Source organism: Bos grunniens, chromosome 13, assembly GCF_055505025.1.
Source record: "Bos grunniens cultivar Pamir isolate PY7600 chromosome 13, Bosgru_T2T1.0, whole genome shotgun sequence".
Taxonomy (NCBI): Eukaryota; Metazoa; Chordata; class Mammalia; order Artiodactyla; family Bovidae; genus Bos; species Bos grunniens.
In genome coordinates this window covers 36,626,553-36,770,731 of record NC_141177.1, presented here as the reverse complement: position 1 = coordinate 36,770,731, position 144,179 = coordinate 36,626,553, and the positions used below count along the sequence as shown (strand labels likewise).

The 144,179-nt window shown below is 42.2% G+C and overlaps 2 protein-coding genes and 1 non-coding gene across 56 annotated transcripts in view; 1 reads left to right on the top strand and 2 right to left on the bottom strand.

Moving 5' to 3' along the window:
* The window catches only part of DIP2C (DIP2 acetate--CoA ligase C (putative)), a 292,447-nt gene extending 253,065 nt beyond the window's left edge, over positions 1 to 39,382 (top strand). For 2 of the 5 annotated variants that reach the window (XM_086333509.1, XM_086333507.1), the window contains 9 exons: positions 5,620 to 5,750; positions 13,530 to 13,698; positions 16,959 to 17,129; positions 24,419 to 24,480; positions 27,698 to 27,755; positions 29,142 to 29,216; positions 30,830 to 31,004; positions 32,911 to 33,034; positions 35,711 to 39,382. In XM_086333509.1, the coding sequence (XP_086189635.1) occupies positions 5,620 to 5,750; positions 13,530 to 13,698; positions 16,959 to 17,129; positions 24,419 to 24,480; positions 27,698 to 27,755; positions 29,142 to 29,216; positions 30,830 to 31,004; positions 32,911 to 33,034; positions 35,711 to 35,963 (1,218 nt within the window). In that variant the 3' untranslated portion in view covers positions 35,964 to 39,382. Of the gene's footprint in view, positions 1 to 5,619; positions 5,751 to 13,529; positions 13,699 to 16,958; positions 17,130 to 22,989; positions 23,020 to 24,418; positions 24,481 to 27,697; positions 27,756 to 29,141; positions 29,217 to 30,829; positions 31,005 to 32,831; positions 33,035 to 35,710 lie in introns of those variants that run through there. The other 3 variants (XM_086333511.1, XM_086333508.1, XM_086333510.1) reach the window with 3 other exon arrangements.
* Positions 32,042 to 32,110, bottom strand: LOC147360748 (small nucleolar RNA SNORD31). Its single transcript, XR_015140114.1, has one exon. It is a non-coding gene; the product is annotated as a small nucleolar RNA SNORD31 (small nucleolar RNA).
* A 16,405-nt stretch (positions 39,383 to 55,787) lies between the features above and the next one.
* On the bottom strand, positions 55,788 to 130,530 carry ZMYND11 (zinc finger MYND-type containing 11). 50 transcript variants are annotated; one of them, XM_086333548.1, is made up of 17 exons: positions 130,248 to 130,417; positions 115,221 to 115,355; positions 94,601 to 94,760; positions 87,396 to 87,440; positions 85,206 to 85,301; positions 84,580 to 84,741; positions 68,761 to 68,838; positions 68,219 to 68,311; positions 66,224 to 66,311; positions 65,680 to 65,735; positions 64,475 to 64,552; positions 63,532 to 63,650; positions 60,646 to 60,853; positions 60,203 to 60,271; positions 59,188 to 59,460; positions 58,696 to 58,881; positions 55,788 to 56,981 (listed from the first exon to the last, which is right to left on the bottom strand). In XM_086333548.1, exons 5-17 carry the CDS (start codon positions 85,254 to 85,256, stop codon positions 56,859 to 56,861), a joined length of 1,584 nt encoding a protein of 527 aa, XP_086189674.1. In that variant the 5' UTR covers positions 85,257 to 85,301; positions 87,396 to 87,440; positions 94,601 to 94,760; positions 115,221 to 115,355; positions 130,248 to 130,417; the 3' UTR covers positions 55,788 to 56,858. The 50 variants fall into 50 exon arrangements, with proteins under 50 accessions (XP_086189674.1, XP_086189657.1, XP_086189672.1 ...); XM_086333531.1 differs by lacking the exon at positions 85,206 to 85,301 and adding an exon at positions 109,454 to 109,576 and having other exon boundaries at positions 130,248 to 130,279; XM_086333546.1 differs by lacking the exon at positions 130,248 to 130,417 and adding an exon at positions 130,008 to 130,190.
* Between the last annotated feature and the right edge of the window lie 13,649 nt (positions 130,531 to 144,179).

Below are 144,179 nucleotides of genomic sequence, written 5' to 3'. Positions count from 1 at the left end.
GAGAGAGGTATATGCATACGTGTGTGTTCTGGTCAAGCTATAAAATGCGTGACCATTTCAGTAGTTAGCTAGGCTGACTGATTCTTTCCAAATGTTCAAACAGTGTTTTTGTGTATAACCACAGCTTCACCAGCCCCTGATAAAGAAACTGCCTATGTTTTCCTTTCTTGCTGGTTCTCAGATCCCAGTATTCTATTATAAAACTCTGTGCACAGGAGTTCCTTGCATTTTTAACACAGGTCTCATTGTAACAGGCCAGAACGCTGCTTGTTGCTGTTGCTTTTTCCCATCAAAAAAAGGAACTAGTACGTGTGTCACCTGAGTTAGGACTCTCCTAGGTTAGGCAGGGTCCTCATCAAGATACCGTTGAGTTCTCTAGCCTCAGGAAGCCCTGCACCTATTATTCGTCTGATTGCTGAGCTTGCATAATTTTCAGTTCTCTTGCTTAATTTTTTTTTCCAATTTTGTATTTGTAGTAAAATACATGTAACACACACTTACCACTTAACCAATTCAAGTGTGTGGTTCAGTGGTATTAAATTCATTCACAGTTCTGTGCTGCTCTCAGCAGCACTCACCTTCATAACTCATCTTCTAAACTGAGACTCGCCTCTACCTGCCAGCTTTCTGTCTCTGCAATTTTGACTGTTCTAGGACCTTGTTTGCAGTCCATGGGGTCGCTAAGAGTCGGACACAACTGAGCAACTTCACTTTCACTTTTCACTTTCATGCATTGAAGAAGGAAATGGCAATCCACTCCAGTATTCTTGCCTGGAGGAATCTCAGGGATAGGGGAGCCTGGTGGACTGTTGTCTTTGGGGTCGCACAGAGTCGGACACAACTGAAGCGACTTAGCAGCAGCAGCAGTACCATGTTTACGTAGAATCATACAATATATGTCTTCTTGTGTCTGACTTATTTCACTTAGCATAGTTTCTTCAAGGTTCATCCATGTTGAAGTATATATCAAAATTCCTTTTTAAGGTTGCGTTAAGATTTCACTGTATGTGTTTACCACATTTTGCTTATCCATTCATTTTTCAATGGATACTTGAGTTGCTTTCACATTTTAGCTATTGTGAATCATGCTGCATTGAGCATGGGGTGTATAAATATCTCTCTGAAACATGGCCTTTAACTCTTTAAAATATGTATCCAGGAGTTGAATTGTTGGGTCAAAGGGTAATTTTACTTTTATTTGGGAGGGAATTGCCATACTCTTTTCTGCAGTAACTGTCCCACTTTACCTTCTCACCAGTGATGCACAAAGTTTCCAGTTTCTGTACATTCTTGCCAACACTTGGAATTTATTTTCTGTTGGTTTTTCTCTTTTGAATGTCTTCTTTTTCTGTGGCTGAGCCTCATGGCTTGTAGAATCTTGGTTCCCTGACCAGCGATTGAACCTGGGCCATGGCAGTGAAAGTCTGGAACCCTGATGATTAAATCACAAGGGAACTCCCTGGGCATTTCCTTTTTGTTTGTTTGTTTGTTTGAAGTGGCCTTCCTAATGTATGTGAGGTAGATCACACTGTAATTTTGATTTGCATTTCTCTGAGGATTAATGATACTGAGCACCTTTTGGTGTGTATTCTTTGGAGAAATGTTTATTCAACTCCTTTGCTGACTTTGAATTGATAGTTTTCTTATTGGTGTTGAGTTTTAGAAGTTCTCTGATACCCTTATCAGTTACATGGTCTGCAGATATTCTCTCCCATTCTTTGAGTTGCCTTTTTACTCTATGTAAGTGTTAGTTGCTCAGTCGTGCCCAACTCTTTGCGACCCCATGAACTGCAGCCCACCAGGCTCCTCTGTCCATGGGATTTTCCAGGTAAGGATACTGGAGTGGGTTGCCATTTCCTTTTCCAAGGGATCTTCCCAACCCAGGGACTGAACTCTGGTCTCCTATATTGCAGGCAGATTCTTTACCAACTGAGCTACAAGGGAAGCCTCTTTTACTCTATGGATAGTGCCTTTTGATGCAGAAAATTGTTTAGTTTTCATGAAGTCTAATTTTGTCTGTTTTTTTTTTTAACCAGTGCCTTTGGTGTCCTATCCAAGAAAGCATTTCCAAATCCAGTGTAGTAAACTTTTGTCCCACGTCCCATGTTTTCTTCTACAAGTTGTATTGTTTTAGGTCTTAAATTTAGAACTTTGATCCATTTTCTGTTAATTTTGTTTATGGTATTAGGTTAAGAGTGTAGCTTAATTCTTTTGCATGTGGATATCCAGTTTTCCAAGCACCATTTGTTGAAAGGACTGTCCTTTCATTGGATGGTCTTGGCATTCTTATCAAAAATACATTTGATCACCCCCACTTAGTTAGCATCATGCTCGAGAGTGAGAGGTTGAAAGATTTCCAGAGAAAAGGCAAGATTTCTTCTAAGATCAGGAAGCCACTCTTGTTCAGTATAGTGTTGGAAGTCCTAAGCAGAGAAATTAGGCAAGAAAAAGAAATACAAGGCATCTCAGTTGGGAAAGGAAGAATTAAAATTGTCACTTATTTGCAGATGACATGATGCTTTGTATAGAAAACACTAAAAACTCCACTGAAAACTTACAATAAATAATTCAGTAAAGTACAAGATAACAAAATCAATACAGAGAAATCTGTTGTATTTCTGTACACTAATAATAAAATAGCAGAAAGAGAAATTAAGGAAACAGTTTTATTTACAACTGCATCAAAAAGAATACCTAGGAATAAATTTAACCAAGGAAGTAAAGGATCTATATACTGAAAACTGTAAAATATTGATGGAATAAATTGAAAAGGGCAAATGAAAGATATTCCATACTTTTGGATTGGAATAATTAATATTGTTATAATGTCCATACTACCCAAAGCAATCTACAGGTTCGTTGCAGTCCCTGTCAAAATTCCAATGGCATTTTTCACAGAAATAGAACAAACTATTCTAAAAATTAGTATGAAACCACAAAAGACCCAAATAGCCAAAGCCTTCTTGGAAAAGATCAGAGCTGGAGGCATCATGCTCACTGACATTATAAGGCTACAGTAATGCCAACAGTATGGTACTGGTAAAAACAGACACAAAGACCAGTGACACAGAATAGCCCAGAAATAAACCCACATATAGTGTTAACTCGTTTATGGCAAAGGAGCCAAGAATATGCGATGGGAAAGAGCAGACTTTAAGTAAATGTGCTTGGAGGATTGGACAGCCACATGCTAAAGAATGAAACTGGAACAATTTTCTGCGTCTGTAAAAATGAACTCAAAGTGAATTAAAGACTTGAACATAAGACCTGAAACCATAACTCTTCTAGGAGAAAACATAGGGGTCAGCTCCTAGACATCGGTCTTGGAGATTTTAGTTTGACATCAATAGCAAAGGAAACAAAAGTTAAGCAAGTGGAACTACATCAAACCAAAAGCTTTTGCACAGCAAAGGAAACCAACCAATGAAAAGGCAACCTAGTGAACGGGAGGAAATATTTGCAAACCACATATTGATAATGGGTTAATATCCAAAATATGTAAAGAACCCGTACAACTTAAGAGCAGAAAAACAATTGCTTAAAAATGGGCAGGGGATGTAAATAGACATTTTTCTGAAAAAGATATACAGATGGACAACAGGTACAAGAATATATGCTCAGCATCACTAATCATCAGGGAAATGCAAATGAAAACCACAGTAAGCTATCGCTTCACACTTGTCAGGATGGCCATCATCAAAAATACAAGAGAGAACATGTTGATGAGGGTGTGGAGAAAGAGAAACCCTTGTGCACTGTTGGTGGAAATGTAACCTGGTGTAGCCACTATGAAAAACAATGTAGAGGTTCCTCAAAGAGTTAAAAATAAAACTACCATATTATCCAAAAATTCCGCTTCTGGGTATTGATCTGAAGAAAATAAAAACACTAACTCAGAAAGATGTCTGCACCCCAGTGTTCATAGAGCATTATTTTACAATAGCCAAGATATGGAAACAATATCAGTGTCCGTTGGCAGATGAATGGATAAGAAAAATGAGACATGCCTGCCCACTCACCCACACCATCTATAAGCACACAGTGCAGTATAATTCAGCCACTAGAAAGAAGGAAATTCTGCCATTTGTAACAACATGAGTGAACCTGAAGGACATCATGCTAAGTCAGAAAGACAAATGCTATGTGATCTCACTTATATGTGAAATATTTTTTTTTAAAAACCAAGCTCATAGAGAAAACAGATTGGTGATGGGCAAAAATAGGTGCAGGGAGCCAAAAGGTACAGGCTTCCAGTTATAAATAAGGGCTGTGGATGTATTGTACAGCATGGAAATGGTAGTTAATAGTGTACTGTGTTGCGTACTTGGAAGTTGGTAAGAGAGTAAATCTTAGTAGCGCTCTTCATTAGACTTACTGTGGTGATCATTTTGTAAGACATACACATATATATGTTGTGTACCTGAAACTAGCATAATGATGTAGATCATTTATACCTCAATCAATCAGTCAATTGTATGTGAAGTCTAGGGAAAAATAAATTAATGAAAAAAATTTTTAAAGTCATTTCACCATGTATGTGAGGTTTTATTTCTGGGCTATCTATTCGATTCTGTTTTTCTCTGTGTCTGTCTTTATGCCACTACCACACTGTTTTGATTACAGTAGCTTTCTACTAAGTTTTTAAATCAGAAAGGGTGAGTCCTCTGACTTTGTTGTTCTTTTTCAAGAAGCATCAGTAACATTCAGAGAAATCCAATCAGATGACCAAGAGCTTTTATTAGCCAGCTTGGGAAAAGAGATGAGACACACCAGGAGTGAGGGCCTTCCGTCCTAGCATGTAGGATCCCTGTCAAATTCTGCCCAGATGCTCTGCGCTGGTCCCTTTTACAGTTCAGCTCTGGGTGATGTGCACTCCACACTAACTTGAGAAGTGTCTAAGACCATGAAGTTGGTTAAGTTTTCTGGGCTGCTTTTACTTTCCTGTTCCTCTTAGATTAGTTTGGCTAGAAAGCATCTGTGAAAATTGATGTTATTAGATATAATTTTTCTATATTTTAAAAGAATTCACATTCCATACTGACTGTTGTGGGACTGGCTGCTGCCTTTAAAGAAACTCTTAACTGTAGCTATGCTGAGACTGGACTTGGGTTTCAGTCAAATGACAAGCTTATCTCACTGCACAAATGGGTGTGACCTTCAGCGAATCTTTACCAACAGGAGTTGTGCGTCCAATGTGCTCTGCTGGTCCCTCTGCTGCATGACAGGTGCAGGGCTGGGTCTGGAGGTGAAGCACGAGTCAGGTGTTGTCTCTGCCTGGAGAGGGCACATGATTGGTCACATGTCCCCATGTACTGTACAGGCTGTGGTGGGGTCGCAGTCGAAGCCACCATTCAAATGCAAGACGTCCTGACCTCATGGGCTAGAGTTACTAGACCAGGAAATTTTGCTTGTGGCTTACTCACTGAAAACGGGAAGACTATTGAGAACCCACAGCCTACCCTCTCCTAACGGAACCAGAGCTTGGCTACAATTGTCCTGTCTGAAACCACCCTTAGCATTGGTGTCTGGTCCAGTGCGTTCTGTGCAGCCTGTGGTGGTGCAGGAGTCCTGAGGCTGGGCTGCAGCTCTGGCGCCTGACACAGCCTTGCTGTCTTGCAGATGTCTCATGCAGCCACCAGTGCCTTCTGCCGTTCTATTAAGCTGCAGTGTGAGCTCTACCCCTCGAGAGAAGTGGCCATTTGCTTGGACCCTTACTGTGGACTTGGGTTTGTCCTGTGGTGCCTCTGTAGGTGAGTTTTCTCTGTATCTCTATGATATAAGTAATAATCATGCATGCTTTTTCAGATCACCTGTGAGCTCAGACCTGCTCATGGGAGGGGGCTGCCTGCAGGATGTGGCTCCCTCTCAGCTTGGCTCTGCATGCTGGTAGCCAGGTAGCCACACTGTCCAGCGTCTGGAAAGTTAGTCTCTGTAAAATTTGCTGAAACTAACAGAGACAGCATCTGGGTCCGCTCTGAGAAGCTGTCTGTTGGGAACCTGTTTTCCAAGCAACTCCCAGACCTTGGGCTTGCTTCTTATAGCTCCAAATCTTTGCATATGTCCCAGGCCTAGAACTGTGACCAGGGGCATCCAGGCTCTTTCCTCCTCAGCTTCTCCCTGACTCTAGTTGGGGGATGCTGGGAGCAGGCTCCTCTCCCCTCCTGGCAGGTATCAACAGTATGTATGGAAAGAATGAATGTTTATTGGCATTTTTCTCTAATTGTACATATATGTTCATCGTAGAAACTTTAGAAAACACAAAATAATATTAAGAAGAAAATTAAGCTTTCCATAAGTATACAACCTAGTGAAAGTGAAAAAAAGTGAAAGTCGCTCAGTTGTGCCCAACTCTTTGCAAACCCCATAGACTATACAGTCCATGGAATTCTCCAGGCCAGAATCCTGGAGTGGGTAGCCTTTCCCTTTCCCAACCCAGTTCTCCTGCATTGCAGGCAGATTCTTTACCAGTTGAGCCACAAAGGAAGCCCAAGAATACTGGAGTAGGTGGCCTAACCCTCCTCCAGTGGATCTTCCCAACCCAGGACTCAGACTAGGTTCTCCTGCATTGCAGGCAGATTCTTTACCAACTGAGCTATCAGGGTGATTCCACTAAATACACTATTAGCATTTTGGCATATAGTCTTTCAGATTTTATTTTCTAATATAGTGTACTACTTTTTATTAACATTTTCAAATATATGCAAGTATTTTAAGTGTGTAGAAATGCTATAACAAACACCAGGGCCCAGCAGCCAGCTTCACATGGACTGTGTTTTGCCAGTTTTGTGTCAGGGTGATGGAAGTGTTCTAGACTGCATTGTGGTGAGCATTGTATGACTCTGCAAATTTGTCAAAGTTCTTTTAATTCTGTGCTTCAAATGGTTGGATATATGATATGCAAATTATACCTAAGTAAAACTTGTTTTGTTTTAAAAGAAAACTCCTTTCCTTGAAGTAACTGAGGTATATGGCACAGAACCTTCCCTGCCCATTCAGGAGGCTAGTGTGACACCACAGGGCAACATGTGTTATCCTGAGTTGTACAACTGCCTTGCTCAGGGTGCCCAAATTGTGAGAGTTATCAATTCTTTGTATGTTTTATCAAATTAATAATCTGAAATCATTGAATTATAAATGTATACCTTTATATTAGTTACCAGAATGTATTTTTTCTCTTTTTTCCTGGTCAACCATTTTTTATTTTAATTTTTTTTATTTAGGTTTTCTTTTTCAGAGCACTATTAGCTTCACAGCAAGATTGAAGGGAAAGTGCAGAGATTTTCTGTTCCACCCCACCCCCACATGCACAGCTTCCCCATTATAAGCATCTCCCACCAGAGCATATGTTTTTTACAAACTAGGAACCTACCTTGATGTATTATCATCCCAGAGTCTGTAATTTACATCAGAGCTCACTCTTGGTATTGTAGAGAGCCCAGAAACAGACTCAAGTAAGTACAGTCCTTTGAGCTTTGACAGACGTGCAGAAGCAGTACAGCCATACAATGACCTTTTCAGGAGATGGTGTTGGAACAACTGGACATCCATCCCCGCCCCCTGCAAAAAAATCACTCTACACAGAGGCTTTGTGGCCTTCTCAAAAATAGATCAAAATACATCATATACTTAAATGTGAAACATAAAACTATAAAACTAGATGATAACTTGGAAGAAAATCTAGATAATCTTGGGTTTGGTGATGACTTTTTGACATACCTCCAAAGGCTTGATCATGAAAGAAATAATTGACAGACTGACTTTATTAAGATCAGTTATCTCTGCTCTGCAAAAGGCACTGTCAAGAGAATGGGAACAGGCCAGAGACTGGGAGAAAATGTTCCCAAAGTGTTTTTAAATTGTTCTGTTCTTTTTGAAGTTAAGATCTAAACTGAAATAGTTGAGGTTTGAGAATTTCGCAGGAAATAATTTCTTCCCTGTAAGCAACCTGCTATTATTAAGTTGGAAAGTATAATAGACAGTGCCAAGAATTCAGTATTGGTTAATAAATGAAACAGCAAGCAATCAACTTTTGTTGGATTGAGACCAAAAAAAGGCAAGTAGAAACTTGGTGAATCAGGTTTTCTGTTGTCCTGTATTAGGATTTAATAGCTTTTTTATTAATGTTGACTTCCATTTACAGAAGTGAAGACAGAGGTGAAACTATGCTTAATTTCCACAAATGTGCTTAGTTTCTCCAACCTTGAACTCCACCCCATGGACCCCACCTTTTCATGCCCATAGCAGTCTGATCAAGCGAATCTTTTATCCTGATGTGTATTCTTAAGAAAGCTAGTAATAGGTGATTTGCATTTTGTTTTCTTCATTTTGGGTCTCCTTATGACAGGATTTAAAAGGAAAATGCTGATAACAATATGGAAACGATAGATTGTCATAATTAAGAAGTGTATCGTTATAGGGTGTTTATGTACATTTTGGTTCCCTAACACACAGGACTCCAGTGTTGTTAACTGAGCTTGGTGTGTGCTGGAAAATGGGATTCCATGGTGACAGAGAAGTGTGTAAACTGGAGCTGGAACAGAAGCCAGGCAGGGGTTCTAGTTCAGGTGGTCCAGTTCATCCTGATTCACGAGTGGGTTGAATAACATTCAGCGCTCATGGAAAACTCCCAAGCCGTGTTTCCTGGTGGATAATTATGACTTGTATGGTGCACGATGTGCAGGGTTGTTAGATCTTGGGCTGTTACCTGGCACTGATCCAATTTTGGCCAGGATTGTTCTTTTAACATCCATTCAGCAGAGGTAAATTTTTCATTATTTTTATTTCTTCCTGCTTAATGCTGCCTTGAGGATTCTCATTGAAGTTGGCACCTGAGCTAAAAAGAAAGCTCTAATTCAGGATCATTCCACACATGGTCTGTAGGCTGATTCTGGAGTGCCACATTGCAAAGGGCAGAGGGTCCGTTGGTGCCTATGGCACTAAACACCAAGGAGTCGTTCACCTGGGGGCTGCCGCTCGTGTTGGTGTGCTCAGGGGCAGGGATCTCCCTTAGCTCTCATGGCCCCTGGAAAGAAGACGAGAGCTCCAGGCACAGTCACAGGACCTGTGTGTGTGAGGGGCAGCCCTGGTGTGCTGTAGATCTAGGCTTCTCTTCAGACCCCAAGTGTGTATTCTTGAAAAGCTGATTGGTTAGAATTGAGGGAACAAGTAGGGCATGCCGGTTTCTCAACCAAATGGAAAAACTGGTTTTAAAGCACTGCAGTATTGTATCGGATACAAGAACTTTGGATAAAAGCGTGTTTTCACAACTGCAGGGCTTGGCTCCATTTGTGCAGGAGTGTTGTTGGATCCATCTGACTTGCAGTAAGTAGCTGTTTGACTAGGATGTCAGTATTGTAATACAGATGTATTTGCTGTTGTGCTGTTTGATCTCTTAAATAACCACCATATTATAAAGTGATCCTTAAAGACCTCAATCAGTTTCCGAAGGACAGATCTTAGAGAAAAATTGACAGAATTTTGAGTGTTACAATTATTGGAATGGCCTCTTACTGAGTTTTATAAATGACTATGAAAATAATTTTTATACGTTTCCATAGGGCTCCAGTGGAATGTGCAGTTTTGCATCTTAGGTGAATAACAAAACTTTTACATTAGCAGGATTTCAGAGGAAATATTTGCAAACTTTCAAAGGAAAGTTTGGGGTATTAGAATCCTTTATCCTGAGACCAGGATGTACCGAGACCTGTCAGTATATCCTCAGAAGTCTTGGATTACCTGGTGGCTCAGATGGTAAAGAGTCTGCAGGCAATGTGGGAGACCTGGGTTCAAGCCCTGGGTTGGGAAGATGCCCTGGAGAAGGGAATGGCAACCCAATCCAGTGTTCTTGCCTGGAAAATCTCATGGATGGAGGAGCCTTTTGTTCTTATGGGTGGGGCCATGCTCAGTAAATCTTTAATCCAATTTTCTGTTGATGGGTGGAGCTGTGTTCCCTCCCTGTTACTTACCTGGGGCCAAACTATGGTGGATGTGGATGTGATATTGTGGATGTGACTGGTGATAGAAGCAAGGTCCAATGCTGTAAAGAGCAATATTGCATAGGAACCTGGAATGTCAGGTCCATGAATCAAGGCAAATTGGAAGTGGTCAAACAGGAGATGGCAAGAGTGAACGTTGACATTCTGGGAATCAGTGAACTAAAATGGCCTGGAATGGGTGAATTTAACTCAGATGACCATTATATCTACTACTGAGGGCTGGAATCCCTTAGAAGAAATGGAGTAGCCATCATGGTCAAAAAAAAGAGTCCGAAATGCAGTACTTGCATGCAATCTCAAAAACGACAGAATGATCTCTGTTCGTTTCCAAGGCAAAACATTCAGTATCACAGTAATCCAAGCATATGCCCCGGCCAGTAACACTGAAGAAGCTGAACGATTCTATGAAGACTTACAAGACCTTTTAGAACTAACACCCAAAAAAGATGTCCTTTTCATTATAGGGCACTGGAATGCAAAGGTAGGAAGTCAGGAAACACCTGGAGTAACAGGCAAATTTGGCTTTGGAATACAGAATGAAGCAGGGCAAAGACTAATACAGTTTTGCCAAGAAAATGCACTGGTCATAGCAAACACCCTCTTCCAACAACACAAGAGAAGACTGTACACATGGACATCACCAGATGGTCAACACCAAAATCAGATTGATTATATTCTTTGCAGCCAAAGATGGAGAAGCTCTATACAATCAACAAAAACAAGACCAGGAGCTGACTGTGGCTCAGATCATGAACTCCTTATTGCTAAATTCAGACTTAAATTGAAGAAAGTAGGGAAAACCACTAGACCATTCAGGTATGACCTAAATCAAATCCCTTATGATTATAGACTGGAAGTGAGAAATAGATTTAAGGGCCTAGATCTGATAGAGTGCCTGATGAACTATGGACAGAGGTTCATGACATTGTACAGAAGACAGGGATCAAGACCATCCCCATGAAAAAGAAATGCAAAAAAGCAAAATGGCTGTCTGAGGAGGCCTTACAAATAGCTGTGAAAAGAAGAGAAGCGAAAAGCAAAGGAGAAAAGGAAAGATATAAGCATCTGAATGCAGAGTTCCAAAGAATAGCAAGAAGAGATAAGAAAGCTTTCCTCGGGGATCAATGCAAAGAAATAGAGGAAAACAACAGAATGGGAAAGACTAGTGATCTCTTCCAGAAAATTAGAGATACCAAGGGAACATTTCATGCAAAGATGGGCTCAATAAAGGACAGAAATGGTATGGACCTAACAGAAGCAGAAGATATTAAGAAGAGGTGGCAGGAATACACAGAAGAACTATATAAAAAAGATCTTCACAACCAAGATAATCACGATGGTGTGATCACTGACCTAGAGCCAGACATCCTGGAACGTGAAGTCAAGTGGGCCTTAGAAAGCATCACTATGAACAAAGCTAGTGGAGGTGATGGAATTCCAGTGGAGCTATTTCAAATACTGAAAGATGACGCTGTGAAAGTGCTCAATCAATACGCCAGCAAATTGGGAAAACTCGGCAGTGGCCACAGGACTGGAAAAGGTCAGTTTCATTCCAATCCCAAGGAAAGGCAGTGCCAAAGAATGCTCAAACTACTGCACAATTGCACTCATCTCACACGCTAGTAAATTCAGTTCAGTTCAGTTGCTCAGTCGTGTCCGACTCTTTGCGACCCCATGAATCGCAGCACGCCAGGCCTCCCTGTCCATCACCAACTTCCAGACTTGACTCACACTTATGTCCATCGAGTCAGTGATGCCATCCAGCCATCTCATCCTCTGTCATCCCCTTCTCCTCCTGCCCCCAATCCCTCCCAGCATCAGAGTCTTTTCCAATGAGTCAGCTCTTTGCATGGGGTGGTCAAAGTACTGGAGTTTCAGCTTTAGCATCATTCCTTCCAAAGAAATCCCAGGGCTGATCTCCTTCAGAATGGAGTGGTTGGATCTCCTTGCAGTCCAGGGGACTCTCAAGAGTCTTCTCCAACACCACAGTTCAAAAACATCAATTCTTCAGCTCTCAGTTTTCTTCACAGTCCAACTCTCACATCCATACATGACCACTGGAAAAACCATACCCTTGACTAGACGGACCTTTGTTGGCAAAGTAATGTCTCTGCTTTTCAATACGCTATCTAGGTTGGTCATAACTTTTCTTCTAAGGAGTAAGCGTCTTTTAATTTCATGGCTGTAGTCACCATCTGCAGTGATTTTGGAGCCCAAAAAAATAAAGTCTGACACTGTTGCCACTGTTTCCCCATCTATTTCCCATTACTCAGCTCTAAAAAAAGAATGAAATAATGCCGTTTGCAGCACCATGGATTGATCTACAGATTATCATGCTAAGTGAAATAAGCCAGAGAGAGATAACATATGACATTGCTTATATGTAGAATCCAAAAGAAAAAAGATACAAAGGAGTTTATTTACAAAGCAGAAATAGACCCACTGACATAGAAAACAAACTTATGGTTACCAAAGGGAAAAGTGGTGGGGAGAGGGATAAATTAAGAGTTTGAGATTAACATATACACACTATTATATATAAAATAAAATAGGTAACGGGAACTATACTCAATATTTTGTATTGCCATATGAGGAAAAAGAATCTGAAAAAATACATCTGTGTGTGTGTATAACTGACTCACTGTGCTGTACCCTACGAGCTAACAGCTTTGTCAGTCAGCTACTCCATCCAGGCGTCCCTGGGGCTCAGATGGTGAAGAACCCGCCTACTGTGTGGGAGACCTGGGTTCAACCCCTGGGTTGGGAAGATCCCCTGGAGAAGGGAGAGGCTACCCACTCCAGTATTCTTGCCTGGAGAATTCTATGGACAGAGGAGGCTGGTGGGCTCCAGTCTGTGGGGTCACAGAGCAGGATGTGACTGAGCCTGCACACAAGAGAATGCATGTATTTTCCTTAGTTCTTTTTTGGTATTTATTTAGATTATTTTGAGTGAAATTATAATCCTATTCTAGTTGTCTTAGTTTTATTTACTCCGAATGTCAGTTTTCTGAACTCAAGTTGGGCATGCTTTTCTTCATTTGGCTGTTTAGTACACATGTAGGCTGCATGGCCTCTGTTGCAACCCTCTTCTCTGCCTGTTGATGTGGCCACGGAAGACAGTACTGCAAGGACTGAGGGCCAGGTCCCAGTGAAACTTCGGTTGCTAAACCAGACAGCATCCAGTTCGTTAACTGCTCTTCCGAACTTTCAGACCTTTTAACCAAAATTCAGTCCTATGTTTCCTACTGTGAGATTCAGTTTGTTAGTGTAGTAGCTTTTAGAGAAACCTACCAGCATCGTAGCTTTGAGATACCTCACTTAAGTGCTCAAAATGACAGTAACTGCAGATCATAGTTACATAATTCTTTTGTATTGTTCAGAATGTTTTCATAAACACCTTTTGTTTTTTATTTAAAAACACCGAGAGTAGAGTTGATGTGACTGTACCCTCTTGCAAATGGAAGCAGATGTTTCTCAGAGGCCAGTGGATCCCCCTCCTCCATCCTCGCTGAGCCCTCCCGTGTCTCTCTGCAGCGTGTACTCTGGGCACCAGTCCATCCTCATCCCACCAGCAGAGCTGGAGACCAACCCTGCCTTGTGGCTGCTTGCTGTGAGTCAGTACAAAGTCCGGGATACGTTTTGCTCCTATTCAGTGATGGAACTGTGCACCAAGGGGCTGGGATCACAGACAGAATCCCTCAAGGTAAGCAATGCAAGAGTGCCTGGAGCATTGCCAGCATCCTGGGGAAACACAATATTGGAGGGCATGGAAGAGGTGTGGTGGGGCAGCCACTGTCACCTGAGGATTTACAGAGTTGCTTCTACATGAAAACCTCGTTTTATACCATGAATGTTTTCCCACTGCCAGAGTTAGAGATCAGAACATATGTTATTGATGTCTTTAATTCTGTTCGGGCTGCTCGGAGTGGCCTGAACTGCCTTTTTAATTGTTGGTAGATTCAGTTTTATTCCAGTGATGAGGTTACAGTCATAGGTCTTAATTTAGCCACTCATTTCGTTTTTCTTGAAGACTTTGATTGGTATATCTGGGTCCTAACCAGATTTCATTTGTACAGTTCAGTGAACAGTGGTTTGGTTTTATTTGTTAATATTCAATTACCAGTATGTGATAGCCGAGGACATCTGGGTAGACATACCATAATGTTCAAGTAACTAGGAGAGAATAATTGTAAGACCTATTATTGTTAGTATTCCAATTGTTCACTGTTTCTATGCTCATATGTGAGAGAGAGAGAGAGAGAGTGTGTGTGTATACCCAGGTTATATTTGTGTGTATGTATATATACATACAAATTACCTATATACTTGGCATTAGTAAAGCAATGTATTTCTCTCTCCTGGATTTTGTTTCCCTATTCAGATCCAGTGCATTAAGCTTGAATGAGAAAGCAAAATGCATGGTAACTTTGATATTAAGCTACAGAAATAAATTATTATTTCTTCAGTTCAGTCGCTGAGCCATGTTGGACTTTGCGACCCCATGGACCGCAGTACGCCAGGCCTCCCTGTCCATCACCAACTCCCAGAGTTTATCCAAACTCATGTCCATTGACTCAGTGATGCCATCCCACCATCTCATCCTCTGTCGTCCCCTTCTCCTCCTGCCTTCAATCTTTCCCAGCATCAGGGTCTTTTCAAATGAGTCAGCTCTTCGCATCAGATAGTCAAAGTTTTCAAGTTTCAGCTTCAACATCAGTCCTTCCAGTGAACACTCAGGACTGATGTCCTTTAAGATGGACTGGTTGGATCTCCTTGCAGTCCAAGGGACTCTCAAGAGTCTACTCCAACACCACAGTTCAAAAGCATCAATTCTTTGGTGCTCAGCTTTCTTTATAGTCCAACTCTCACATCCCTACATGACTACTGGAAAAACCATAGCTTTGACTCTGTGGACCTTTGTTGGCAAAGGAATGTCTCTGATTTTTAATATGCTGTCTAGGTTGGTCATAACTTTCCTTCCAAGGAGTAAAGTGTCTTTTGATTTTATGGCTGCAGTCACCATCTGCAGTGATTTTGGAGCCCCCCGAAATTAAGTCAGCCACTGTTTCCACTGTTTCCCCATCTATTTCTCATGAAGTGGTGGGACCAGATGCCATGATCTTAGTTTTCTGAATCTTGTGTTTTTAAGCCAACTTTTCCACTCTTCTCTTTCACTTTCATCAAGAGACTCTTTAGTTCCTCTTCACTTTCTGCCATAAGGGTGGTGTCATCTGCATATCTGAGGTTATTGATATTTTCTCCCAGCAGTCTTGATGCCAGCTTATGCTTCATCCAGCCCAGCATTTTGCATGATGTACTCTGCATAGAAGTTAAATAAGCAGGGTAACAATATACAGCCTTGACGTACTCCTTTTCCTGTTTCAAACCAGTCTGTTGTTCCATGTCCAGTTCTAACTGTTGGTTCTTAATCTGCAGATAGGTTTCTCAAGAGGCAGGTCAGGTGGTCTGGTATTCCCATCTCTTTCAGAATCTTCCACAGTTTATTGTGATCCACACAGTCAAAGGCTTTGGTATAGTCAATAAAGTAGAAATAGATGTTTTTCTGAAACTCCCTTGCTTTTTCTATGATCCAGTGGATGTTGGCAATTTGATCTCTGGTTCCTCTGCCTTTTCTAAAACCAGCTTGAACATCTGGAAGTTCACGGTTCACGTACTGTTGAAGCCTGGCTTGGAGAATTACTTTCCTAGCGTGTGATGTGAGTGCAGTTGTGCTGTAGTTGAGCATTCTTTGGTGTTGCCTTTCCTTGGAATTGGAATGAAAACTGACCTTTTCCAGTCCTGTGGCCACTGTTGAGTTTTCCAAATTTGCTGGCATATTATTTCTTGAAGTTATATTTATATAGCAAAAGAAATTTATAAAACATAATTATTATTCATGTCCACCTATGTATGCTACAAAATGATTATGTTTCATGAACTTTCCCACAGGGTACATATGTAAATGACCAAATGAAATAAATGAAATCTAAGCACTTCACACTTTGATTAGTTTAACGCTTACAGTGGCTGTCTGAACTGGATCCATTATTGTCTCCATTTAAAGATGAGAAGACTTACATTACAGAGAAATCAAGCACCTTTTCCAAGTTCTTATATTTAATAAACTTCAGGGCCAAATTTTGAATCTCTGGCCCCAGGTGCACCGTCCAGAGCACAGGCTGCATTCCCCCAGAACATGTGTGTGTTAGGGGACCTCCTGTTTGGCACACTCATCTTGCCCCATGTAGCAGCATGTCTGGAAGGTCGCCCTCAGCACAGGGACCCTGTCAGCTCGCCCAGCTGCGGCTGGCTCCTGGTGACTTTCCCGTGTGCGCTGGAGACCCCTTCGCTCCCATGCTCCCATGTCAGTGCCATTCCCATCACGGTCTGTGCTCTTCCTGGGCTCTGTCTGGGTGTGTTATGCTCAAGACACTTAATTTCCAGCTCCAGGGTGTTTCCATGTCATTCACTTGATGGAATTTGGGCAGAAATGAGCTGTGCTTCATCGTGACAGTTCAAGCTCAGGACCTGAAAGGAGAACGGTGTTTAAGAAGCTGCCCAGATGTTTTTGTTTTCCATTCCTGTATTAAAAGTAGGTTTCTCATTTCTCTCCAATGTGTGTTCTGTGTATCCAGGCTCACAGGAGTATATACAGGTGCTTCTGTTCCTCCCCGTACCCTGTCCTTTAATTATTTTATCCAGATCTTGTTTTTCTTCAACTTTGCTCCTTATTATGCTGCTTCAGTTACTTAAATGCTTGTAATGGCATCCTTGATAATCGGATATGGGCCGTTTTTTGTTTACACGTATGTTCTATAGCATTTTGATTACTAGTGTGGACTCAGAGCTCTGGGAATGAATATCTTTGTGGAGTTTCTGCGGTTTTTGGGTCTGGGTGAGGAGCCTGCAGGTCACACCTTAACACTGGCAAGTGTGACCTCCTGCCTCTGTCATTATTTGTAGGCACGAGGACTGGACTTGTCCCGCGTGCGGACCTGTGTGGTGGTGGCAGAGGAGCGGCCCCGAATAGCACTCACCCAGTCTTTCTCGAAACTGTTCAAAGACCTGGGCCTCCACCCGCGGGCCGTTAGCACCTCGTTTGGCTGTCGAGTGAACCTGGCAATTTGCTTGCAGGTGAGTTTCCTTGATGCCAATAAGTGCGTGGGTTACAGAGTGACTTTTAAAGACAGGCATACAGCGCCAGACTGCTCACCACAGTTCCCTGCTGATGCTAACCCATATTTAGAAGGAATCTTTCAATCAAATGCATGTGGTTGGTGCACACTTGTTTCCTTTTTCTTTTAGTTAAAGTCTGCATTTGTCAGTAACCATTATTCATAACTAGCATTCACAGGCTTATTCTGTCCTGGGACATTTCAAGTTTTGTAGCAAGAGTTGCTGTTTGTCCAAACCTCTCAAGTCAGGCTCTTTAAAGATGAGATACTAAACAAATGTTTCACTGTGGCAAGAAATCCTGTCCCTTGAAGTAATTAGTCTCTTGTATGCAGACAGTGATTTCTGTAGGGAGAATTCCAGTACGTTATGCAGGTTCACAAATTTGCTCCTGTGGTGACACCATTGAAGTAACACTTCAATGCCGCACTTAATTGCCGCATTTCTAAGGTAGAGCTATAAGTGAGGCTGACCTCGTAAGGTAGCCTGTATCCTATGTGGCCAAAAATATTTGTTTCCTGTCTCTTCATTAGCCCACTTCTGACCATCTTCACTGTTCTCTCCTGCTCTGAACTCTTTACCTGAGATCTAGTTTATGAAGGAGAGGAAAGTCATGTGGGAACCTCCCCCCAGTGCCCTTCAGGCCGCCTCAGCCAAAATGAACTGCTCCCAGGCTCAGCTGCAGGCTCAGTTCCTTTGCGCTTATGAAAAGGACAGGAACTTCGTTTACAGCAGGTGCTGGAGTGGAGGACAGTTGCCTCAAACCAACTCCCCGAGCTCCCCTCCCTGCCACCCATCATGTCCCCCATGTGTAGCCCAAGATGCTGCTTCTAGTTCCCCTTGGGCAACCATGGAAAGCTCCTGGTCTGCTGACTCCTGGGCTAGAGCTCTCAGTATTTAGACTTCAGAGACAAAGGACTGACTGTCCCCACATGATCAGTCTAATAAGATCACTTCAGAAAAATCAGCGACAGGAAGGTTTTCTGATTTTCATTAGATGTTCCTTGCCTCTGTCTCCCTTCTCTTTGAATCAGCTCCATTTTTAAACGTGTGTAACTACCAGAGTCCTCAGGAGTCCACTGAGCCTTGTTCTATGATTGAAGTAATCTGAAGGATTGGATTGATTTGCCCAGCTAGTCCTTTAAATGCTGAGATTTTCTTTTCCTCTTCACCTTTATCTGTTCTGCTTGAGAAGAAATGAGAAATGCACTCATTAGATGAATCCAGCTATAGGATTCTGTAACACTCCCTTCTCCTGCAAGCAGTGAATCACGAGTCCACAGGAATCTGAGAGAGACAGGCTCCTGCCCACAGCAATGTTATTCTTCTCTCTCAGAATGCTGGAAAATGAAGGGAGAAGGACATAGAATAGATCCCATATTAACAAACATTCAGCACTTGTCCACTTCACACAGGCAACAAAGAATTCTACAACACTTTATAATATATAAAATTAAAACTTTGTAGACACTAGAAATAAAGCACTTATGTTATTTACCTCTTTTTTTCATTTATTTCCATCTACTTAATCCAAAATGTTTTAAGAAGTTTTTATAAGGAAGCAGTAAATTAAGTAGGGAAAAGTAAAATACACTAAAAATAATAGAAAGGGTAGAGCTGACAGAAAATAAGGGTAAGAAGCCAGGAATGAAGTTGGCACATAGGTACTTGGCACCTTGTGGCCTGAAATACAAGCACCATCTGTCTGTGTCCTTACCACCTAGCACTGGACCTGGTGGTACTTTGTAAATATTTAATAAATATGTGTTGCAAGAATGTGGAATACTTGAAGTTCTATACTTTTAATAAAGAAAACTAATATATTCTTTTATGGAAAGCAACCCCATCAGCATGATGCGGAGGCAGAGTGGGCATTGCCAGTCCCGGGCCACAGTGCTCGTTTGGGATCTTGGCAGCGTCTCTAAGGGGTTTTGTATGTTTTAAGTTTTTCTGCTTGTGTGCTTTACTCGAATCTAATTTTCAGCCAGTTTTCCTTTTTCTGAATGATCAGTATTAGCAAAGAGCTGACAGTATTAATGAGTCTGGCAGCAGAGATGAATCAGGTGAACTCAAGTGCGTCCCCCTGAGCAGTGCAGGCCTCCCCCTGCTGTGCCTGCAGCCAGGTGTGCCTCAGAGTTGTGGAGTTCTGTGGTTTGGGGGGCTGGACCATGTGTGCTCACAGCAGGCTGTGTGCAGAACCCTGTTACCCCACATGTGGATGTAGGGTCTCTGGCATGTTCCATCCTGGGAGTAGCCTCATGTAAGCCAGAGTCAGATTTTACTTAGATAAACTCAAGACACAGTTCTGGCCCTCAGGGACCCACATGGACAGTAGACTTACAGATGAATTTTTCAGTAAGTGAGTAAAATATTCTTAGGAAAACTGAAGTAAGAGCATAAAAGGGGTACAGAGGAGGCAGTTTTATGGTTAGGTTAGCCAAGAAGGACGTCTCTGAGTTGACAGTTCTGCAAAGCGCCCTGTGACGTGAACATACAAAAATGTGGGCAAAAGCAACAACAAGCGCAAGGCAGGGTTGGTCAGTGGAAATGTTTATTTTCTATTAATTTTTGCATAAATAAAAAAGTATGTGATTGTGATCCCAAATAAGATCTTCATGACCAAGATAACCACAATGGTGTAATCACTCACCTGGAGCCAGACATCCTGGAGTGCGAAGTCAGGCGGGCCTTAGGAAGCATCACTACAAACAAAGCTAGTGGAAGTGATGGAATTCCAGCTGAGCTATTTCAAATCCTAAAAGATTATGCTGTTAAAGTGGAAATTTCTATTCGGAAATTTAAACTCCAAATTTAAATTTAGAAAACTCAGCAGTGGTCACAGGACTGGAAAAGATCGGTTTTCATTCCAATCCCAAAGAAAGGCAACACCAAAGAGTGTTCAGACTATCATACAACTGCACTCACATCACATGCTAGCAAAGTAATGCTCAAAATTCTCCAAGCCAGGCTCCAACAGTATGTGAACTGTGAACTTCCAGATGTTCAAGATGGATTTATAAAGGCCTGAGGAACCAGATTTCAAATTGCCAACATCCGTTGGATCATAGAAAAAGCAAGAGAGTTCCAGAAAAACATCTACTTCTGTTTTATTGACTAAGCCATAGCCTTTCACTGTGTGGATCACAACAAACTGGAAAATTCTTCAAGAGATGGGAATTCCAGACCACCTTACCTGCCTCCTGAGAAATCTGTATGCAGATCAAGAAGCAACACTTAGAACCAGACATTGAACAACAGACTGGTTCCAAAATGGGAAAGGAGTACATCAAGGTTGTATATTGTCACCCAGCTTATTTAACTTATATGCAGAGTACATAATGCAAAATGCTGGGCTGGATGAAGCACAAGCTGGAATCAAGATTGCTGGGAGAAACATCAATAACCTCAAATACACAGATGATGCCACACTTATGGCAGAAAGTAAGGAAGAACTAAAGAGCCTCTTGATAGAAGTGAAAGAGGAGAGTGAAAAAGTTGGCTTAAAATTCAACATTCGAAAAGCTAAGATCATGGCATCTGGTCCCATCACTTCATGGCAAATAGATGGGGAAACAATGGAAACAGTGAGAGACTTTATTTTCTTGGGCTCCAAAATCACTGCAGATGGTGACTGCAGCCATGAAATTAAAAGGCACTTGCTCCTTGGAAGAAAAGCTATGACCAACCTAGACAACATATTAAAAATCAGAGACATTCCTTTGCCAACAAAGGTCCGTCTAGTCAAAGCTATGGTTTTTCTAGTAGTCATGTATGGATGTGAGAGTTGGACCATAAAGAAAGCTGAATGCCACGTAATTGATGCTTTTGAACTGTGGTGTTAGAGAAGACTCTTGAGAGTCCCTTGGACAGCAAGGAAATCAAACCAATCCATCCTAAAGGAAATCATTCCTGAATATTCATTGGAAGGACTGATGCTGATATAACTGCAATACTTTGGTCAACTGATATGAAGAACTGACTCACTGGAAAAGACCCTGATGCTGGGAAAGATTGAAGGCGGGAGGAGAAGGGAACGACAGAGAATGAGATGGTTGGATGGCATCACTGATTCGATGGACATGAGTTTGAGTAAGCTCCAAGAGTTGGTGACGGACAGGGAGGCCTGGCATGCTGCAGTGCATGGGGTTGCTAAGAGTCGGGCATGACTGAGTGACTGAACTGAACTGACCCAAAACAGAGAAGGCATAGCTTGAGGTTGAGGTCTGAGAGCAGAAGCCCCACATTTCTTGTTCCCATTGTATTTCTGCAGGGCCTGACACATGAGAAATATGTAATAAAGATATTAAATATACCAAAACTGAATTTTTAAGAACAATTATACAAATAAGGAAAACAACCTGAAAAGTTATGAATTTTTAGAGACTGAATTTTTTACCAAAGAATATTTATTTTAAGAAGCAAAAAATCGGGAAATACAGACCAGCCAATAAATAATACCCATCTGCCTAGAGAGAATCACCATCAATTCCTTAATGTAAAAACATGAAAAACAGAAATGCTAAGGTATTTCCCAAATTCCAAGCCCTGTCCTAAGTGCTTGAAGGTATTGTGAAGGTCATGCCATTTTTCTTATGGAACCCCAGGGTTACCAGCGTGTGTCAAAACAGTGAGTGTTTTCAGTTGATTGGTTGTTGTTTGAGGGCATGTTTTCTCAGCTGGATGGCCCGCCATGCTTCCTCAGGGCCTCGACTGGGCTGAGTGCTCTGGGAGAGGGCAGGCCTCCATCTCTCAAGGTACGTAGCCAGGGACCTTATCCAGACAAGGAATGGAGCCGCATCTGAGCTGTGCTCTCAGAATCACGTTTCTAGTGTCCGTGGGCCCCCTTCTAGAAGTGTCCCTTGGTCTTGGGGAGGCTGAGTCGTGCAACTAGCAGGTTGTGGTGACTGTAGAAAGAAATGTTGGTGATGCATGAGATTCTGAGGGACCTGAGTGGGGCGGCACGAGGCCGGACCCACACAGGACTGTTCCCATGCAGAAACCTGGGCTTGTTCCAGCTTTCTCAGGATGTTGGGAGGGACAGTCAGCCGGGGAAGACATGCAGCATCCGAGGAGAGCTGCCCCTAGTGGCTTTAGGGTCTTTCGCCTGTGGACTTGGTTGCTTTTGGATGGTGGAGGTGGGCACCGGAACCTGGCAGATGAGAGGGAAGGGGATGCAGCGTCTTGGAGGACAGAGCTGAGGGGGAGGCAGTCTGGGGAGTCCCTCCCGCACTGCTGAGCGAGGAGCCTGAGGTTTGGTCCATGCTTCATGTGTACTCTGAACTCTTTTCTTGTCCTAATCTTGTAGATGAGCAGGGCTAGAAAGCCTGAAGATTCACAGACTTCCAGGGTCACCTTCATTATTGTAGTAAGAAACTTGAAGCTATTTCAGTGAGGAACACTCGACAGATTTGGTCAATTAAATTCATACTCCCCGCTTTCTCAGTAAAGAACAGAAACTAGAGAAAAGTACCATAAAATCAACACCCACTGACCGTATGTATGAAAAGCAGTTCTTCAGGCCCACCTGCCCGTGGCCAGTCATCTGTTACCTCCTCTGTTGCTCTGTGGATATGTGAACATCTTTTTAGATTTTTTTTTAGCCTTTAATGGTACAGTGATTGATTTTAATGATTTCCATATTTGACATTGTTTTTGATCTTCTTTTTACTTTGTTCTCTGCTTTTTGCATTCTCCTCCCCACCCCTCCCTCTTCTTCATCCCACTTGTACTGCTGGGTTGTCTGTTTCTGTGTCTGTGTGTGTCCTCGATGTTCGGTTTCTGTTGGTCTGGTGTCCTCTGCTCCCACCTCCTGCTGCTGTAGCCTCACCGGCTGTGGAAGCTGGCCGAGCAGGTAGGGACTGCCCGCCCGTCCACACCAGTGCCTGTAACCACACAGTCTCATCAGCTCCCAGCAGTGGGCAGACGAGGAGTTGAGTGCGGAGATGGGCTGGGCTTGTGGACCCATGGGCAGGAGGGCCGACAGCCAGCGTGATGTCACGTCTCAGATCTCTTCAGACGTCTTGCATTTGTGACAAACGCTGTGCTTCCATTTACACGATCTGTGGTGTCTTTGCCAGTTTGGGGTCATCTCTGTTTTGCTTCATTTTTTGCTTCTAGTGACCTGTTTTCTGATTTCTTGGTTTTTAATTGGCCTCTTGTGGTTACGTGCTTTGCATTGCTCAGACCACAAACTGTTCCTCCACTCAGCTCTGGTCTGTGACACAGCCCCCGGAGTAGCCGCAGGTCAGCAAGGGTGCTGTGTCCTCACGGCAGGGCAGCTCCTCCTCCAGGCTGATTGCATGTGCTTTCTCAGGGGACGGGGGAGGTTATCGTGTGGTCCGTGTGGTGTAATGAAGGTGTCTTTATTTTTTTCTTTTTCTTATATTGAAGTGTGCCTTTGATATAAGGTTACGATTCTCTCATGAAGAATTTTAGTGTAGTTCTTCAAATAAATCTGAGAGTCTCCTTATTTTTTGACAGATTTTTTTTTTCTTTTAGGTTCTGTCTTTTTCTACCAAAAGTAGTGCATTACTTTCCCAGGAAATGTATGTAGAATTTTTGTTTGTAATGTAGCTTTAATGCCATTGCTTTTATATAAACAGAGATGATTGTTCAGAAATCAACTCGGTATGTATTTTGAAGAGATTTATGATCCCAGGATTTCAGGACCCTGTGTTTAAATAAATAGTTCAGACCACAGGGTGCTGCTGAGATGACCAGTGATAAACATGCTACCTCCCTGACTTACGTCTTGGGCAAAAATGGCCTCCCACCCTGGAGGAAAACCAGGGCACAGTGAACCAGAATGAACAAGATCATTGTCTTTTATCTCTTCTTCCTCAGTCTGTCAGCTCATGTAACATGTTCTGCCTCAGTACCTTGAGCTCTGAAAATACACTTTTGGGGATGCATGTAGTGAAAGCCTCTCAGCAAATGATGCTTCACTTCCTCAACAACCTGCTTTTGCCAAACCTCTGCTACCTCTGTAATTTCAGCCTCTTTTTATTTGGAGAGATGCCCCTTTCCTTTCTAATTTTCATAAATGATTAGCAGTCAAGCTATGTGAAAGTCAGTTATCTTGGTAAGATATTCTTTCAGAGTTAGGTTATCAAGGGAGAGGTGTGGTTTTAGTGCTTTGGGGTTTTGTTCAGTTTCAGACCTTACCAAAGAAACGTTCCCAGCCAGTAGGAAGCACAGATGCAGCTCCTCCCAGGCAAACAGGATTAATCACATTGTGTCCTTGCTTGCAGGGAACATCGGGGCCCGATCCGACCACCGTCTATGTGGACATGAGAGCTCTGAGACATGACAGGTATTGTGAATTTGTCTCCCGGCACCCAGAGTGCAGTGTTCCTCTGAAAGGAGGAGTGCAGTCGTCTGCCCTGAGCACAGGGGCCACAGAGTGAGCTTTCGCAACACTCCACGTACGTCACCTCACGTCCCACCGGGGCAGCAGCTCCTGATTCTGACAATAGCTGTCCCAGAGCCGCTGCAGTCAGAGTGGCCTTTTCTCAAACTCTGTCAGACTTGACATTTTCTTGAACACTAGTCAGCCGCTGTTTTGCACCTCATAAAATATCAACGCTGCTCACATTTCTTTGCATGAGTCAAAAATTTTTGTCAAGGCATTTTCAGGAAAAACTGAACTGTAAGTCAAGTTACCTTTCTATGCAGCTTCCTAATAAGCAACCTTGAGCAAGAACGAAAGGGAATGTGCTGGTGGATGCTTGTGAATCCACCTCACGGGGTGGGACAGAAGGTGGGGAGAAGATCAGAAATCTGTCACAGAATTTCAGCTCCCAAAGGGGTGCCTCCTGATGTGCCTGAGGGGGAGAGAATTCTGTCGTTTTTCTACAGACGTCCCCAGTGATTGGGTTGTTCCTCTGTGTGGTTGTGGAGATTCCCGTGCGTTGCTGTTTCTTTGACGTGATAATAGAGTGACTCTGATACAAAGAGTCCTTTTATAAGTGGCTGGAGGTGCTTGTGGATGTGTTGTGAGGCCAGATACTGTGCTCCGTGTCCGCTTGTTCTCAGTGGTGCCTACCGACATGTGCATTTGCTCACAACATGTGAGAGAGCTGGGGAGAGTTGTGGGTGGGAAACCAAGAGCCACCACTTGGCCTGGCCAAGTGTGTTCCTCTTGCCTGCTGAGTTCCCATGTGAGAGAGTGTCGGGGGCAAGGCTACAGAGGGGCCTGCCATGCCATTCAGGCCAGTCATACCCAGGTGGTATGCCCCACTGCAGATGGGTTGCCGTGGTGCCCTGTCTGATGAGCATGATGTGGGAAGTGGTCCTGGTGGCATGTGGTGGGTGGAGGCCAGTGAGGCAGCTGAACATCTTGCAGTGCCCAGGACAGGCCTCTGCCACACAGCAGATGACCAGAATGGCAGTGGTGCTGAGACTAAGAAGCACTGTGTTCCCCTGAACACTTTGTTCTGCTTCACTCTTGGTGGTGCCTCCTCATCCCCTGGAACCCTTGTTTTAGACCCTGCTGTTCACAGGGACTCCCAAGAGACACCAGCCCCCTGCAGCAGAGGCCTATCCAGACATCTTCAAGATGCAGACCCTTAGCGCTGAAGAGATTAAGGGACCTCTTTGGGGGCATAACATTTCCAAACATAACTAGTAGGCTTTAAAAAGAAATTTGCTTTACTCCCTACAAAAATTATTTGAAGATAATTTTATGTTGGGTTGGCCCAAAACGATCATTGGGGTTTTTCCCTAAGATGCTGTTGTGGGCGCATCAGATACAGAACACCGTCAGTACACTTAAGGCAGGGCCGCCTGGTGGACCACACTAGGCTCCATCGGCTCCTCTTGGTGTGAGTGGCGCTCGTCCTCCAGGTCACCAGTGACCACTGGAGTGGCCATCAAGAGACAGGCGCCCCCATGCCCTCCTGACCAGCGCCAGGACATGCCATACTGGCTGTTTTCCATGGCTCTGAAGTGACCGGCTCCTGACAGCACCCGTGGGGCAGAAGGTGTGGTTTCCTGATTGTGCCATGTCCTGGGAGTGCTGGGTGGCGGTGTGCAGTCAGGAGAGAGCCTCCCTGTCTGTGGTGCACAGGCGGTGGAGAGAGCTGCCCGCCCACTCCAGCCTACGCCCTCTTATCTCCCACAAGTTTCCTGGGTTTCTGTGAGCCTCCATCCCTCTCATATGTGCTGCACGCGTGTGCATGTCTCTCAGCTCTTCCAGGAGACACAGCTCTGCCTTCTTCTAGGGGTGGTTTTTTCTTTGCTCTTGTGGATATTCTCAAGTGGGTGAAAGACCACCCCACCCCACCCCCCGCCATGTGGCATTTGCTGACAAGACAGGACCACCCCTGAGTGGTCCTGGTGCCCCTTCCTGCTTGCCTGAAATCACTGACATAGAGCACTGTTCCATGCTGACCAGAGAAGAAACTCTTTGTCCGGCCGGCATGCTTGCCCAGGTCCCTGCCACCACTCAGCAGGGAGGAGGCCACAGGGAAATTCTTAGCAGTAGAGTTTTCGCATTTCAGATAAGATCCACCTGCCCAGCAGGGACAGGAGACAAGATGAACTCTGAGGGCAGGATGAGGACGAGAGGCCGGCTGCCCTGAAGCAACTAGAGAAACAACATAATCGTATACCTGAAGCAACTAGAGAAAGAAGGACAAACAAAACCCAAAGTTAATACCAGAAAGAAAGCATACAGATCAGAGCAGAAAAAAGTGAAATAGAAGCAAAATAGTAGTAAAGATGAATAAAACTAAAAGGATGGTTCATTGACAAGACAAATAAAATTGATAACTTTTAGCCCAGATGTATCAAGGAAAAAAGAGAAATCAAATTGATAAAATTGGAAATGAGGGGGTTCCCTTTCACTCCATTTTCCTGAAGTAAAAGTTGTCTGTAGATGATTGGTCAGCATCACACTCTGAGAGTAACATGGAGAGAACTGAACCCAGTCATGGGATAAAGTAATACAGCTGAGGAGGGCTCAGTGGGCTGGGTTGTGACTGGCACCAGGGTCCTCCACAGTTCTTGAGTACCTCACCAGCAAATAGTTCTTAGATTGAAAAGCACTTCTTTCCAGAAAGGAGATTTTGCTGTCTGAACTGACCAGTCCTCTCCAGTGTCCCTGGCTGAGGCGGTGGATGCTGTGCTATGGGGTCTGTGGCCCCTGTGTTGCAGGGTACAGGCCCAAGAGGTCTGCTGTCACAGGAGTGGCAGCTCTTTGAGGAATGCAGCTTAATGCTCACTCTCCCTTTTCTGCACACGCTGTATTGACCCCATTACATCAATGCACAGACGTTCCTGACGTCTGTGGGTTGATAGGTGGGGCTGCGTCTCCATGCTCTTGTGGCCTGTGTGGTGGCCCCCACTGTCTCCTCTCTGCAGTTGTCTGCTTTTTCTTTGACTCCTCGACTCCCTTTGCATTGGGTAATGCTTGTCAACAGAGCTAATGTGCCCATCAAACTGCTGGGCGTTGACCCAAGTGCTAGATGTGGAGGAGGGAGCCAGGGTCCAGAGCACACAGTAGTAACACCTTCTGTTTTTCTTTGTAGAGTACGCTTAGTGGAAAGAGGCTCTCCTCATAGTTTGCCCCTGATGGAGTCAGGAAAAGTAAGTACGGAAGAAAGGTACATGCATATACATTTGAACACAAGTCTCAGTTTGGGGGCTTTGAAAAGTTAAGAAGTACATGGAAGACTGTTTTCCCAAAAAGTTTTCTTGAAAAGTAATAAATCAAATCCAAAGAGTTGGACACGACTGAGCAACTGAACTGAATATATCAACTGGTTTTGACTATGAGCACAGAACGTCAAAGGAAGCCCCAGGGCCATGGCACCTTCTCTCTTGTTCTGTTCTGTTCTGCGTGGCCTCCACTCCCACGGGTGTCTCCGGGTCTACAGCAGCTTTTCCAACTCCAGCCCTTCCTTGCATTCCACCCAGAGGAGGAGCAGCAGGAAAAGGAGGAGGCCATAGGGACAGCTCCTCAGCCTCTTCACTCACACTTAGCACCTCTGGGCATGGTTACCCCAACTGAGAAAGGCAGGCTGGCAATGTCGTCGGTACATTGGGTCCAAATGTCCATGGGCCTTGGCCGGCAGGCAGAGCTTGTTTACTGTGGAACTAGACAAAGACTGGTTACCATGACAGCTAGTCGCCTGCCGTGTCATTTATAGAACTAAAGTGCAAGGAATGTGTTTAAACCCGAATGAAGACTTTTTTTCACCCCGGCCCCTATTGTCAGATCTCTTCTCCACTTAACATAATTCTAGAGGCATGTTGTTTGGGACCTTTTACAGTCTGTGTCTTCACGGCTGATGGTTAGAGTTCTTGGTACTGTTTTCTTTAAGGTGGGATTCAGCACTGCCCACCCACCCAGCTTGACCTGGTGGGCCATTCACCAGACACGCTCCCATAGCTCTCACTACAGGTGTGTTGCCTTATCTCAGCTGTACAGTTAGTAGCTGAACCAAGAGGGGCTCCATTCTAAATTTCCAGAATCAGCTTTTGATTCTTTACATGGTTCCAGTGGAGTTCAGAGCATTTCTGAGCTAAATGTCCATTAAGAAGGAGGTGCTCAGTATCAATGTTGTGCTATTGTCAGCCAACAGGAAAAGTGGGCGGTGTGGCAGAGGAGGGGCAGGGCCGCAGGGGCGTCATCTGCTTGGTGCGGCAGACGCTCTGGCGGAACTGCTGTCTCTTCTGGACACCACAAAGCAGCTCCGCTAGTTCTACTTTGCACGCATCAAGCTTGTTAAATTATATCATTTATCATGTTTTTGTTCAAAGTCTCACTTTTAGGATCATTTTAACACAGGCTTTGTCATTGTACATAATTACAATGAAATGTCATTGATTTGCTGTCATTATGTGATGCTGTGGTATACAATTTTGATTTAAAGCCATTCACTTTCTAAACCATTTTAATAGGGAAAACACGCACTTTGCATGAAGCATCTGCCTGTCTGCCTACTAACAAGACTGTTCCTTCCCACTTAGATACTTCCAGGGGTGCGGATCATCATTGCCAATCCAGAAACAAAAGGACCCTTGGGAGACTCACATCTGGGCGAGGTGAGGAATGGGATGGGTGTCTGTGAAGGTTCAGGATTATGAAGTGGTGTTTGCTTAGCGACTATCACATTTCTCTCCAAAACATTCAGCAAAGAGGAAACTTCCTGTGTGTGGGCAGAGTTTCCTTGTTTTTCAGCTCTCCATTTGAGTTCCATGTGCTTGCTTCACAGCAGAGAAGTCTTTCATCAGGAACATGATAGAGAATGTGCAGAGGGAATCTTGCCAAACCCAAAATCATAGCAGCACCAACAACCATGGCAGGCAGACTGGGGACATGACAGGTGTTTGTCTGGGTCAGAAAGTCACTTTTACTCCCTTGTATTGACGATGCAACCTATCCAGTGACCCCCCCACCCACCCTGTGCCCCACACACCACTGGCTGCATGCGGCCACAGGAGACCCTTCCTGGGCTGCTGTCCTGAAACGCCCTGCTTGCTGGCCATGAGCGCCCTCTGCCCTTCCCGTCCACCTCACTCCCTGATTAACCTGCTTCAACATGTCTGCCACCCCGCCCCCGTTTTCCTCTCCAAGGCCAGGCCACAGTGACCATGACCTGCCCACAAGGACTCTCCTATAGGTGCCACCCAGCCTGTGGTCAGCTGCCTCTCTTCTAACCTGTCCTGGTCGCACACAAAGCACTGCCTTTGACGGCACCCGACTCACACACCAGCCCCGCGGCTCTCTCAGGCACCGTGGCTCACACGCATACGTGTACACAGGGAGGGAGTGGTGTTGAGGCCTGAGTCTCAGCCACTGTCACCCCCAGACCCTTTTCCTTCTTGGGCAGTTTATTGGCCCCTCACTCATCTCTCTCCATGTGAAGATCAAAATCGAGATGATGAAATGCTGTACAGACCCTATTTAGGAATTTCCTTTAAATGCACGTCTAAGAATGAAAATTAAACATGGTGCCTGCCATCTCTGGCCCCTGCTGTCCTCACAGCACACGGCCTTTCAGAGCTGAGCGCTGGGCCGAGGGGTGGAGACCCCTGCACCCTGGCATGCTGGGAACCTGTCTGACAGGTTCTCTTCCCCTCACTTGCTGGAGACCCTCATCCCTGGGCTGCTGCCTGGTTTGCCCTGGCAGGTGTGGCGGAGGGCTGCTGGCCAGACCCTTTGTCCCTGACTCAAATACCATTTCCCAAGATACAACATGCAGGCATTTTTATCCTCCATTTTTTGTTGTTACAATGCCTTTCTCTTCTAGAGTTTTTGTGTTGTGTTACTTTATTACAATATATTCCCCAAAGTATACAAGCCAGAAAGCTTTTTAACATTTTTCCAGCTTGCTTTTTGGAAACAATCAGTACATTTGAATAAATATAAGGAAACTCTTACAACCTCATTCATTTGATATTTATTTCAAAAGCCCTTAGTTCGTCTACTTCAACAGGATTCTCCGAGATGTTGGTTGGGGGTTTGCTCAAACGCGAGTGTGCTGCCATGTTTTCATTTCAGCAGACTTTGTGGTGACTGTGTTTCCCTGGAAACAAGCCGTCCTGTTTTTGCAGGCCAGGGACAGACAGAATACAATCCGTTGAATTGTAAAAGTAGTTTCTGCCCTGGACATCATGTCAGGTTAACTTATGCAGTCCATTTTGCTTCCTTTCAGATCTGGGTTCACAGTGCCCACAATGCCAGTGGTTACTTCACTATTTATGGAGATGAATCCCTTCAGTCGGATCACTTCAACTCAAGATTAAGCTTTGGAGACACACAGACAGTCTGGGCACGAACAGGCTACTTGGGATTTCTACGGAGAACTGAACTCACTGATGCAAATGGAGGTGAGAATTCCCAATAGGAGGCAGGAAGTCCCAGCCCCAGGAGAACATGTGTGCTTGCGTGCTTGCTGCAGGCAGCCTGGAGACAGCCAAGGGTGAGAGAGCCGGGGTGGGGCGAGAGAGAGCAGGGTGAGAGAGCCTGTTCAGGCTGTGTGCGTCAGCAGCTGAGGATGCACGTCCCATGCTCTGTCCTCCTCTGTGAGCTAGGAGCACGTGTGAAATCAGGGCAGGGGCCGGGGGCTGTGTTGTCTGTAACAAGTGCCTGTAAGTGCAGCTCACTGGCTTGTCACCAACTCTGGCACTTCCAGCCCCACCCAGGATCCCCCGAAGCTGCATTGTTCTCTTCCAAGCGGGAGGCACTGGCCTTGAGTGCTCTGGTCCTGCCAGGTGCCCTCAGGGAACAGTAGCGCAGAGGGGTAGCGCTGGGTGTGGGTGTGACACAGAACCGACATGTAGGAGCCTGTCTGCTCCTCATGTTGCTGATCCTGGAGTCCTCTCTCCACTCCTGAAAACAGAGGCAGGACTTGAGTGTTACTCCGGGGTGGGGGGCCTGAGGTTTCTTGTGAGATCTGCCAGCCCCGGAGATCAGTGAGACTTCCAGCCCACCTGCCTGGTAGGAGCCGTGCCAACCAGGCCAGACCAGCAAGAATGCAGGGGAAAAGTACCGAAATATTCTGGTGTTGTATTTTCTTTTATTTTTTTAAGGTTTAAAAAACAAAACATTTATGTAGGAAGGCTGAAATGATTGTATGCTAATTTGAAACAGGTAAGTTGTATAAGAACATTCCGTATTTTATATCCTCCAAGGATTGGATTCCATTTTGTGTGCTGTGTTCTTTCTTCAGACCTTCTAACTTCAGACTGGTGTTAAGCAGGAGCGTGGCTCGCTCCTTTCCGTAGGAGCCCAGCCTCTTCACCCTCACAGAGGGCAGGCACGTCCGTGCAGGCTGTGGAGTCTCAGCACAGACACATTATAAGGCTGGCAGCTGGTCGACACAGTGTCCTGGGCTGTGAAGCCCGCTCAGCTTCTCACTGCAGGCAAAAGCTCAGAAAACACCTTCCCATCACAGGGATCAGACTGGGGCGGCATTGATCTAGTCGCTGGCTGGCATTGTATTTTCAGTTTGGGGAAGTCATAGACTGTTTCACTGGAGGGTGCCTTCTGGGATTCCTTGAGGAACTAAGCTTAGCAACGCCCAGACCTCAGCACTGTGGAGTCCGTGGGGCTGGGAGGGTGGAGGCCCCAGCAGCTGCAGTCAGAAGTCAGCAAGTGACTGCCTCCATCTAGTCTGCCTTAGCCTGGAGATGGAGAAGATTTATTTTCTGGTATTGCACGTGTCAGTCACTTCTTGTAAACTCACCCTGATGCACTCAGTACCCTAAAGATGAAAGAGGTCTTGTTTTTAAGAGATGGACTGCATGTTGTCATTATCCCAAGGTTTACACAACTGACAAGAATAACTTTACCAATTAACTTGAACTAAGGGAATCTTTGTCAACATTCTCGGAAACTCAGCTTTCTTTCCCACTCAGACGTGTAGTGATAAGAGAGTTGAACCCTCGTGTGATGGAACCACAGGGAGCTTGGTGTTGCTTTGGCTGTGCTGGGTCCTCTCATGTGACTCTACTGCATCTCAGGCAGTGCTGCCGAGGGATGTACGTGGAGGCTGCCCCTTGGGTGAAGGGACTGTGCAGGCATGTGGCTGGCCACACGGCCCCCACCCCCCACCGCCACACCTCGTCCCTGAGCATCTGGGGCTGCAGGTTCCCTGAGAAGGGAGACTGGACCCTTGCTCAGGGGTCTTTCTTGTACCTCTCTTCCATGTTCAGGGGTAGCGCTCGTCTTTATTCTTTAAGAGACTCGAGCAATTTTGCAGTGAAGCTCACATAGAGTCCATTCCCCACGCAGAGCGCCATGATGCCCTCTACGTGGTGGGGGCCCTGGACGAGGCCATGGAGCTGCGCGGCATGAGGTATCACCCGATAGACATCGAGACCTCGGTCATCAGAGCCCACAAGAGCGTCACGGAATGGTGAGGAGCGGGCAGGCAGCCCGAGGGCCAGGGTGAACCCGAACCTCTAATGAGCACCACTGGTGCGGTTGGTGCTCTTCCTGAGGGTGATGGACGGATGGCTGGGGGGTGTTTCCAAGGAGCCGATTGTTTGGTTTTTTGTTACGGAAAACGTGATGTAGGGGAAAACACTGTCCACAGGGAGCCTGAACCCAGCGAGCCCTGTGGGAAGGCCTCAGCTCCAGGAGAGGCCATGCTTGCCAGCGTCATAGGGTCGTCAATGACAGGTCACCCATCCCACCACCTTTGGAGGCCACGCCGTGCCCGCCCTGGCCACTGGGTGGCTGTAACTTGCACGTGTCAGTCACTTCTAAACTCATCCTGATGCACTCAGTACCCTAAAGATGAAAGAGGTCTCCTTGCTTTTAAGCAAAGATGGACTGCATGTTGTCATTATCCCAAGGTTTACACAACTGACAAGAATAACTTTACCAATTACTTGAACTAAGGGAATCTTTGATTATGAACATTCTCGGAAACTCAGCTTTCTTTCCCACTCAGATGTGTAGTGATAAGAGAGTTGAACCCTCGTGTGATGGAACCACAGGGAGCTTGGTGTTGCTTTGGCTGTGCTGGGTCCTCTTATGTGACTCTACTGCATCTCAGGCAGTGCTGCCGAGGGATGTATGTGGAGGCTGCCCCTTGGGCGAAGGGACTGTGCCTGGAAGCAGCAGCACCAATCACTCCTCAGGGCCTTCACATGGCACTTGAGCATGGACAGTGGCTTCGGCACCACTGGCCACTGTTCTCTCCCCTCCCAGTTCCCTGAAGGGAGGAGGCCTGAGGGGCCCTGTCTGTAAGCTCAGGGCAGGAGACCCCAGGGAGACTCCTTCTGAAATCTCTAGGGGGGCAGATGGGTTAGCCTGCGAGTGTCGGCTGCCTCTTGTCAGCTGACACAGGCTGGTGTTCTCGGCCACACGCGGCACCGCCAGAGGGCTCGGCAGACAGAAGGGGCGAGTGGACGGCAGAGCTTCGTCCCCACTCGGTGCTGTGTTTCAGGGTGAGCAGCAAAAAGCCCGTCTGAGCACAAGTCCTCCACTTCTAAAGCTGCCTCTCCACTCGCGTGTCGTGTGTCGAGGCAGGAGCTCCAGAAAGGTGTCAGCCAGAAACGGTAGGGGTCCGTCTCAGTTTGCACTGAGGTGTAAATAGCCATCTCAGCCTTCTGTTTTTGTATTTTTTAAGAAAATAATTTCAAGTGGCTTGTATTGCCTCCTTCACATATTTTCTATCTAGTTGGAAAGATGCCATTTCCACTGGGAAGTGTGCGGCCAGGGTTCCCCTGTGGGTTTCTCTTGCCTGCTCTGAGCGTCACTTAGATGCCATGAAGCTTGCTCCTTTCTCTACTCTCAGAGGCCCCAAGAGGGAAGGAGCAGCAGGCTCGGTCATGAGGGGCTTCTCTCCTCAGAGTGCGAGCAGCACCACAGCTCTGCTGTCACCCCCTCCCCAGGTTTGTGTCTCCCCCAGGCAGCCCCATCAGTCACTTGGTGCAGAGAAGGGAGTGTGTGAGGCTGGGTCACATCGGTGACTGCCTCACTGAGCACGGCCCAGCCGCCCTCAGCCGCTGTGGCCCCAGGCAGGCTCCAGCAGCCTCCCGCTGCCTCCTGCACCCCTTAAGTGAACTGTGGGATCCACACTGACCCTGATGCTGCACCCTCAACACCAGATGTCAGGATAAAACCATCCCCAGCGTGGCCATGAACAGTCCCATGTGACTCACAGACATGCAGTTCTCTTGTGCAGCTCCTTGGGGTGACGCTCGTCACAGAGCCAGCCCCAGGAGTCTCCAGTGTCCCTCTTCCATTTTAATGTCATCATCGGCCATACTAAGCAAAATACACATTTTTTTTTAAACAGGCATACCCTATGCTTTTAGGAAACAGTGATGACTTTCCCCAGACACTTCCTGCCTCACAGCTGAGACAGAACATTCTCTGTATCTGACTCCAGCAGGCCCCGGAGCTTGACCCCGCCATCCACGGGGCTCCGGTGCTCTAAGGTTCTTAAACATTCATGTTTTAAAAGCCCTACTACCTGACGTCAAGGTGGCCTAAAGTGTAAAACATTGGACTTAGTTAGGCTTTTAGAAACTGGGCAGACAAGATACTGTGGGTGGTCCTCCTGAAAGATCCAAGTAATACACTTCTGGATGGAGCTCTGGTGTCCCCAGGAACTCACCCACCTGAATCAGGTCCCCTGTGTTGCTCTCACCCAGTTCCTGAGACAGAATCTGTCCGTGCGCCCCAGGTCTGCATTCGAGCTCTGAGGTACCTGACCCAGCATGGTGGCTCTTCTGCTCATGGGCACACATGTTCACCCCCTGGGGACAGAGGCAGGCCTGTCTGACTAGCCCTAGTGCCCACTGTCCCAGCTCAGCAACGGTCCTGCCGACTGCACTGCAGGCTTCCCAAGTGCCTTTGGGGATGGGCTGCACCCTTAGGGCCTTGGGTGGATCCAGGGAAGGCGGGGATGGGCTGCCACCCCGAGAGCAGGTTGGTAAGAGGTGTGGACACATGGAGTGTGAGAGCTGCTCTGGAACCTGCAGACCAGAGAAGGCTCAGTGCCCAACAGGAACCCAGTGGGGTGTCCAGACAGAATGGAGTCGTTGCAATTGTACAGTGATGCTTCTTTTTCTTCCAGTGCCGTGTTCACCTGGACAAACTTGCTGGTGGTTGTGGTTGAGCTCGATGGGTCCGAGCAGGAAGCCCTGGACCTGGTCCCCCTGGTGACCAACGTGGTCCTGGAGGAGCACTACCTGGTGGTGGGGGTGGTGGTGGTGGTGGACATCGGCGTCATCCCCATCAACTCCCGGGGCGAGAAGCAGCGCATGCACCTGCGTGACGGCTTCCTGGCCGACCAGCTGGACCCCATCTACGTGGCCTACAACATGTAGACGCCATGTAGTATCCCTTCTACGTGGCCTACAGCATGTAGACGCCCGGGGCCCACATCTACATGGCCTACAGCATGTAGACGCCCGGGGCCCCCATTTATGTGGCCTGCAGCATGTAGACGCCACATAGTGTCCCATCTACATGGCCTGCAACATGTAGATGCCCGGGGCCCCCATCTACGTGGCCGACAATGTGTAGACGCCCACGTAGGACACCCGGGGCCCCTGTCTACATGGCCTACAATGTGTAGACGCTACATAGTGTCTCATCTACGTGGCCTACAACATGTAGACACCTGGGGCCCCCATCTACATGGCCTACAACATGTAGACGCCCACGTAGTGTCTTATCTACGTGGCCTACAACATGTACACGCCTGGGGCCTCCATTTGCGTGGCCTACAGCATGTAGATGCCCGGGGCCCCCTGTTCAGTGTCGCAAGTGTGGGCACCAGGGCACCTTCCCCAGCAGAGCCTCACCATGTGGTGGGGAGACTTCCCATGCATCCTGGTCGCACAGGGATGAGACGTGAATGTGAAGTTTGCTCACGAGGACTTTGCGTTAACTGCCTTTAGTTTGTTGGAAAAGCCCTTTTCAAGAACTTTTTTTCTTTTTTTTTACTTATTGAATAATAAGTGCTTTCTTCGTAAATGTGGTATTTTGTTAAGCCAAAATAGCAATTAAAAAAAATATTCTGCCCTCCAGATGGGTTCTTTTAAACAATTCATGTAGTGTGACAAAGAATTGTTTTCTCTGTTTTAATGTGTCATGAAATCTTAATGCCATGGACCTGCTACTGATTTAAGCCATTGCTGGAGCCCATCCTTTTAGGACAGTGTGTCAAGGTACGAGAAAGCCTTCCAAATAGCACCTTCCAATTAGATTTTAGCCGCTTTCTTTGTCAGAAACATACTCAAGAAACAGACTGATGATCGGCCCTCCAAGTTATCATAGAATGAGAGGAAATTATAAATAAGGTGTATTTCGGCAATTACCTTGCAGATATCTTTGTACTAAACTAAAAAGATAAAATAAGTTAACTCCATATGTAATTATGTACAAAACGTTTAATTTATTTTGATCTCTTTAGAAGTATAACAGAGAAAACATTCAAGAATATTAAAGTCTTGTAATGTTTGCTAATATAAAAAGTGTTGTATTATCTTGCGTGGATAGCATCACAACAGATATATATATATATGAGATATAAGTTCACTAAGAACAAAGGGAATTTTAAAGTTTAAAACACAGAACCTGTCACTTGCATGGTGTCCCCTCCGCTGCACTGTAGATAGACTCTCGCCGTTGCTGGTGTGAGCAACCAGACGGCCTGCAGCCCAGAGCTTCTATTCTGGAGCCAGAGACCAGCTGTGGGGCCAGCGCCTCGGAGGTGGCGGACTGGAGCCGGGTGTGCACTTTCCCTCTGCCGCGGGGTCGTGACGGACTGTCGGTGCCGCGTGCCCACCGCAACGCGTGGCCTGGGGAGCAGCGGGCCCACTGCACGCGCTCCCTCGGCTACAAGAATCATTGCACAGTGTTTTCATCGTTTTGTTTGTCCCTTTTTTTGGTCCTTGGTATGAAAAGGAATGTTGTTCTGTGGTCATTGGCAGCGGGTTGCGCTGACTCCCTCAGCGGCTCTAAGGGAGGAGACTCACTAGGAGGTCATGCACGGAGCTGCCCCAGCTGTGCTGGCTGGAGTGGGAGGTCCCCAGCCCCGTCATCGCTCCTGCTGCAAGGACATGCTTCTGATTTCCGTCTCTTGCTGCTGCTGCCGCCGCCTCATGCACCTTGAAATTTTGAAAGCCCCTCGCACACTCCTGGATTGAACCAGCTCATCGGCGTCCAGCCAAGAAGAGGTACCAGCTTCCGAGTGAGATCCCCTCCATGATTGCCCCAGTGTGCGCGGGGTTCCTGTGCGGGGTCTGCCTGGTTCAGAGTGTTGCTGGCGAGACTGAGACCCTCTCTGTGTGGTGGTCTCACCTGCCTTGCTCTGTGCACTGGCACTGAGCCCTTTGCCACAAGAGAGTTTTGTTTGACTTCGGAGATCCAAGGCTAATTGCTGTTAGAATTTTAAGTGGCATTTTTTAAAAATTTGTCTGCATGTGGGGTTTCTTCCATCTCCACAGGTTATTTGATTTTTAAAATAATATTTTGATTTCATTGCTGTGTATGAGTATTTCTCCACATGCTTCAGATAAACATTCCCAGTCTTCTGCTTCCCAAGGGGGACCCCACCACACACAGAGAAGACACCTGCCCACCATGTGGAAGGGCCAGGGGGACCCCACCACACACACAGAAGAGAAATACCCACTGTGTGGAAGTGTAGGGGGGACCCCACCACACGCAGAAGGTACACGCTCACCATGTGGAAGGGCTGGGGGGACCCTACCACACACACACAAGATACACGCCCACTGTGTGAAAGTGCCGGGGGGGACCCCAACACACACAGAAGATACATGCCCACTGTGTAGAAGTGTAGGGGGGACCCCACCACACACCCACCGTGTGGAAGGGTAGGGGGGACCCCAACACAGAAGATACCCACCATGTGGAAGGGCCGGGGAGAACCCCACCCCCCACCACACACACACCCCCATGAAGGGTAGGGGGGACCCAAACACAGAAGATACACGCCCACCATGTGGAAGGGTACGGGGGTGACCCCACCACAGAGGACACGTACACCCACAGTGTGGAAGGGTGGGGGGGCCCACCACACACACAGGACACACACCCGCCCTGTGGAAGGGCAGGAGGGGGGCAGTTTCGGGTCAGACACTGATGAGGAAGCGGGACTTAGGCCCAGCAAGGGGGTGTGAGGTTGCTAGTGCCCTCGTGAGGCCTCGGTCCTGCTGCCTGTGCCAGCGGTGAGGGCCAAGGGCTCAGGGCTGGGATCCAGGTTCTGTTGTGCAAGAAAAAGGGAATGAGACTCTCAGTACCACCCACTTAGCAATAAAGGAGGATCGTTCTGTACTGTTAGTGGAAACTGCTGGGACGAGTCATTCATGAGAATACAGCCAGTGTTTGTCTCGTGACCTTGTGCTTTTGAAGTCAGACAAAACTGTGTGGTCAACTTGCACAAAGGAGGGTACACAGCGACCACCAAGACTCAGACCAACCAACAGGGCGGCTTCCTCATGGTGCTTGTTTGTTATATCTATCTAACCCTGCTTGACACTTTCCCAAGGGAAATGGTCCCTTGATAGATGCTAGCAGCGTTGCTTCATAGTGTGGTGACTGGTTAGAGAGATTCATGTGCTCAGCCAATCACGGTTCCAAACAAAATTTTTATGTGCAAAGGACAGCAACCTTCTCGTATGTTAAACCACCAGTAAGCTTTGTACATCTGTGATAACGCCTGTTTTATATTCAAATGAACAAATAAAAGCTTTTATTTTTGTTGCTCTGAAAATAGCAGTTTCTTAATTGGTCCCCTGGAGAGCTGGGCCAGCTTCCATCCCAGGAAGGTAGTGACTCCTACCAGGAATGGATCCCACTCTGTTTACATAATTTGTTGCATTATTTATCAGTACAGATAATCATACTTTGAACAATGTTTAAATTTTGATGTGGGCATTTATTGCTAAAAAATTCCTATGGCAACAAATGTTTTGTGAAATGTTTTTTTTTAATTCTTTTAAATATATCTAAATATATTTGTTCACATTTTCTCCAAGTGTACAGATTATTGGTAACCTTGAGGGACAAGGAGTGTGAGTCTGTGTGCACAACCTCTGCTGCTCCTTGGCCAGGACCGAGGTCTCGCTGACAATTCCAACCCAAATTATCTTTGTGTTTCGTTTGTCTTTGTGTCTTGGAAAGTGGTAGTGGGTTAACTGACTTCCAGCCTAATGGTTAGGAAAGGATAAAATCACCAGGCCTCACTGAGTGCCTTTGTGTTAGAATTCCCCTGGAACCAGGACCACCTGTGCTAATTGGGGGTGTGGACGTCAGTAGCTGGTGTAGACCACCTGTTTGGGTGACTGGGCATTGCCAAGAGATCCGCCTAGAGTGGCCGTGCTCGGGCAGCACCTGTGTCCCCGCGCACACATGTAGAGTTCCTTCTGCTGCCTTGCTCCACTCCCTCCAGCACTGTGCTGAGGCCAGGGCACACAGGCAGGAGTTTGGTTGGCAGATTGATCATAATTCTGGGTCTTACTGTCCTTGTTGATGTCTTGGTGGCCTGAGTCAGGTGGCCAGTCAGTCTGGCCACGTGGAGGGACTCAGTGTCACTGCTTCCGAGGAGAGAGGTTCCATTCCCTCCACGCCAGGTCCTCTGTGACTCACTCACTCCCCCTGCTCAGCAGAGCCTGCCCGGTGCTGACCACTGGGCCCGTCTCTGTCTTCCACCGTCCTTGGTGGCCGGCTCTGGTCCCTGAGCGGCATCTTCCCGTCATGGCCACTCTGGCTCCCCTCCAGTGGGTCCTTCCGCCTATCTCTGCGGTCTTCTCGATTTTAAGGTTAATCCGTGAACAAAGTATTGGCAGCACCAAGGTCAGTGTGAGATTTGGGTGGGCCTTGCTGCCTTGGGACAGCCCCAGTGTCAGCTCCTCAGGCTGGGATAGACCCTCCTCTCCCTTCCTGCCCCTCACCCCTCCACCCTGCATGTCGCTGTCACTCCCTGACTTCATTATTCATGGGGGGAAGAGTTGGGGACCCTCCCAGGGCTGGGGCAGGAGGCCAGCAGGTGGGCAGGCAGGGGTCCGGCTCTGAGCACAGTCAGCGGGAAAGCCTCTCCTCCAGCCCCTCACTTGGCGCCGTGTGGGAGGGCGCAGGGCCCACCTGGGCTGTCAGGCTCTGGGGACAGGCTGACCTGCAGAAATGCGAAGGTGCGGTGGAAACGGAAGTCAAGACAGTGGGCATGGGGGGCTGAGCCTGGCCTCAGCTCCCCTGCCACTTTGTTTCCATGTTAGTGTGGACTCTGGGGGGACAGAGGCCAGTGTTCTCTGCAGGTGCAACTCCCTCTTGCCCTAGGAGGCATTCAGGAGGTGCAGGGGAGCAGCCCTAGGGCCGAGGTCAGCAAGGTTGATGCCTCCCTTCTCTGCTGACCATCAGGAGGATAGGACAGCGTTGGGACCCACACTTTGGTGAAGCCCGGGTCAGAGCAGAGGTGAGGGTAACCCAGCCAGAGCCATCCCCTCACAGCTTTCCCACAGATGCTTTCCAAGGGACTGGATGTACCCACACATCTTGTTGAGTCACCCCTGGCTAGTCCCTGCACCGGAAGTGGAGGATGGCATTGTCCCCCTCCACCACCCTCCAGGAGAGGACAGAGACCACCTGTCCTGACTGCTGTCCAGAGGGGCTTCCCCGCAGGTCAGGCAGCAGCAGAGGCATCTGAGGCCAAGAACCAGTGTGGATCCTTGAAGATGGATGCTCTGATTGTGAAGCTGCTCCAGCTCCAGAGGGCAGCGCGGCATGGAGGGCATTGGCGTGTCACCAGCCCAAGTTCCTGGAGGTACAAGTGGACCGCAAGGGGTCGGCTGGTCTCAGCGGGGTTTGGGGATGCTTGGGAACCACTGGTAGCTAGTGGGCACTTACACCGATGGACCACGGCACGTTGAGTGTGTTGTGTCCCAGCCACAGTCCTGTGAGGCTTCAACTAGGCCGCCACCAGCCTGGAAGACAGGGTAACACGTGTGTCTGACGGGCCAGCCAGCTTCGGTCTGAACCCCTCTGTCCTGATGTAAGTGCAGTCCTCCAGTCGCTGGGCAAGGACCTGGCCCCACAGCACTTGACTTATGACATGAGTACAGAAACACAGACTTCAACCTTTCTCTCATCATGAATACTATTCTGTGGATTCTTTTCAAGTGTAAATGTGATATTAGCTTCTGGTCCCTACATAGTAGCTGGATTTGGCCAGGTTTAGGATTGCAGTTTGCTGATTGCTGTTGTAAGACACACAAGTAGGGAGGCAAACTTTTGAGAATTAACTGCTGATTCTGGTTTTCCTTTCAAAAGCAATTAGTTTCTGAGTCAAATAGTTTGGGCTCTAAATGTTTTCGTTTCTGAGCTTCTGTCTCTTTCATTTTTTCAGTCAGTAAATATTTGAGCACCAACCACGGGTCCGTGCTGCGATGAAATGGCAGAGCAGTCCCCCTCCTTTGAGTCCATGTCCACCAAGGACTGCAAGGCCTGAGCTGACTTCTGACTCCAACTCAGACACTTGATGGTCAGTCAGTCTTGGTTCTGCCAGGGCAGGAGGTCACATAAACTCTTCTGTCGCCATGAAGAAGGGCTGAGGCCAAACAGTCTCGTTTCCCTACACTCGCTGTTCCTCAGGTTTGACCTCTAACCAGACAAGCGCCCAGCAGCTGCTACTTCTCATAACTGACTGGCTCCATCCAGGGCTGCACGGAGAAAGGGCTCTTGTTGCTCAGAGTGAACTGTGGGGGCAGGATGACCTCTGGACAACCGTGTACGTGCGGGCATGTGGGGCAGCTTCTGCTGATGCTCCACCCTTTGTGGAGTAGGAGCTGGGGTGTCTGATGTCCTGCACTGAACAACAGGGGAGTCCCCTAAATGTCAAGATTCTTTTTGAACAGCCAAGTTCAGAATTTTCTTTTTCTGTGCCTGATTGATCATCTGTCAGCAGAGGTTCACACATTTGCTATTAGTTTCTAACTCAGATGTTCAGGATATAAGGAGAAACACTTGAGAAGCTGTTTATAGAGACCCTACACCCTTTGTAATGCGAACAATTAAGCCCTCTATTTTGTCTGTTTAAGTTCAGTCAGTTCAGTTGCTCAGTCATGTCCGACTCTTTGAGACCCCATGGACTGAAGCATGCCAGACCTCCCTGTCCATCACCAACTCCTGGATCTTACTCAGAGTCGTGTCCATCAAGTTGTTGATGCTATCCAACCATCTTACCCTCTATCATCCCCTTCTCCTCCCGCCTTCAGTCTTTCCCAGCATCAGGGTCTTTTCCAGTGAGTCAGTTCTTCACATCAGGTGGCCAAAGTACTGGAGTTTGAGCTTCAGCATCAGTCCTTCCAATGAATATCCAGGACTGATTTCCTTTAGGATTAACTGCTTAGATCTCCTTGAAGTCCAAGGTACTCTCAAGAGTCTTCTCCAACACCACAGTTCAAAAGCATCAATGCTTCAGTGCTCAGCTTTCTTTATAGTCCAACTTTCATATCCATATATGACTACTGGAAAAACCATAGCTTTGACTATACGGACCTTTGTCAGCAAAGTGATGTCTCTGCTTTTTAATATGCTATCTAGGTTGGTCATAGCTTTTCTTCTAAGAAGCCAAGGGTCTTTTAATTTCGTGGCTGTCCCCAGTGATTTTGGAGTCCAGGAAGATAAAATCTGTTGCTGTTTCCACTTTTTCCCCATCTGTTTGCCATGAAGTGATGGGACTGGATGCCATGATCTTAGTTTTCTGAATGTTGAGTTTTACACCAGCTTTTTCACTCTCTTTCACCCTCATTGAGGCTCTTTAGTTCCTCTTTGCTTTCTGCAGTTAAAGTGGTATGATCTGCATATCTGAGATTGTTGATATTTCTACCAGCAATCTTGATTCCAGCCTGTGATTCATCCAGCCTGGCATTTCACGTGATATACTCTGCATATAAGTTAAATAAGCAGGGTGACAATATACAGCCATATCTTATGCCTTTCCCAATGTTGAAACAGTCCGTTGTTCCATGTAAGGTTCTAACTGTTGCTTCTAGACCCACATACAGGTTTCTCAGGAGACAGGTAAGGTGGTCTGGTATTCCCATCTCTTTTAAGAATTTTCCACAGTTTGTTGTGATCCATACAGTCAAAGGCTTTTGTGTAATCAGTGAAACAGAAATAGATGTTTTCTTAAAATTTCTTTGCCTTTTCTATGATCCGGTGGATGCTGACAATTTATTCTCTGGTTCTTTTGCCTTTTCTAAATCCAGCTGGTACATCTGGAAGTTCTCAGTTCACATACTGCTAAAGTCTAGCTTGAAGGATTTTGAGCATGTGCATAGACTAGCTTACTTTTTAAAAATCTCTTTTATTGTACAGTCTGGAACAGAATTCTTGGGAGGAGGCGGGGAAGAGACGCATAGTAAAGCACAGGTGCGCCGGGAGCTAGGGCTCAGGGCCACTCCTGCTTTCACCACCATGTGTTTCACAGCCCAAAGCCTTGGAATGTGGTCGCTGACCGGAGGAGCCTTTCCAGGAGACCAGGAAGTACCTACATGCATCAAGACAGCGACCATTGCTGCGGCTAGAGGAACTGGTCATAACTGCTAATCAGACCAGAGGGAAAGGACTGATTTTCAAAGAAAAGTTCACTGTGGGACCTAAGCTGGATGGTTAAAAGAGAAAGGAAAAAAAAATAGGTGTGAACAGGTAGGGGCTTGGAGACAGCTGTCACTCCCAGAGCTGCAGGCAGGGTTTTAGAACAGAGGTAAATGATACATAGATGGACAGACTTGGAAAGGTAGCTTCCACACAGACAAGGAGCTGAAATGCTGGTTGCCCTGACAGCTGCTTCCCCAAGTGGACAGTCAGCGTAAGGACTGAGACATAATTTGTATGCGGAACCTTCTGCCAGGTGAACTTCTCTTCCACCGGTCTACCCTTCCCTCATCCTTTCTTCTGAGCCCTTCTTAATTATGGACTTTCTCTGTTCAGACCCAAGCTCAGGGCAGCCAAGGATAAGGACCAGGAGCAGAGCAGAGGCAGCTCCTCGCCCACAGGCCAGATGAGGAGCCCCCCACCCAGTGTAGGGGTGTTACAGCCACTCTTCAAGAAGGTGCTGGGGTCTGAGGGAGGGCTCTGTGGGATTCTTGGGCAGTGCTTAAGACTGTTTTTTGCTTCTGAACAACCTACCTCAAACTCCTGTAAAATCCAAAATAAAATGTTTGGAAGTGATTTATTTATAAGAAGAACTCCTACACTTTGCTCTAAAGATCTGCAGCAGAATAAAGCTGAACATGGGTCACAAGATGTAAACCGGAGGCAGACAAATGGAGACAGTGTGGTCCACAGCCACATCTTCAGCTCTGGGAACAGAACTCAGCAGCTGTAATTATTAAAAGCTTACAGGAATTACAGTTTCATTGTTCTTAGTTTTTATGATCCTCTTTAAAATGAATTAGAAAAGAGTGGGTATCATTTTTTTTTTCCAACAAAGGATGTATAATAATTTGTTTTTATTTAAACCAAACCTTGCCTACTCCTTGTGACCTTACTCAGGAAAGCCTGGTCTAAAGCAATTACAGAATCACTTCTTCATCTGCCGTTCTGAGCCATCGCTCCTTGCCTTCTGCAGTCACTGTGCTGGTTTCCCTCTAGATGTTCAGTCGTGGCACCTCTCAGTCCTGCTTCCTCTCTGATGGCTTCCTTAACCATGTCAGATCTCTCTCATTGCTTGAAAAAAATTGTTCTCTTGCCACCTCTCTAGGCAAGAATTTTGTTTTTCTTCTGTAAGTTTTTTTCTAATGTAAGTTTTTTCCTGGTCTTAAAAGTTACAGTTACTATAGTAAAAATATGAAGGAAAAAATGAATCATCCAAAATCATGTTTGATTCTTGAATGCCTTACTTCTCCAGCAACTCCTACTCACCTTTCTTGTCTCGGCTTACATACAGGTTTTTAAACCTCCCCTAATGGTTTCCCAAGACAGGCGGGTCATGGTGAAGATATCTGACAGAATGTGGTCCACTGGAGAAGGGAATGGCAAACCACTTCAGTATTCTTGCCTTGAGAACCCCATGAACAGTATGAAAAGGCAAAATGATAGAATACTGAAAGATGAACCCCCCAGGTCAATAGGTGCCCAATATGCTACTGGAGGTCAGTGGAGAAATAACTCCAGAAAGAATGAAGGGATGGAGCCAAAGCAAAAACAATACCCAGCTGTGGATGTGACTGGTGATAGAAGCAAGGTCCGATGCTGTAAAGAGCAATATTGCATAGGAACCTGGAATGTCAGGTCCATGAATCAAGGCAAATTGGAAGTGGTCAAACAGGAGATGGCAAGAGTGAATGTCGACATTGTAGGAATCAGCGAACTCACATGGACTGGAATGGGTGAATTTAACTCAGATGACCATTATATCTACTACTGAGGGCTGGAATCCCTTAGAAGAAATGGAGTAGCCATCATGGTCAAAAAAAGAGTCCGAAATGCAGTACTTGGATGCAATCTCAAAAATGACAGAATGATCTCTGTTCATTTCCAAGGCAAACCATTCAATATTACAGTAATCCAAGTCTATGCCCCAACCAGTAACGCTGAAGAAGCTGAAGTTGAATGGTTCTATAATGACCTACAAGACCTTTTAGAACTAACACCCAAAAAAGATGTCCTTTTCATTATAGGGCACTGGAATGCAAAAGTAGGAAGTCAAGAAACACCTGGAGTAACAGGCAAATTTGGCTTTGGAATACGGAATGAAGCAGGGCAAAGACTAATAGAGTTTTGCCAAGAAAATGCACAGGTCATAGCAAACACCCTCTTCCAACAACACAAGAGAAGACTGTACACATGGACATCACCAGATGGTCAACACCAAAATCAGATTGATTATATTCTTTGCAGCCAAAGATGGAGAAGCTCTATACAGTCAACAAAAACAAGACCAGGAGCTGACTGTGGCTCAGATCATGAACTCCTTATTGCCAAATTCAGACTTAAATTGAAGAAAGTAGGGAAAACCACTAGACCATTCAGGTATGACCTAAATCAAATCCCTTATGATTATAGAGTGGAAGTGAGAAATAGATTTAAGGGCCTAGATCTGATAGAGTGCCTGATGAACTATGGAATGAGGTTTGTGACATTGTACAGGAGACAGGGATCAAGACCGTCCCCATGGAAAAGAAATGCAAAAAAGCAAAATGGCTGTCTGGAGAGGCCTTACAAATAGCTGTGAAAAGAAGAGAAGCGAAAAGCAAAGGAGAAAAGGAAAGATATAAGTAAGCATCTGAATGCAGAGTTCCAAAGAATAGCAAGAAGAGATAAGAAAGCCTTCCTCAGTGATCAATGCAAAGAAATAGAGGAAAACAACAGAATGGGAAAGACTAGTGATCTCTTCCAGAAAATTAGAGATACCAAGGGAACATTTCAGGCAAAGACAGGCTCGATAAAGGACAGAAATGGTATGGACCTAACAGAAGCAGAAGATATTAAGAGGTGGCAAGAATACACAGAACTGTATAAAAAAGATCTTCACGACCCAGATAATCATGATGGTGTGATCACTGACCTAGAGCCAGACATCCTGGAATGTGAAGTCAAGTGGGCCTTAGAAAGCATCACTACAAACAAAGCTAGTGGAGGTGATGGAATTCCAGTGGAGCTATTGCAAATCCTGAAAGACGATGCTGTGAAAGTGCTGCACTCAATATGCCAGCAGATCCGGAAAACTCAGCAGTGGCCACAGGACTGGAAAAGGTCCGTTTTCATTCCAATCCCAAAGAAAGGCAATGCCAAAGAATGCTCAAACTACTGCACAATTGCACTCATCTCACATGCTAGTAAAGTAATGCTCAAAATTCTCCAAGCCAGGCTTCAGCAATACGTGAACCGTGAACTTCCTGATGTTCAAGCTGGTTTTAGAAAAGGCAGAGGAACCAGAGATCAAATTGCCAACATCTGCTGGATCATGGAAAAAGCAAGAGAGTTCCAGAAAAACATCTACTTCTGCTTTATTGACTATGCCAAAGCCTTTGACTATGTGGATCACAATAAACTGTGGGAAATTCTGAAAGATATGGGAATACCAGACCACCTGATCTGCCTCTTGAGAAATCTGTATGCAGGTTAGGAAGCAACAGTTAGAACTGGACATGGAACAACAGACTGGTTCCAAATAGGAAAAGGAGTACGTCAAGGTTGTATATTGTCACCCTGCTTATTTAACTTCTATGCAGAGTACATCATGAGAAACGCTGGACTGGAAGATGCACAGGCTGGAATCAAGATTGCTGGGAGACATATCAATAACCTCAGATACACAGATGACACCACCCTTATGGCAGAAAGTGAAGAGGATCTAAAAAGCCTCTTGGTGAAAGTGGAGAGTGAAAAAGTTGACTTAAAGCTCAACATTCAGAAAACTAAGATCATGGCATCCAGTCCCATCACTTCATGGGAAATAGATGGGGAAACAGTGTCAGACTTTATTTTTGGGGGGCTCCAAAATCACTGCAGATGGTGACTGCAGCCATGAAATTAAAAGACGCTTACTCCTTGGAAGGAAAGTTATTACCAACATAGATAGCATATTCAAAAGTAGAGACATTACTTTGCCAACAAAGGTCCATCTAGTCAAGGCTATGGTTTTCCCTGTGGTCATGTATGGATGTGAGAGTTGGACTGTAAAGAAGGCTGAGCACCGAAGAATTGATGCTTTTGAACTGTGTTGTTGGAGAAGACTCTTGAGAGTCCCTTGGACTGCAAGGAGATCCAGCCAGTACATTCTGAAGGACATCAGCCCTGGGATTTTTTGGAGGGAATGATGCTAAAGCTGAAACTCCAGTACTTTGGCCACCTCATGCAAAGAGCTGACTCATTGGAAAAGACTCTGATGCTGGGAGGGATTGGGGGCAGGAGGAGAAGGGGATGACAGAGGATGAGATGGCTGGATGGCATCATTGACTCGATGGATGTGAGTCTGAGTGAACTCCGGGAGTTGGTGATGGACAGGGAGGCCTGGCGTGCTGCGATTCATGGGGTCGCAAAGAGTCGGACACGACTGAGCGACTGAACTGAACTGAACTGAATGGTTTCCCCTCTTGTCATAGCTTTCTCGGTATCCTGTAGCCCTGTATTTTTTCTTCATTGCACCCAACTCTGGGTTATAATTAAAGCTGCACTTACTTGGACGATGCCCTCACTAGAGTATAAGCTACACAGAGACTGGAAACATGCTTTTGTCGTGCATTTTGCATCCAACACAAGCGCTGAATGAACGTCTGCACTGTGTCTGCCTGAAAGCTGCTTTAGCAATCTGTCCCTACACTGTTTCCTGTTCCTGGAGGGCAGGGGTTATTTCTTATTATTGCAGGGTTTTATTAGGCCACAGACCATCTTCATGGGGCTGTGGAAGAGCAGGTATGATACCACGAACCTGGTTCCTGAATTGAAGCAGCCCTGGGTCTCGACTTTCTCCAGTGTGAGGTTGAGGAGTTAGATAAAGGTTTTCCAACTGCCCTGTAGAGCCAAAGGCATCCTTAGGACACCTTTGCTGAGCCATCTAATTGAAATGTCAGTTTAGAGGTTTGCTGACTTGAAGATTTCTAAGCTTTCAAAATTCAGACTGAAAAACTAAGAACCTACCATTAAAAGAGGTCAAGTTCGGGTGAAAACTGATGAATTCTCATCAATACCTAAGTATCAAGCAGGCCCTCTAATACACATTTGCTCAGTGACTACCGACACCTGGTCAGGTGCTGACAGGAGCACTGAACTTGGTGACACAAAGCTCTTGTTTGTAGCTTGCTCTGTCCAGCGTGGGTAGTCATCAGCCACAGGAGAATGACACATGGCTGGTCCAAATGGAGATTTGCTGAAAGCATGAGACACGTGCTGCGTTTTGAAGACTTGGTATAAACAAGAATGTAAAATATCTCACTGTTACATAAGTCAAATTTTGAAGGATTTTGGACACACTAGGATTGTTGCTATTCAGTCACCAAGTCATGTCCAGCTCTTTGCAACCCCGTGGACTGTATATAGCACTCCAGGCTCCTTTTTCTTCCACCATTTTCCAGAGGTTAGAATTAATTTAACCTGTCCCTTTTATATGGTTTAATATTTAGTGTTACTGGATACTATTTAGTGGTTTAATATTTAGCAGTAATATCTAATAATAGTTATTTCAGTCACTCAGTTATGTCCAACTCTTTGCGACCCCGTGGACTGCAGCACGCCAGGCCTCCGGCTATCACCAACTCCCGGAGTTTACTCAAACTCATGTCCGTTGAGTCCAATGATGCCATCGAACCATCTTATCCTCTGTCATCCTTTTCTCCTGCCTTCAGTCTTTCCCAGCATCAGAGTCTTTTCCAATGAGTCAGGTGGCCAAAGTATTGGAGCTTCAGCTTCAACATCAGTCCTTTCAATGAATATCCAGGACTGATTTGATTTAGGATTGATTGGTTTGATCTCATTGCAGTCCAAGGGACTCTCAAGAGTCTTCTGCAACACCACAGTTCAAAAGCATCAGTTTTTCAGTGCTAAGCTTTCTTTATAGTCCAACTCTCACATCCATACATGACTGCTGGAAAAACCATAGCTTTGACCAGATGGACCTTTGTTGGCAAAGTAATGTCTCTGCTTTTTAATATGCTGTCTAGGTTGGTCATAGTTTTACTTCCAAGGAGCAAACGTCTTTTGGTTTCATAGTTACAGTCACCATTTGCAGTGACTCTGGAGCCCAAGAAAATAAAGTCTGTCACTGTTTCCATTTTTTCCCCACCCATTTGCCATGAAGTGATGGGACTGGATGGCATGATCTTAGTTTTTACAGTGTTGAGTTTTAAGCCAGTTTTTTTACTCTCCCCTTTCACATTCATCAAGAGGCTCTTTAGTTTTTCTTCTCTTTCTGCCATAAAAATGGTGTCATCTGTGTATCTGAGGTTATTGATATTTCTTCCGGCAGTCTTCGTTCCAGCTGTGCTTCATCCAGCCCAGCATTTTGCATGATGTACTCTGCATATAAGTTAAATAAACAGAGTGACAGTATACAGCCTTGATGTACTCTTTTCCAGTTTGGAACCAGTCTGTTGTTTGATGTCTGGTTCTAACTGTTGCTTCTTAGTCTGCATACAGATTTCTCAGGAGGCACGCAAGGTGGTCTAGAATTCCCATCTCTTGAAGAATTTCCCACAGTTTGTTGTGATCCACACAGTCAAAGGCTTTGGTGTAGTCAGTAAAGCAGAAGTAGATGTTTGTCTGGAAGTGGTGCTTTTTCTGTGATCCAGTGGATGTTGGCCTTTTCTAAATACAGCTTGAACATCTGGAAGTTCACAGTTCACGTACTGTTGAAGCCTGTGTTAGAGAATTTTGAGCATAACTTTGTTAGTGTGTGAGATGAGTGCGATTGTGTGGTAGTTTTGAACATTCTTTGGCATTGCTTTTCTTTGGGATTGGAATGTAAACTGATCTTTTTCAGTCCTGCGGTCACTGCTGAGTTTCCCAAATTAGCTAACATATTGAGTGCAGCACTTTCACAGCATCATCTTTTAGGATTTGAAATAGCTCAGCTGGAATTCCATCACCTCCACTTGACTTTGTATTCCAGGATGTCTGGCTCTAGGTGATAATCACACCATCAAGGTTATCTGGGTCATTAAGGTCTTTTTAATATAGTTCCTCTGTGTATTCTTGGCACTTCTTGTTACCATCTTCTGTTTCTGTTAGGTCTGTAATTTCAGTCCTTTATTGAGCCCATCTTTGCATGAAATGTTCACTTGGTATCTCTAATTTTCTTGAAGAGATCTCTAATCTTTCTCAGTCTTTTGATTTCCTCTATTTCTTTGCATTGGTCATTGAGGAAGGCTTTCTTCTCTCTCCTTGCTAATCTTTGGAATTCTGCATTCAGATAGGTATATCTTTCCTTTTCTCCTTTGTCTTTAGTTTCTCTTTTCTCAGCTATTTGTAAGGCCTCCTCAGACAACCATTTTGCCTTTTTACATTTCTTTTTCTTGGGGATGGTCACCACCTCCTGTACAGTGTCACAAAACTCCCTCCATAGTTCTTCACTCTGTCAGATCTAATCCCTTGAATCTATTTGTCACTTCCACTGTGTAATTGTATGGGATTTGATTTAGGTCATACCTGAATGGTCTAGTGGTTTTCCCTACTTTCTTCAGTTTAAGTCTGAATTTGGCAATAAGGAGCTCATGATCTGTGCCACAATCAGCTCCCAGTCTTGTTTTTGCTGACTTTATAGAGCTTCCCTATCTTCAGCTTCTGAGAATATAAATCAAGCTGATTTTGGTATTGACCATATGGTGATGTCCATGTGTAGAGTCTTTTCTTTTGTTGGAAGAGGGTGTTTGCTATGACTGGTGCGTTCTCTTGGCAAAACACTGTTAGCCTTTGCCCTGCTTCATTTTGTACTTCAAGGCCCAACTTGCCTATTATCCCAGGTATCTCTTAACTTCCAACTTTTGCATTCCAGTCCCCTATGATGAAAAGGACATCTTTTTGGGGTGTTAGGTCTAGAAGGTCTTGTAGATCTTCACAGAACTGATCAGCTTCTTCAGCATTATTGTTTGGGGCATAGACTTGAATTACTGTGATACTGAATGGTTTGCCTTGGAAACGAACAGAGATCATTCTGTCATTTTTGAGATTGCATCCAAGTACTGCATTTCGGACTCTAAAATTGACTATGAGAGCTACTCCATTTCTTCAAAAGGAATTCGTGCCCATGGTAGTAGATATAATGGTCATCTGAGTTAAATTCACCCATTCTAGTCCATTTGAGTTCACTGATTCCTAAAATGTCGATATTCACTCTTGCTATTTCCTATTTGACCACTTCCAATTTACCTTGATTCATGGACCTGACATTCCAGGTTCCTATGCAGCATTGTTCTTTACAGCATTGGACTTTACTTCCATCACCAGTCACATCCACAACTAGGCGCTGTTTTTGCTTTAGTTCCGTATCTTCATTCTTTCTGGAGTTATTTCTCCATTGATCTCCAGTAGCATATTGGGCACCTACCGACCTGGGGAGTTCATCTTTCACTGTCCTATCTTTTTGCCTTTTCATACTACTCATGGGGCTCTCAAGGCAAGAATACTGAAGTGGTTTGCCATTGCCTTCTCCCATGGACCACGTTTTGTCAGAACTCTCCTTCATGACCCATCCGTCTTGGGTGGCCCTACATGGCATGGCTCATAGTTTCATTGAGTTAGACAAGGCTGTGGTCCATGTGATCAGTTTGATTAGTTTTCTGTGATGGTGGTTTTCATTCTGTCTGCCCTCTGATGGATACGGATAAAAGCTTATAGAAGCATCCTGATGGGAGAGACTGAGTGTGGGGTAAACTGGGCCTTGTTCTGATGGGTGGGGCCATGCTCAATAAATCTTCAATCCAATTTTCTGTTGATAATCTATGGTAGTTTTCTGTTTCCAAACTATGATAGTGGTAATGAAGGTAATGGTGACCTCCTTCAAAAGGTCTTGTGCAGGTACTGTTGTATTCTGTGCCCCTGATCCTACAGCAGACCACCTTTGACCCATTATCTCTACTGGACACTCACGGGCAAGTCTGGGTCAGTCTCTTGTGGGGTCACTGCTCCTTTCTCCTGGATCCTGGTGCGCACAAGGTTTTGCTTGTGCCCTCCAAGAGTCTGTCTCCCCAGTCCTGTAGAAGTTCTGTAATCAAATCCCACTGGCCTCCATAGTCAGATTCCCTTTGTCAGATCCCCAAGTTGCAAAATCTGTTGTGTGTCCTAGAACTTTAACTGTGTGAAAACTTCTTTGGTATAACTTTTCTGCAGTTTCTGAGTCGTCTGCTCAGCTTATAGTGAGGCTAATGGCAGCCTCCTCCAAGAGGGCTTGTGTTACATGCTCCATGACCCTGGTCTGCTGCAGCCAGAGCCCCTATCCCCAGGGCAGGCCACTGCTGACCCATGCCTCTGCAGGAGACACTCACTCAGGCAGGTCTGGCTCAGTCTGTGGGGTCTCTGGGTCCTGGTGCCCACAAGGTTTTGTTTGAGCCCTCCAAGCGTCTCTGGTGGGTATCGGTTTGATTCTAAATGCAATTTCACCCCTCCTTTGGGGCTTCTCCTTTGTCCTTGCTGTGGGGTATCTTTTTTTGGTGGGATCCAACATTCTCCTGTTGATGGTTATTCAGCAGTGAGTTGCAGTTTTGGAGTTAAGAACTTGCCTCTCAGGTGTCATCCGTGGCCAGAATGGCAGAATGCCCAGCTCCACCCACCCCAGGTAGTCTAAGTTGGACTCTGCACTTTAGACCCCCAGGTTATCTGTGTGCACTTGGACGTTTGAGAGCCTCTGATCTAAATCAGTGACAGGACTCTTGCTACCAATTCTATTCTTGGCTTGCCTAATCCTGCTGGATCCAGGATTGTTAACTTGAGGGACCTGGATCCTTCTGGGGGTAGAAGTCTAAGCATGGGCCCAGGACTCTGTAAGATACTGGGACCTTCTGCATATCTGTTTATTTCCATCAGTAAAGCAGTGCCTTTGAAAGGATGGCCTCGTCAGCAACACCTGGGAGCTTGTTAGCAATCAAAGTGGGGGTGGGGAGAGAACAAGCCCTCTTGTGATCCTGAAGTCAGAAATTTGAGAACCACTGAATTAGAGGGGGAAGCAAAGAGAGGGTCGGGCCACTTCTACATCGTGGTTTGGCAGGAGGGTGATGCTGGCTTGAACTGAGATCACCATCATGGAAACTGGTTGGAGGAGTGAAGTGAGAACGAGATAATGGATTTGAGTCTGGATATATTGAAATGGATATTATTGACTAATTTCAAATGTTTACTGAGCAATTTTCTATCTGTATGTTCAGCCTAAAGGTCAAGAAAAAGGGCTTTGTAGTCAAACTTGAATTTTTTGAGAACTGGTAAAAGTAAATCCAACTTTACATGCAGTGTTTAAAAGAACTGTTTTTAACACACTGATTTTATAAACAGTCACCAGTGGATAGCCAACAGTATATGATTACTATGTGATATACTTGTGTTTGTTTTGGTCTAGGGGAATGGACTAAATCAACAATTTATTAAAGGCAGTTTTTTTAAATACATTTATTAACCAATGTTAACACATTAAATGAGTCTATATATTGCTAGTCAGAGCAGCTTACAAAATGCCAGAATGCATCGAAGAACTGGACAGCCACAATGAGTAATTACAATGTGCATAGTGGCTAAGCTCAACACCTTGATATAGCTTTATGATTTGCAGAAAATTTTTAATAATGATTCCTAAACAATCAATTGTAATTTTACCTAAAACTTTTACAAAACCAGGCCACAATCTCTTTTTTTTAATTTTGTTTTTTTTTTTTTTTTTAAACACACAGTTTTCACGCTGTAGTAACTTGGAAATGTGCAACCGTGTCAACGGAGACAAAAAAGCCAAAGTAACACGAGTCTTACTTTCATGCAGCTATCGGTAAATAGTACACACTCTGGAATGATTTCACACCAAAAATAGTTCCACAATAACTTGCTCTCATAGGGGTGGATCGAAGTTTTTAAACTTGGAAAACAATCAGAGAAGGTAAGTATTCTCAGTTACGTCGTCTGGACCAGACCATGGCACTATGGCGACGCTGACCAATCACACAGCAACGAGGAGGGACCGAGAATGCCACGTGCCTGCGTAGTTCAGGGATGGTGTTGACGTGTGGCTACCAGACAGGTCCTCCAAGCCATTGGGCACCACTGGGCAGTAGCTTGTCGATTAACCTGTGTCACCACCATCTGCAACAGCATCAGGACTGGGTGGGGGATTATTTCACAGAAGACTTAGGTACATTTTTGTCTTTAGAGTGACCCTGACAAACCTGGAGAAAACTTTTTGAAAGGTTTTTTCTCCTGATTCTCTCACTTACATTGTGTGTAATTGCTTTAATAAATATCGAAGGTGTAAATAAATATTTACAAATTATTTCTCTAACCTTAAAAATAACTAAATGATAAATGGGAATTTGACTTGGTCTAAGATCAGTCTTTGAAAAAACATAAATTGCGAGGGTTTGTTTTTTTTTTAAAATTAAGGTTTCCTGGCTGTATTTTATATATCTATGTATAAAAAAAATTATTTAACTATCGATCCATTCCTATTGGTAATGCTTCTTAGTCCAGACATTCCGCAAAATACAGACTTTTTACAAATCACGGCATCTTTAATACAAGAAAATTAACATGCATTATTCTTCATTCTGTGTACAGTGATGGAGTTCATTAGTAGGTAATGATCCATTACTACAAACATAACGGCTTCTGTGAAACTTAAGTGCTTTCTTTCCTTTCAGTATTAACTTATGCTAGAAGAGGTGACACCAGATAGTAGGCAATCAGATGACACTTGGGGAGGGAAGGGAAGCATTAAAGAAATCTGTATGCCTCATCTATAATTTCATGTATGGATAAAGGTAGTTTTTGGCTTTTTATTTTTGTTGTTTATTTTGTTACAAGCACTCATGTTAGGACAAAGATGAAATGTGCAAACTTTAAAATTTAAATATTCATTTTCTCTAAGATCCAGCTCAGTAAAAGATTACCCCCAGTTCCCTGCAATTTTAAACTACAAGATCAAAGCTAATAATTTGTTATAAAAGTTATATATTGAAAAGAAATAATGAAAAACACAATTGGGAAACATTTAAGAAAAAATATGCAGGACTAGCACCTGCTGTGTCAACCCTGTTCCCTAAATTCAATCATATACCCACTGGCATAACCAATAGATAATGCCTTTAAACAGTAAAGTAAGCTGAACAAAACCAGCTCAACAAGGTTAAGAAATAAATTTCACATCAAGGTAGTATGTTTTATTTCTGAAACAGTTCTGTAGTTCTTACATTCAGATCTATTTTAAATGTTTCTTTGTTAAACTCACTTGTAATTCACCTGTTTTTTAAAGATCTGTTGTTTAAAGGTTAAAATCTCTGTAAAACCTAAAAATGTTTTAAAATTTGCTGAAAATGCAACAAACTCTCAATTAAAATTTATTTAAAATAATACCCTCCACTGATGTTACTTTTACCCCCTGAAAAACTCCAGAGGAGTGTTAACAAAAGATTTAAACTACTGTGCAAAATTTCTTCACGAAAAGTGTTTAAAGGCTGGTGCAAAATGGGAAGCAAATTCTAAACAATTTTGGCTTCTTGGAAACAAAAACCGCTGTGTCTGAGAGGAATAGTCGTCAATGATTCTCCAGGAAGAGCCAGCCTTCATCTTTTCCGGCGACAGGTGCGCTTGTGCTCCGCGTGCCAGTGCTCCTGCTGACACTTGATGGAGCAGTACGACGTGTTCCAGCAGCAGTGGTACATGGCCTCCTCCTCACAGTTGTAGCACTGCAGCAAGAAACCATGACCAGCAGGTAAACGAAACTGGGTACAACAACAGACTTTAAAACTGTGCTTTCAAAGATCTTTCTGACTCAAGTGTAAACCAGGATCACCAAGAACATCAACACGGTTTCTGTCCTGAGCAGGACAGTAGGGAAACAATGGGATGACTGAGGCTCAGCACGCAGTCATTATCAGCAAACTCAAAGCTTACTCGGCACATCAACTTCTTCCATCTGTACTAGGCCATTAACAGCAGCAGCACACAAGCATAATTTCTCTTTTCCTAAAAAGGTCCAAAGGTTCTGAAAAGATGACGGAGCAGCAGCACAAGGACTCCCCTCCATCCTCCCCACACAGCAGCTCTGCTGCACAATCTAAAGGGACTGTTCTGGAACTCTGAGGTCTGGGGAAGGGTGGAACAATAAGTTATGGTCACTCTGGTTATTCTGGCTCTCAGCACTGAAACAGCTACCTCTTGCCCATCGACAGCCCCAGATGGCTGTGTGTGGAGCCCCCTGGCAGGTGTCCTGCAGACTGCTGCTTCTGGTCACAGATGGGCGGCCACTGTATTAACAGTTGCACCCCTCCCCAACCAAAAACAAGTCCTCCCTCTGAAGTGACTTCCCTTTTGCAAGCCACTCAAAATCAATTGCACATATGGGGGAATTAGGAAGTCAATGTGCAAACCCAAGGAGAGGCTTAGAAAAGACCTAAGAAGAGATTTAATTTACACCTCAGTCTGATCCTGGGAATAGACAGCCATAACAATCAAAGAAACAACAACAGCAAACTATGATAAAGGGGAGAAAATGAGTTCCAGTTACCATGTTATTAGACTCAAATGTTTAGTGTTCAACAACAAAAAACATCACAAGGCATACAAAGAAGCAGGAAGTATGACCATTCAAAGGAAAAAGAATCAATCAACAAACTGTCCATGTAAAAAACCTACTGGCAGATATACTAGACACAGACTTTAAAACACCTATTAAAGAAGTGCAAAGAACTAAAGGAAGACATGGAGAAAGTCAAGAAAATGATGTATGAGCAAACTGAAAACATCAATAAAAAGATTCTGATGGAAACCAAAAAGCAGACTTGCGGCTGAGAAGTCCATTAACTGAAGTGAAAAATGACTGGAGGGATTCAAAGGCAGATGTGAGCTGAAGACAACAGGTCAGTGGAAATGAGCAAGACTGGGGAGAAGACTGGAGAGCAGACAGCCTAAGAAGACCCTCAGGGCACCGTCCTTGGTGAACTGTCAGTTCTTACGTTAGAGACCAGTGAGATATTACTTTTATAAAGCAATCAATTTCTTTACTAGAAGCTAATGTATGTTAAGTGCAGTAAAATCTGAAAATCCTTAGTTTGCTATTATGATACTTACATTTACAATTTTATAAGTTAATATCACCTATCAGGGCCAGCCCACTTATCAAAATAAAATACCTGCATAGATGGAAAACTTGTATAAATTATATATATTATGTCCCAAAGTATCATAATCTCAATGTAACAAAATAATTTTGAGCAAATACTGAGAAATGTGGGATCTGGAGTTAAAATACAGTTTAAGTTAATTAAAGTTGACAGTTTCACATTAGACTGTATTTCCGGATTTTTACATATGCCATATAGATCTTTCTGAATTAATTTTCATCATACCTATGGTATTTTTTTTTCATAAATCAGATTCTAAGAAAATAGTGGTATTTACCCACTGCTTCTTCTTGGTCTGAGAAATTAGTTGTTTGTGCTGTGTTGCTAGCTTCTTGATTTCCTCTACAAATTCTTCTTTACACTTTTCCTTTACTTGCTTACATTTTCTGTCCATCTCACCCTGCATATTGGCTACAGCTTTATTTACAGCTTGTCTTTTTTCTTCTTCCATTTCAGAACGCAGCTGAGATGAAAAAAAAGTTAACCCAGAGTATGTCAGCTCATAATTTACACAAACCATTAAGCAAAACCTTAATACATAGTTTCTACTTAAGTGATGTACCTGTTCCCTTTATTTCATTAAGGGCTATAAAATATTTAGGTGAGAAAAGTACCTGTTATTTAAAATATTATAAAAAGATGTTTTATTCCTTGTTTTAAAGAGCTGCTACCTGGTTGATGCCTAAGCGACGTAAAGCCACAACAGGAAGACTAGTCACCTAACCCGCCCGTGTGTCTGAGGCAGCGCTGGCACTGAGGGCTGTGTTACCTTTTCTAGAGCTTCTCGAACAACTCTTTCAGTTTCTCGCTTGTGATCAGACTTCATTCGGTCTTTAAAGTCATTGAAAATTTTGGTGTACTTGTCGTGGCACATGCTTTGACACACTCCATCACTGGCGGTCTGGGTGCTTCGATGCAGCATTCTTGGGGAAGAGGCACTTAACTTCTTGGTCTGAGTTGACACAGAAACTTTTTCGATTGGCTGAGGCATCGTGGGGATTTCCTGGCTGGAACTTACAGCTTCCGTTTCAGGCTCTGGTTCCTAAAGGATAAGGAAAGTGCCAGAGGATTTACTAGTTCAAGAGCAAGCTCTATCTGAAAAAAAACAGAGTGATACAAACAGCCATACAACTGCTGTTCAAACAATCATGTAAGAAAATGGAAAATTCTTTTGTGTATTTGATCACAATTCAAAATAAAAAAAAATTAAAACATATGCAATTTATAGGTACAGTCATTCTACAGGAACTTCATTTACAATTCCATTAAATACTAATATTAAGGTGTTTCCTTTCAAAGAAGGAAACTAAACAAAAAGTTTACTGTGTAAGATCATTAGAATTTATCGTTACTTCTTTGGATGAGATTCATAAACAAATACCCTATGTGGTGGTACTGTGCCCTGGTTTTAAAATGTACCTGGATTACAGAATTGTAAAAGCCTGAACTTAGCCACAGTTTCTTTCAGTTTTCAAATGCTGGTCTCATTGATCTGCTGGATAAACACTAAAAATTGTTTATTAGTGCCATGAGAAAACATCAGTGTTCCCAGACCGTGCAGCAAAGGACTGTCCCACTTCGCCAGACGTGGTCAGTGCTGCTTAACTGGATACTCCCGTGTGTTACCCTAGTGACAGGGCAGCGGGCAGTCTGGGTCCAACCTGGTTGCTATCTGATGGCAATCCTTTTTGCAAGTTACCTGTCAGGAGCACTGCCTGGATCACAACTGTGAAAGTATTTCCTGTTTCACTTGTCACCGGGACACTGCAAGGTGGGCAACTTACTTCTTTTTTGGGTTCCACACTTTGATTACGTCGTCCTTTCTTTGCTCTTGGTTCTTGAGTGACCTTTAGCTGTGGACATCATCAAAGTAACAGCACGTTATTCCTGACACCACAAAACATTTCTCTGCTGGAACTAGCCATGGACCCACAGGGGAGAGGTGGGCACCTGCTGTGTCCCTCTCACATTAACTCTTTCAAGACCACATGGTTGGCACTCACTGAATGATTCCTCTGGGCGGAGGGCTTGAAAGAGCTAATGTGCTGGTCGAATCCGGATCAGTGGTGGTAGCTTCTGTGAACTAGGACTGTTTCTGGTTTGTTTTGAGGAGCACTTGACAAATGTTGTGTGAAGGAAGAAGTCACCACCTGCTCATTCCATGCCAGTGCGTCCTGGCACCCGCACCTCCGGAGCACAACTGACAGGTTCTCACTGGCGCCCTCACCTGCTCGTTGCTGGTGGAGGAGATGCTGGACTCTGCCTCCTCCTCCCCTCGGTCCTCATTCTTGGACTTCCAAAACCTCCCTTCGCGGAGGAAGCGCTGGTGCAGCTCCAGTTCGTCGCAGGCCTTCTTCCAGCCCATACTGCGCTTAACATGCAGCCGGTGAACATTGACTGTGATGTCCTGGATGTTCTCAGAAGGAATCCAGGCCCTGTGAACAACATTGAAAAGGGACAGTTAGAAGTTTCCCAAATGGCAGAAACTCTGTGCATTGTAAAGCACAGTTTGTGACTTAAATAAAAACTTTTACCAAGTAGAAAAAAGGTGAATTGACTTGTTTTTCACAGTCATCAGAGTAAAGTCCTCAGGGTGAGAATGACTCATAAGCCTTTTTTAAAGTGTTCAATATCTCATTGTTTTGAATACTATAAATTACTCAAAATCTAGCTACTTGCATGTTAGAATTATAGAAAGTGAAAGTCGCTCAGTCGTTTCCGACTCTTTGCAACTCCATGGACTATACAGTTCATGGAATTCTCCAGTCCAGAATACTGGAGTGGGTAGCCTTTCCCTTCTCAGGGGATCTTCCCAACCCAGGTCTCCTGCATTGCAGGCGGATTCTTCACCAGCTGAGCCACAAGGGAAGCCCAAGAATACTGGAGTGGGTAGCCTATCCCTTCTCCAGCAGATCTTCCCAACCCAGGAATCGAACTGGGGTCTCCTGCATTGCAGGCGGATTCTTTACCAGCTGAGCTACCAGGGAAGCTATAGAGTCATTTGCAAATGCCCAGAAATGTTCATGAGACAGTTACATATAAAATGAGGTCATTACATCCCTATTCATTAGATGGACCATGACTAACAAGTGGGAAAGTGTATACCATTCTGCAACCAAGCACTCAATTGTGAGCCCACAGTTGATCTACAACTACATGTGGTTCTATCAGGAAGAAAGCTAGAATAGAAACTGAAGAAAGCTTTCCTGGGTACTAATCACTTACTGGCCCTAGTCTCCCACTGCATCCACTCACCTGGGGCTGACTATGGGCCAGTGAAAGCACCACAGAGTGTACAGTCCTAGGACTGTTCCTGCCTCATCTGACGGCTCACGGAGATGCTGCCCAGATGGGCTTAAGGTAAGCTATTAACTAGCAGCTGGAACGCAGCGAGGGTCCTAACGGTTAGCTTTCCTGGTAACTACGCTAGTGCTCCTACGTGCACTGCCACTGCCCTGAACTGAGGAACGAGGAGGAACAATGCAGCATACGCAGTCTAGGTGACTCTGGACACGAAGAGAGAAGGGTGTCACCAGTGAGGACATGCGGTGGGATACAGCACTAGGAATAAACCAGGATTTACTGTTTCCAGTCTTACTATGGAGTTACAGAAATACTAGACCTAAAACTGTTCTGAAGGCATCAGAGAATCCTGGCATATATGCCTAACGTTATAAACGTAGACTTCTAACTTGCTTGTATAAACTAAGCTATTTGCTTTAGAATTTAAAACCACATTTTTAATATACAGTAATCCATATGGTTACATGCTAATGACAGCTGAAATTGTTAAATTTGAACTTATTTATAAATATTACATTAACAGTGTCATCTGACAGTGCTATATTAGAAACCAAAGTAAACTACACTTGAGGAGAAGTGCAAATACAATTCTGCTTGTGGAAGAGTTCCTTGCCATTAAATCCTGTATTCTTATTTACTCTTTCAGTCAGCAAACATTTACTGGGCAATCAAAAACTGTTTAAACACTTTTTAAAAGCAGTATGTTTTTGAGGAGGATTTCCATCATAAGCAGTGCTGACTACCTGGAATGAACTTGTGACCTAGGAGAGAATTTTATCCTGTTAAATTATGTATCCCTTGGATTTAATAAAACTGAATGAAGAGTCTTAATGTGAGACCTTATTAAGTCTCAATGCAATTCATACAACATACCTATTCTCTCAATCATCTCCATTACTATAGATAATCAGGTTTCAAGTTTGAGACATGCAGTCTGATCTACACTATAAAAGGGAAACAGAACACACCCCACAATTTAAAGTTTAATAAAAAGAGAGAAAATTGGATCTGGCTATACCTACACATCTGTCAATCTGAATTCAGAATTCTCTGAGTCTGTGCACAATAAGATGGGCCTGCGATCTGACGGGATGTGCCCCTTCTTTCTTGCCTGTGCCATCCACCCTCCAACCACAGGCAGCACGGAGAGTCAGACATGCGTGCCCTGCAGACCTGCTCACCAGGACAAAGCATCACAACCTGCTCTGTGCTCGGGAGGCAGCAGCAGGCTCTGGTTTGAGCATATGGAGGGACAGTCCATAATCACGTGTCTACCTTTTCTTTCCCCACTAGGTGCAGAGATAAGACGAACTAGCTAAAGAATATTTACTGTATTTATTCATGGTGATCTCTGCATAACAATTCTTCACTTTTCTAAATTAACTGTTAATGAAATTCAAAACACTAGGTCAAAGTTCTTCCCTCATATCCATTCTTAGATCGCAAGACCCACACTCTCCTATACTCCCGAGTTGATTATTTTTGTCTGTGACTCTGACAGAACCTTGAAAAGTTGGTTGAAACTCCCACAAGGACAATACAATTCTGTGAAATGGACCATGCTGAGAAGCTCTCCACTTAATTCCCACCACTGACACCCTTCTGAGTTCACCCTTCTAAATTCTGCCACTGAAACTGTCCCATTAAGGTGCCCAGTCAAGTTACATGCTGGTTTGTTTTTTAATTTAAAATACACTTCACATTGTTCCTGATGGCAAAGCACCCAGAGCACCGGTAACTGCAGCCCTGGGTCCACCTCAGGGCTCCTAAAGGCCCAGGGGTGATGGTGGCTCATGGGTCATGATATTACCTCTGGTGATGGTGACCGAAGAAGCGGACATCAACCTGATTGTCCTCTTTCTGCATGACTTTGGCCGGCCAGAATCCAAAACCTTTCATTTTAGCCCAAACCAGCTCATGATTAGGTATCTGGAAATAAAATGTTTTATCTTGTCATATTACTTGTAAAGTATTATATACAAGTATATCATTAATACTGACCTACTTAAGTATAATATTTGCAATACTTCTTTTATAAGTCCTAAACGCACAGAATGTGCTTTCCCACCCCAGGACTGGTTGATTTTTGCCTCCAAGAAAAACACCAAAAAATTAAAATTTCCATAAGCAATGTGGAGTGAAAAGAATCTCCTGACAGCCCATGGAACTCTGGAAGGAAACCAAGACCCACGTGAGTAACAAGGGCAAACTGAACACCCTAACTCTGCTTCACGAAATACAGTCCAACCCTGGGAGCTTGTAAGAAATGGGAGATCTTCAGGCCCTCCTCCCAACCTACGAAGTCAGAGATACAAATTTTAATGAGACCATCAAGTGACTGAAGAGCACAGTAATGTCTCAGAAAGTGGGAGCTTTCAGGCAGGCTCTTATGCCCTTGTCGGGGGGGAGAGGAGAAACCTTTGGCACTAACATGTCATTCTAGGGGAAATCACACAGCTATATATAAAGACTTAGATTTCTTGTGAGATAATGAAAAATTTTTATTTATTAAGGGATTCGATGTTTATTCCTATTCTTAAAGTTCTCATTTTAAAGTAAGAAATGGATACTGACCCCAAGTTGTTTTTTTCCTATGTTTCAGTTTTCTATACTCATTAAAACCATGATATGAAGAGAAATATTTAGAAGGATTATAATCTTAAAGCAAATTGGAATAAACTTCCTTAGAGCAGTACATCAGAGACACTGAAGAGGTTAAAAAAAAGAAAAGAAAATCTCAAAATTTCACATACACAAGGATAGCAGAACCAATTGTCAGGACGAGCATTTGATAAATAGAAGCAATTCTTACAAAGCTGTAGTTCATCCAGCTGAAAAAGAAAAGTAACTATTTAGCCTACATAAAATATATGCATGCACACAACTAGCCAGATGCCTGTGAATCAGCACTCTCTTTCATGTTTATAGTCTGCAATTGTGTTCTTTAAGCTTCACATTTGAATTCTCCAATGCCACTTTCTTGTCTGAACCTCCCAAGAGGGCCCTGAGTACACTCGGAATAGAAGACTGATTCCTCAGGGTGCACTGCATCTGCCCTTGGCTCCCCAGCCTCACTGATACCTTCCAGTTCAACACACAGATGCAAGGCTATTTCCCCAGAAATGTCTTCTTGATATGCCCACAGAAAATACCACTACCAATAAAAGCAGCCCTTACTCTGCCTCATTCTCCGTTTTAGTCTTGTTTTCTTTCATATTTTCCGTAACTTTTGTAAAGAAACTGATTTGTCTCTCCTTTTCCTGAGTCTCCTTCCTCAGAACGCAGCTGTATGAGCAGGAAGCCAGCATCCTGACTCCCATTTTATTCCTAACTCAGCACACAGCACACACTCAATAAATATGTTTAATGAATGGAAGAGTCATATCATAAATGGAATAAAGAAACAAAACTTTTTATATAAATTGAGACACTTTTGCAAAGATAATATGGTTATAGATGAATGTTTTAAATAAGAAAGGCCACCCAAAAAAAATCTTTCCTAAATATATATTTCATATATTGTTAATTACGAATGCTGATGTTGGGTTGCTTTTTTGCCTGTGTAGTGTAGTAAGAACTCAAATTTGTATCTTTCATTCAAAGAGGGTAACATTTTTGAGTGCCTGCCCAGTGCAACACACTTTACATGCAGTCATATTAACTAATTCGCTTTAGGGTAGTTAAGGAAAACAATTTCCTCTTGTTCTAACTAGAAGTTACTTAGTAACTAAGTCTAATTCCCAGAATTAGAGTCTCTGAGAACAGTTCTACCAGAATTCTAGCCTCTCCCCCCACCCCCGTCTCTCTTGTTTGCATTGTATATACCATGTATGTCAAACATGGAAATACGATTGTATTTAAAGAAATGGCAAAATTAAAGTGTACATATCAGAATGGAATTCTAAAATAGGTTAATGTAGAGAACAGCAAGCATTCAGGTATTAGGTGTGGCCAGTACCTCATGACAGGTGTCTTTATAGAGCATCCGTGCTATGTCAGCCTGCTCACTGTCTGCTGTAATTATAAAGACAGATATGTATTACCAGCAATCACAGGACTACCAGGAAACACAAGACTACCAAAAGTAATATAGCCATTTAAATTTTCTTTCAGTTTAACAAAAGTGGACATATACCACGGAAAATAAACACATGTATTCAAAATATAATTCAGGCAGTAAAAGAAAAGTAAATAGGCAGCTTTAATTTTATATTCAACACAACTTAATACTCTCAGTATAGATTGGCCTCTTTCACTACTTTTGAATGAGGGGATATTGAAGGGAAAAAACAAATACTAGAGTTCTGCTTTTGGCCAATCAATTCTATAAGCTATATATAGTTATCTATATTACTAAATATTTTTAAGTTTAAACCCTAACATTATCACTCACTTACAGATTGTTCAGGTATTGTTTTAGTGTAATGTTTTATAAAAGATATTTCTCAACATGCAATGTAAACACATGAATAAAAAAAACTACACAAAAAAAAATATTGAACCTCCATAGAAAATGACTGTGTTGTGGAGAAGCAACTGAGCGTCAGCTTTGAACTCTTCGTAACTTCGGTATTTCCCTTCGTTCACTTTCTGCAGAGGGGAAAAAACCAAAATGAACAACGGTTAATAGTGAAAACACTTGCCATCAATTTAACAGTGTGAGAGTGTGGGAAACAGCAAGATTTTCCAGAATGGCATTACGACTGCTCCTGTGTCTACTGCTCCTGTGTCCATACTGACAGAATGTTCATAAAAGAAACCCACAACTCCGTCTACAGTCAGGGTATTCCAGGACGGTGAAGTGCAGAAGGTCCCACATTCTCAGCCACGTTGTTACTGCAGCATGAACACCTCATCTGTAACAATGATAAAAGCTGCGGCTAAGTGCTGTACATAATGAAAGCTCTGGTAGTGGGGTTGATGAGACCTAACTACTTATCTACCATGTAGGGAATATGCTACGCACAGGCCTGTACTATAATTAACAGGGCTTCTTTGAAAAATAAGAATGACTTTCTCAGCAACTCTCTCAGGGCTCTGGTTTCGAGAACAGTCACTAATATGAAAAGTGAAAGTGAAAGTCGCTCAGTCGTGTCCGACTCTTTGTGACCCCATAGACTACACAGTCCATGGGATTCTCCAGGCCAGAATACTGGAGTGGGTAGCCGTTCCCTTCTCCAGGGGATCTTTCCAACCCAGGGATCGAACCCAGGTCTCTTGCATTGCAGGCAGATTCTTTACCATCTGAGCCACCAGAGAAGCGCAAAATTTATGTAAGTCAGGAAAATAAAACTGAAAGAAGAAAGAGCTGTTAGCCTCTGTGAAAGATTACCACAAAGAAGACAAGGCAATTCTGAATTCGAGCTAGGTGGCTGACACAGTTTTAAAATCAAGTCCTCACTGGTCCTCTGTGCACCAAGACAGTCGATGGCTTCTGTCTGGCATCGAGGGTCACAGGGCTCTTCCATGAGCACTGATACCCAAACTCCACCCTGAGCGCCTCACGGTCTTTGGCTCAGGGGCGCAAGGTGCCACCAGGCTGCCTGCCTGCACCCAGGTGGGTACACCCACACCCAGCAGTCCTCATGCAGCATCACAGCTAGCATTTTGGTCTCCACCGTAAACCTTTGGAAGCATAAAAACCTGGTCTTCTTCCTCTTCATTTCCTTCAGGGTGCTTCTGCTCATGGTCAGCACTTGCTAATAAGACACCATCAGCCCAGCTACTAAGCTCCCTGAAATGAGGGAGTCAAACTGCAGAATGTGGGGGTACCATGGGGGGAGGGCAGGAGGGACAGCCAGGCTCTTCACTGTTCTCAGAAGTTACGCAGTGTAGGGCTAAGAGGTCGAATTAAAATTTCTCGTTTTTATGAACAACCTTCATTTGCCCCTTTCTTCCACTGAAATAATACACCTTCAGTTTTTCCAGCTATTAAGCAGATTAAGGAATGAGCAGATGATTTAAAATTACTCCTATTATGGCCAACGATAAAATTTTAAAACTCAAATGACACATAGGTTCAGAATTGGTGTATCTGCAAATCTAACTGGAAGCACATCAAAATGTTCATTGCATTTGTAATTAAATATTAACAAACCCATTAACAGCCCTCAGCTAACTAGGTAAAATCAAGAACTCCACCAGAAAGATTAAGTTTTCTAGTTAAAATCCGCTTTGTTCAAGTGCATGTCATTGTTCCCCAAGACCTGAGAGCACATCTGCGCTCTCATCTTCCCTGGGGAGAAACTCCCAAGTGCTGCCGCCGAGCCCAGGAAGACACAGCTGCATGGTGACTGCATCTGGAACGTTACACTGATCAGGCTGTAATATATTTTCTTTAATCAACATGTGTCAAGAATCTACAGGTTGCTTAAAACAAAGACTCTTAAAAGATGACCCCTGCTGAGCACCAGCGGGTGAGCACGCCCCTCACAGGACAGCTGCTGAGGCAGGAGTGGGGCAGGTGCACAGCCAGGGCTGTGCTTGGCGAGCTTTACCTCCTGTATGGCAGGGACATCCACCGCCGAGTGCACCAGTCGCCGGTACATGGGGTGTTTGTTGTCCTTCCCCTTTTTATTAAGGTCAATAGCCTGAAAGGTCATGAGACACAACAGTTTAAACGTGGCTAGAGAGAGGGGTAAAACACCAATTTCTAAACAACAAGTACTTGAGAACTTAACGAAAGATGTATATGCACTATAGTTTAATGTGGCATTCCTTAAGGTCTGAGTAGAAAGAACAGTTATTTTGGAAAATTCAGTTTCATTTTAAAGACTTAAGTATCAATGAAAATGTTCTTTCTGATAAATGGAAGTTTAAAATGTAAATGTTTCTAACCTAATGCAGCTAAAGAAATGCCTGTGTTGAAAACAAAGACAAAACAAATCTAAGAGCATTTTATGGAACTAGAGCACAAAAGCGCAGGACAGCAGCGGTGTCCACCCTTCACGCTACGTTGCGCGTTATCTGCCACCTGTCGGTCAGGAACTCTGAAGGAATACACACACTTGAGGCGATTCTAAGAGCCCTTGGAACTCACCCTCTCCTTCATGCGGGAGACGATGAACCTGAGGTAAGTGCTCATCTCCTGCTTGTTGGTGTTTTTCTTCTTGACGCTCTGTTGGAAACAGAGAAGGCCAAGATAAAAAATCTGATCATCTGTAAGTCTATATTCTTGCTAAAGATGTCTATATATATAAGATTATAGTATGCAAATATAGATTTTCTTAAACGATGTAATATTTCCAACACATCTCCAAAATTTGCATACCAAAAGTAGCGTTTAATGTAATAATGTAAGAATCAGAAAATATACTGTCCTTGACATAACACCTCAGAGAATGATGCACTTTTCTTTTCTCGATGTTTTAAAATTTGTTTTCAGATGACAAAAAATAATGACAATAACAATAAAATAACAATAATGATGTAACGTAGAATCACTTATTTTATTTAAAAAATCAATGGCTGAAATCCTTTAAGGGATATTTTAAAATAACAATGTTGAACGGTGAATTTCAATATAACATTATTTTCTATTAAAAAGGTATTAAAAGTCTGTCACTTAGGAATTACATACACTGAAGCACACACATCTACATCTCTACTTTGAAGTGTTATGGGTCTTTTCAGTAATAACTTCAATTTCCATTAGTCTTGCCTAAAAGCTAATTAGGTTTCTTAATTTCTGTCTCAGAAAACTTAATTTTACATGAATTAAAGAAGGATTTTACCTTTAATGTCACTTCTAGACAACTAGGAAACAAGGACCAATGTTCCAAACTTCTTAGCTGAGGCTAAGACAACCATGAGAGACACTGGACCATAAGCAGACCGCCCTGCAGAGGACAGAGCAGTCTGGCCCACTAGTGAATAAATGCTCTTTTTCAGGCTGCTGCATTATGAGTCTCTACCCAGTGACATTATTACTTACTCCCCTAAGAACTTTACACACAGGAAGTCATCTCAGTAATGCTAAATACGTTGGAAGGAGCAAAGTTTTCTCGTGTAAATGACAAACCTTTGCTATGGCTTAACCAAGTGCTTATACATTCACAGCACGAAGGCATCTGAGTCAAAAGTGGAAACCGTCCTCTGAGCTGAGAAGCAGTTTCGCACAGGTCATGCCTGGCGCCATCGCCACCCCGCTCCCCAGACTCTCTGGGGCGTGGCTGGTGCTCTCCCGGCTCAGCTTTACTCCAAGGCCGTCTGAGTAAACAGCCTTACTGTCTACAGACTGCAGAACACATTTCTCACCCTGGCCACACTCCAGATACACTGGTGGGCTCCCACCCTGAGCATGTGAACTGGAATTTCCAGGCAAAGGTCTCCACCATTTGTTCATTCATTTACTGTTAACTCCTCAGGTGGTTGTGACATGAAAGTGAAAGTCGCTCAGTCACGTCCGACTCTTCGTGACCCCATGGACTATACGGTCCATGGGATTCTCCAGGCCAGAATACTGGAGTGGGTAGCCACTCCCTTCTCCAGGGGATCTTCCCAACTCACGGTTCAAATCCAGGTCTCCCTCATTGCAGGAGGATTCTTTACCAGCTGAGCCACCAGGGAAGCTGGGTTGTGACATGAGGCCAAGACCAGTGCCAATGGTGTACATGTGGAGTTTAAAATGCAATGGTATTTCCTGAACCCCAGGTTGTATAATCTTTGGGAAAAGGGACTTTGATGTAGCTTGTAAATTCTCACTTTAAACAAAATCCCCACATGGGGAGAGGGGAGGAGAGGGTGAGATGTATGGAGAGAGTAACACAGAAACTTACATTACCATATGTAAAATAGATAGCCAATGGGAATTTGCTGTATGTTTCAGGAAACCCCAAAACAGGGGCTCTGTATCAACCTGGAGGGGTGGGATGGGGCGGGAGATGGGAGGGAGGTTCAGGAGGGAGGGGACATATGTACACTTACGGCTGATTCACGTTGAGGTTTGACAGAAAACAACAAAATTCTGTAAAGCAATTATCCTTCAATTAAAAAATAAATAAATAAATCCCCTGTGTAAGCCCCAGGCACACAAACACGTGAGAACTATTAGTTGCTCCCTCCGGTAAGCCAGAGCAAAACAACAGATCTGAAACCGTCAGCTGTTAACACTGCTGTGGAAACACTCTTGCTGACACGGCCATCCCTCCATGCACCGCTTTCTCTATTAAACAACTTCTGTTGGATACAGGGAAGAAATGTTAAGAAGGCCAAGAAACCTTTTTTCTTACCTCTTGGGAAACCTATATTCCCTTAGAAAGAGAGGAGAATAAGAACAAATGCTTCCAGGGAGTTCCCTAGTGGCCTCATGGTTAGGATTCCAGGCTTTCACTGCCATGGCCCGGGTTCCATCCCTGGCTGGGGAACAGATCTTGCAAGCCAAAGACAGACAAACCCAGTGCGTCCAACTACATGCTCTGTCCTGCTCACTCTGAAGTATTTCAGGAGCACTAACACTGCTGATCCCAAACATCACCCTGATCATTAAATCACACATCTGTGTAAGTTCAGGTGTGACAGCAACCTACATCAGATCAGAAGTCTTGTCATACTGATACTACTTGTGGGATCTGTGTTCTTTTAACAGGTAACACAATATTCACGGGAAACACAGAACCAGCATTGTATGCAGTGCTCAAGTATTACTAAAAGCTCACTAACATGTGCCAGACCGAGCAGGGTCAGAAGAGTCTCCACTCATGGTCTCCCACTGAATAGCTCGAGCTCAACCAGGCAAGCAGTGCCCCGGAGGCCGACGCCCACCACTTCGGGCAGTCTGCATCACTGGAGAGACCGCCAGGGAAGGGGTGCTCACTGAAGCCCCCACAACCGGGCTGCCGGGTCTCCAGAGTGGCTGTGTGCTCCACAAGTTCACAGGATGCATTTCTCTCCTCTCTGCACTCTCAACATCAACGGATGAAGGTTTTCACTGTGAGTCAGAACCCAACCCCTTTTGATTTAGAGCCTCAGAAAATAAAGCAATTCAGTGTTTCTCTATGGGTGAGATTTATGCAGTGCTAGAACCAAAGTGTCTCTACAGGCATACCTCGCTATATTGCACTTCGCAGATACTGTGCATTTTACAAACTGAAGGTTGTGGCAACCCTGTATTGAGCAAGTCTGTCAGGGCCCTTTTTCCAACAGCATTTGCTCACTTTGTCACTTAAGGCTTAGATGATGGTTAGTTTTTTGTGATAAAGTACTTTTTAATTAAGGTAGTTACCTCTTCTGACATAATGCTACTGCATGTTAACAGACTACAGTTCAATGTAAACACAGCTTTTATATCCACTGGGAAACCAGTAAATGCGTGAGCTCACTTGACTGTGATATTCGCTCCACTGCTGTGGTCTGGAACCAAACCTGCAGGATCTCCGAGGTCTGCCTGTGTAAGGGCTTCCCCCTAAAGAACACACCTGCCAATGCAGACGTGGGTTCGATCCCTGGGTCGGAAAGATCCCCTGGAAGAGGAAATGGCAACCCAATCCACTATTCTTTCCTGGAGAATCTCATGGACAGAGGAGCATGGGGCGGGGGGATGCGGCTATAGTCCAGGGGTCGCAAGAGCCAGATAGGACCTAGCAACTAAACCACCACCACATGCCTGTACATCCTTACCAGCCTGCTCTTCCTTTGAAACGAAATTCTGAACTTTTTCAAACAGTAGGGAAAACCCTATTTCACTTGGCTTAAGTTTAGGTAACAGTGCATTATATTGTTCGTGTAATTCCTTTGCTTAAATAAAGCTCTATTTTCAGTTACTATTTCCTTTCCATAGAGAATCTACAAAATAGATGGATATTACGTGCTCACAGAACACTTGTACTTTGGTTTCACCTGTTTAAACATTTTCAGATTAACTGCTAATTAGGATAACCAAGTGCAGCAACATTTCTTTTAGGGAAGACTCCAAATGTACAGAATTCAGGTCGAAGGCCTTAATTTGATAAAACTAAATGATAATTTAGAGGACAGAAATCTAACTTTTGTATCATGTTTAAATTTGCTTAGGGTAAGGTGCTAGAGCGTCTCTCCTCTCCAGTGTGCAATCAAGTAGTGGCACACGCTTGCAAGAGTGACTATTGCAGCAAAAACTGCAATGTGACCCACACCCACCCTTCACAGCTCCAACTCTGGTAAAATATTACCACCTCAGAAAGTCTGCTCCTGTTTTATAAAGTGCCACCTAGATTCAGGCATCCCTCTCGAGTGCTCACCACCTCTGGCTGTGCGTTAGAACCGCCTGGGAAAGCCTTGAACAATGGCCTGCACCCATTTATACAAAGTTCTGGGCCAAGCCTGACTTAGATCTGACGGAAACTGATGAGAGTGGTGTCTGTCTGGTGTGGGCAGCACTCAGCGTTAAGTCGGTGGACTTGGGTCCACAGCTGTGTGTTTGCTTGTCTATTTCTCAAGTGACACATGCAAGACTTGTGCAATCACTGTGCTGTAAATTTTACCCCCAGGGGAAAACGTGTTACCAGAGCTGTTGTCACTGGTTTACAGGGAGCCTGGGCACCCGCAGTCTCCAGGCCACAGGCGCTTCTCACAGGCGGTCCTGACTGAACGCCACTGCCAGCACCAGGTGAGAGCCACTCCGCACACAGGCATGGGCAGTGCCCACCCAACCTCTGCTGCTACACCGAGCAGAGTCGAGAGGCAGGGCCGCCAAGCTGGCTTCTCGAGTGACGCCGGATCTAGAGTCTCTCTCTCTACTTGCTCACAACAGCAGAAAGGCATCTTTCTGACATTTTAACTACTTCTTGGTTCTTCTCACTTTACATACTGGAAGCTTCACTGACTCTTGCTGTATAGGAGTCAACAGAACAAGTTTCATGTCAAAGGAGGATCATTTTGCTGAAAGCCTCTATGTTAACTTGTTTAATGTTTTACTTGCTGCCCAATACATCTTTTCTGGGGACAAATACGGGATTCTACTGAAGATGCAGGGCAAGAACTCAAACACATGTGAACACTCTGGTTGACTGGTTGGTAGGTGAAGAGCTGCCAGGACCTCATGCTGCTCCTGGTGTATTCAGGAGCTGGGGGCCCACTTCCCACACACGCGGCTGAGGAGCTTGCTCCGAGAAGGCAGGCAAGTAAAAGAGAAGACCAGAACATGTGCACAGCCTCTTACAACAAGCTGTAGGGACAGAACATTTCTCGTGTTTTCACATTTGCTAAATTCTTTGGCTTGCTTTTTAACGCTTTCTGGTTATAATTTAAAGATCTGGTATTTCACAAAAGACATCAACAGCACACACAGTTCTGTCCAGGGCTGCACCCTAAGACTTCTGAGGAATTCTTAGGTAACGTGTTGTGAGCTGCCTTCCATGACATTCACACCAGAGTCAGTGCCTGTTGGCCAAACCAGAACATTGATATGCCTTGAGAAAAAGCCACTATAACGGAAATTAAAGGGGTAGCTTCTAGGGTAAACACAATCCCGTCTGTAACACAACTAAGCAGACAGCTCTTGACAAAAGGGGAGAAAAACAAAAAATAATGCTGCATGAAACCTGCAGATTATCTCAGATCTAATTTTTTTCTGAGGCTTTGAAGAACCACACCTATCCTCCACCAGCAGACCTCAGGGCTCTTCATAAAGGGGCAGCTCAGGACTCATCAGAGTGAAGTTCAGGATGTTTTGATAACTGCTCTTACCACCCGACTTCGGTCAATATCTACAGATAACAAAGAGTGGAACTTTTTATTACACACCCAAAGCTGCTGCAGCCGTCATGAAACGACAGCAACCCATGGCTGAAGCTGTCACAAAGCGGGCAACAGAGCCACTAACCTAAGGATGCGCGCAGGTCATACCATTTTCCTGAGGGGCTGCTTCCCTAGAAGGGAAAAATAACAGAAAATCTTGAGTATCTTCTTGACTTAAGAATTCTTAAGCCAGTTACAGTAACTGCTGGATTATAGCAAACCAGATGTACCAGGTATATATCACAGACAAAAGCACACGTAGAATAACTCAGCCAAACTCAGTGCCTTACAGTGTTTTTGGCTGGAAGAGGGCACGAACAAGTTTTGGTCCTGTCAAGGTCCATCCACAGCTGATTATTGATAACAATGCCCAAGCACCATTATTTGAAGGAACATTTAGGACTGGATGGTCTGGAGTTTCCAGTGTGCCCTAGAAATATAGTACTTCAGGAGAAGAAACCTACTTTAGCAGAGAATTAACGTCTGTGAATACCACTTCTGAATACCAAGTATCCGAGAGAGAGAGAGCAAGAGAAGTGTAAAATCAGAAATCCAGGCATCTTCTTCTTAGATACACGTTTGTGCTGTGCACCTAACCAAACCCAAGCTTCCAAGTCTGTTACTAACAAGGCCTTCCCAAGACCCAGAATGTTCTTCCCATAGCAAGCTGGACCAGAGGCAGGAAAATTTCTGTCAGGGCCTCATGGTAGGCTTTGCAGACATTCAGTTGGTGGCTGTCTTGACCACTCAGCCCTGCCACTGTGGTGAGAAAACAGCTATAAATAATGCATGCCTTCCATGAGCAGGACTGTGTCCCGATAAAGTGTGTGGATACTGAAATTTTCATTTCTTATAATTTTCACAAGTCACAAAATATTATTTCTCTTTTGATTTTTTCCCCCACCGTTTAAAAGTATAAAACCCACTGGCATGAGCAGTACAAAACAGACAGTGGGCGTGATATGCCCGTGGATCATGGTCTGCCAACCTCTGGGCTGTAAGCTTTTTGACAGCAGGCCCATGATGGTCTAGTTCAGCGTTCTTTGGCCCATCCAGGGTCTTGTACAGTATCCATCACATAGTAAATACTCAATAAATACTAGCTGAACTGAACTAATGGCCATCATTACTGACCAACCTCACTGCCTACGAGAAAAACATTTCACGTAACTGAATTCAAGAATACAAGATATCCTTCCAAAACGTGAAATTCTTACAGTGTTAGCACATCCTGACCACTATAAACCACTGTGTTAACTGTGCTGTGCTCACCGTCTCACTGTCACCTGAATACAGCTGAGGGCCCCTGACAACCAGAGGCTCGCCTGACGGGAGGTGCCTGTGGGCAGGCTCTCCTGCGCCTCCACCCGGGACACGTCCTAACCAGCACGTACAGGGACTCTGCTACCGCGGTCTCTGGAGCTCACTGGAGAAACACCACTCTGCATGTAAATTACCTCCAGTGTTTGAGGAATTAAGATGTTCCAAGCTCTCCTCTATAACCATCTGTAATAAATGAATCACAATGGCTTTTAATCGCACATAAACTGCCTCTATAGTATTGTCTGTAACCACCTGTACTGCTGGAATATAAAAGAATCAAAGAACTTATAAGAAATCCACTATTTAAGACTAACAGTAGAGCTGGCCTGGTGGGAGTGGCCCCAAGCCCTGCTATTTCTCCTCCGTACCACTGTGCCCAGCAGCCCATCAGTGATAATCACTTTCTAGGACAGTTTTCTAAAAACACACCTACGTTCAGTTTTGTTCACCTCCAGCACCAACACACAAAAACTAACTCTCCACTATAAGGACAGAAGACTGGAACCCACACCCACCATCGGCACCAGGACAGGAACTCGGCTAAACGCCTGCGCATCCAGAGTGCCTGATCCCCCACAGCTCCATCCTACGTCTCCCACAGCCAGGCCAGCAGCAATCATTTGCACTTGAGTTTCTGGCAATAGTTTTTTGGGTTTTTCTTTTTTAAACTTAAGTTAAAGGAACTTTAAGTATAAAAACCTCCCCTCAGATGTCACCAATCTGCCTTCTTGTCCACAGGAAAAGCTGAACGTGGAGGGTCACTCACACCACAAAGACGGTCTTGAGGTGGTTCTTGGAGAGTGCTGGCGAACGAGACTCTGCTCTCAGGTGCTCTGCTTCCCGAGAAGCTGTTCCTATAGAATCACTCATGCACAGGTTTCCAGACTGTTCAGACAGACTTACAAAACAGCACGGAATGCTACTTCAGTTGTGTCTATCTTCACTAATTTTTACAAAATCGGCTCTTTGCTCTCTGACTGAGGTTGGGAGGCTTTGGCTAGATTCATATGATACAATCCGGCTCTGCACCACCCAGTCTAGGGTGATTTACCAGCTATTAAAGTACAGTCTCAAATTATTCTACAAGCCATACAACTGACTGCACTGTGAACATGTGGTATTCCTATATACACTACATCCACACAAAAATTGCGAGAACACTAGATCTACCGAGACGGATGCTATGTTATTTCTACTGTGTCAGGAGTTTCATCATTCAGGATTAAGTGTACTTTTGGGGGTGACTTTCAGCTCTTCTGCACGACGTTACAGGGATTTAGGAAGACGAAAGGGACATTCAGGAAAAGTTGACAGAACACAGGCTGTCTACTTGTTCCTTCCCTCCTCTGTCAACACTGGTCTGTAAATAAAGAATAAGTTTCAAAGGCACAGGGAGGATGGATTCCTCACTGTAGTAAGCCTCTCCTGCCTCTTCTGAAAACAACTCACACGACTTTGTTTCGGAATCACAGAATGTGTATCACACAGTCTCTGCTCAATGAAGCTGACAACCAGCCAACAATACTACTACCTGCCCACCCCTCTATTCCTTCCCCTCCTGCTTCAACACCTGCAGAGACAATAAAAGGAAAGTGTGTGCACTTTGTACATATTTTCAGTACATCAATGCTGCTGCTGCTGCTGCTAAGTCACGTCAGTCGTGTCCGACTTTGTGCGACCCCATAGATGGCAGCCCACCAGGCTCCCGTCCCTGGGATTCTCCAGGCAACAATACTGGAGTGGGTTGCCATTTTCTTCTCCAATGCAGGAAAGTGAAAAGTCCAAGTGAAGTCGCTCAGTCGAATCCGACTCTTGGCGACCCCATGGACTGTAGCCTACCAGCCTCCTCCGTCCATGGGATTTCCCAGGCAAGAGTACTGGAGTGGGGTGCCATAATGCTACAAACACTAAGCAAGCCTTCTATTTATCTAGATTAACCACCTATTTATCTTGATGTAACCAAGATGGTAACCATCTTGATGTAGGAACCAGGCCAACTAATTACCTCTTTAGTCCCTTACAGCTAAAAATAAAAGATAAAATTCAACTAAGGTTCTAAAAAAGCCACTAAAATGATATATCACCAAGACAAAATGCACCACAAACATTTCACACTCACATCCAACCCTTTCTGACTATGTAACTTGTTAATTTAGCGTGACAAGGCAATGTGGGGATACATGGATTTTTCCTTTCTTGCTTGGTCCAGGTAGTTTTATAGAGATTATACAATACATGAGGATTTTACAATTTTATATCCTAGATCCAATTTTAAAATTCCTTTACTTTTGCCTCTAGTAAGCCTAGACTGAATAGCAAAACTGCCTTATAAAGTAATTGGTTCAGACACAGACCTTTTTAAAAATTAATTTTCTACTTTTGTGAGTATAGAAATACAATCCAACTGTCTTTAAAAAATGTAAAAAAAAAAAAACTGATGTTCATTTGTAACTTTCAATACTATGACTGTCTACAACATAATTTTTTTTTAAGTGTTTCTATTTTATCTAAACATGAAATCTCCACTCCAGAATTGATAATATGTATCTTAAAGGTAAAGGTACTTACTTTCAGGGTGAAAATATTAATAAATTTCCTACATTAAGAAAGGAAGACTAAGCAGAAAGCAAGAACAGTTACAGTTTTGCAGTAGATACATAAAGCATATATGTTTCAAAATATTTTCTTTTAGCATTCTTTCCTGTTTCATTCTGAATACATTAAATGAGAATTCTCCTTAATTTTGAGATTTAAAAAACTATACTGCTTACATACCCAAAAGAATGAAAAATTAATTCAGAAGTAAAGTTTTATCTCCAATTTGAAGAAACAGCTTTCATCATGAGTCTCAGTGCAAATGACTCAAATATAACTTAACCAGAGCTGAGTTAACACTGACCAGTCAGTATGCACCCATGGTGATGTCCTAACAGAGATTTACTCTTGGTTTAGTTTTAGCAAACCAATTAAATTCCTTCATTTTCAGTAGCTGTCTAATGAGTATACTATACCTTATGTGAAAAAAATATACAGTACCTGGGGCTTAACATCAACTTTAAGTTCACTTTAAATGCTCTCTGTAAACTTCTTTCTGTATTTCTATTAAGTTTCCTGTAAAACAGACCTATTTTTTCTCAATTTTAAAGAGAACCTGCAGCAGTAGGTAGACCGCAGGGATCATTTCTACTAGTCCCTCCCCTCTTTGCATCTTCTTAAATGCCGAGGAGTCAGGGATCAGAAAACCAGGAGCTGCAAACCTGGGAGAGCTTCTCAGATTAGATGTAGAACCAAAGTATTCTTAAATAAGTAAAATTTTCCCATATGCATTCATTTTCTTCTCTGCATTTTCTAGTGTTTCTGTATTTTGTTAGCAGGCTAAGTTAATTCTCCATACTCTTTGTATATTAACACGAATCTTAAAATTTGTGACTTTAAACAGGGGAAAATACCATATGAAACATTTGTAGGCAAATGAATATTTTATAAAAGTTTTTAAAGATATACTGGAATAATATATCCCTTATCCAACTCCCTGAATGGCACTTTTTCTTTTGTGACTTAGGTTGATCTTTTCATAGATAGATTATGATAAGTGTGTCATAAAAGGGATGAAAAGTGAACCAAAGATATTAAGGGTATAAACAGTAGTACAATATTTTTATGCTATAATGAGACAATTTAAAAGGCCTAAGATATGGGTAAGGGATTAAGAGGTACAAACTACAATGCATAAAGTAAACAAGCTACAAGGGTATATAGTACAACACAGGAAACATAGCCAATATTTATAATAACTAAATGAAATATAACCTCTAGAAATTATGAATCACTATGTTGCACACCTAAAATCTACAATACTGTCCATCGACTATACCTCAATAATAAAGATATCTCAACTTAAAAAAAAAAAAAAAAAACTTTGGATGGATTTCACTGGAGCAGCATAGAGGGCCGAACGTGGAAGAAGAGGTGAGACGCTCACCGTGGCCCACCCTCTAGTGAGGAGGTGAGACACTCACCGCGGCCACCTCCTCTGGTGCTTCCCACCTGCTCACAGTTCAGAGCTCTACACTCTGCTCCCTAGTGACGGATTTTAGTCCAAACATAAAATTTTCATTTATTTAAATTTGAAAGGAGCAGAAGCATGAATCTGTAACTCCCCAAAGTTATGAAGAAATTCATTTATATAAGGAACACTAACATATTAAAAGAGGATGTAGGAAACAGGGGCCGATTTCCAAAATACTATTGTATCAGGATCATTAACCTGGAAAGTGCCAACTATTTCGCTATTCTTTGCCCCTGCATTTCGTATTCTGATTTTTAGGAACAATCGGCCTCAGAGCAAACACAGCACCATCAGGTACTGCAGCCATCAGCCTGTGCACTGCACGTCACGGAGCGCACACTGTAACCTGCGCAGCACAATGCAGGGCTTGCCCGTGGCCTGCTATGGAGCAGAGGGCAGCAAGGCAGAGGCTGCGCTACACCCTTCCTCTAGAACTCTTTCAAGGCGGAACTGTGGCATCACGGGGAGAACAAATGCCAGGCCACTCATGTTTCTCTTGCAGTAGTTACTACAGGCATTTAGATTTGCATTTATAACGCTGCATCGCCTAGGACACTAAGTAGCCCTAAGTCACACTGCCAAACTGAAAACCAGTGCCTGGGTCTCCACACCGCATGCAAGCACTCAACAGACGTGCCAGTGGCTCCCACTGGACAGCACAGGGAGAACAGTCCATGCCCACAGAAAGATCTACCAGTAACTATGACCTAAAAGGCAACGTGGTGCCAACCTAGGGAATGGTTTTAGGGTTTCCTATAAGATGTCACCTCGCCCATGTATTAAAAAACCCAAGCGGAGATCATTCAAAATGCATGATGTTTACCAGTAGGGCTGGAGCCCAGCAAGGGTGCAGTGCATGTGCAGACACACAACTCAGACATTCACTCACACACGCACATTCACCTGCAGACATGTATGCTTACAGGCCACACACACAGGCCTGCTTTCTGCAACTACAGCGTCAAGGAGCAAATGGCTGTAACTTTGAAGCTGTGCAAATGAGAATGAAGGGACATTAAAGTGAGATATCCCTCTGGAGCCTGTCAAATTGGTAGCAAAAAGCTGGAAAATATTTTCAGTGTTGGTATAAATGGGTTTGATCTTCTGACAAACAACTTGGTAATTTTTATCACAGATTGAAATGCGCCTATCTTTAAGAATTCTGCTTCAGTGAATTTAACTTGTAAAGGCAAACAAACAGACCTGCATAGATGTGTATATGTCTAATTAGACATGTATATGTCTATACATGTATATGTATAATTCTTTTTTTAGAAAAGTAAAATTGACTACATTTTGTTTTAAAGATACAACCTTTAAGCAAATAAAATTTTTAAAACAATTTTCATTTAAAATTTAATGGTTTCTTTTTTCCTGAAAATAATAAAATTCAATATTATTTAAAATTCAGATAACATCTAACAAAATATAAACTTCACTTTCATACAGAAATAATGATAAGAAGAGTGCTCTTCCAGATGGAATGGGTCATGACCTTGGAACGAAGGTGCCGGAGTCCCCACCATCCCTCTGCCCCGGACAGGTGAGTTTCAGTCAGTGTTGCTGGTCAGACAGCACAGGAGACAGCGCCCCAGACAGCGGCCCAGACAGCACATGGACACAACATATGTGCATCAGCGGAAACCTTTCACATCTCAGAAAAAAGGTGTCTGGGTCATTGCTGAGTAGAAGCAAGCCAGCTGCCATCAGCAGTGTACCTAATCCATGGGTCCAGCCAGTTAGTTACACAGACGGAGTGTGCACTCACAGAGGTCTGTGAGCACACTCACCTGTGATGTGGTGGCATTGCTGGGATTGTTTTTCTTCTTTATCCTCCTATAATTTTGAATTTTTTAAAACTTTTAAAAAAGGGATTTAAAACTCTTTTTTCCAATTAATAGGAATTCTTGGTATCATGAGTATGAAACTGGATATAACTTGAATTTTTTCAAAGCAAAATGCTAACCTGATATTCAAAGCTACATTACAGTAACTATCAATTGTATTTGTATAGTAGTAGTTTAACTGTTGTTTAGAAAGGCAGATATTTCAAAGAAATATCCTCAGGGTTCTGAGATTCTTGATATTATTATGAAAATTGAAAAAACTATTTTAAACTGAGAAAAATTCCCATCATTGCCTTCTTAAAATATTTTGGAATTTGTCAGACATATGAGATAAAGTTGTTCAACAAGCTGAAGTGAATCTGCTAACACAGCTGACAGCTGGGTGAGAAATAACCTATTCAATGCTGTAAGGGTCAGAGGTTACATAAAACAAAAGTCTTCTGACCAGTATAAAGTATTAAAAATATTTTTATCTTCAAATTTAGACACAGTGATTGGCTTCCATCCACTACTTTTACCTGTACTGAAATTTGGCCCTGGTATTTTACCTTAAAAATTCCTCATTAGTAAATCTAATTACTATATATTCTTTCTAGACATTAATTAAAAATGAAAATAGAGATCCTTAGGTTGACATGGAACCATAATCTTTAAGTTTCAGTCTATAGCCTTAGTTCTCTTAGTTCAAGAAAATTTAAATCTGGTCCGTCACTCTCAAGTTAGATTATTTAAAAAACAGCTTTACTTGAAGTCTTGACATACTGTTTAAACAAATATATCAACCCAATACCAATCAAAAAAGATATTTAAAATTGCATTAGAATCTCAAGTTTATTATTATCCCTTTTCTTGGGAAAGAAACTGTTAGTACTTTTCTTTTTCCTGAACATAACAATTTAAAAAATTGAACAGATCTAACATAGAAATAATTATTTCTTTGGAATTTTTAAAGCTCAAGCTAAACTCACCAACCCCAACACAAACACAGGCTTTTTGAGTCTAAGGAAAGAGCCGCGCGGTCTGTGAAAGGAATCTGAGTTCCAGTGTTTTACTGACTCATAGCATCATTTCAGTAAGCATAATTACATCACAATGTGAGAATATCTAGGCTGACAAAGATGAAAAGAAAACCAAAGGGAAGAACACAAAGGCAGGATGGGATTGGCTAAACTCCCCTTGGCTATCATGTTTCTGTGAGCCAGCAACCCACTGAAGTTTAAAGGTTTTCATCTTATCAGTAAACGGTAAAGCAAACATATTTAGAAACTGGAATATGACAACTTGATATTGAATTCTGACAGAAAAAGCATTACACATTTTCTTCAAAAGTTTAACTGTTAAACTTCAACTCTTAATGTAAGGAGTATAAAACACCTACCATAAAGTTTAACCCATCCTCAAAAATCCGTGTTTTTATTTAAATTCTTTACTATGAGATAGGAGCTAAATATCAGATGTTACAAAGCTACAGCTACAGCTACAAAGTACAGCTGTAAAGATTCAGGAGTGTCCAGAATTGTACTTCCTAAGTCCCTGAGCCCCTATTTTTTGATCAGTGACCTAACCTCTTTTATATTTTTACTACCTTAATACTTTTGTTCTTCAGATGTAATTAATTCTTTACTTCCTCTAGTGTAAACTGTTAGTGAAAACCATGATATTATTTACTTGTAAAACACAAATCCATGAGAGTAAATTGTAGGACACTGGTGCAGCTCCATACTGATTTACTGTAGCCTTCAAATTCTTGCAGGCCTCTAGAGAAGGTCCACACCCTGAGGCTTGATACTGATCTGTTCAGACCTAGAGGTTTATCACTAATTATCTAGCATTTAGGCATTTGATTACACGTCATCATAACACATGTATTTAAAATGTTATACCAACAGTCTTCTGTCTGCCTACAGAACGAGTATAGTAGGGCTGCTAAGAAACATACTTAGGTAACACAAAGCCACAGTCACTAAAGGAAGACTAGAAGGGACACTGTATTTTGCTCATCATGCTGGCAAATGAACCAGATGATTTTTGGCTGGTACCAAAGAGGAGATAAAGACATAACTTTTTTGAAGAAGAAATGAATATTTAAGTTATACAAGTATTATAAAACATGTTCACAACAGAACCCATGAGTAATCTCGGCAATTTGCATAATTCCAAGTAAGTATATTAACAATAGTGAAGTACAAAACAATAGAAGTTCCAATCAAATAATTCCTGACTGATGACCATCAAGGCCATACATCACGTGGTATTTAGGCATCGCGATCACTCACTCACACACACACACACCACATCGGCAGCCAACAAGCACAATCATGTACTCTTCTCAACAGGGAAGTAATATAAATGAAAATAATCGTGGGAAGTACCTATTTTACCTACCAGACTATTTCATTTTGGAGAATTCTTGATATACAACTCTCCCATCCCTCCACCCTCCAAAGAAAAGAAATAAACCCATGACATGACAAAAAAATAAAGGCAACATTACATGGATATAAAATGGAAAGCAGATACAGAACTTTTCCAACAATGTGCCTTTTGCTACCTGTGTTTTCTGAGCAGCCAAGAGGACTGACTGAACAGACCTTGGTATGGGACAGTGGTTCTTGATTCCCAAAGTCTGTCCATTAAAGGAGTCACACAATTCAGAGGGAATTGTAAAAAGAAGAGAGTATATTTTTACATGATTGAAACTTTCTAAAATCCATACCCTGAGTATGTGTTCTGTGATATTCATTTATGAGTGTTCTATGTTCATTAACCATCATTTCAGTAGATAACCCCCACCCTCCAGTACTTTATCCATTAACCTGGCAAGACCACCTGGGATATCTTTGTGCAGCTATTATCAATGAATTCCAACCCTCTGACCAGCACATTAAAGCTCATAGGTACTCACCCTGCAAACTGGGCACTGCCAGTGACTACTGCTGTCTCTAAGCCTGTACTCATCAGACAAACACTTGGAATGATACACACGAAAACACAGGTCACATATCAACACCTCTCCAGGCAAATGGCATTCAAAACAATACCAGTCATGATTTTCTGTTTCCCAGTCCTACAAAAAATACAAAATAATTTCGTATGACATTTTGTCAATATCCGCAATGACTAAGAACAAAATTGAAACTAAAGTCCATCAGAAGTTAGGCATTATAAACAATTTTAAACATTTACTGTGTTAAAACAGGAGGGAAAAAATACCTAGAAATTTGCTTCTTTCAATTTTCAATTCTCTCCTAAACATATTTATATTCAGAAATATCTTAAGGTGATCTGATAACAAAACCAGTCCAAAATGAAATAAGCCCAAAGCCAATACAACTTCTAACATTATCTTTCAGTTTTTATAGAATCTATGGGATAATTTCTTCAGTAAATGGAATACCCCAAAGCAACATCTATAACTTAGTATTTCAAATAAACAAACCTCTGTTTTGTCCTGATTTTCTTTAAAGAAATATACTAAGTACTTAGCATACTTTGGAAACGGAGAGAATAGTAATAAATGGTGATGCTCACTATTCTTATCTTCTCATCCATGGTATTGGATGCTTTATTGAAAATAATCATTAATCAGAATGTCCATGTTCTGATAGGTTGTCAAATTTTCAGGGTCTGTTGAATTTGGAAAAATAAATTGAAAATGTGAAAACTAAAGGTTTAATCACATTCTCCAAAGGACATTACCATCAAAAAAAAAAAAAAAAAAAAAGGAAGCTGGCTTATTTTCTTATTGGGACTATTCCTGGAAATAAAAGACCATAACAGGTGTTCAACATTTTCTTTGTTACACTTTTTTTTTTTTTTTTGTACAGCCAGTACCATTTAAACACAAACAGGAGACCAGTGTAACTTCCCTTAATTTGGAATTCATTCTTCATAAATATCACTCTTAGCATATATCAAAAACACCCCCATTAAGAGTGATGGATTAATTCTCAACCTTCTCTTGCAGATGTGGTAGTTGAATGAATAAGGGTTAAACCCACAGTTAGTATTATCAAGGCCATTTCCAATGAGGATCTTGAAATTCTAAACTAGGGCTCTGCCACCATTTTTCTTTTTATAAATCACTGTCTACACTCTGCTTCTGAGAGTGAACAGCATTCTTAGCCCCTCTTAGGTCAATAACTCCTGCAATAAATGGCTGTGATAGAGCACTTGTTCAGTCAGCACTAATTCTGGCACCGAGGGTTCAAATGCAGTGCCACCCAACCATATGAGAAGGCTACGTCTCTCTCCTTCAAAATGGAACATGAGCAGCTCATGTTCTGAAACTTAACACCTTCCAATCCACATTCAGAGACACAGCTAAAGTACACTAGTAAGTTCTGCAGAAATGTAAACTCTTGCTTGCTTTTTAGTAAGAAATTGGCAACCTGTAGCAACCACGGTAATAAAAAAGCACAACCATTTTTAGTTGTTTGCTGCACATGTGTAGACTCTGCTCACTCAGTAAGGGAGGAATAATTTCAGTCAGACTGTTTAAAAGACCGTAAGGTACTGATTTGACATAAAAGCCTCATCCGTGCATGGCAGAAAAAAGCTCTCCCACAAAGCCTGACATAGCGGCGCCACAGTAAACTGTGGTGCTCAGCTGTACTAAAGTAACAATCTTTGGTGTATCTCTCACACAGCTTATAAGGAAACTGTGTTTTAGCTATTTCCATGTTTGCACCAAAAATCACTGATAATTTAGGTTCCAATGGAGATAAGATGGCTTTTTAAAATTTACTCTTTCCAAATTTAAAACCAAATATTTCAGAATATGTTCCTCGTAACTGTTCAGAGACATCTTAAAAGGATTTTGGTGGCTTATATATACTCATTAACAAAAGAAACTGCCATTCTTCATCATTTGAGATTTTTTTACACATCAATTCATCTCCCTGTGATTCTCAACGTGGCAATTACTAGGTTAACTAAGAAGAGGAAGTCAGAGAACACAATGCTGGTGGACCGCTCTGGCCTCCTCCTGTCACCTCCTACCTTCACCTAACCCTACCTTCTCCCATCCACCCATGAAACAAGGATGAAAACGGATCTTTCTTCAATGGGGTGTTTAATTCTAGACCTAGTTTTTCATAAAAATTATAAAAATGAAATTATAGCTCAAATGAAGTAGAGAAACATTTGGATAAACATCTGTATAATGGCATCAACTAACTTTGTTTCTGATATAAAAGAGAGCATGAGCTGGGAATGAATGCGTTATTTACTCTTTCAATCACTGCAATAGCTGTTTAAATATACAGAACATGCAAAGTCAAGCTCAAAAGTGTCTACACTCCGAATCCAGGAAACATTTTTCTGAGGTATAAATGATATGTTTATTATAAGTAAGAGTTGCAAATGGTTTGTCTTGTAGTAAACAGAATTCATTTATGTAGTGCTCTTGACTAATACTCAATAGTGTATACCAAAAAACTAAGCTTGCATTTTCACTGAATTTCACCAGAAGTCAGCAACTATTCAACATTCAGCCTGATCAACAAAATATGTGAAATGCTACTTCAATACAAGAAAGTTAAAAAAAAAAAAAAAAAGCAAACCTATGAGCACAAAATCCAAAACTAGAAGCAATGTAAAGCGTATGGTTTAAATGAACAATTCTAGCAAGAATTAACTAAGCTGGCCTAAAGAAAGAGAAATTCAATTTTTTTAAAAAGCAGAATTAAAGTAAAATAATATAGTGCAAAATCGGTTCACCTTGGCTGGGGTTGCTGTCCTGAAGAAAGGCTGCATGCTGTAGGCCTTTCAAAATAAAAACAAAATAATCTTGGTCTCTCTCCTATAGCTTTGCTCAATATCAGGCAATATACAGAGCTAAAGGGGTTTGGTACATAGTCAAACTGTTTATTAGTTGCTATACATAGTATTTGGCAGATGATATCAACTGGTAATCTATCACTGTAGTAATCATTAATGAAACGACAGTAGCATGCAAACTCAAGAATCATTACAAGTTTAAGAGTAAACTTTTTTCACTAACACAAACACTACAAAATGAACACAGAGAAAATCTATAGGAATTCATGTTCCATGAAACCTATAAAGATGACAGAAAAACATTTTATTAACAAATTCAGTGTCATTTAAATCTGTGCATGATCACAAATGTATGTCTTATTGATCCCAAACTGGTTCACACTGGTTTTTTTTTTTTTTAATTGGGAGCTGCTGCTATTGTTGTTCAGCTGCTAAGTTGTGTCCGACTCTTTGCAACCCCATGAACTGCAGCACACCAGGCTTCCCCGTCCTTCACCATCTCCCTGACATCCGACAGCCAGTGAAGGTTTACAAGCTCAGTGAGAACCAGCAGTGGGACAACCAAGGCTCCAGGCGTGTCCCATCCAGCTACGTGGAGTGGCTGAAGGGCATGTCCCAGCTACTCAGGGACTGACAAAACGTGGTCCACTGGAGAAGGGAATGGCAGACTACTTCAGTATTCTTGCCTTCAGAACCCCATGAACAGTATGAAAAGGCCGAAAAAAAATAAAAAAAACCTGTCGAGTGATGAATGTAAATGTGGTCAACTTGGTACTTCAGCACGGTGTGAAATTTATACAGGTTGTCTTCAGAACTGAGTAGAAAACATTCTACCATCAAGAGGCAGCCTGCTGATCTATGGCTCTGTCACCACTTAGAGCATTTGGTTAAGACTCTGGAGCTAGACTAGCACAAATCTCAGCTTATGGGGCTTTTGCAAGGATCAAACAAGTTACTATGCTTAGTAACTGTTAGCTGGTGTTAAGATGATCTATTTGCTATAATGCACAAAATGGGAATTGATAAGCCACTAAATGGTGTGACACTTGCAATTACCCACATGTGAATTTCATCTTCAGGACCCTAAGTGCATTAGGACTGTAACCCTCCCAACATTTCTGAAAGCAAGATGGGACAATAAACACTGTTAACTGACTGAGAGTTAACACTGCAGCAAGAAGGCCAAGAGAACTGTGCCTGGAGAGGGCCTCCCTCACCATATTCAAGAGACTTAACTTTTACACTAACCCCTTGTTTCTACACAGTGAGCAGATAAACCTCACATCATCAAATATGTGTTTTACACAGAAACAATCTAAAATTAATTCTATGCAAATTCTAGATTTAGTTTAATTCTGATGATAAATTCAGTTCATCACTGAGAGGTAAGATTTTTATGGTTAAAGATTTCCAATAATTTTAAATGTAATTTTTTAATTAGAATATTAAAACATTGCTTAATGAAATAAAATTTAAAAAGAGGAAAACAAAAGAACTCTCACATACACACACACAAGCTGAAAAGAGTGTAACAGGACAGCATGACCCAAAATATTCTATTGAGTAAAACAGAAATTCATTACCAAAGCAAGAACAATGTCCAAGTACGTAACAGTATGTTTTGCACATAGAACCACAGTATAACTGGTTTGTAATTAATAACCACCAATACATCACTTATTACTTAATATTTATTTAGTAAATAAAAAATTGTATCTGATGCAGGTAATGGACCTTTGGGAGAAATGTGTACTTCTGCACATAATTAAAACAAATATAATAAAATATAATTCACATTTAAAAAACCAACAGAATCCAAGGGACAGAAAGTTTTAAAACGTGACTGATTAATTTATAAGTATGATAAGAAAACACAAAGATGTAAACTTTTAAAAAAAATTGTTACTTCGCTATGCTGTATTTACGAAATGGCTGTTTGCAGGCCTCTCTTAATGTTTTTTCGGGAACAAAGCAGGGCAGCACATCTTGTCACGGCTGTGTTTAATTGTGTAATTTCGGAAGAATAAGACATAAATCCAATCCTACCTCTTACACAAAAGATGTGAGCTTTCAGCCAAGTCTCAAGAGGTATATAAACCTCAGTGTCTCTTAGACTGGTTCTTTTGAATCAGGAAAAGGAGATGAAGATGGGGAAAAAAGTACCTATCTCGTCCCTCTGTAAATTAAAACTAAATCCATTTATCCCCAAGATGTTCATCTATTCAAGAAACCACAAAATTTGTATTTTCATTAATGCTGCTTCTTAAAAGGTACCAACCTTAACTCAAGACCTATGTAAAAACTAGCAAGAGGTCCTGCTTGTCAGAGAACAAACTAGGTTACGTGAAAACTGCTGAAGCTGAGCAGGGCTGACCAGCCGAGATGGGAGCACATGTCTGCAGCTGCTCTCCAGTCATCATCAGCAAAACTGGTGGAGGCACACTAACTGAAAGCCAGTATTTTGTTTTTGGACTGGCATGACCCACACAAGAAGAAAGGAGACCCTGAGTCCAGATCTGGCAGGCAAGTAAAGAGACAAGTAGTCTTGTAGCAAATGTCACCTTTTCACACTTATATGCCATCCTCTACACTGGTGACCAAAATATTTAATGTCAGATTAAAAAGTGTCTGTCAAATACTAGAGAGTCATAGCTTTGTGCCAGGGACCATGAATCAAGCTGGGAGTCACCAAATAAATATCAATAGCCTCAATATCAAAGCGCATATTTGATATATTTTATCTGCACAGGATCCATAATTCAAGGTCACCTGCCCTGCTACACTTTTACAGGCACACCTCAGAGATACTATGGGTTCAGTTTCAGACCACTGCAATAAAGAAACTATTGCAAGAAAGTCACATAAATTTTTCTGGTTTCTCATTGCATGTAAAAGTTGTGTTTACACTGTACTGTAATCTATTAAGGTGCAATAACAGTATGTCTAAAAAAGGTACAAACATTAATTTAAAAATACTTTACTGCTAAAAATGCTGGACAACGCAGAGTTGCCACAAACCTTCAATTTGTAAAAAAGCACAAGCCAAAGTACAATAAAATGAGGTATGTCTGTGTTAAATCTTTTATAAGACTTTCCTATCTTTAGTGAATTAAGAAATTAAGTTGCATTTATTACAAAGGGAGCTACTAAATACCAAACTCAACTTAGCTGAGCAATGGTAAAATTTTCTGCCCAAGAAATATATTTCTCAAGTTGTTAAAATAGAGGACATGAAATATCATGATGGAATAAGGACTGAATGTAGCCGTCCATGTACATTAGTTTAGAGCAAGCAGATGATGAAGCAACCTAGGCAAATGTAATTTTCCTTTAAAAAAAATAAAACGAAACAAGCCTTGAAATGAAACAAACACAACAGTTTTAGTACATATCCAGATCTACTGACCTTTTACCAGTATAATTTCAAAAGCTTTAAAAATGATCTCTAAAAGAGGTATTTGGATCATCTGAGTGAATATTAGTAACAGATATCTGAAAATTAAAGATGACCAGAGAACACTTACAAGACTGTTGCCCAGGCTCAGCAAGCGTGTTTTAACAACTGGCTGGTACATATACTTCCACTGTTTACTAATATTTAAACTAACCATTTAAAATTGAGAGAGGCTTCATTTTTAATAAATATGGTTTTCATTCTGCTATCTCAAATGGATATTTTAAAATATCACCATGAAGATGCTTATGTGCTACTGAATTTCATCACAGTTTCTCCAAATGAATTCTCACTTCAAAAGAGAAACAAAATGATGATTAAGATCAGCATCTCAAACTGTCTAGAAATCAATCCATTCCTAGCAGAAAGAATCTCAGTACAATGGAGGTTACCGTCTTTGACTTACACAGGCTTCCTCTTTAATAAATAATATATAATTGTATCCTGAAATAGTCTTTTCAGAGTTAGGCTTTTATTACATGATAGCTGGATTTAATAAAACGATAGTATTTAAGATATGCATATTTTCCAATTGTATCAAGTTTTTAAAAATAAACATTGGAAAAAAGGTAGCAAGCCAGAATAAAAACATGACACAGCAGACTTGCTCAGTGATGGTTTAGAGGCCTAAGAAACAACACTTTTGCCTACCTTCTCTCTCTCAACAGAGCCATGGACATGAGGACAAGGAGTCCAGCCTCATTACTAATACACAATACCCCAGGGATACAACTTGTAGGACTTCTCAAGAGGAACCAACTTGTCTACCTCTGAGCTACAGCTGCTATTTTTAGAGGCTACAGAATGAAGAGAAGAGGAGCTTCACTACATTTCTCAAATGACAGAACTCCCTGAGTAAAGAGTCTTTGTAACTCTGAATAAAGTTTTAAAAATGAATAGTAGAAAAATCCTATCCCTTTCCTTACATATATAATCTATTTGACTTTTATAGGCCATATATATCTACTTGATTTTGTCTTCTCTTAATAATTAGTAGAAAGTCAGTGAGATAAATAATAATGCACACCCTCCAATCTAAAACCTCAAGCTTTCAGAGGTATCATCTCATATAAAAAGTGGAGCAACTATAAAGAAGAGCCCCAGACTCATATGCCAGCATGCAGGGCTGTCAAAGACCACAGAAAACCTTTGTACTGATTAGAAAGTTGACCTTCCCTAAGGCTGATTTTGTTAGAACAAGACACGTCACTGCCATGTGCTAGAGAACTGCTAAATAAACATGCAAGGATATCTGAGGAGAAGGTGGCAATTCCTAAGCTGTGCAATTCACACCGGCCCCCGTACACAGCAGCCTGCATGCACAGGCCACACAATCCCTACTCACACACAGAACTGGCCACTGCAAGATGCCTGCGCTGTGCCAAGGGTAACACAGGTCAGTTGTGTGTCCTCCAGAGTATTCTCAGGGCATGAAAACTGCAACACACAAACAGCCCTGGGTAGCTGGTGGTCCACCAGCCACAACCATGAGATACACATAAAATCAGTCTCATCATTTTATAGCTACACCTTTAAATACAGATCCAGCATCCTAAAGGAAAATCTCATTACAAAACTTGTGTTTGGAGTTACAGGTTAAATGTAAAAAAAATCATGATGAGAATTTTTCTTGCCGTTTAGTAAGAAATTTGTGTGCTTTTGCTACACAAAAGGCATTTCTTATTTTAAACATATTTATTCACTGGTCAAAACATGCTTTGAGTGCATAGTTAAATGCTTTCTATAGATAATCTCATTTAACCCTCAAAACAACCAAATGAAAGTGATATTAACATGCTCATATTACAGCTAAGGAATGAGTATCAGAGGTTAGAAACTCCCTCACACAACTAGAAACAATATCTGAGACAGGACTGAAACCTTAACTTCTTTTTATTTCACTATTTCATAAAGTAGGTACAATGTTTATACTCAGTTGTACTTAAATCATACATGTATACTTGGTATAAAAATACCTGTGAATAAGAACCAACCAGAATTAATAAAATCTGTATACACTGTTTGACTTACATGTGAGATTTCATCTAGGAAAAAGAAAAGGAAGATGCTATAAAAACAAATGCAGTGAGCATGTACGCATAAAACTAGAATACAGAACCTAATGTGGCTGAACACATACAACTCATTAACTGCTTGCTGAATTAAACTGAACAAAGAACTTCAACTTGAAGAGGGGAAAAAAGCATATGGAAAAGCACAAATCTAAATAGGAGAAATAAATCACTTTTATGAAAAAGTTGTACATATGATCCACAAACCAAAATCTTATGGATTAAGTTGCTTTTACTACTGGCCAGTTGCTATAGACATCTCAGAAATTATCCATATAGCCTTCTATAGTAAATCTTTATGTTTCTAAGTGGTTGTGGATTAAAAATTTTATATAATCTGGATCATTTTGAATATATAAGCTATCAATTATCAGTGGCCCTCCTTTAAATGTCTGCTATAGATAAGATTTATATCACCTGACATTATTATCACTATTATAGCTTGGCACCCAGTTTCTTCATTGGCAAAAACTTTAATTTTCTGTAAAGCACTTCCCTGGTGATTCAGTTGGTAGCGAGACTGCCTGCAATGCAGGAGACATGGATTCAATCCCTGGGTTGGGAAGATCACCGGAGAAGGAAATAGCAACCCACTCCAGTGTATTTGCCTGGGGAATTCCACCCACGGTCAGAGGAGCCTGGTGGACTATAGTCCATGGGGTCACAAGACTCGGACACAAGTTAGAAACTAAACCACCAAGGATGGCAACTGAAGAATTATTCTAATATAAACATTTTCACTTAAGTTTTCAAGAATATTTCTAGTGCACAAATCAAATGATACCAGTGAAATTAAACATTTTTTATTCCATGCTATGTGTGAAAAATGTGAATTTTCTTTCCTGAAACTTTAAAAGCACTTATTAAATTGACAAAAACAGTGTTAAAGCTAATAGTCTCCCACAGAAAACTGTACTGTTAGTTTATTGCTCTCAGACTTGACAAGCGAGTGTCTGTGTTGGCTCAATTGCCTAGAGTCATGAAGGGAAAGACAATGTTCTGGGGAAATCAACCAATTTTAAGATACTGTGTCATTTTTATAATTCTAGGTTTTAGAGAATTCATGATAAAGCACTCTCAATATACCTAATTATCAAATCTATTCATTTTAGAACTAAAAAATTAATGTTTATCCTATTTTAAACCTTTCTGTTCCCAAAACAGACTTTTCATTAAAGTATTAGAAAAATTAAGAGCAAATAAGGAAAAAAGACAGACATATTACACATGAAACCAATCTTCACATTTAAAAAAGGTACTTCTGTATGTGACCCTGAGTAGAGAAGTATACACCCCTTTCAGTCTGTTTGGACGGCATCAATATTATCCTCACTGAAACTTTTTTTTCTTTTTACTAATATTTACTGAAGAAAATGCTTAGGAATACCATTAACTGTGTGTACATTCAAAGGGCTTTCTTTTATTTTTCAGATTCAAGGCAACCCAAACAGGAGAAGCAGACTCCCTGCACAGGTGAGTTTTCTCCCAAACAATCAGGAAGGAAAGGAGCCATCCTACCAATGCCAGTCCTTACTGTGAAATATTACCAAACTTCTGAAAACAAATCTCTATGGGGCATACATAAATAACGTTCCAGATTTATAAAATAAAAAACTTACAATTTCGTCGCCTGGTAACCAATATCCTTCCTGTTCGATACCAGCTTTGGAGCCTTTGCAGCCCACTGTCAGCGTCTCCACAATAAGACCATCTTTCACAGCCAAGCTCAACTGACGAGTGGTCTCCTTTGGATGCATACCGTGGACTCGAGACATGTACCTGAATACAGAGGAAAACAAAGTTTAAATCTCTTAGTACTGAAAAATGAAAATGAATAAAAACAAGAAAATATTTTTCTTTATTGTGACATACTTATCAGAGCCCTACGGAAAGAAAAGAAAAGAAAGAAGTCAGTCAGTCCTGAATACTGAACTCTTTCAATTATCATAATATTTTAAACCTTAAATCTATTTTGCCTATTTAGAGGAACATTTGTTCAAAATACTCCCAAACCAGCATAAATAAATCTTTTAACAGATTTTATAGTCAAACATCCCATTTAGTTCTAGCCTCTGTGGCAACTGCCACTAACCTCCACTCTGCAGATTCTCAATCTAGAATTTTATCGTCTTCAGGATGTTGGAATATAAAATACTTTTACTCAAAACTTAGGAAATGACACCAAAGAAAATACAGAAAACACAGCTGATTGTCAACATATAAAGAAAACAAGAATGCATGCTATGATCAATAAGGCAAAAATGTGATCTTCAATTAAATATATTTTGAACTGCATCACTAAAGCATACAAGCTCTTCCTGATTTATAGTTACATGGCATATTTATTAAAAAATTTTGTTCCAAACACACCCTGCACCACAGAGAATGATGTTTATAGATTCTCTTGCACTCAGCAATTGTACTAAACTCAGGTTAACATTATGGCATATTTGCTTCATATCATTTTATTTTTCAAGGAAATAAAACGTTACAGCCACAACTGAATTTGTGCCATTTTCCATTCCTCTCCAATCAAACCCTAATACCCTCTTACTGGTAAACTAGGATATCTAGACACAAAAACATACTGGGAGACAAATCAGGCTGGCCTCAGTCTCTCCAGAAAAACATCCTGTGCTGCAAGACAGGGCTGAGTGCCCCAGGGTATTCAAGGAATTAAGAGTACAACAGAAGGATTCTGTATCCAGTTACCTGTCATTTAAATATCTATCAGAGCAGTCAAAACAAATGATTTTCAAAAGGCACGAACTCAGGACTTCCCTGAAGGTCCAGGGTTGCTCAGCGCAACCACACACACACACAAAAAAAAAAAAAAAAAGCAAGATCTCATCACTGAAGAACCTTCAAAACTCAGGAGATGAATTTCAAGCTGCACAAGGAGTAAATCGTGCAGAAGGAATGCAGAGCCTCTGTGTCTACAGCTTGTGGAAGAGAACTGTTTTTTGTTTAGGTGTTAGATAACTGTAAAGAGTTATTTTCTATTTTCTCTGCCAATGCAGTTAAATGAGAGATAAAAAGGAAGTGACATGGGAGCAGCAGCCCCACTGCCCTAACAAACAAGGGCAGGAAGAGACAAGGTGGAGTGGTCCACAGACTAATGTGTTGGCTTTGCCGCCTACCAGCTAAGGGTGGCAAATGATGCAGCAGAGCTACAAGTATTTTTTGATATGTAAAAACACCAACAGAAATAATCAACCCAATCAGAAACCCGGCAGAGGACCTGAACAGACACTCTTCAAAGAAGACATACACACAGTCAACAGGTACATGAAAAGATGCTCAACCTCACTGATCATCAGGGAGATGCAAACCAAAAATCACAATGAAATGTCACTTCACACATGTTAGAATGGCCATCAGCAAAAAGACAAGAGATAACAAGTGTTAGTAAGAATGTAGAGAAAAAGAAACATTTGTACAGTGTTAGCGGGAATATAAACTGGTTTAGCCACTATGGAAAAGAACATGGAGGTTCCTCAAAAAATTTAAAATAGAACTACCATATGATCTATTTCTGGGTATTTATCTGAAGAAAATGAAACACATCTGCACCTCCATGTTCCCTGAAGCAGTATGTACAACAGTCCAGATATTTACAATAGACAAGATATGGAAACAACCTAAGTGTTCATGGACAGATGAATGAAGAAAATGTGACATACAGATATATATAATGGAATATCACACAGCCATAAAAAACCCTTGCCTTCTGTGACAACATAGATGATCTTGAAGGCATTATGCTACATGAAATAAGTCAGACAGGGACAAATACCATATGATCTCACTGATATGTGAAACAAACCAAAAAAACACTCATTAGATACAGAGAACAGACTGTTGATTGTCAGCCATGGAGAGTGGGGAGGGAGTGAACAAGATGCATGACAATCGTTAAAAGGTACAAACTTTCAGTTATTAGATAATTAACTCATGGAGATATAGTGGATATCGTGGTGACTATGGTTAACGATACTATACTGCATATGTGAAAGTTGCTAAGAGAATGGATCTTTGAAAAGAAATCATGGAATAGGTACAATTTCTCAAAAACATTATACGATTATCTTTGTATAAGAGTTTTAGGGGTATATTCCAGGAACTGTCAAAAGAGGTTACTTCTGAGAACAGGGGTTCACCCAAAAGGGGTGTGAGGAGTACTTTCTTTTTCAACAGTACTCCCTTTTGATTTTGTTGATGTATCTACTGGCTGAAGACTATTTATATAAAAAAAGCAGCCACCATTTACCACCCCTCCTGCATGAGCTTGCCAGTCTTGGGCAGGTTCCTTTCTTTCTTTCCAAACTCATCTTAGCTCTTCTGCCCTTTACTTATCCATAATGATTTTAAAGTCAGTTGGCAAAGATCCATGAAAACCATTGCTGTAATTTAGATTCAGTTCAGTTCAGTGGCTCAGTCATGTCTGACTCTTTGCAACCCCATGAATCACAGCACACCAGGCCTCTCTGTCCATCACCAACTCCCGGAGTTTAATCAAACTCATGTCCATTGAGTTGGTGATGCCATGAAGCCATCTCATCCCCTATCGTCCCCTTCTCCTCCTGCCCCCAATCCCTCCCAGCAACAGGGTCCTTTCCAATGAGTCAACTCTTCGCATGAGGTGGCCAAAGTATTGGAGTTTCAGCTTTAGCATCAGTCCTTCCAATGCACACCCAGGACTGATCTCCTTTAGGATGGACTGGTTGGATCTCCTTGCACTCCAAGGGACTCTCAAGAGTCTTCTTCAACACCACACTTCAAAAGCATCAATTCTTCGGAGCTCAGCTTTCTTTATAGTCCAACTCTCACATCCATACAGGACCACTGGAAAAACCACAGCCCTGACTAGACGGACCTTTGTTGGCAAAGTAATGTCTTTGCTTTTTAATATGCTATCTAGGTTTAATATGCTATCTAGCATATCTATCTAGAATATGCTATTCTGACAGAATGTGGTCCACTGGAGAAGGGAATGGCAAACCACTTCAGTATTCTTGCCTTGAGAACCCCATGAACAGTATGAAAAGGCAAAATGATAGGATACTGAAAAAGGAACTCTCCAGGTCTGTAGGTGCCCAATGTGCTACTGGAGATCAGTGGAGAAATAACTCCAGAAAGAATGAAGGGATGGAGCCAAAGCAAAAACAATACCCAGTTGTGGATGGGACTGGTGATAGAAGCAAGGTCCGATGCTGTAAAGAGCAATATTGCGTAGGAACCTGAAATGTTAAGTCCATGAATCAAGGGAAATTGGAAGTGGTCAAACAGGAGATGGCAAGAGTGAACATCGGCATTCTAGGAATCAGCGAACTAAGATGGACTGGAATGGGTGAATTTAACTTACATGACCATTATATCTACTACTGTGGGCAGGAATCCCTTAGAAGAAATGGAGTAGCCATCATGGTCAACAGGAGAGTCCGAAATGCAGTACTTGGATGCAATCTCAAAAACGACAGAATGATCTCTGTTCGTTTCCAAGGCAAACCATTCAATATTACGGTAATCCAAGCCTATGCCCTAACCAGTAACGCTGAAGAAGCTGAAGTTGAACGGTTCTATGAAGACCTACAAGACCTTTTAGAACTAACACCCAAAAAAGATGTAATTTAGATTAGAGGAGAGTGAATACCATTACAATTGTAAGTAATATAATTTTTCCTGATGAACTTTGAAAAACTGCATAATTACAACTTTTTCTACATCCTTAACAAGATCTTTTTAAAAAAATGAAACAAAGATGATTATTTTTAATGATAAAAGGTACCATTCACAAAGAAGATAAACATCATAAACCATTAGGCACCTTAACAACAAAGAAACAAAGACCAAAAAAAAGCAAAACTCAGGAGAAATATAAGGGAAAAGACAAAAAATATATAATCATAGTGAGATATATTAACATTACTCTGAGAATATTTTATCAAGTGCAGAAAAAATGAGAATAGGAGCATCTTGAATGGTGTCATTAATAATTTAAATAGATTTATATATAACTAATTTGTATTAATCATATCCTACACAAATATATTTAAAATTCATACTGTCAAACTATGAATCGAAGTGGAATCAAAATGCCATACATTTTTAATTAGGCAAAAATTTATAAGTTTTCTAAAATATATCTGTTATACATATTATTTATATGTATGTATACAAAAGCTCTTCTACTACACTGATAAAGGCTTAGGAAAGAACATAAAAAAAAGAGAGATGGAGAAATTAGAAAACATTAAATGAAATGGAAGCACTGAATATGAAATAGAAAAAGTAAAACAAACTGGATAAAAGTAAAAGATCCTCAAGTAGTCCAGCTGTTTTTAAATATGGCTGTTCATAAGAAACATTTCTTGGATGAATGGAAAAAAAAAAAGACATATCTGGAGCTCTGGCAAAAATAAAAGCAGTACCTGGGCATTTGTAATTTTCAAAAAATTCCAAGATAATTCTGATATGCATCTGGATTTTAAAAAGTGATTACAGGTTTTTCTATTAAATGGTAGTTTCAGTGATACAGATTTCTATAATTTTTCTGCTGACAAATCACGATACTATGGTATTAAATTAATAATAGTTACATAATCACAACAGTAAAAGATGTTTATCAATTTTTCACAATGAATAGACAAAAATAAAAGATAATTATAATTGCAAGCCATAATGGGAACATGATTAACCTAAGAATATAAAATAATCACATATAATTTGTGGGGTCAAGCAGACTGATGTGGTCAGTGGAACTGCATATGTGCACGTTTTCATCTGCTCAGCCAGTCTTTGTCTTTTGGTTGGTGCATTTAATCCATTTAAGGTAATTATTGATATGTATGATACTATTACCATTTTCTTAATTGTTTTGGGTTTATTTTCTATAAGTGGGGTTTTTCCTTATCTTGTTTTCTGCCTAGAGTTCCTTTAGCATTTGTTGGAAATCTGTTTTGGTGCTGCCAAATTCTTTTAACTTTTGCTTGTCTGGAAAGTTTTTGAGTTCTCTATCAAATCTGAAGGAGAGTCTTGCTGGGTAGAGTATTCTTGGTTGTAGGTTTTTCCCTTTCATCACTTGAAATATGTCATGCCATTCTCTTCTGGCTTGTAGAGTTCCTGTTGAGAAATCACCTGATAGCCTGATGGGAGTTCCGTTGTATGTTATTTGTCGTTATTCCTTTGTTGCTTTTACTATTTTATCTCTGTCTTTAATTTTTGTCAGTTTGATTACCATGTGTCTCAGTGTGTTCCCCCTTGGTTTTGTTCCTTCTGGGACTCTGTGCTTCCTGGACTTGGTTGATTACTTCCTTTCCCATGTTAGGGAAGTTTTCAGCTATTATCTCTTCAAATATTTTCTCAGGTCCTTTCTCTCTTCTTCTGGGACCCCTATAATGCAAATGTTCCTGTGTTTAATGCTGTCCCAGAGGTCTCTTAGACTGTCTTCATCTCTTTTCATTCTTTTTTCTATATTCTGTCCTGCAGCAGTGATTTCCACCATTCTGTCCTCAGGTCATTTATCCATTCTTCTACCTCAGTTATCCTGTTATGAATTCATTCCAGTGTATTATTCATCTGCTTGCTTGTTCTTTAGTTCTTATAGGTCTTTGGTAAACATTTCTTGCATCTTCTCAATCTTCGCCTCCATTCTTTTCCAGAGATCCTGGATCATCTTCACTATCATTATTCTGAATTCTTTTTCTGCAAGGTTGCCTATCTCCATCTCATTTAGTTGTTTTTATGGGGTTTTATTTTGTCCCTTCATCTGGGACCTAACTGTGTGCTCTTTCATGATGATTCAGTTCAGTTCAGTTCAGTCGCTCAGTCATGTCTGACTCTTTGCGACCCCATGAATTGCAGCACGCCAGGCCTCCCTGTCCATCACCAACTCCCGGAGTTCACTCAGACTCACGTCCATCGAGTCAGTGATGCCATCCAGCCATTTCATCCTCTGTCGTCCCCTTCTCCTCCTGCCCCCAATCCCTCCCAGCATGAGAGTCTTTTCCAATGAGTCAACTCTTCACATGAGGTGGCCAAAGTACTGGAGTTTCAGCTTTAGCATCATTCCTTCCAAAGAAATCTCAGGGCTGATCTCCTTCAGAATGGACTGGTTGGATCTCCTTGCAGTCCAAGGGACTCTCAGGAGTCTTCTCCAAAACCACAGTTCAAAAGCATTAGTTCTTCTGCGCTCAGCTTTCTTTACAGGCCAACTCTCACATCCATACATGACCACAGGAAAAACCAGAGCCTTGTCTAGACAGACCTTTGTCAGCAAAGTAATGTCTCTGCTTCTCAGTATGCTATCTAGGTTGGTCATAACTTTTCTTCCAAGGAGTAAGCATCTTTTAATTTCATGGCTGCAGTCACCATCTGCAGTGATTTTGGAGCCCCCAAAAATAAAGTCTGACACTGTTTCCACATCTATTTCCCATGAAGTGATGGGACCAGATGCCATGATCTTTGTTTTCTGAATGTTGAGTTTTAAGCCAACTTTTTCACTTTCCAGTTTCACCTTCATCAAGAGGCTTTTTAGTTCCTCTTCACTTTCTGCCCTAAGGGTGGTGTCATCTGCATGCTATGCTATGCTATGCTAAGTCACTTCAGTCGTGTCCCACTTTGTGTGACCCCATAGACGGCAGCCTACTAGGCTCCCCTGTCCCTGGGATTCTCCAGGCAAGAACACTGGAGTGGGTTGCCATTTCCTTCTCCAATGCATGAAAGTGAAAAGTGAAAGTGAAGACGCTCAGTCGTGTCCGACTCTTAGCGACCCCATGGACTGCAGCCTACCAGGCTCCTCCGTCCATGGGATTTTCCAGGCAAGAGTACTGGAGTAGGGTGCCATTGCCTTCTCTGGTCATCTGCATATCTGAGGTTATTGATATTTCTCCCGGCAGTCTTGATTCCAGCTTGTGCTTCTTCCAGCCCAGCATTTCTCATGATGTACTCTGCATATAAGTTAAATAAGCAGGGTAACAATATACAGCCTTGACATACTCCTTTTCCTATTTGGAACCAGTCTGTTGTTCCATGTCCAGTTCTAACTGTCGCTTCCTGACCTGCATACAGATTTCTCAAGAGGCAGATCAGGTGGTCTGATATTCCCATCTCTTTCAGAATTTTCCAGTTTACTGTGATCCACAGTCAAAGGCTTTGGCATAGTCAATAAAGCAGAAATAGATGTTTTTCTGGAACTCTCTTGTTTTTTACATGATCCAGCAGATGTTGGCAATTTGATCTCTTGTTCCTCTGCCTTTTCGAAAACCAGCTTGAACAACTGGAAGTTCACGGTTCACATATTGCTGAAGCCTAGCTTAGAGAATTTTGAGCATTACTTTACTAGCATGTGAGATGAGTGCAATTGTGCGGTAGTTTGAGCATTCTTTGGCATTGCCTTTCTTTGGGATTGGAATGAAAACTGACCTTTTCCAGTCCTGTGGCTGAGTTTTCCAAATTTGCTGGCATATTGAGTGCAGCACTTTCACAACATCATCTTTCAGGATTTGCAATAGCTCAACTGGAATTCCATCACCTCCACTAGCTTTGTTTGTAGTGATGCTTTCTAAGGCCCACTTGACTTCACATTCCAGGATGTCTGGCTCTAGGTCATGAAGATAACTTTCTGTAATTTGGTTTTTAGTTGCTGTGGAATTGTGGTTCTTGCTTCTTCTGTCTGTCTACTGATGGAGGAGGCTAAAAAGCTTGTGTAAGCTCCCTGATGGGAAAAAATAGGTGATGGGAAAAAATCCCTGGTGACAGGAAAAAATGGATCTTGCTCTAGTGGGCTATAAAGAAAGCTGAGCACTGAAAAATTGATGCTTTTGAACTGTGGTGTTGGAGAAGACTCTTGAGAGTCCCTTGGACTGCAAGGAGATCAAACCAGTCAATCCTAAAGGAAATCAGCCCTGAATATTCATTGGAAGGACTGATGCTGAAGCTCCAATATTCTGGCCACCTGATGGGAAGAACTGACTCACTGGAAAAGACCATGATGCTGGAAAAGATTGAAAGTGGGAGGAGAAGGAGACAACAGAGGATGAGATGGTTGGACGGCATCCCCAACTCAATGGACATGAGTTTGAGTAAGCTCCAGGAGTTTGTGATAGACAGAGAAGTCTGGTGTGCTGCAGTCCACGGGGTCACAAAGAGTCGGACACAACTGAGTGACTGAAATGAACTGAACTGGGAGGCAGGGCCTTACTCAGTAAAGCTTTAATCCAATTATCTGCTGATGGGTGGTTTTGCACTCCCTCATGGGTAGTTTTTTGGTCTGAGGCGACCCAGCCCTACAGGCTGCATGGTCAAGTTAGCAGTGTTTATGCCAAAGGGGACGTTCCCAGACAGCTGCTGCCAGTTCCTCAGTCCTGCAGTCAGCCCCTGCTGATCCATACCTCCACAGGAGACCTTCCAACACTAGCAGTTTTGGTTCAGTTTCCTATAGATTCACTGCTCCTTTCCTCATGAGTCTTGGTGCACACAGGTCTTTTTTGTGCCCTCCAAGTCTGCAGTCTCTGTTACCCCCAATCCTGTGGAAGTCTTGTAGTCAAATCCTGCTGGGCTTCAAGGTCAGATTCCCTGTGGATTCCCAATCCCTTTGTCAGGTCCCCAGGCTGGGAAGCACCCAGGTTCCAGTGTCCTCCTGTTGATGGTTGTTCAATAGCTGGTTGTGATTTTGGTGCTCTCACAGGAGGAGATGAGTGCACGTCCTTCTACTCTACCACCTTGAACCAGAAGTCTAACCCGGCAGAGCACAGAACATAACAGATCCTCCAGAGCCCAGGAATGCAGGCCGATCTAAGTGGGAAGCAGCAGGAGGTGATGCAGATGAGGAAGGTCAGGTACTGATACCGTGCACAAGGACTGGAAAGCATGGGCAACAGAAGACTGTCAATTGTGGAACATTTGATAAGATGGTGTTTTTGAAAAACATCTCTGACACCACTGATGGAAAGAAGAAATAGACCAGCAAGACCAGGAGAAGGCCAGACCCAATTAGGAACCAGCTGCCACTGCACAGGCAGGAAATTACACAGGTTAAAAACCAGGCCAGGTAAAGAAGACAGACATTTTACAGGACCATTCAGTCTACCCAGTCTAGAGTATTCCAAACACATTTCTCATCCCCTCTAGCCACAGGATAAAAATCTCAATACTGGCATTAGAGGTCTTCCTAGTTTGGCCTTTTGGACTTTTCATTTCCTAAGACTCTACAGTCCCTCTGTTTCGACTCCCCTCTGCCTCACCAAGTCCCATTCAACTTGCAAGGCTCAATTAATCCCATATCCTCCTAAGGCCTTCCTGATTCTCTCTCAGTGACCCAGCACTACCTCCTCCCCCTTCAATTAAGGCCTGTCATTGTTGTTCAGTCCCTGCCATGTCCAAATCCTTTCTGACCCCATGGACTACAGCAGGCCAGGCTCCCCTGTCCTTAACTATCTCCTGGAGTTTGCTCAGAATTCATGTCCATTGAGTCAATGATGCTATCTAACCATCTCATCCTCTGCTGTCCCCTCCTCCTTTTGCCTTCACTCTCTCCCAGGAAAGGCCTGCTGCTACTGCTGCTGCTAAGTCTCTTCAGTCGTGTCCGATTCTGTGCCACCCCAGAGATGGCAGCCCACCAGGCTCCCCCTTCCCTGGGATTCTCCAGGCAAGAACACTGGAGTGGGTTGCTATTTCCTTCTCCGATGCATGAAAGTGAAAAGTGAAAGTGAAGTCGCTCAGTCGTGTCCAACTCTTAGCGACCCCATGGACTGCAGCCTACCAGGCTCCTCCGCCCATGGAATTTTCCAGGCAAGAGTACTGGAGTGGGGTGCTATTGCCTTCTCCGGGAAAGGCCTGTCATACTATTAATTAAACATTCCACTCACATGGGGCAGAGCTGCATTCTGTCTAGGATACCTTTTCCATTATTTGGTACTATTCTTTTATTATATTTTAATTGGAAGCTAAATACTTTATAATATTGAGGTGGTTTTGCCATACATTTACATGAATCAGCCACAAGTATACATGTGTCCCTCCGTCCCAATCCCCCCCCACCTCCCTCCCCATATTCTTTTACTCTTTAATGGTACTTTTCTGTGCCTTGTCTGTATGATTCCATCATAGAACCGCAGAGAAACATGAAACATATGAAAGCACGTGGACAACAATCCCAGCCAAAGTGAGTGCCCCAGGAATGTGGCATGCTGGACAACACTCACTGTGGGACTGTGGTTATGGCTCTTCAGAACCAGTAACTCTTCTGTAAGGCTGTTATATAAAATAAAATAACAATGGTAACAGTGGTAAACTGTACCTGTCAACCTACTACCATAAGACAGTGTGTAAAAAAGAATAAATCAACACAGATTGAAATGAGAATGAAGAATTCTTGGGAGTACATATACAACATAACATTAACTGTTAAGTTTTTTAAAATTAACTTTATCGTAACTTCGGCAATGGCCACTTTCCTATCCTACAATAAATCTACTGAGGGAATAGAAATTGACAGGGATAAGACAAATAGTTCCTAGAAATCATAGGTTTCATAAAACTGAACTATAGTAAAAAAAATAATTAATGGGTACCTAGTTGCAACTTCAAAGACAACCTACACATGAAGAAGACTTACAATCTGGATTTATGTCTGTCTGTAGTGATAAGAAGAACTCCAGGAGAACTCAAATTTCAATGCCAAACATGTCACAAGAGGTCAGAGGTCACATTTTCTAATTGGGGTTTGACCCTAAAGTAAGCAATACATGTAATTAATTGATGCCCTAATCTGAAACATTAACTTGAATGGGACTAAGTCAACCGATCCAATGTCAGTCTAATAAGCATGCTAGTCACAAATGTGGTCACCTCTAGAAACACAAAATCAAAGTTGCTCAAGACAGAAAGGAAATGAGACTTCAACTGCTTTTTCCAAGACAAGAAAAAATAATTTGATCTCTCCCAATGACACCAATAATGTTAGCTAATAATACTGGCAGAGACTGTAATAAAACCCATACTTCTTTCAAAAATATGTCTTTATCTTATAACTATTATTTAGAATACTTATGAAAGTCTAATGTTGTATTATAATCATCTAAATTAGATATGAATAATTTGGATTAAAGAGGAAAAAATGACATGTAACTTATTTTTATTGGGTATTAAAATATAGGAGACATTTTAAAAATAATAAGGCAATGAATTATGAATCATACTGGAAATCTTAGGGATTCAAAGTTTAAATTTCATTTCTGTTACTGGTTTTGATGTCATATGCTTCTTTATCTCTTTGCTCATTTATTTAAAAACTGTAAAACAAGGGCTAAAAACATCATGATGTAGTACAAACATAAAAATATTTTATAAACAATTGTTTTATATAAGTGCTGCAATCAAATATTTCACAGCTTTAATTTCATGACACCTAGCCAAATTTCATAAAACTGACGAATTCATATGTACTACTTATAATTTAGCATTATAGCTACTCTTGTCTATGCTTATGTTCATCTAAACTGACTCATGTAATTCTTTTTTAAGATAAAACAACTCATTTGTTTTCATCTTATGATTAAACATCACAAAACATCTTTTATCTTCTAAAAACATAAAGTGTTTTTATGGACAGGCCAAAATTTATTTGTGCTTATTTACTTTTCAAGTAAGAATGGAAGTTTATACCATTATTAAATCACATTTATAAACATGAGCTTTTAAATCAGAGGCACAAGTTAACAATTAATTTTAAACAATCAAACTTTACCCTATACATGTATTTTGATTTCAGATTTGACTCATTCTGTAAAAATATTTTCCATCCCCAGGACTCCCTGGTGGTTCAGTGGTAAAGAATCTACCTGCCAATACAAGAGACATGGGTTCAATCCCTCATTCAGAAGATCCCACATGCCATCGAGCAACTAAGCCTGTGTGCCACAACTCCTGAGCCTGCCCTACAGAGCCCAGGAACCACAGGTACTGAAGCCTGTAAGCTCTAGAGTCCATGTTTTGCAACAAGAGAAGATTCTGCAGCGAGAAGGCCAGGTACCACAGAGAGTAGCCTCTGCTCTCCACAACTACTGAAAAGCCCTCGAAGGAGCGAAGATCTAGTGCAGCCAAAACAAATAATTTTTTTAATTAAAACAAACAAAGAAACACAAAAACATCCATCCCCAAATAACAGAAATTTTCAAAGAAGTTTCTCTTAGTGATATTTTTTAAATACTTGAAATATTCAATAAAGTGAAAGTGAAAGTCACTCAGTTGTGCCTGATTTTTTGCGACCCCATGGACTACAGTGCATGGAATTCTCCAGGCCAGAATACTGGAGTGGGTAGCCCTTCCCTTCTCCAGGGGATCTTCCCAGCCCAGGGATTAAACCCAGGTCTCCCGTGTTGCAGGGAGATTCTTTACCAGCTGAGCCACAAGGGAAGCCCAAGAATAGTGGAGTGGGTAGCCTATCCCTTCTCCAGCGAATCTTTCCAACCCAGGAATCGAACCAGGGTCTCCTTTATTGCAGGTAGATTCTTTACCAACTGAGCTATCAGGGAAGCCTATAAATCTCAACAGTGGCTCTGTAATTTATAGTACCTTTTCTACTTATCTGAACAGAAAACTAGCAATTAGAAAAAAAGAAAGTAAAAGGTAGTATTAAAAAGACTCAGGACTCTTTCCAAGGGAGGTGTACTGACAACTAACAAAACGCTACTGCCATGAACCCTGAAGTTAGATATCATCAGATTACATAGAAGAAACATTTGCAACACAAACAAACCCTACTTTGTTATAGAAGTTGTTATTAGTACCTATTTGTTCAATTAACTTTGAGGATATGAAACTTCTACTCATAAAATTTCTTTTCAAATTTCAACACAAATGTAACATTTTAATGATATTCTGAAGATGATACTGCTGTAGATTCTGTATGTTCTAGTGTCATATACAAAAATGAAAAATACTGCTTGAATCTGCCTCTGCTAGAACGAATTTTTATTGCTTTCAGCTCTGCTTTAGGACTTCAGAAAATACCCAGTGCCTTTAGCAATTATTTTTCTTTTTAGAAAAATGACTCGATGCTGTGAGCTGGGAAGATGGCAAGAAGTAACATGGTTTTAATGTCTCCCAACCTCCTCGACAAAGTCACAGGAAGCGTTAGCAAAAAACAAGTTGATGACCTAACCCTTGGAAAACAAGTGACAAGAATTCTCATGAATCCCAAAGTCCAGTAGGGGAGGACAAGCCTCCAAAAGCTGGAACTGCACTTGGTACTGACACCTGTGCAGGAGGAGGCAGAGGGACATGACACAGCACTGAGAACAGGCAGATAAAACAGCTAACAAGCAGTCACTGGAGAGCAAAGAGGGCCAAATCGAGAACAGCAGTGGACATTGGACAGGGTTTACACACCTCTATTTGCAGGTAACTGATGGTAATTCACGAGCTCATGGTAAAGTTCTTATGGGGCTGGAGCAGAGAAACTTGTGAACACTCACCATCAGCCAAAGCTCCCTTCTAGTACAGAACTCTACAGTGTAGAGAAACTGCTAACAATAAAAGTATCAAACCCTACTGAAGTCTGGTCATAAAGATCTCCAATGTAAGGACAATGGGCACAAAAGAAATTGTGGTTCTGGCAAAAGGTACAGAAGCAGGAGATCATGGTAAATGTGAGACATTATTTTTAGCACTTCATAAAAATGACAGAAGATGCTTTAGAGCCATACCTCCAAAAACTGTTTGCAACCACCTTCCTTTGACACAAGTTCAGGAAAAGTGATTTCACATGACAGGACTGTGGCTGAAGGAACAGAACATCCCTAAAGTGGAAGCATGCCCAAGACAGGTGCCCACAACACAGATCAGACTATAACTACTATTTAAACACATGAAAAGACATTAAGAAAATTATATAAGATACAGGAAAGATATGTCAGAATTAGAAAACTCAGAAATGATGTAAACATGAGAAGTAAATGAAAAAATTCACTTCAGAAGAAGTCCAAACTAGAAGGCACACAAGAGTCAGTATGTAGCAAAAAATGTGGTCAGTATAAGTCATAAAGAAAGAAAATATGAAAAAAACCAAAACTGTATAGCAGCTTTATTCACAACTGCCCAACCTGAAAATTACAAATATAGAAGACAGGAAAAGAAACCAACAGAGTATAAGAAAAAGCCCCCCAAAACAACAAGTAAACAAGATAATAAAAGTCCACAAATGATATATATATATACAATTGACCCTTGAACCTATAGGGGTCAGAGCCCACCACAGCCCAATGTAGTCCAAGACCTGCGTCCCTCTTTACAGTCAGCCCTCTGTGTGCAGCTCCACTTCTGGATTCAGGCAACCCTGAAGCATGCAGCGCCATGGCACAGGGGATAAGTGAACCTGTACAGTTCAATCCACGCTGTTCAAGGGTCAGTTGTACAATTTTTAAGTTAAAAATAGTAACAAGCTTCCTCAAAAAAGTAAAAACAGAAATTACCATATGATCCAGCAATCCCACTCCTGAGTACTTATCAGAAGAAAATGAAATCACTATCTTAAGACTTCTGTACCCTCGTGTTCTCAGCAGCATTATTTACAACAACCAAGACATGGGAACAACCTAAGGGTCCATCAAGAGACAAACTGATCAATAAAACATGGTATACATGTACAATGGAATATTATTCAGTCATAAAAAGAAGGCAATTCCATCATTTTGTAACAACATGGATCAATGCCAATTGTATCTCAGTAAAACTGCAGAGTGGGGAAGTGAAAAAATTTTCTTTAAAGACTCTACTAGAGAATGAACTTCAGATGTCAGTGGTAAGCATGAAACAAACACTTGGAGAAGTAAGACTAAATGCCAGCTCTAAGTACAAAGTATGACATGTAATCGCTACATTCTGTGACAGTTTAGAATCAGTACAGTTGTTCAGAGAGGCTAAAACAGCTTGTCTGGTTTCCATGAGATGTGCTGTCAGTTCCAGCACCGGTGATGGTATTCTCAGACAGCCTGGGACATAGCTGGAGAGAACGACTGAGTTAACTATATGACATCTAAAATGCACCACCCATAGTGTCCTTAAGAATCATGACTCTTACTGTGTAAGAAAGAAGGCAAAGATTTTAGATAGCTCAGTAAAAACCAGTAGCCATAAATTCAAGGGGGAAATATCAGTATGAATTCATTACAACTATATGTATTTCCTAGCTGGTCCACTTAAAGGCCTAGAGACAGAGACCAACCTGGTAGCAACAAGCACACTGAGGGCCAGAAAATGCTCTTGAGACACAATTTCTAACTGTAAGAAACCAGCGTCCCCTGGAGAAATCAGTGGATCCAGGCTTGGGGCACGGTGTGCCCTAGGTGAGCCCGAAAAAATCCTGTCATATCAGAAAGCAGACAGGAACTTCAAAAGACATCACGAAGAGGCTCCAACTGGTCAAAGAAGGGAAGTTAAGCATCAATAGGGATTATAACAGAAACAGACTGAAATACACCAGAAAGAACTATTTGGTCGCCACTGGAGGATGCTATTTTGAAAACCGCTAGTTAAAAGAATCAGTTGTTCTACCTTTTCGATGTGAACCATACCAAATTGGTAACCACACCCTACATGATAGGAAGTTTATGTTCTTATGGAAGTGTTTCAGTTGAAAAATAAAAGATAAACTATTTGACAGATTATCACTATTTCACAATCCTTAATGAATTACTGAATCTAGCCACTGTACAACAGGCTGAGTACTAACCTTGCCAAATGAAACACATTACCACCTATGAGGAAGTCTTACACTGCTAGGATTCACTACTCAGCTCAGTTCAGTCACTCAGTCGTGTCCAACTCTTTGCAACCCCATGGACTGCAGCATGCCAGGCTTCCCTGTCCATCATCAACTCCCAGAGCTTGCTCAGACTCATGTCCATCGAGTCAGTGATGCCATCCAACCACCTCATCCTCTGTCATCCCCCTCTCTTCCTGCTTTCAGTCTTTCCCAGCATCAGAGTCTTTTCTAATGAATCAGTTCTTCACATCAGGTATCAAAGTATTGGAGCTTTAGCACCAGTCCTTCCAATGAATATTCAGGGCTGATTTCCTTTAGGATTGACTGGTTGGATCTTCTTGCAGTCCAAGGGACTCTCAGGTCTTCTCCAACACCACAGTTCAAAAGGATCAATTCTTCTCGGCTCAGCTTTCTTTATAGTCCAACTCACATCCATACATGACTACTAGAAAAACCACAGCTTTGACTAGAGGGACCTTTGTTGGCAAAATGATGTCTCTGATTTTTAATATGCTGTCTAGGTTGGTCATAGCTTTTCTTCCAAGGAACAAGTGTCTTTTCATTTCATGGCTGCAGTCACTATCTGCAGTGATTTTGGAGCCCCCCAAAACAAAGTCTCTCACTATTTTCATTGTTTCCTTATCTATTTGCCATGAAGTGATGGGACCAGATGCCATGATCTTAGTTTTCTGAATGTTGAGTTTTAAGGCAGCTTTTTCACTCTCCTCTTTCACTTTCATCAAGAGGCTTATCAAGAAAGTGAAGTTCTTCTTCACTTTCTGCCATAAGGGTGGTGTCATCTGCATATCTGAGGTTATTGATATTTCTCCCAGCAATCTTGATCCCAGCTTGTGCATCACCCAGCCCAGCATTTCGCATGATGTTCTCTGCATATAAATTAAATAAGCAGGGTGACTATATACAGCCTTGACGTACTCCTTTCCCGATTTGGAACTAGTCCGTTGTTCCATGTCAGGTTCTAACTGTTGCTTCTTGACCTGCATACAGATTTCTCAGGAGGCAGGTCAGGTGGTCTGGCATTCCCATCTCTTGAAGAATTTTCCAGTTTGTTGTGATCCACACAAATGCTTTGGCGTGGTCAATAAAGCAGAAGTAGATGTTTTTCTGGAACTCTCTTGCTTTTTCAATGATCCAACGGATTGCTGGCAATTTGATCTCTGGGTCCTCTGGCTTTTATAAATCCAGCTTGAACATCTGGAATTTCACAGTTCACGTACTGTCTCAGAGAATTTTAAGCATTACTTTGTTAGCGTGTGAGATGAGTACAACTGTGCGGTAGTTTAAATATTCTTTGGCATTGCCTTTCTTTGGGATTGGAATGAAAACTGACCTTTTCCAGTCCTGTGGCCACTGCTGAATTTTCCAAATTTGCTGGCATAATAAGTGCCAGCATTTTCACAGCATCATCTTTTAGGATTTGAAATAGCTCAACTGGAATTTCATCACTTCCACTACTTTTGTTCACAGTGATGCTTCCTAAGGCCCACTTGACTTCACATTCCAGGATGTCTGGCTCTAGATGAGTGATCACATCATCTTGGTTATCTGAGTCATGAAGATCTTTTTTGTATAGTTCTTCTTTGTATTCTTGCCACCTCTTTTCAATATCTTCTACTTTTGTTAGGTTCATACCATTTCTGTCCTTTATTGTGCCCATCTTTGCATGAAATGTTCCCTTGGTATGTCTAATTTTCTTGAAGAGATCTCTAGTAGCCTCCATGAGATGCAAAGAAATGAGCATCAGGATAAGGCACACCACAGGGATGCAATCACAAAGGCAGACTATAAGAAGCCACAGAGTAAATGAACCAAGTCCTTAGATAAATAAATTGCAAAGAAAAAACAAAAACAAAAACAGATGAATGAGAGGGACTTCCCTGGCAGCCCCAGTAAGACTCTGGGCTTCCACTGCAGCAGGGGCAGCTTCTATCCTTGGTTGGGGAACAAAAAACCCACACTCCACATGCCATGTGATGTGACCAAAAAATCAACAAAATTGCTATTATTTTAAAAAAGATGAATGAGAAACATAAATTAAAAATGTCTTTAAAAAGACACTTCAAATAAAAAGCAGCAGAACTGAAACATAGAGCGAGTGGTAAACTACAGTGTTTAGGATTGCCAGACTTCTAAGTAAAAAGAGTCATGACCCCAAAGCCCAAAACTTTTAATGTGTGACTGAAACTGTGCAACTTTTATCTTAGGGAGTAGCTCACCAGTCAAATACAGGATGAAACCTAATGACTACATATACATTCTTCATAGTAACTCCACTAAAACCTTCAGCAGCTTAAGATATTTGATAAAGATGGAAAGGCACTTCTGTGCTCAGACTTAGTTGTAACTGAGTACCTTGATTTACCATTAAAGTTTGAGAAGTATTTACCTACTTAGAAAACAGAATAAGATGATTAGGTTTTAAAGCAAAAGATCTGACTTCCTGTCATGGTCCAATGCCTCTTCCTACCTTACCTTGGCAAGGGTTACAAGCAAGGAAATTAACACTGCTGAGAAGCCACACCACTGGGCTAGGCAGTTATCTAGACAGCTCCTTTCTGGTGCTGACAGTCTGGCAGGGAAATAATTACATGTGACTAGTGTTATGAAAGTACTAGATGCTATGAATGCATCCCGTACTAAAAAGAGACACAGAATACTCTCAGACGAGGCAGAAGGAACACCAGAAACCTCTCAAACACACATTCTCTGATTTTCTATTTTTTTTCATCTTTAGATAAGACTGATATAACAATGACTAACTGACAGATAAATGAATTTATTCTTAGCTATCTTAAGACCTATGGACGAACCTTTGGACATGAAGGAAAATACACCCTGGCACCCTTAAGGCTGTACTGATAAGGAAAGGAGAAGAGAGAATGTTTATGGACAGTCCATTGTGCATACCGAGAAGAGGTGTGCAATGCTGTCCATAGCCTCTGCGAGTCTCTCACAATTTAACATGTAAACCCAAGCACACACAGCCTGGTCATCCAAAGACTACTCTGACACACATGTCAGCAACCTTGGCGGACAAACTCTGAATACCTCACCTGGAGATTCCCACAGGTTCCTAGAGAATGTCCCTAGAGCTTTAGAGAAAGATGCCATGGATTAAGAAGAAGTAACAGCCTGTAAGTTGAAATAGTTCAGTCAAGATTAAATGAATTTTAAAAATTAAATCCAAAGAACAGTATCTTATTTCCACCATTCATCTATAAATTTTGATATAAACAAACTATGTTGGTTTTTTTTTAAATCCAAACCATAGGAAAATACTTTTATATTTCTGTACTTAGAGGTTTTTTAAAAATATTTTTATTCCAATATCACCAATATTAAAGGTAACTTATTTATTATATACTATTATTTTATCCTTATTTTCCACACAGCTATTACCTATTTCTTCCCCTTCGAGTCACCTATAGGAGAGAGTTGTACATGGGCAACTTTAAAATATCCAAAGAAAGGATACAGAGTTAAAACAACATACAACACCATCTTTCTTTCTCCTGGCCTTTCCCTCTTAAGTAACCTTTATAAACCTCTTCACTAGAATATGACTACGTGACAAAAACATAAACATATATTACTTAACTTTGTTGCCTATTAACAAGGACAAAACTAATCGCTTATTTAAATGAGCTTTTGTAAATCATCTGTTTTCCATTTTCATAGTTAACGTTTAAAGGATGTGTCAGAGAATAAGTATAAAGAAATTCTGTCGAAATTATTCTAAAAAATTAAAACATTTTAAAAAGATTAATTTAATTGTATTCCTTTAAAAATACAAAGCAAAACAAAATCAATTTCTATTTGAAGATTCCCTTATAATTAGTACATAACATGTAAACAGAGCATTCATACAGGAGTCAGATTTTTTGCTATTCTGAATCCTGGACCATCGAGATAAATAGCAATGGAAAATAAAATAAAGAAGAACTTCCTTCTTTCAGCTGAAGATATACTGTCTGTAACTTAAAAATATAGAATGAAATTGTTGAAAATTCTGGTTAGTGTACTACAAACTAATAATAAGTTATGTACCGTACCTACACCACATTATATGGTAGCATATATTATTCATACATTAAAATAAACAATGACCAGTAGACTTTTAGATAGTTTACATAGAAGAAAGTAATTAACCAAATACCTTTTGATAAAAGACTTAAATAAAGACTGGCTTTCAAGAGTTAAAAAAATTTTGAATACTAAAAATGTATTAGTGTACTATTGGAAATAGTACACATTGATAGTCTATATAACCTCTAAACACAAGGTGCTTGTGCATGTTTCAGTATTTCCCTAACAACTTTACAATCCTACAAGGCAAAAAGTGACTAGTACTTTGTAATACATGTTGATTAACATAATAAATAAATGATTCTTGGACCTTTTCTCCCAAAATTCCACATAAAATTTGAGAGATCTGTCTGTATAAAATGACTTACTTTGTAATACGGTCAATGTTGGCAATTTGCTTCTGATTTCGTATAATCTCAATGGCTGCCCAAAGATGCTGGATAGCTTTTGTGTCCGCCTGCCGTCTTTTTGTTAAGCGTGCCATGACCTGTTTACTCCTTTAGCTGTAGCAATATATGGAAACATAAGGGAAAAGCACAGATTACCAAATCAATTATCATCAATATAAGTGAGTTAACAGTCAGCACCTCACTATATAGTACAGCCAACTTTTTATTTTCTACCATCCACATCACCAATTACTCCATTAAAATTTTCACTTCATTACTTCACAAAGAATGACACTAAAAGACCAATAGTCAAAAAGGTCTGCCCAAGAAGGAGCAGTCATCTTACATCAATACGCCAAAGAAATACATATATAAAACTTATTATAAAGCAAAAATATTACTACATAAAATTTCATTTTTTGATATTACATTGTGTGTAATTTGACAGATCAATGCAAAATGGAAACTAAATGTCCAAATTATTAGGTACTTCATCATGAAAGAGGCTTCCGTGCTGGCTTAGACAGTAAAGACTCCGCCTGCAATGCAGGAAACCCAGGTTTGATCCCTGGATTGGGAAGATACCCTGAAGAAGGAAATGCCAATCCAGCCCAGTATTCTTGCCTGGAAAATTCCATGGACAGAGGAACCTGGTGGGCTACAGTCCATGGGGTTGCAAAGAGTGAATATCTTTATTCAATATAGACATACTGATAGATGAAAACAACATTCCTTTAAAGAAAAATAAGACCACAAACAGAAAGTACAGAACAGTTGTTTCTGACTGAGGTGTCAAAGGCTGGCAGTTGGTATACCGGTGATGACATGAAAGGACCCACATTATCGGAAAGGTTCAGGTGCCAGCCATTCTTTAAGTTATAAGCAATCAACATTGTTAATTTACTCAGATTTCTATATTCTGAACAGACTGAGGCAAAAGGCCACCGGCTACATCCTGGCAAGACTAGGGGGAAAAAACAGAGTTGCAGCCTGAATGTCTGCTAAGCGATGGTACAACATGAAGAGGCCACACGTCCGAACTCCCCACTGGGCACGGGCACAGACCTGCTGGGCAACGAGAGGCCTGAGCCCTAAAGCACACAGGTTACGATGCCGAGGCCCAAAGGCATAAGACAGACAAGCAAAGCTCTGGGGATGGCTGCACGCTCCCTGGCCTGATCCTTCACCAGCAGGGATGCTCCTCCTCCGAGCTTCCTTGCGCTTCCCTGTGCTCTGGGGAGTCAGCAGAGCCTCGCAGACCCCTTTCCCCGCCTCCACACGTCTTTTCACGGCTAAGTCGGTTCTCCCTACTTCTCCAAAATCCCAAAGAGAGCCAGCAGTTGCCACAGTTTAACAGAGACTCACTTCTGGTGAATCTAGGACCAGCTAGGCTCCTGAAATAAGACAGTTCTTTTCAGAATTACAAAATCAGTTCAGAATCAAAACAATAACGCCAACATTCAAGTTTTCAAGAAAACTTCAGGATAATTAGTTGTACAGTATAGACTGAAATATGAAACTAGAAGATTTTCTAAATTTTAATTATGATTTACAAATGTGTCTTTTTCTAAAAAGTTGAAACTTTAAAACATACAGAAACTTCTCAGTTTAAGTGCACTAGTACAGGTATGTCAAGTTTCCAAACCCAGTAACATTATGATGAGGAATTTATTGGTAAAAGTGACATCTAATGGTGAACCACAATAATACAACTTGTCAGATTATACAAAAACCCAGATAAAAGAACAAAATTTCATTTTCACACACTTAAAGAAAAATAGCTGCCTATTTTGTGTAAGGCATTGTGCTAAACACAATGAAGTATTTTTAAATGTATAAACTCTAGTCCTTGACAGAAAATGACCTAAAACTAGCAGAGGAAATTTGACATATACATGGCACTACTAATTATAATATCATATACGACATAAATGGTCCAAAATATATGCTGTGAGAATCCAGAGAGACATTACTTCTAGATTAAGTAACACTACAAAATGGTAAATGTGGGAAAATATAAAATTTCTTAAGTCTTGAAAAGATAACTGATTGTTTAAAGCAAACATAAAAATAACTGTTAGGTATCATTAGATTTACAACATATGTAGAAGCACAATATAGATGACAAGAATAATACACATGAGGGGAGAGGTAGTAAGCAGTTATATCATTGTAAATTCTCACATTTTATGTGAAGTGGTATTTATTACATTAATTCAAGGGGAAGTATATTAAATCATGGATGCATATTACAATCCCTGAGTCAAACAATGGAATACAAACAGGTACAGTTGACATGTAACTCAACTTGTAAGATGTTTTCAAAATACACGCAGGTAAAGTTAAGAATACTTTACTCAGAAATACAGAAAATATATAATAACAAAGTTAACATTTACAAATACTAAAATAAATAGCAAATATAACTATTATCTAACAGGAGAATATAGTAGAGACTGGTAGCAGAAATTTTAAAAGTGATGTCACTTAATTCCTAGAAATGATTAAATTCAAGATTAAAGAATTAACCAATGCTACATTTCAGGAAAACAGATGTGAAGTTAAAACCAAGATTTCTGAGATCTACCTATCCAAGTCACACAGACAGAACAGAAGAGAGAGCCCAGAAACAGACCTACCAGCTGTTAAGTGTCAGAGTCAGCTCATTCCTGACAAAGCAGCAAACGCAATGCAATCAAGCCGTCTGTTCATCAAGTGTTGCTGTACAACTGGACATCCACACATACAAAAATGAGCCTAAACACAAACCTATGCCTTTAACCAAAATTAACTCTCTATTCTGTTCCACTAATCTATGTAACTGACTGTTACTTCACCAATACCACACTGTTTTAAGTACTATATCTTTATAATAAATCTTGAAGTCGGGTAGTATCAGGCCCTGATTTTGTTCCTCTCTTTCAATACTGAGTTGGCTGTTCTGAGTCTCTGAAAGGCTGGAGAATGTGTAAAGACAAAGGAACACTCCTACACTGTTGGTGGGAATGTAAATTGATGAAGCCACTATGGAAAACAGTAGGGAGGTTCCTCAGAAAACTAAAAATACAATTACCATCAGCAATTGCACTCTTGGGCATTTATTTGGAGAAAACTCTAATTCAAAAAGATACATGCACCCCTATGTTCATAGAGCAGCACTATTTACAGTAGCCAAGACATGAAAGCAACCTAAGTGTCCACCAACAGATGAATAAAGAAGATGTGGTCCATATACATAATGGAAATTACTCAGCCATAAAAAAGGCATGAAATAACGCCATTTGCCGGAACGTGGAAGGACCCAGAGAAGATCATACTAAATGAAATCAGACAAAGACAAATACCATATGATATCACATATATGTGGAATCTAAAATATAACACAAAGGAACTTATTTACCAAACAGAAACAGACACACAGAGACCAGAATTATGGTTGCCAAGGTGGAGAGGAAGGAGGGAGGCATGGATGGGAGTTCGGAATTAGCAGATGCAAACTATTATCTACAGAATAGATAAACAACACGGTCCTACTGTATAGCACAGGGAACTATATCCAATATCATGTAATAAAATATAATGGAGGAAAAAAATGAAAAACAGAACTCCCATATGATCCAGTAATTACACTTTTAGGTATTTATCTGAAGAAAATGAAAACTCTATCTCAAAAAGATAGCTGTACCACCACATTCACTGCAACTGATTCACAATAGGGACTTCCTGGTGGTCTGGTGGCAATGGTCAGGGAACTAGGTCCCACATGGTGCAGCTGGGAGTCTGCATGCCACAGCTAAAGGATCCCAGGTGCCAAAACAAAGATCGAAGATTCTGTGCACTGTAACTAAGACCTGGTGCAGCCAAATATTTTTTTTAAAAACCAAACCTATAGAGAACAGACTGATGGTTGCCAAAGGCAGGGAAGGTGGGAGAAAAATGGGTAAATGTAGTCAAAAGGTAAAAGTTTCCAGTTAAAGGTCATAGTGAGAAAGACTTGGTATATTTCAAGGGGAGAAAAGACAGTGGCTGGAATGTCATAAAGAGAGGTGCTGTGTGAAAAGAGGCAGAGAGGCAGGATCTAAGATCAAACCATGCAGGATCCGAAGTCCAGAATAACCAGCGTGGATTTCCAAGTAATTTCAATGGCAGTAACTGAGAGGATTTTAAACTTAGGCGAGTAGCCGTGATTTGCTTTAAGAAGGATACCCTTAGATCATGGATGTTAGGATGCTGAGTAAAAGACCTTTCTGCCCCTCCCCCCAAAAGTGGACAAAAAAACCAAACATCTTTGATGAACATATACTCCGCAAAAAGTGAAGACACACAATGAATACAGGAATTGTATGTTTCTGGCCAAACAAAGGAAGGTCAAATTTACATAGGGAAGTACAGTCAAAGCTAAGGTCTTTCCAGTAGTCATGTATAGAAGTGAGAACTGGACCATAAAGAAGGCTGAGCACTGAAGAATCGATGCTTTCAAATTGTGGTGCTGGAGAAGACTCTTGAGAGTCCCTTGGACTGCAAGGAGAGGAAACCAGTCAATCCTAATGAAAATCAACCCTATATATTCACTGGAAGGACTGATGCTGAAGCTAAAGTTCTAATACTCTGGCCACCTGATGCGAAGAGCCTACTCACTGCAAAAGACCCTGATGCTGGGAAAGATTGAAGGCAAAAGGAGAAGGGTGTGGCAGAGGATGAGATGGTTGAATAGCATCACCAACTCAATGGACATGAACTTGGGCAAATTTCAGGAGATAGTGAGGGACAGGGAGGGCTGGTATGCTCCAGTCCATGGGGTTGCAAAGAGTCAGGCACGACTTAGCAACTGAAAAATAGTGACGAAAGCAAGCCACTTGCCTAGAACTCCAGAAAAATTTGGGAGTAGAAGGCAGCAGATATAGGGATAATTACAGATGCTGAATAAAAGATGCTATTTAATAATGTGTAAGAAGCAAACAGACTTGTAATAGTATACTCATCTAACATTTTCCACTCTATTCTTCAAGGTCCAATTTTATAGGAATATTCTATTTAAAATGGGATTCTAACGCCATAATTCCTCACTCTATCTGGTCATCTAAAACTGAGAAAATTATGTTTATTTAAGAAAATCTGACTTGAAATATTTTAAAATAATTAGAAAAAACTGAGAGGACTGATGTCAGTGGGAAATGAACTGCAGACGAAGCTATGCCAACCAGCTGGAAGAGCAAATGACCAGTTCAGAACTTGCTGAAGACAACACCAACAGTCAGCAACCAAGCCAAAGGAGGCTTCTCCAGGTCACTCCTCCTCCTCTAAAAGCCCTGACTTCTGCAGACTGATGGAGTCTACATTAGAGAGGAAAGAAGAGAAACGCGTGGGAATTATCAGACACTCCACAGGTCCTCAGGAAGCCCTCTGGTAGACGTGCAAAAACATGAGAAGGCAGGTGTCGGTCACCAGTAACTGGAGTGGCAGTGAATTTCACTGCTCACAGGCTTCTTCCCTTGGATTTCTCTGGGACTCGATTAAGACAATGAAGCTGCTCCTGCTCTGCTCCGACTCTGTAAGTGGAAACGACACTCTCAATCTGGAGGAACATCAAGGACCACCTGACATGCAGACAAAAGCCAAGAATACCGAGGCTGCTCAGCAGCAGTGCCAGGAAAACCTCCTCAGGTGGTCTAACTCACTTGTAGGCACAACTTCACCATGGCTGGCACACCAACTGCCCAGGTGCTTCTGATACCTGTCAATGTCACCAGCTTACTCCGCAACCTGCAGAACACTAGGCTGCTGCTCAAACTACAGGAAATCTCAGAGACACTGAATTGGGTGGCAGCCTGGACATCAATGAACCAGACACAACGCAGGACCATTAGGAAACACTAACCAACCCCACCTTTGCTATCCAGCCCCCTGATCACCAGCAAAGCAACAGTGCCAGAGTGTTTCTGAGGAACCTGAAGAGACTACTGGTTTTCCTCTGGGACACATTTATTTTTCAGGTCATTTAGATTATCCTCTGTAGGAAACTTCAAGATTAAGATTCCTGAAAAATAATTTCTGAGACAGGCAGCTAAACGTCACAGGGTACATCATTTTCTATAAGTCATTACAAAAAGAACTTTCTAGAAGAAGGCATATATACTTGGACTACTTAAAAATAAAAGTGTGGCATTTAAAAAGTTAAACAAACAAAAAAACCCAACTGGAACTTTAAAATAGAGCCCAGAACCATCCCCAGAGATTCTGGCTTAATGTTCTTGTTAAGAAGAAAAAAATTCAGGTGCTCAGTCATGCTTGAGAACCAGTGTACTATCAGGAGCTTCCCACGTGTCACCCTAAATCCCAAAGAATTTATTTAAAAGATGCAAACACTACAGCAACTAAGGTTTACAACAGTATGTTTTTCATTAGGATTTGTTTAAATACACAAATGAATCAAGACAAAGTCTAACTTTGTATTGGTAGCTGTTCAGCTTTTATTTCACTTGGAAATAACTGAGACTACAACTTTTTATTTCAATAATCATAAAAATTTAACTTTCAAGTTACTCAAATGGAAGTTTCTGAACTAAAACAATCTAATACAAATACTGATCACAATCGGGAGCCTACTTATATGTGCAGAATAAGAATGTATGTATTTCAAACTAAAAAACATAAGGTATTTTGACATTACACTAAGTGCAATATTTTTGAAATTTGTTTATTTTTACTTGAAGGATAATTGCTTTACAGTATTGTGTTGATTTCTGCCAAATATCAATACGAATCATCCACAGGTATACATATGTCCCCTCCCTCTTGAGCCTCCCTCCCAATCCCACCCTTCTAGGCTGTTACAGAGAGCCCTGCCTAGTCCCCTGAGTCAGTACAGGGAAGCCTGGCATGCAGCAGTCCACGGGGTCGCAGAGTCCAACACGGCTGAGCGACTGAACTGAAGTGGATCATACAGCAAACTCCCACTGGCTATCTATTTTACATATGGTAATGTATGTTTCCATGTTACTCTCTCCCTACATCCCACCCTCTCCTTCCTCCTCACCCCACACTGTATCCACAAGTCTGTTCTTTATGTCGTGAGAGAACCCACACACCACAACTAGGGAGTACCCCTCTCCACAACTAGAGAAAAGTTCACACGCAGCAACAAAGGCCCAGTGAAGCCAAAAATAAATAATTCATTAATTTTTAAAAAGATAACATTGCTAATGGTAAATAAAATGCCCCAAAAAACTTTTACACATATCAATAGCAAGCCCAAATAAATTAATCTCACTTGTTCCTACAAGTACTGGCCAGCTGAAGTAGATATATTCCATATTAATTTGAGAAGGGCTTCATGTCAAAACTCAATTGAAAATTAAGAGCTTTATCTCTCTAACAGTATTTCTCAGATGCAGTTTTGAAACAGAAAAGCAATCAATAAGCAGATAAATCAAGAATCTACCAAAAAACAAAAACAAAAAACTATAGTGTTCATAATAACTTTCAAGCTGAGATAGTTTAGCCTTCATTAAGCGTACTGCTCTTTAAAAAATCTTCCTATAGTTATTAAACATAAGAAAACCTTGTGTAATATCCCCACTGATGAGCATCAACATGATCTGAACCTAGGCATGCTACCAATCAGTTCATCAGTTCTCTCCTCACCACATTTCATATTATTTTATTTTTAGACAATAAACCCCTTCTGAATCCTGAAGCCTCCGTACTTGGAGTAACTTTCAAGAAATGATCTATTTTAAAGGAAACAATAAACAAAAAGAAAAGACAACCTGTAGACTGAGAGAGATATCTGCAAACGACCTGACCGACAAGGGATTAGTCTGCAAAATTTACAAACAGCTCATGAGGCTTCCCTGGTTGCTCAAACGGTAAAGAATCTGCCTGCAATGCAGGAGATCTGGGTTAGATCCCTGGGTTGGGAAGATCCCTTGGAGAAGAGAATGGCAATCCACTCCAGTATGCCTGCCTGGAGAATTCCATAGACAGAGGAGCCTTGCGGCTACAGTCCATGGGGTCGCCAAGAGTCAGACTGAGCAACTAACACAAACACGTATGAGGCTTAACACCATCAAAACAAATAACCCAATCAAAAAATGAGCAGAAAACCTAAGTAGACATTTCCCCAAAGAAGACATACAGATGGCCAAGAGGCATATGAAAAGATGTTCAACAGTGCTAGTTATTGGGGAAATGCAAATCAAAACTACACGGAGATATTGCTTCAAATCAAAACTACACTGCGATATTGCTTAACAGCCGTCAAAATGGCTATCATCAAAAAATCCACAAACAATAAATGCTGGAAAGGGTGTAGAGAAGGGAATCCTCCTACACTGTTGGCGGGAATATAAACTGGTATAGCGACTATGGAGAACAGTATGAAGGTTTCCTAAAAATTAAATACAGAGCTTCCATATGACCCTGCAATCCCATTCCTGGTCATATATCTGGAGAAAAACATAAGTCCAAAAGGATACATGTATCCCAATGTTCACTGCAGCACTGTTTATGACAGCCAAGACATGGAAGCAACCTAAAAGTTCACAGACAAAGGACTGGATAAAGGAAATGTGGTACATACATACAATGCAAAGTTACTCAGCCATTAAAATGAATGAAACAATGCCATTTGCATCAACATGGATGGACCTAGAGCTTGTCATACTGAGTGGAGTCAGACAGAGAAGGAGAAATACCATATGACATACTTATATGCAGAATCTAAAAAGAAATTATACAAATAACTTATTTATAAAACAGATCCACAGACTTAGAGAAGAAACTTATGGCTGCCAGTGGGGAAGGATAGGAGGAAGAGATAGGGAGTTTGGGATGGACACGTACACTGCTACATTTAAAAGGGATAGCCAACAAGGTCCTACTGTATAGAACAGCGAACTGTCCAGTGTGGCAGCCCGGATGGGAGGGGAGCTTGGGAGAGAAAGGACACCTGTACATGTACAGCTGAGTCCCTTTGCTGTCCACCTGAACTATCACAATAGTGATAGTTGGCTATATTCCGATATAAAATAAAGAGTTAAAAATAAGAAATTAGCTATTTCAAGCCAAAGTCAACTTATCCAGCAATGGGAACAATAGAAGATTCCTTGAGACAATGACTGCCCCGTGTAACACAAGACGAAAACTTCAGTGAGAAAGTTAGTCCCTGGTGACTCAGATGGTAAAGAATCCATCTGCAATGCGGGAGACCTGGGTTCAATCCCTGGGTTAGGATGATCCTCTGGTGAAGGGAATGGCTACCCACTCCAGTATTCTCGCTTGGAAAATTCTACTGACAGAGGAGCTTGGTGGGCTACAGTCTATGGGGTCACAAAGAATCAGACACGACTGGGCAACCAAGCACAGCACTGCACAACAAGCTCTTCAATACACTTCTAAATATTTGTATGTATCTTTCTTTCATTTACATGGTAAACGGATAGGAAAGATGTACTCTTTCTTTAAATTTTAAGTTTACTTAGCATACAAGGAGGTCAAATTACAAAAAGATATTAATGATTTTAAGTGGGTCTACCTTTCATTTAAATGCTTAGATAATAACAAAGGAATAAAAAAATTACTAACCATAATAAAGTTGCCTTTAAAAATCATCAAGTAGCTAATAAAAGTCACAAAGTTAAAATCAGAATGAATCTGAAATCAGTGTTAAGAACTCAAAAGTAATTTCAGCTCAAATACAACATGCCTTAACTCACATATATGGTTCTATAGCACCTGTACTTAATTTCTTCGGTTATACCTTATTGCATTTGCTTCAGTAATTCGTTACCAAGTGTCTAGTATAAAGCAGTCTCAATAAATAACAATGTGAATGAACGAATGAACACAAGATATTAAAACATATTCTACTTATTATAAATAATGTCAATATATTTTAATGTGATCTTACAAAACAACTTTATAAAAGCAGTTATTTAAAATTAGTTTACTAGACTTAAATGTTCCTCAGTTTACAAAAAGGCAAATACTGTGTATAAGTTTTTAGCAAAACACATTTTTCCAACTACTGTATAAGAACAGTGTAATCTGCTCAACATATTCCTCTCGTGAGTCCATATGATCCTTTAAAAACCCTATTTTGACAGTATTCCATTGTTATTTCTATCTGTTTCTTTAATTTCACATAGTTAGGCAAATATTAGCCATTTATGTATTGACTGAATAGAAAGCATGTTGCTAAAATACAATGAAAGATTAGCTCAATGTCTAAATATTTACTAGTTGTACATAAATTAGATTTGTAAAATTGAGTTGAGTATCTAAGCCTAACAATTTGCTAAATTTGCCTACTAAATACATACTGCTCTCTATAAATATTTAAATTTCCAAATAAATATTTTATTTAACTTTTAATACTATTTATTTGCATTTGTAAGTAACTTTAACATCAAATATTGTATAGTATTTTCACAATACAAACTACAGGCATACCTTGTTTTATTGCACTTTACCTTGTAGCCCCTTACAAATACTGTTTTTACAAATTGAAGGTTCGTGGCAATCCTGCATTGAACAAGTCTATTGGTGCCATTTTTCCAACAGCATTCATTCTGTTTCTCTGTCACAGTTTGGTTATTATTGCAACACTTTAAGCTTTTTCATTATTACTATATTTGTTAGTGTGATCTGTGATCAGTGATCTTTGATGCTGCTGCTGCTGCTGCTAAGTCGCTTCAGTCGTGTCCGACTCTGTGCGACCCCATAGACGGCAGCCCACCAGGCTTCCCCATCTCTGGGATTCTCCAGGCAAGAACACTGGAGTGGGTTGCCATTTCCTTCTCCAATGCATGAAAGTGAAAAGTGAAAAGTGAAAGTGAAGTCGCTCAGACACAACACAGATAATGGCTAGTATTTTTTTTAACAATATTTTTAAATTAAGGTATGTGTTTTTTTTAGACATAATGCTATTGTACACGTAATAGACTACAGTATAGTCTCAATGTAACTTTTAAATATATATATTGGGAAACCAAAAAACTCACGTTTTATTGTATCTGCTTCACTGTGGTGGTCTAGAGCAAAACCCACAGTATCTATGAGGTATGCCTATAAATAGCTTTTCAAGAATTTTCTAACTGGAAACAGTAATAGCAGGCACACACATGCACATAAAAAAATCTTAAGGGAGTACATATGTTTAAAATATTACATGTGAGTTATTACATCATACTGCTGGGCATTTAGATTTGAATTTTATCTCCCTTCCATTATGTTCATTTCTATCATTTCAACTCTAATCATAGAGATTCTCAAACTTTTATGTTGCTGCTGCTAAGTTACTTCAGTCGTGTCCAACTCTGTGCAACCCCATAGACGGCAGCCCACCAGGCTCCCCCGTCCCTGGGATTCTCCAGGCAAGAACACTGGAGTGGGTTGCCATTTCCTTCTCCAATGCAGGAAAGTGAAAGGTGAAAGTGAAGTCCTTCAGTCGCGTCTGACTCTTAGCGACTCCATGGACTGCAGCCTACCAGGCTCCTCCGTCCATGGGATTTTCCAAGCAAGAGTACTGGAGTGGGGTGCCATTGCCTTCTCCAACTTTTACATTACGTGGATTATATTCTCTCATTTGCTACTCTCATTCACTACTACGTCATTCACTTCTTATGAGAGAGACTATGTAAATGTGTTGAGGGGTTTGGAGGTGCTACAAGGAGGTCAGACCTTATACAATTAAAAGGAAGACTGCTATGCTTTTAAGATGATCATATGTATGATTTTTAAAAGTGGGATAGTATACATAAAGAACTTTGTGAAATGGTTGAGACTTAGTAAACATACAATATATGATACCTATTTTCATCATGGTACTCAGTTATGTAACAAACCTGTGGATACAAAAACATTTCAAAACTCAAGACCAAAGGAGGACAGACCACACTGTACCAAAGCAGATTTATTAAACTTTTTGAACTTCTGACAATGCCACTGAAAGAAAGTAACTGAAAGTCATCAGGTAAGAAATAGTGCTAGCAATTAAACTCTTTCAGATGGGGAAACTGAGACCAGGCAAAGCAAATTTAAATAATTTGTCCAAGGTCACTTTGCTAGTAAATGAAAGATATGAGATTCAGACCCAAGCCACAGGCCTCAAACTCTGCTGGTATACTACCTCTAATCAATTACCACAAAATCTAATCAACCTGTAAAGAAAATTCACTATTGAGTCCAAGTTAAGGTTTTGAAACAGTGAAACTTTTTTCAAGCCTGACTCTTAACATTTTCCCCTTTCCAGACACAGCCTCTTTGCTTTTCAACTGAAAGGTGGTTGGAGAAGGGCATGGCAACCCACCACAGTGTTCTTGCCTAGAGAATCCTCATGGACAGAGAAGCCTGGAGGGCTACAGTCCATGGCGTCCCAAAGAGTCAGACACAACTGAAGCGATTTATCACAGAGGTAGGTAAACAAAATCTGCCACCAGAGGTTTAGGGCTTTAGGCAACAGGAAGACAGCATTCCATACTTTATTATGAATGCTAAAATTCTTAATTACATTCAATTAGTATCTCAATTTAGGTATGCCAAAGGGTATGAAGGTCTTTCTTACACACTATCTGAACAACCCTTAAAGGAAAAGCGGGTACAATTACAAAAGGGTTAAAGTGTGAACACATTCAGGGCAATTCATGGAAACATGCAACATGACAAGCATTCAAAGTATCAACATAATGATAATCTAGGAATACTGCATATGAAATAAGGAGATAATTTTAACATTTTAATTGATTTTTCTTTGTAAAGCTGGGAATATTTACATGTATGTTTATTTAAGTACCTTGCAACAGGTAACTGAAAAAATAAATTGCCCAATTACAAAACGTAAAAGGGAAATTCTGTTTTCATATAAACAATATATAAGTGGGAAAAGTACCACAAAAACAGAGATCCTCTGTTAATCATGCATTGAGTTAAGCAAGAAAAATATTTTATTGAGTCTGTCATAATCATATTTTCTGACCTCTAATTTTCTAACTTGGCCATCTATAAAGGACAGTCCATCAAAATAATGACTGTAACCAATGCTAAAGACAAGGAAAATAACATGCTAGAACAAAATTCACATTTTATTTCCTGCTTGTACAAATTAGAATTCAGAAAAGTCACACAGGTGACTCTTATAAAGAAGCACTCAAACTTTGAAAGTATAGCTAAAACGATTTCCCTGATAGCTTCAAACCATTAATGAGAATCAATGACCCCCAAACCTGAAAAGTTTATGCAGCCCACAATCACTAAGCTACAACTCCCACATTTCTGTCTAAAAGAAAACAAAGGTTTTACTTTCTGCCTTCGAATAGACAATTATTTTTAACCAGTCTCTTGCTTCCACAGGACTCTGCTTACTGTAGGATGCAGCACACCTGGGTGAGCAGACCAAAGGACCCAGGACCTAAATCTCAGAGGGCCCTGCCTGGGCCTCTCAAAGTCTGACCCAAGCATCTCTTCCATCCCTCAACGGGGTGTCGGCTCTGAGTTCAACAGGACCCTGTACTGGGCCCACACCCCACAGGAGCACACGAAGCACCATGAACACACAGTGTGTGACCGCGGGTATCACATGCCCATACCAGGTATGCACACACCTGGTGTGTCACCCGGCACCGTAACTCCACAGGGTAGCATGTCCCTACCACATGTGACACCAAGCTCCAGGTGCACGCCGAGCACCAAACACTCACCAGGTATCATGCAGGCTTCCACGTATGTAACAGCAGGCGCACACCACGGACACACCGGGCAGCCAGCCCACACGGTCCGTAACACCGAGGACCATGGACACTGGCTCTCACGCCCCCACTGTACAAACACCGGGCACCGCTGGGCCAGAAACGCATGAGGGTACGGTCCACGCGGAAGTTGGGGCCCCGGGCCAGCCCGCTGGGCCGCAGCCTAGCAGCTCCCCTCCTGAAGCCGGGCAGGACCGACGGCGGACACGCAGGCGGTGCAGCGCCCGGGAGGTCTGCGGAGGAGGCGGAGGCCTCGCTGCCGCCTGGTTCCCGGACCCGGGGGGCCGAGCCTCGCCTGGGCCCTTACGGACCGACCAACCTGCCCAGCCGCCGCGGACGCCCCCAGCCCACCCTACCCACCCCAGACACTCACAGGGCCGTGTCCCGGCGGACCCCAACCCGGACCGTGGCCCAGGGGCCTGGCCGCGCAAAAAGGACCGGCCTGGCGGGCGCCGCTCACGCGACTCCCCGGCTTCGCGGCCCGCGCAGGCCCCGCGCGTCCCTGCTCCTGCGGGGCCTCCCCCGGCAGCGGGCCCGCCTCCCCCGCCGGCCAAGGGCGGCCCAGCAGGCCCGGCCCTGCGCGAACAAAGCTCCGCGGGCCGGAGGCGAGCGGCGGTCACGCCCGCGGCCCGAAAGGCTGCGGCCGGGCTGGGCCTCACAAAGCCCCCGCCTCGGACACCCGCCCGCGCCCCGCCCGCGCCCGCACCCCCGCCGAGGCCGAGCGTCCCCACCATTATGCTCCGGTGCTCGCCGCCGCCGCGCCAGGCCCTGCCCCTCCGCGCCGGCCCGCCGTCCGCGCCGCCTCCTCCGGGCCGGGCCGGCGGGGCTCGGGGCGGGGGGGCTGCGGTCTCCGGGCCCGGCTCCCCGCCCCGGCCTCCCCTCCTCCCCGCCCCGGCCCGGCCTCCTCCCCCCGCCGCCCGCCTGGACCCCGCGCCTCAGGGGCGCCATGTTTACAAGCTTCCACCACAGAAACTCGCGAGCACCCGGCAAGGCGGCGCGGAGGTCCCGCCGCCGCACTTACGAGGTCTCCTCGCCGAGCGGCGGGCCGGGCCCGGGCGCGGAGTTGCGGCGCCGCCGCCAGGAAAGTTCGCGTCCTCGGGGCCGCGGAGCCGCTCACACGGCGGGCTGAGCGGGGCGGCCGCCCGCCGGCCTCCCACCGCCCGCCGCCGCCCTCGGGCTTTATTGTGTGGCCGCCGCTGGCCGCGGGCTGGGGCTCCGCGCGGGCTCCCTCCCGGCGGGCTGCCCACACGCCCACACCCACCTTCCCGCCGTCCTGTGCTCCGCGCCTCTCCCTAATCCGAGCATATTCCTACGGACCCACACAGGCACCCGAGTCCACACGCACGTGAAAGCTACGTACGTGCGGGCGCGCGGAGCCCGGCGCGGGGCGCACAAAGATCCGGCGCCCGAAGCATCGCCCGCGCGGGCCGCGGCCGCGGGCGCTGCAGGCGCCGGCTCTGTGCGGCCCGGAGGGCACAGGGTTGGAAAAGCAGCGAGGCCTGAATCGGCGAGATCGGCAAAAGGACGTTAATACCCTTTGGATTCTGTTAACGAAACGTATTGCAGGAACATGCTGAATTCTTCATTCCGTGTGTACACAAACAGGTCTTAAGAAAGGACGGGAGCAAGCATTATCGTTTCTGCAAAAACACTACCAGTTTGTGTAAGGAGAAGGAGGTTATCTTTCTTAGTTTGTAATTCTAGAACCAACCTGAGGAGACCCAATATGTGGGTTAAGAAAGTCTCAGTGATAAGGAGACTTTTATAGATTTCACAGTATTTTCTCTAATGAGCTTTGTCCATAAGAGTTTGGAAGGAAGACCTACCAACCAAAACTTCCTAACTCTGATTCTCTTTGGACATGCATACCTGAAAATTGCTGGAAGACTCTTGTCCAAGATATGCTGGAGTCTAATCCAGTTCATCAATCTTTCATAGCTGGTCTCTAGGGCTAAGTTAGAATTTCGAAAGGGAGTTCTAAGAGACATGGCCTTTCATAGGCCCTGGTTCTGATACATACCAGAGAGTTTTTCGTTCTCTCAAGGGACATTACAAAATAATTTTAACTGATTTTAATTGTACGGATAAATATATGCCAATAAAATCGAGCAGAGGGGTTAAAGATGTCAGAAAAAAATCAAGCCATGCTTTTGAATGTGGGACCAGGAATTCTAAAGGTGAATAGCTTTGAGTAAATCATCTTTCTTTGAAAGTCATCTATAAAATAGAGGACTGCATGTCCACACATATTTCACAGAGGCCACTCAAGTAAGACATCACATATGTGTAAAAGGAAACTTACACTTTAGGAGAGAGATCACTAACCCTAACTGCACATTTTTCTCCCGTTAAATTTTTAGCCATCATTTTTATTTTTGTACCTAGATATTATCTCTTATTCTTCTGTGGTTTTGCCTAGAATTTAACCCTTGGCCCTATTTTCCCTTCAGAACAGTTTTATTTACCTTATTTTCCTCCCAGCTGAATAAATAATAGGCAGGGGAGATGGTTGCAGACAACTAGTTTGGGATTGGGAGCTGGGGAGAGGCCCAGAAGACTCAAAGGATTATTTCCATGCAACTTATGTTATACCATGAATTTATCTGCAAAGAGAGGGCAAGGAACAGAGGTATCAAGGAGAGGAGAGAAAGGGAGAGTAATGGGCTGTGAGGAATGGTTTACACCAACTTGCCAACGTCTCAGAGACTTTGCTGTTGTTCAGTCGCTCAGTCGTGTCCAACTCTTTGTTACCCCATGGACTGCAGCACACCATGCTTCCCTGTCCTTCACCATCTCCTGGAGTTTGCACAAACTCATGTGCATTGAGTCAGTGATGCCATCCAACCATTTCATCCTCTGTCATCCCCTTCTCCTCCCTCCTTCAATCTTTCCCAGCATCAGGGTCTTTTCCAATGAGTCAGTTCTTTGCATCAGGTGGTCAAAGTATTGGAGCTTCAGCTTCAGCATCAGTCCTTCCAATGAATATTCAGGACTGATTTCCTGTAGGTTTGATTGGTTTGATCTCCTTCCAGTCCAAGGGACTTTCAAAAGTCTTCTCCAATACCACAGTTCGAAAGCATCAATTCTTTGGCTTTCAGCCTCCTTTATGGTCCAACTTTCACATCTGTATATGACTACTGGAAAAACCGTAACTTTGACCAGATGGACCTTTGTCGGCAAAGTAATGTCTCTGCTTTTTAATCCACTGTCTAGGTTTGTCATAGCTTTTCTTCCAGGGAGCAAGCGTCTTCTACTTTCATGGCTGCAGTCACCATCCGCAGTGAATTTGGACTTCGCACTACCCAAAGAAGGACCCACACAACACTCCTAGTTCTTCCCCAAACCTGGCTGACACTTGACACTTAAGTAACATCTGACTTGATCAACATATCACTTTTTCCAGATTCTGCTTTAAGAAATATGTAAATTAAAAAAATAAAATAAAAATAAAAAAAGAAATATGTAAATAGAGAGGGCATGGGTTACTCAACAAATTGGTGTGGAATTTTTGTTTCTTTAAAAAACGAAATCAAATCATATCCTTACCTTATACACCATACTTTAAAATAATCCAAATGACTTGAATAATACAACCGTAGAAACTGACAGTGATTATTCTAAAGGTAGAAGAAAATATAGGTGAATGTTCGTAAGATTAATGTGGAGAGAAACATATGAAGCTCTGCAGTTGATCTTAACCAAAAAGCCAATAAGTGATATCCTAAGCTCTAATCCAATTATTTTTATCAGAAAAGAGTGATAAATTTGACTATATAAAAATGTATTACTCTAATGTGTCAAAAACAAATATACACCTATTTTAAAATATGCCCATTAGGGTTACAACTTTTATACTTTATAAGGAGTGTCTTCTAATATCCTTTTCTCTACTTTCCTCACATAATGTGGATGAATTCAGATTTTTTAGGGCCGGTTTAGAGAGGGTGGCTTCCCAGTTACATAGAGTTTGGGTTTGCCTAATAAATTCCCATCTCAGAGTGTTTCTGTCTTGCTAGTATATAGCAATAATAAGTTCATGCATGTGCTCCTGAAAGGCTTGCTTTTATTTCTTTAAAATTTCATTTCATATTTCTGTTTTGCTTCACAGGTTGAATTACATAAACACTATGTAATGCATGAATACTGAATATATGCTTTTGGAGGACATAATCTTAAGTGTAATGTAGAGAATAACTATGGAAAATCTTCAGGAATGCAGATGAACAGTACATTATACAGAAATTAGTGGATAGAAATTATTATTCTGTGTTATCACAGTACTATAAACCATTGAAGTAAAATAAGTCCATTTGAATGAGACTTGGCGTTTTCATTTATGGAGACTCAGGAATATGTATATCACCCTATGTAACTTAAAATACATTACTTTGCCAACAAAGGTCCATCTAGTCAAGGCTATGGTTTTTCCAGTAGTCATGTATGGATGTGAGAGTTGGACTCTAAAGAAAATTGAGCGCTGAAGAACTGATGCTTTTCAACTGTGGTGTTGGAGAAGACTCTTGAGAGTTCCTTGGACTGCAGGGAGACCCAACCAGTCCATCCTACCAGTCCTGAATATTCATTGGAAGGACTGATGCTGAAGCTGAAACTCCAATACTTTGGCCACCTGATGCAAAGAACTGACTCATTGGAAAAGACCCTGATGCTTGAAAGATTGAAGGAGGGAGGAGAAGGCGACGACAGAGGATGAAATGGTTGGATGGCATCACCGACTCTATGGACGTGAGTCTGAGTAAGCTCCGGGAGTTGGTGATGGACAGGAAAGCCTGGCGTGCTTCAGTCCATGGGGTTGAAAAGAGACACGACTGAGCGACTGAACTGAACTGAACTTAATAGTAGCTGCATTTTCAAATTACATAAATGATTTCTTGGTAACAAAGTATTAATTTAGTAGTCATTTGAGTAGTCATTGAGTAGTCATTTCTTCATAATCAAAAAGGAGTCCAAAATACAGTACTTGGGTGCATCTCAAAAGCGACAGAATGATCTTGGTTCGTTTCCAAGGCAAACCACACAACATCACAGTAATACAAGTCTATGCTCCAGCCATTGATGCTGAAGAAGCTGAAGTTGACTGGTTCTATGAAGACCTACAAGAGCCTCTAGAACTAATACCAAAAAAAGATGTCCTTTTCATCATAGGAGATTGGAATGCCAAAGTAGAAAATCAAGAGATACCTGGAGTGAAAGGCAAGTTTGGCCTTGGAGTGAAAATGAAACAGGGCAAAGGCTAACAGAGTTTTCTCAAGATAACACACATCACTTTCCTGACAAAGGTCCATATAGTCAAAGCTATGGTTTTTCCAATAATCATGTACAGATGTGACAGTTGAACCACAAAGAAGGCTGAGTGCCAAAGAATTGATGTTTTCGAACTGTGGTGCTGAAGAAGACTCTTGAGAGTCCCTTGGACTGCAAGGAGATCAAACCAGTCAATTCTAAAGGAAATCAGCCCTAAATATTCATTGGAATGACTGATGCTGAAGCTGAAGCTGAAGCTTCAATACTTTGGTCACCTGATGCAAACAGCCGAGTTATTTGAAAAGACCCCAAGCTGGGAAGTAGTGAAGGAAACAGGAAAAGTGGACAGCAAAGGATGGGATAGTTGGATGGCATCATTGACTCAATGGACATGAATCTGAGCAAACTCCAGGAGTTGGTAAAGGACAGAGGAGCCTGGCATGCTGCAGTGCATGGGGTTGCAAAGAGTTGGCCATGACTTAGCGACTGAACAACAACAAATATATATATATATATATATATATATATGTAAGAAGTAAAAACTAGGATAACAATCTTTAAATATAAAAAACTATGTCACATTAGTAAGATAAATGTCACATGCATGTGTACTCATTCGCTTTAGTCATGTCCAACTCCTTGCAACCCCATGGACTGTAGCCCACCAGGCTCCTCTGTCTGTGGATTTCTCTAGGCAAGAATACTGGAGTGGGTTGTCATATCCTTCTCCAGGGAAAAAAGATGCCACACACTCCACCAAAAAAGAAACAAAACGATGGATAATTTACAAAACAGGAAAAATAAATTATTAATAAATTGACAAATGTTCAAATTCACTAATAATAAAATAACAAAGTAACACAACGCTGCTTTTCTTCTTCAATGATAATATTATAAAGGGTTAGCAAGATGGACATACTTTCATACACTATTGATAGGAAATTGAATTGGTATGAATATTCTCGAAATACCAGAGCCTTAAGAATATTTATATTTAATATCTTTAAGCTCAGACATCCACATTTAGAAATCTATCCTAAATATATTTTCTGAAAGACAAGCAAGAATGTATGCACAATTTATCCTTCCCAACTTAAAAAGCATCAAAGATTTTCTGTTGGATCTTGAATGAAATCAAACCCTGTTCTTTGGCTCAAGAAGGCCAGCTTTGTCGGACCTCTACCTATCTCCTTTAACTTTAACCTTATTATACATTTCACCCCTGCCTCACTAACCTTTGTCCCATATCAGGACAGTATACAGTTTGTTCCCTCCTTCTGGAATATCCTTCCCCCATCTCCCTGGCATGATCCTACTCATTCTTTAGGTGTCTATTCAATTGTCCGTTTTTCAAAAAAGACCTTCCTAAGTCCCCAGTCTAAAACTTCTATCTTTCTCCATAACATAAGATTATTGTAATGATATATTTACCTTAGAGTTTATAGACTAATGAGATAATTTGTTCTCCATAGCATACCAAGGTACCCAATGAATACGGTTAAGTGGAAAAAATATCACAGATACAATTGGTGGTCTCATTGCACTTGAGAAAGTACTATCAAGATATTAGTGTTTTGCTTTTAAGTAATATAATATCAGCAGCTTTGTCACTCCGGAAAAGTAGACCTTAATGCAGTTTAATCAAAATTATATGTTAATTAGATCATGTTATACTTTGGTTACTAACTCAGGACTGTGGGATAAAGGATATTGTAAATGCAGGTCTCCCAAACCCTGAGAGGAGCCAAATAATTTTCTCTCTGGCCGTGTATGCGTGAGTGAGTGTGTGAGTGTGTGAGTGTGTGTGTGTGTGTGTGTATGAAACAGAAGACGTATGTATACCTGGGATGATATTTTTGAAGCATATTAATATGCTTTTCTCCTTTGCATTTTCATGCACAAACTCCCCAGTTTGTCTGAGGCATTCGTGTACCTTCGAGGGCATTAGGATTGGCACGGCAAGAATTTATATAGAAGGAAAGTCAGTATCAGGTGGCTGACACCCCAAATAAGAAATACTAATCTGCAGCAAGATGAAAGGATTAGGACCATGGCTTTGTTATAATGCAATTCTCCAAATCACTTTTCCTTCTTTTTTCAAACAGTTTTATTTCTTTTAAAACTTTTTACTTTGTATTGGAGTATAACTGATTAACAATGTTATGATAGTTTCAGGAAAGGAAATTCCCTGATGGTCCAGAGGTTAGGACTCGGCGTTTTCACTGCTGAGGGCCGGGGTTCAATCCCTGGTCCGGGAACTGAGATCCTGTAAGCTGTGAGGTGTGGCAAAAAAAAAAAAAAAGAAGAAAGGAAAGAAAATCTGGTATACCATTAAAAAAAAGATCTGGCATAGGAGACCTGAACTTCACCACCCAGGGTGGGGGCTGGAATGAAATTGAGGGAGAGAGGAGGCAGGAAATTGGCAGTAAGGTTTATAACTGCTTAGGGTTAGGCACTTTTTCCTAATATTTGTAACTCAAAAATATTTGGCACTCAAAACTATTTGCTAAATTAGTTAATGAGATTCATCATAATGTTTTTGTAATATCAATTTTAAAAAGTCAAAATAAGATAAAAATCCAGCATTAAAAACTGTTAACTGGAAAAGAATATAAAATCACATATGTATATATTTTTTAATTCTGTGAGATATTAAAAGGAAGTACTGTGGAAGAAAATGTTAATCATGAATATTTCTCTGGGTTACAAGATACCTTCTTTTTTTAAAAATCTTTTTTCATAATTAGGAAAAAAATTGCTAATAATAATAGCCTAAGAAACTGGTTGTTACTACAACACTGTATGTCCCTTACTTGAAATAATATATGCTTTTTAGAACACTATAAAATTAAGTTCTATAGCATCTTACTTTTCATTGATTTCTTTGGTTAATGTGTAGAGAGATTTAGTGGCTGCAATCTATCCATAGCTCACATCTAAAAATTTATATAAAAAGCCAAAAAATATAATTATTGGACAATTGAAGCTAGTAAAAATGAATGTGAATACATGTGGGTAGCTATCAGAGCAAGGTCTCCAGGCAGCGGTTTTCTGCTTTGTAAAGGAGGGAGGCTACCTCACGCCTTTTCCGGCTTCATCGGCAGCACACTTCTGGGACCTCCGGTGCTCGTCTCACACCCGCTCCTGGAGGTCCTGTTGTCGCTATTGTTCTAAAGACCCTGGTGAACGTTTGCTTATCAGATATTCTTTCTCTTCACATGCCCTTGTTCTCTTTACCCCTGGCTTCCTTACTTTCATTTCCCCCTTTCTGTTATTATTATTTTTTTTTTTTTGGAGGGGGAGATGGTAAATGATTCCTTGGCCTCTGAACAAACACCATCAGACCTGTTGGCTCCAGGTAGACACCTCTTTCCCTCTTCTTTATTTTAACATAGAAAATACCAGGAAATGCACATGTACATTTTTGTAATCACCCTCCAACCTCTTGTCAGAGATACCTTTATATTGTCACTTTTTAGGGAGGACAAAATTTAGTCACATTATACAACATCATTTTAATAAGAATTTCTTGCATTGAGTTTACATTAAAATAACAGACAGCTGCATTTGCCCTTTATTAACCTTTATTACCAAGGTCTATACTCTCAGAGATTGTGGATGAGCACATCTGATCACAAGGAATTGTGAACTGAAGTTCCTTTTCAATGCTACATTTTACATAAATTCTTTTCTCTCCTTGCCACCTAACAAATGAGAACCTTTGAGAAATATTCTGAGTTTCTTTAAAACCCAGCACTGTGGTATATAGTATTTAAGATATTCTTTTTTATTCTCTTCCTTCATGATAGTTGTTATTGGGTAGTTATTTCCCTTCCCACACAAATTCATATTTAAGAAAATGCCAGAGCTATTCAGCTCACTGCAAGTGACAAGTCCTCACTGCAGCAATTTGACAAGTAAAAGAAATAAAATGTATCCATATTGGAAGGGAAGAGGTAAAACAGTCATTATATTCGGATGACTTGATACTATATAGAAAATTCTAAAGAATCCATGTAAAAACTACTAGAATTGCTAAACAAATTCAGCAAGGTAGTAGGAAACAAGATTCAGTTCAGTTCAGTTCAGTTGCTCAGTCATGTCCGACTCTTTGTGACCCCATGAACTGCAGCACACCAGGTCGCCCTGTCCATCACCAACTCCCAGAGTCCACCCAAACCCATGTCCACTGAGTCAGTGATGCCATCCAACCATCTCATCCTCTGTCGTCGCCTTCTCCTCCTGCCCTCAATCATTCCCAGCATCAGGGTCTTTTCCAATGAGTTAACTCTTCGCGTCAGGTGGCCAAAGTACTGGAGTTTTAGCTTCAACATCAGTCCTTCCAATGAACACCCAGGACTGATCTCCTTTAAGATGGACTGGTTGGATCTCCTTGCAGTCCAAGGGACTCTCAAGAGTCTTCTCCAACACCACAGTTGAAAAGCATCAATTCTTCAGCGCTCAGCTTTCTTTATAGTCCAGCTCTCACATCCATACATGACTACTGGAAAAACCATAGACTTGACTAGACGGACCTTTGTTGACAAAGTGATGTCTCTGCTTTTTAATATACAGTCTAGGTTGGAGAAGGCAATGGCACCCCACTCCAGTACTTTTGCCTGGAAAATCCCATGGACGGAGGAGCCTGGTAGGCTGCAGTCCATGGGGTTGCTAGAGTCGGACACGACTGAGCGACTTCACTTTTACTTTTCACTTTCATGCATTGGAGAAGGAAATGGCAACCCACTCCAGTGTTCTTGCCTGGAGAATGCTAGGGACGGGAGAGCCTGGTGGGCTGCCGTCTATGGGGTCGCACAGAGTCGGACATGACTGAAGTGACTCAGCAGCAGCAGCAGCTAGGTTGGTCATAACTTTCCTTCCAAGGAGTAAGCGTCTTTTAATTTCATGGCTGCAATCACCATCTGCAGTGATTTTGGAGCCCAGAAAAATAAAGTCAGCCGCTGTTTCCACTGTTTCCCCATCTATTTGCCATGAAGTGATGGGACCGGATGCCATGATCTTAGTTTTCTGAATGTTGAGCTTTAAGCCAACTTTTTCACTCTCCTCTTTCACTTTCATCAAGAGTCTCTTTAGTTCTTCTTTGCTTTCTGCCATAAGGCTGGTGTCATCTGCATATGTGAGACAAGATTAACTTACAGAAATCTGTTCAATTGCTGTATACTAAATGAAATATCAGAAAGGGAAATTTAGAAAACAAATCTTTTTTATAAAATAATTTATGGGCTGTGGTGGGTATTTGTTGCTGCATGTGGGCTTTCTCTAGCTGTAGCAAGCAAGGGCTACTCTTTGTTGTTGTGTGTGGGCTTCTCACTGTGGCTTCTCTTGTGGAGCACAGCTTTGGGCATGCAGGCTTCAGTAGCTACAGCACACTGGCTCAGTGGTTGCAGTGTGTGGGCTCTAGGGCACACGGGCTTCAGTAACTGTGGCATATGAACACAGTTGCTCCACAGCATGTGGAACCTTCCCAGACCAGGGATCAACACTGCGTCCCCTACACTGGCATGCAGATTCTTATCCACTGCGCCACCAGGGAAGTCCAAAAACAATCTTTTTCTAGAGCATATTTTTAAAAACCCTTAAGAATAAACCTGACCAAGGAGGTGAAAGACTTACATGCTGAGAACTATAAAACACTGATAAAGGAAATTGAAGATAATTCAAAGAAATGAAAGATATCCCATACTCTGTATTAGAAGAATTAATATTGTTAAAAGCTCTGTTCTACCCAAAGCACTGTACAGATTTAATGTGATCCCTATCAAATTACTCATGACATTTGTCACTAAACTAGAACAAATTTTCCTAAAGTCTACCAGTTCAGTTGAGTTCAGTTCAGTCGCTCAGTCGTGTCCGACTCTGCGACCCCATGAATGGCAGCATGCCAGGCCTCCCTGTCCATCACCAACTCCTGAAGTTTACTCAAACTCATGTCCATTGAGTTGGTGATGCCATCCAGCCATCTCATCCTCTGTTGTCCCCTTCTCTTCCTGCCCTCAATCCCTCCCAGCACCAGGGTCTTTTCCAATGAGTCAACTCTTTGCATGAGGTGGCCAAAGTACTGGAGTTTCAGCTTTAGCATCATTCCTTCCAAAGAAATCCCAGGACTGATCTCCTTTAGAATGGACTGGTTGGATCTCCTTGCAGTCCAAGGGGCTCTCAAGAGCCAGACATCCTGGAATGTGAAGTCAAGTGGGCCCTAGAAAGCATCACTATGAACAAAGCTAGTGGAGGTGATAGAATTCCAGTTGAGCTATTTCAAATCCTGAAAGATGATGCTGTGAAAGTGCTGCACTCAATATGCCAGCAAATTGGGAAAACTCAGCAGTGGCCACAGGACTGGAAAAGGTCAGTTTTCATTCCAATCCCAAAGAAAGGCAATGCCAAAGAATGCTCAAACTACTGCACAATTGCACTCATCTAACACGCTACTAAAGTAATGCTCAAAATTCTCCAAGCCAGGCTTCAGCAATACGTGAACCGTGAACTTACAGATGTTCAAGCTGGTTTTTGAAAAGGCAGAGGAACCAGAGATCAAATTGCCAACATCTGCTGGATCATGGAAAAAGCAAGAGAGTTCCAGAAAAATATCTATTTCTGCTTTATTGACTATGCCAAAGCCTTTGGCTGTGTGGATCACAATAAATTGTGGAAAATTCTGAAAGAGATGGGAATACCAGACCACCTGACCTGCCTCTTGAGAAACCTATATGCAGGTCAGGAAGCAACAGTTAGAACTGGACATGGAGCAACAGACTGGTTCCAAATAGGAAAAGGAATACATCAAGGCTGTATATTGATACCCTGCTTATTTAACTTATATGCAGAGTACCTCATGAGAAGTGCTGAGCTGGATGAAGCACAAGCTGGAATCAAGATTGCTGGGAGAAATATCAATAACCTCAGATATGCAGGTAACACCACCCTTATGGCAGAAAGTGAAGAGGAACTCAAAAGCCTCTGATGAAAGTGAAAGAGGAGAGTGAAAAAGTTGGCTTAAAGCTCAACATTCAGAAAACGAAGATCATGGCATCTGGTCCCATCACTTCATGGGAAATAGATGGGGAAACAGTGTCAGACTTTATTTTTGGGGGCTCCAAAATCACTGCAGATGGTGACTGCAGCCATGAAATTAAAAGACGCATACTCCTTAGAAGAAAAGTTATGACCAACCTAGGTAGCATATTGAAAAGCAGAGACATTACTTTGCCAACAAAGGTTTGTCTAGTCAAGGCTATGGTTTTTCCAGTGGTCATGTATGGATGTGAGAGTTAGACTGTGAAGAAGGCTGAGTCCCAAAGAATTGATGCTTTTGAACTGTGGTATTGGAGAAGACTCTTGAGAGTCCCTTGGACTGCAAGGAGATCCAACCAGTCCATTCTGAAGGAGATCAGCCCTGGGATTTCTTTGGAAGGAATGATGCTAAAGCTGAAACTCCAGTACTTTGGCCACCTCATGTGAAGAGTTGACTCATTGGAAAAGACTCTGATGCTGGGAGGGATTGGGGGCAGGAGGAGAAGGGGACAACAGAGGATGAGATGGCTGGATGGCATCACTGACTCGATGGACGTGAGTCTGGGTGAACTCCGGGAGTTGGTGATGGACAGGGCGACCTGGTGTGCTGCAGTTCATGGGGTCACAAAGAGTTGGACACGACTGATCAACTGAACTGAACTGAATTGAATGGCTTTGTACACCAGAAACTAAGGCAACATTGTAAATCAATTATTTGTTGTTGTTGCTCAGCTGTAAAGTCTTGTCCGACTCCCTGCAACCCCCTAGACAGCAGCATGCCAGGCTTCCCTGTCCTTCACTATCTCCCAGAGTTTGCTGAAATTCATGTCCATTGAATTGGTGATGCTATCTAACCATCTTATCTCTGCCACCCTCTTCTTTTGTCTTAATTTTTCCCAGCATCAGGGTCTTTTCCAACGAGTTGGCTCTTCACATTAGCTGGCCAAACTATCAGAGCGTCAGCTTTAGCATCAGCTATTCCAATGAACATTTAGGGTTGATTTCCTTCAGAATTGATTGGTTTGATCTCCTTGCTGTTCAATGGACTCTCAAGGGTCTTCCCTTGGGACCACAGTTCTTCAGCACCCAGCCTTCTTCATGGTCCAACTCTCACATCCTTAAACGACCTACTGGAAGAACCATAACTTTGATTATATGAACCTTTGTAGGCAAAATAATGTCTGCTGTTTAATATGCTGCCTAGTTCTGTTGTAGCTTTCATTCTAAGGAGCAAGCATCTTTTAATTTCATGGCTGCAGTACTTTTGGAGCCCAAGATAACAGAATCTGTCACTGCTTCCACTTTCTCCCTTTCTATTTGCCATGAAGTAAAGGGACCAGATACCATGACCTTGGTTTTTTGATTGTTGAATTTTAAGCCAGATTTTTCAGTGTAATCTTTCACCTTTTTCAAGAGAGTCTTAGTTCCTCTTCATTTTCTGCTGTTAGAGTGGTATAATCTGCATATCTAAGGTTGTTGATATTTCTCCCGGCAATCTTGAGTTCCAGCCTGTGATTCATCCAACCTGGCATTTCACATGATGTACTCTGCATATAAGTTAAATAAACAGGGTGACAATATACAGCCATGTCTTATGCCTTTCCAAATGTTGAAACAGTCAGTTAGTTGTTCCATGTAAGGTTCAAACTATTGCTTCTCGACCTGTATACAGGTTTCTCAGGAGACAGGTAAGGTGATTTGGTATTCCTATCTCTTTAAGAATTTTCCACAGTTTGGTGTGATCTACACAGTCAAAGGTTTTTGTGTAGTTAATGAAGCAAAAGTAGATGGTTTTCTGGAATTCCCTTGCTTTCTCTTTGATCCAAAGAATGTTGGCAATTTATTCTCTGGTTCTTCTGCCTTTTCTAAATCCAGCTTGTACATCTAGAAGTTCTTGGTTCACATACTGCTGAAGCCTAGCTTGGAGGATTTTGAGCATAAACTCATTAGCATGCAAAATTTAAAAATTAATTAATTAAAATTAATTTAAATCTGTATGCCAGTCAAGAAGCAACAGTTAGAACTGGACATGGAACAATGGACTTGTTCAAAATTAGGAAAGGTGTACGTCAAGGCCGTACATTGTCACCCTGTTTATTTAACCTATAGGCAGAGTACATCATGTGAAATGCCAGGCTGCATGAAGTACAAGCTGGGATCAAGATTGCCAGGAGAGATGTCAGTAACTTCAGATATGCAGATGACACCACCCTTATGGTGGAAAGTGAAGAGGAACTAAAGAGCCTCTTGATGAAAGTGAAAGAGGAGAGTGAAAAAGCTGGCTTAAAACTCAACATTCAGAAAACTAAGATTATGGCATCTGGTCCCATCATTTCATGGCAAATAGATGGGGAAACAATGGAAACAGTAAGAGACTAATTTCTTGGGCTCCAAAATCACTGCAGATGGTGACTGTAGCCATGAAATGAAAAGATGCTTCCTCCTTGGAAGAAAAGCTATGACCAACCTAGACAGCGTATTGAAAAGCAGAGACATCACTTTGCTGACAAAGGTCCATCTAGTCAAAGCTATGGTTTTTCCAATAGTCATGTATAGATGTGAGAGTTGGACTATAAAGAAAGCTGATGCTTTTGAACTGTGGCATTGGTGAAGACTCTTGAGAGTCCCTTGGACTGCAAGGAGATCAAACCAGTCCATCCTAAAGGAAATCAACCCTGAATATTCACTTGAAGGACTGATGCTGAAGCTGAAGCTCTAATACTTTGGCCATCTGATGCGAAGAACTGACTCATTGGAAAAGACCCTGAGTGTGGGAGAGATTGAAGGGAGGTGGAGAAGGGGACAACAGGGGATGAGATGGTTAGATGGCATCACTGACTCAATGGACATGAGTTTGAGCAAGCTCCGGGAGTTGGTGATGGACAGGGAAGCCTGGAGC

What these genes read in the sequence shown, in the direction of transcription:
- ZMYND11 (XM_086333512.1), bottom strand. Translation starts at nt 115,336, where the DNA reads ATGGCACGCTTAACAAAAAGACGGCAGGCGGACACAAAAGCTATCCAG. An exon ending in GGTTACCAGGCGACGAAATT is followed by an intron (nt 87,441 to 94,600) that starts GTAAGTTTTTTA and finishes TTATTTTGAAAG; the next exon opens with GCCTACAGCATGCAGCCTTT. An exon ending in GGCAGTGCCCAGTTTGCAGG is followed by an intron (nt 68,839 to 84,579) that starts GTGAGTACCTAT and finishes TGTTTCCAACAG; the next exon opens with AGCGTCAAGAAGAAAAACAC.